The 127,747-nt window shown below is 43.9% G+C and overlaps 2 protein-coding genes, 1 long non-coding RNA gene and 1 pseudogene across 13 annotated transcripts; all 4 read left to right on the top strand.

Moving 5' to 3' along the window:
- Positions 1-27,223: 27,223 nt before the first annotated feature.
- LOC120033311 lies at positions 27,224-32,112 on the top strand. 2 transcript variants are annotated; one of them, XM_038979593.1, is made up of 5 exons: positions 27,224-27,486; positions 28,572-28,865; positions 29,447-29,719; positions 29,881-29,985; positions 30,230-32,112. In XM_038979593.1, exons 1-5 carry the CDS (start codon positions 27,402-27,404, stop codon positions 31,351-31,353), a joined length of 1,881 nt encoding a protein of 626 aa, XP_038835521.1. In that variant the 5' UTR covers positions 27,224-27,401; the 3' UTR covers positions 31,354-32,112. The 2 variants fall into 2 exon arrangements, with proteins under 2 accessions (XP_038835521.1, XP_038835520.1); XM_038979592.1 differs by having other exon boundaries at positions 27,225-27,486; positions 28,569-28,865.
- A 1,828-nt stretch (positions 32,113-33,940) lies between these two features.
- LOC120033452 lies at positions 33,941-39,334 on the top strand. Its single transcript, XR_005473963.1, has 3 exons — positions 33,941-35,012; positions 35,237-35,332; positions 38,171-39,334. It is a non-coding gene; the product is annotated as an uncharacterized LOC120033452 (long non-coding RNA).
- Positions 39,335-39,970: 636 nt separating this feature from the next.
- LOC120033359 lies at positions 39,971-93,461 on the top strand. Of its 10 annotated transcripts, none has more exons than XM_038979669.1 (15): positions 39,974-40,184; positions 59,936-60,226; positions 60,446-60,712; positions 60,852-60,923; positions 67,415-67,441; positions 67,584-67,640; positions 72,673-72,705; positions 73,002-73,034; positions 73,150-73,215; positions 75,089-75,136; positions 75,284-75,307; positions 83,835-84,122; positions 91,484-91,687; positions 91,907-91,990; positions 92,139-93,461. In XM_038979669.1, the coding sequence occupies exons 1-14, from the start codon at positions 40,118-40,120 to the stop codon at positions 91,984-91,986; spliced, it is 1,557 nt and encodes a 518-aa protein (XP_038835597.1). In that variant the 5' UTR covers positions 39,974-40,117; the 3' UTR covers positions 91,987-91,990; positions 92,139-93,461. The 10 variants fall into 10 exon arrangements, with proteins under 10 accessions (XP_038835603.1, XP_038835602.1, XP_038835601.1 ...); XM_038979668.1 differs by having other exon boundaries at positions 75,086-75,136; positions 91,487-91,687; XM_038979667.1 differs by having other exon boundaries at positions 75,086-75,136; positions 92,143-93,461.
- Positions 93,462-93,574: 113 nt separating this feature from the next.
- On the top strand, positions 93,575-126,879 carry LOC120033271 (annotated as a pseudogene).
- The last annotated feature ends 868 nt before the right edge of the window (positions 126,880-127,747 follow it).

The following is a 127,747-nucleotide window of genomic DNA, read 5'->3' as shown; positions in this document are numbered from 1 at the left end:
TCCAGCCAGGGTGGATTGTGCCAGCTCAGCTCGCTTGGTCTCCGGTGCACCGTTTCGGCCCAGAGTATCCTGCGCCGGCTCTGCGTACTGTGTATCCGGGGCACTGGGAGAGTTCAGTTCGTCCTATGCCTGCGCTCCGCCCGTGCCGGGCTAAAGTGGGCATTGAGCCAAATGGAGAGGTGCGAGTGGTAAGCACCAGATCTCCAGTGCTCCCCCACAGCCCGGTTTGACCTGTGCCTGCACTCTGGAGGGGCCGGGCTAAAGAGGGCATTCAGCCTGGAGGAGTGGTGCCAAGGCTGCGTACCAGGGCTCCAGTGCTCCCCCACAGCCCGGTTCATCCGGTGCCTCCTCTACGCACCAGGCCTCCTGTAGGTCTCCCCAGCCTGGTGGGCCCTGTGGCAGCCCCACGCACCAGGCTGTCTCTACGTCTCCTCCCTCCAGAGTCTTCCTCCAGTCCGGACCCTCCAGCGACTTCCTCCAGTCCGGACCCTCCAGCGACGCCCTCCAGTCTGGAGCCTCCAGCGACGCCCTACAGTCCGGAGCCTCCAGAGTTGCCCTACAGTCCGGAGCCTCCAGAGTCGCCCTACAATCCGGAGCCTCCAGAGTCGCCCTACAGTCCGGAGCCTCCAACGAGGGTACCCAGTCCGGAGCCTCCAACGAGGGTACCCAGTCCGGAGCCTCCAACGAGGGTGCCCAGTCCGGAGCCTCCAACGAGGGTGCCCAGTCCGGAGCCTCCAACGAGGGTGCCCAGTCCGGAGCCTCCAACGAGGGTGCCCAGTCCGGGGCCCGCTACGAGGGTCCCCAGTCCGGGGTCGGCAGCGAGGGTCTCCCTCGCTACGTCCCGCACCAGAGCCGCCACCGCGGAGAAATGCCCACCCAGACCCTCCCCTATAGGTTCAGGTTTTGCGGCCGGAGTCCGCACCTTTGGGGGGGGGGTTACTGTCACTGATTTGGGTGGGCATTCTATGTTCATTTTCTATGTTTTGTATTTCTTTGTGTTTGGCCGAGTGTGGTTATCAATCAGAGGCAGCTGTCTATTGTTGTCTCTGATTGAGAACCATACTTAGGTAGCTTTTTCCCACATGGTTTTTGTGTGTAGTTATTTTCTGTTTAGTGTTTTGCACCTGACAGGACTGTTTCGGTTATTCCCTTTGTTATTTTGTTCTTAGTGTTCAGTTTTCAATAAAAAGCATGAACACTTACACTTACATTGAGAGACCATGTCTGTACGATCTACGGCAATTCCTTAAATTTTTTGACACCGGCTATTTATTCTATAAATTTAAATGTACTTTACATGAAAAACACTTCGTTAAAACTTCAGTAGCTTGCACCCAATGTGACATTAATGAATACAACCAACTCTTCTTGTGTCAGGGACCTCTTCCCTCCAATCCAAGATCCTAACTCACGTCCAGTTTTTCAGGTCTGCAGCAGCCCATGGAGCCACCCAGGCCCGTTCACAGGGGGAAACCAGACTCCTTTCCCAGGTTACCCTACGTACGCTAACCTTAGAAAGCTAGCGGTCCTCCGGAACCTTCCCCCATGGCCAGTGAGCTAGTACATAGAGAGGCGAGTAGACCTCCCCCAGAATCTAAAGCAGCCAGTGGGCCAGAACCCCCTGACGCTAGCGGACCTCAGCCAGAACCTTTTCCAGTGGTCAGAGAGCCTGTTCCAGACGCAGTTCCTGTTTCTGTGGCCATTGTTAAAGGAAAATGACATTGTATGATTTTTAAGTAATTCATTTGCATTTTATTGCATGATGTAAGTATTTGATACATCAGAAAAGCAGAACTTAATATTTGGTACAGAAACCTTTGTTTGCAATTACAGAGATCATACGTTTCCTGTAGTTCTTGACCAGGTTTGCACACAATGCAGCAGGGATTTTGGCCCACTCCTCCATACAGACCTTCTCCAGATCCTTCATGTTTCGGGGCTGTCGCTGGGCAATACGGACTTTCAGCTCCCTCCAAAGATTTTCTCTTGGGTTCAGGTCTGGAGACTGGCTAGGCCACTCCAGGACCTTGAGATGCTTCTTACGGTGCCACTCCTTAGTTGCCCTGGCTGTGTGTTTCGGGTCGTTGTCATGCTGGAAGACCCAGCCACGACCCATCTTCAATGCTCTTACTGAGGGAAGGAGGTTGGCCAAGATCTCACGATCCATCCTCCCCTCAATACGGTGCAGTCGTCCTGTCCCCTTTGCAGAAAAGCATCCCCAAAGAATGATGTTTCCACCTCCATGATTCACGGTTGGGATGGTGTTCTTGGGGTTGTACTCATCCTTCTTCTTCCTCCAAACACTGCGAGTGGAGTTTAGACCAAAAAGCTCTATTTTTGTCTCATCAGACCACATGACCTTCTCCCATTCCTCCTCTGGATCATCCAGATGGTCATTGGCAAACTTCAGACGGGCCTGGACATGCACTGGCTTGAGCAGGGGGACCTTGCGTGCACTGCAGGATTTTAATCCATGACGGCGTAGTGTGTTACTAATGGTTTTCTTTGAGACTGTGGTCCCAGCTCTCTTCAGGTCATTGACCAGGTCCTGCCGTGTAGTTCTGGGCTGATCCCTCACCTTCCTCATGATCATTGATGCTCCACGAGGTGAGATCTTGCATGGAGCCCCAGACCGAGGGTGATTGACTGAACTTCTTCCTTTTTCTAATAATTGCGCCAACAGTTGTTGCCTTCTCACCAAGATGGCGTTATCAATGGGGAATCAGTTAGTTATCTCATACAATGTCTGTACGCCAGTCACTCCCTACTTTTCTCATGGGGGGAAGGAGTAAGGCAGTGTTTGGAACCATTGTATGTCCCCTCTGAGGTTGCCCTTATCTTGATCTGGTATATGACCTTAGAGGCTCACTGTCTTCAGTGAGTTTGTCCAGGTTTGGGAGTATCTAGAATTGACAATTGATATATGCCATTGGATGAGGTAATGTTTTGGTAGACAGTGAAGTACCAAGAATGAGATTGAAACCTTGTTTTAGGAGACCAAACTGAACGATGATTTATAGCTGATGCTGTCTAGCTATGGGATACTCCTCTTTGGGGTAAAGGATTCTTTGTAAGTTGAGAGGGGTGTATCTTGGCTATAAATGAAACTAAGAATTGTTTTGTAAGGACTCTCAGAGAATTCATTTATAGACACTGAATTGATCTGAGAGTCAAAAAAGGGCTTTGGTGAAGCTTATATATATATTAAAGATGAAATTTATAATATAACTCTGACTTGTGTGTGGTTGGCTCTCTCTCTCTCTTCATTGAGTAATACAGGAAATTACCACGACAGCTTCTTAAAGAAAAACTAACAGGTCTGTGAGAGCCGGAATTCTTACTGGTTGGTAGGTGATCAAATACTTATGTCATGCAATAAAATGCAAATTAATTACTTAAAAATCATACAATGTGATTTTCAGGATTTTTGTTTTAGATTCCGTCTCTCACAGTTGAAGTGTACCTATGATAAAAATTACAGACCTCTACATGCTTTGTAAGTAGGAAAACCTGCAAAATCCGCAGTGTATCAAATACTTGTTCTCCCCACTGTATATATACAGTTGAAGTCGGAAGTTTACATACACTTAGGTTGGAGTCATTAAAACTCGTTTTTCAACCACTCCACAATTTTAACAAACTATAGTTTTGGCAAGTCGGTTAGGACATCTACTTTGTGCATGACACAAGTAATTTTTCCAACAATTGTTTACAGATTATTTCACTGTATCACAATTCCAGTGGGTCAGAAGTTTACATACACTAAGTTGAATGTGCCTTTAAACAGCTTGGAAAATTCCAGAAAATTATGTCATTGCTTTAGAAGCTTCTGATAGGCTAATTGACATCATTTGAGTCAATTGGAGGTGTACCTGTGGATGTATTTCAAGGTCTACCGTCAAACTCAGTGCCTCTTTTCTTGACATCATGGGAAAATCAAAATAAATCAGCTAATACCTTATAATATACCTTAGCTAATAATACCTACAATAATAACAATTGTAGACCTCCACAAGTCTGGTTCATCCTTGTGAACAATTTCCAAACGCCTGAAGGTTAATCTGTACAACAATAGTACGCAAGTATAAACACCATGGGACCACGCAGCCGTCATACCGCTCAGGAAGGAGATGCGTTCTGTCTCCTAGAGATGAACGTACTTTGGGGCGAAAAGTGCAAATCAATCCCAGAACAACAGCAAAGGACCTTGTGAAGATGCTGGAGGAAACAAGTACAAAGTATCTATATCCACAGTAACATAAGTCCTATATCAACATAACCTGAAAGGCCACTTACCACTTTCCCAGACTACGGTTTGCAACTGCACATGGGGACAAATATCGTACTTTTTGGAGAAATGTCCTCTGGTCTGATGAAGCAAAAATAAAACTGTTTGGCCATAATGACCATCATTATGTTTGGAGGAAAAAGGGGGAGGCTTGCAAGCCGAAGAACACCATCCCAACAGTGAAGCACGAGGGTGGCAGCATCATGTTGTGGGGGTGCTTATCTGCAGGAGGGACTGGTGCACTTCACAAAATAGATGGCATCATGAGGTAGGAAAATTATGTGGATATATTGAAGCAACATCTCAAGACATCAGTCAGGAAGTTAAAGCTTGGTCGCAAATGGGTCTTCCAAATGGACAATGACCCCAAGCATACTTCCAAAGTTGTGGCAAAATGGCTTATGTTAAGGACAACAAAGTCAAGGTATTGGAGTGGCCATCACAAAGCCCTGATCTCAATCCCATAGAAAATGTGTGGGCAGAACAGAAAAAGCGTGTGCAAGCAAGGAGGCCTACAAACCTGACTCAGTTACACCAGCTGTGTCAGGAGGAATGGGCCAAAATTCACCCAACTTATTGTTGGAAGCTTGTGGAAGGCTACCCGAAACGTTTGACCCAAGTTAAACAATTTAAAGGCAATACTACCAAATACGAATTGAGTGTATGTAAACTTCTGACCCACTGGGAATGTGATGAAAGAAATAAAAGCTGAAATAAATCATTCTCTCTACTATTATTCTGACATTTCACATTCTTAAAATAAAAAGTGGGGATCCTAACTGAACTAAGACAGGGAATTTTTACTCTGATTAAATGTCTGGAATTGTGAAAAACTGAGTTTAAATGCATTTGGCTAAGGTGTATGTAAACTTCCGACTTCAACTGTATATGTATGTGTATATATATGTATGTATATATATATATAGTGAGGGACTTATCACACTTTTTCTCCTTCAACACAATGTCTGACAAAGATTGTCAGTCAGCTTCATGAAACAATTAGCTTTCTGACCCTAAGTGCTCTATTTAAATAAAACTTAACGCGATGGTAAATCTAAGAACTGGCGGTAGCGCTATAGGTTCAGGGGTGTATCAGAAATATTTGTTATATTTTCACTATCACAATTGGCACACTTGCTGGCATTGGTGCAAAAGGGCTGAGTTTTGATGAATTAACAAGTTGTGGGTGTGTCGAGGCTTGGCCCCTCACTGGCCAATCAGAACTTGCTCCATGGTGTATTTACGGTCTTGTATGTATTGCCTTGGAATTAACTCCAATTCCAATGTTAGTCTGTTATAATTTGTTAAATGGCTTACAGAAACGAAATAACAAAATGTAGACCTATCCCATCTTTGATAAATAACTTGAACCCATCTGCAGTCCACATTGTTCTAGGTAATTGCATGGCTCCAATAGCATTCACACTGATATGGTCTAGGCCTACTGTAAATTACATTATGGCTGAGCTTGGACATGCCAAACATTGTCAATAAGCAAGATTCAATTAATTATTGATAAGACCTAAAAAGAGAACAAATAATTCTAATCAAATTCTAAACAAAACAACAACGTGATTTTAATAGGCTATTTCACACTTACAGGCACCATCATATAATATTAAAAGATATGAATATTAAAAGACTATGGAGTGTTTTACACACATCCAAAATGGGACCTGCATGGCTAAAATAATGTGGGCCTGCCTACAACGCATAGATAAAAATGGAATGTCAGCTCACTGTTTTACTCCTCTCAAACTTGATATGTGAATAAAGCTTTGTAAGGACCGACGCCGGACAGGAGAAGCAGGTACGGCGAGTCAGACATTTATTCGGGAACAGACATAGAACAAGACAGGAACAGCGTCAGCACACGGCTAACACGGACATATGACAAACAATGCAGCAGCGGGGAACAGAGCTGGGGAACTGACAAATATAGGGGAGGTAATAAACAGTTGATTGAGTGAGTCCAGGTGAGTCCAATATCCCTGAAGCGCGTGACGAGGGAAGGCAGGTGTGCGTAAATGATGGTGGCAGGAATGCGTAATGCAGGGCAGCCTGGCGCCGGGGGGAAGAACGGAAGCAGGCGTGACAAGCTTTGGTGATTAAGATTTATTTTCAAGCGGTCTCAGGAGTCAAAACCTTTATCGACAGTCTTGACTACTTTGCGATTGCATTGGGCAGACACATAAAAAGACAATAATTTAACAAGTTCATTAGTATAGCGCTATTAACATCTTTAATTATTCAGAGATAAAATAATTGTTAAGCTGCGGTCTTGTAAAATCTAGATAATTTATAAGAAAATTAAGCAACGATAATTGAAAATCTTTAAGTTTTACCCTTGACAGACCGTCTGTTTTGCTCATTGGAGCTGTAAGGAATGGTGTACAGTAGGTTACATAGTGATTTATGTAGTACAGGCCTTTCTTATTGCACTGCTTCAGGGTAAACATTGTATTTTTCCAGACTATTGAACATTACAATAGTAACACATTACAATTTTGTCTTTATATAGTGATCACTACTGTAGAGTTGGATTAATTTGCATTTCTGAAAGAATATAGGCCTAATATGTCTAGTGCTGTAGTCATTCACTGGTGTATTTGCTCATCCCAATGTGTCTGCTAGTAGCCATACTTAACAGTGGGTGTTGCGTTTGGTGACCCTGGCAACGACATGCTGGTCTTTTCAAGGTCTTAGACTCTTCAATGAGTGCTCAATCATCAGTAAGGGCCCGCTGTTGAGTGACTATCACTGACAAAAATGTTGACATTTTCTGTTTGACAGAGATCATGTCAACAACCAATGACTATTACCATCTAAACCTGATTAACACCTGCCCCAGCCCTGACTCTCCTCCTCACTTGATGCCCTTGCCCCTCTCAAGTTACACACGATCTAATTCACCCACTCTGGTCCCTGGCTCACCCCTGAACTGTGCCTGTTGAAAAGATCTGGACACCGTTTACAGAGAGACAACAGGGCTAGCTGTTCACTCCCTGGCCTACTCCGACCACCTTGCCCAATACATAAATGAAGTCACAACAGCCAGAAGCTCCTACTACTGTACTTCTATCAACACAGAGAGAAGCAACGCTAAAACCCACATTTCCACTGACAGTCACATGCACCAGCCTATGGACAATTTACCCACTAACATCTTCTATAACCCATACAATTACTTTTTCCAGACCAAAATTGACAAAATCCACCAACAGCTACTGATACACACTGCCTGACTTCGAACCTCAGCCTGATACACACCATAAGCCTGACTTCAAACCTCAGCCTGATACACACCCATAAGGCTGACTTCAAAACCTCAGCCTGATACACACCACAAGCCTGACTTCAAACCTCAGCCTGATACACACCCATAAGCCTGACTTCAAACCTCAGCCTGATACACACCATAAGCCTGACTTCAAACCTCAGCCCAACTGGACACAAACAAAGTTGAAATGTAAACATTGTTGGAATTCTATTAACCTCACCACTCCAGTGAGCAACTCATTTGATCGCAGTGTGTCTGGAACTCACTGAGACGCAAAATTGATGTGACCGGTGATGCCAGTGGTGTCCTTCTGCCACAGGTCCTTAGCCTAATGAACAACACATCAACAACATTATTTGTTCATCATATTTCTGACATGCGAAGTTGTATATAAATAGATAAAGATATAGGGTATACATAGATGTAAAGATGTATTGAATTTGAATAATGTAAACTTACCTCTGTCAACACTATGGTATGTCCTGGCACTGTTGCTGTATATGCTTCTTGCATCTGTCATGTATTTCTTAGTCAGAAACAGAGAACTGGCGGCGTCCTTCTTTCTGGGGCTTTTCTTGAGGCTTGGCAGAACTGGTGGCTTACTGACGCAATTGGACTTCCCTTTGTTCAGATCCTTCTCTTCTCGCCTATATCTCCTCTGATCGCTCCAATGTATTTTTTGTGGATCGGAGCGGGCTCACCAGAAGATGGCTAGAGAGGTTGTTTTGCATTACGTGCTCTCTGTAGCGGCCCTTAAGTGATACATACATCCTCCTTAAGGATGTGGCTGGACTGAGACCTCACTTCTTTAGCAAGCTGGAGTGCTTCACTACGCCAAACCATTGTTCAATGTGGTAGTTGGTGTCTCTGGTAATTTTCGGTGTCTTGCTTGTCTTTTCTTTAGGCAGATATCTTTTCAGGTTTCCGAGGAGGATACCACTCCACAATGATAGTTGTCAAATAAGATTGACAGAACACCGGAAGGTAGTAGTGGTTGTCATCTAGTGTCGAGCTAGCCTATCATCTTATTACGTCTCTTTCCACAACTGCCTCGACCTCGTCATGTATCAGCTTGAAGTTTTGCGTGAAAGGACACCCACGGATTACTGTGCGGACATCTGGTGTGGTTTCTGCGTCATTGAAGGTTAACGGCTCTGAGAGCTCCTCCAACACATCCATTACTTTTGTCCTGAGAAATGGTGCTCTTCAGTCGGTCTTCGCAGAGTGACAAAATGCTGTACTCATTCCGAAGTTTGTCATGGGTCTTTTTCCTGAACAATGTTGTTGTAGCCTCCAGGAAATGGTCAGCACACAAGTGCAAGACAGGGAAGTCTTTAACGTCCATTTTGGAGAGTTCCCCCATGATAAGCTTTTCAGCTCGTCTTAAGTAGGACCTCACATTCTCTCGGTTGGAGGCCAGTAGCACACTATTTATCAGTCCGTTTCCTCTTGTCTTATTTTGGTTGATGTTTGTTGTCCAAGTCTGCGGAGGAACTGCAGGAGCCAAAACATGAGACGGTTGAGCAACCCGCGGGACGGTTGAGCTAACGTAGGCTAATGTGATTAGTATGAGGTTGTAAGTAACAAAAACGTTTTCCAGGACATAGACATATCTGATATGGGCAGAAAGCTTAAATTCTTGTTAATCTAACTGCACTGTTCAATGTACAGTAGCTATTACAGTGAAATAATACCATGCTATTGTTTGAGGAGAGTACACAATTATGAACTTGAAAATGCATTAATAAACCAATTCTGCACATTTTGGCAGTCTTGATACAACATTTTGAACAGATATGCAATGGTTAATTGGATCAGTCTAAAACTTTGCACATACACTGCTGCTACATGATGGCCTTTCTTTTGCATTTCAAAGATGATGGTACTACACTACATGTTTTTTGTATTATCTTTAACCAGATCTAATGTGTTGTATTCTCCTACATTAATTACACATTTCCACAAACTTCAAAGTGTTTCCTTTCAAATGGTATCAAGAATATGCATATTCTTGCTTCAGGTCCTGAGCTACAGGCAGTTAGATTTGGGTATGTTATTTTAGGCGAAAATTGAATAAAAGGGTCCGATCCTTAAGAGGTTTTAAGTGGTGGACAACAGTGGCGGAACTAGAGTTTCATACATGGGGTGGACAAGGCTACTTCAGGGGGTCCATAGACCACGACAGAAAATTAGTGTGTAACCCTAACCTGGCATCTAAGGAGCATGAAAGAATCCTATGATTGCTGATTAGTGATAATTCACTTAACCCGTAGTTCTTCAATGTGGCAGATAGTGTGGTCCAAATGGGTTACTTCACTAGAATTCTTTAGAATACTATGAATAGTCAGTGTTTCTACCTCGGAACTGCAGCTCAATTTCTTTCTTTCTTTCTCTCTCTCTCTCTCTCTCTCTCACACACACACACACATACACACTGTACTGTACTCACATACTGGAGAGACTTGGGTCACTCTTTTCATGAATATATAATCTGTGTCTATATGTGTTGAACATCCAAAATATTTTCAGAAAATAAAGCTCAAGCACCAAGGACATAAGATAGCATTTGTGTGTTGCATAGTTTATCTACAAAGGTATTGTCACGCCCTGACCTTAGTTATCTATGTTTTCTGTATTATTTTGGTCAGGTCAGGGTGTGACGAGGGTGGGTATGCGTGTTTTTGTATTGTCTAGGGTTTTTGTATGTCTAGGGTTTTTGTAAGTCTAGGCATATTGTAGGTCTATGGTGGCCTGAATTGGTTCCCAATCAGAGGCAGCTGTTTATCGTTGTCTCTGATTGGGGATCCTATTTAGGTTGCCATTTTCCATTTTGGTTTCGTGGGTTCTTGTGTTCTATGTGTAGTTGCCTGTCAGCACTCGTTTTATATAGCGTCACGGTTTGTTAGTTGGTTTTGTGTTCTTTCTTCATTAAAAGAAGAATATATGCATATCACGCTGCGCCTTGGTCTCCTCACTACGACGAACGTGACAGGTATCAAGCAGAAATGGACTTATATAAATAATACATTTTGGTGCCCATCAATATTACAAAGTTACAGTATCATATTTATGCTCATATATATTATGTTTACTAACAGCAAAGAAAAGTTTTGGAATTGGCCTAATCAAGACCAAATAAAATCTGTGTGACATGATACCCTTTGGATTTATCATTTTAGAATGTCAGTACACTAGGTAGTACACCGTGCAGGTTTTCATCATGACCAGAGGGACTGCCTAAGTGGCAAATTATCCTAGGTAGATTTAAAACAGCATAATTCTGCGGTTCTGGTGAGAACTGGCAAAATGTTTCACAAACTCATCCATGTTGAGGGAGCGTGCCCTCGACTCAACACTGAGGATTCCGAGGTGACTTAACCTGTCATCAACCATTGTTGTCCTAAGGTGGGTTTTAATCCGTTTTAAAGCTGAGAAACTTCTCTCGCAAGAAGCACTGCTGTCTGGTGTAACATCATAAATCGTACAAAGTCGAAATAGCGCATGGAAGACCTCTTTATAAGGTTCTAGAAACACAACAAAGTCAAGGAGAGTAGACGGTCTGTCCCTTCCACTTTTCTCTGTACTATCAAGAAGCCGCTTGGTTTGATGAATCTCATGTTTGAGGTCCTCTAAATCTGACTCAAAGGTCTGAGCAAAGGTAAACAGAGGCTCCTCATTCAAGAATGTTGTACTCTTTGGGTTGAGAGACTGGACCCCTTGCATTATCTTGCAATTCTTCTTTGAAAAACACCTCTGCAGCTCAGCTGTGAGATGGTCAAGCACCTGATAAAAGATAGCTCTTTGGAAGCTCTCACCATCACTTGGGTCACAATTTTTCTGTCCTACAGTGCTCATCATCATTGAGTGGTGAAATCTTAAACTTGTTTTAGGCTGTCTTTTACACACTTTTGTACACTTATTTTGCAGTGCTCTGCAATCTCTTCAACCTCTTTCCATAGTTCTCCAAAGTAACCCTCACTTCTGTAGTCCTGTAATGTGTCTGTAAGGGCACCTACTAGATGCACAGCCCCTGCTAGGTCAAGAGAGCTTGATTGGAGCATGTCAGAAAGACATTTGGCATCACCAAGCACTTTACAAAAGGTAACCAAAAGCCCTATGAAATTTAAATCTATCTGAGAAAATAGGCTCCTTGCCTCCACTTATCTATCACCACTATTTTCAAGTGTGATATCCTGTAGCACTCTCAGAACTGCTGGAAGCCTGTCCCTCAGATTACGGCATGCCATGTATCTGCATGCCCACCTTACATCCGTAAGTCTCTGTAGTTCCCTGGGCTGCTGCTGTGGATACATCTCTTTCTGAACTGCAAGCCACTTGAGAACGTACAAGCCAGATTGGGTCCTTGTGAAGTCTGACCACACTGACTCTGACTAGCTTCAAGTAGGGAACTGCTCTGGGGTCGGATGGTGATGCAAGGGCTGGGGTCTGTTTGCACCTGATCTGCCTGTTTGTGCTTCTTTAAAAAGAAGTCTGATATTTCTCCCTTTCTTTTCATGTTTAATTGACCCTATGCAACAATAAGACAGTCTATGGTTACATCTAAGCATTCAATTACACACATTTAAGTCTAATCTTAATTACAAATCCCCATTATCATAACTGTACCTTAAAATCAACTACCAGCCTAAGTTACTTGTTAGATCATGGCTAGCCCTACTCTGCAGTAAGTAACTTAGCTAGCTATAATTTCTTACACCTTTACCATAGCAAACAGGCTATCTGCAAATTGGGGTAATCTTTTGAGTAATGTTAACAGATTGATAATAACAATTGTTCATTTTGAGTTCAAGTACGAAAATCTAACTGAGTTAATGTACACTGCTCAAAAAAATAAAGGGAACAATAAAATAACACATCCTAGATCTGAATGAATGAAATATTCTTATTAAATACTTTTTTCTTTACATAGTTGAATGTGCTGACAACAAAATCACACAAAAATGATCAATGTAAATCAAATTTATCAACCCACGGCGGTCTGGATTTGGAGTCACACTCAAAATTAAAGTGGAAAACCACACTACAGGCTGATCCAACTTTGATGTAATGTCCTTAAAACAAGTCAAAATGAGGCTCAGTAGTGTGTGTGGCCTCCACGTGCCTGTATGACCTCCCTACAACGCCTGGGCATGCTCCTGATGAGGTGGCGGATGGTCTCCTGAGGGATTTCCTCCCAGACCTGGACTAAAGCATCCGCCAACTCCTGGACAGTCTGTGGTGCAACGTGGCGTTGGTGGATGGAGCGAGACATGATGTCCCAGATGTGCTCAATTGGATTCAGGTCTGGGGAATGGGCGGGCCAGTCCATAGCATCAATGCCTTCCTCTTGCAGGAACTGCTGATACACTCCAGCCACATGAGGTCTAGCATTGCCTTGCATTAGGAGGAACCCAGGGCCAACCGCACCAGCATATGGTCTCACAAGGGGTCTGAGGATCTCATCTCGGTACCTAATGGCAGTCAGGCTACCTCTGGCGAGCACATGGAGGGCTGTGCGGCCCCCCAAAGAAATGCCACCCCACACCATGACTGACCCACCGCATAACCGGTCATGCTGGAGGATGTTGCAGGCAGCAGAACGTTCTCCACGGCGTCTCCAGACTCGGTCACGTCTGTCACATGTGCTCATGTGCTCAGTGTGAACCTGCTTTCATCTGTGAAGAGCACAGGGCGCCAGTGGCGAATTTGCCAATCTTGGTGTTCTCTGGCAAATGCCAAACGTCCTGCACGGTGTTGGGCTGTAAGCACAACCCCCACCTGTGGACGTCGGGCCCTCATACCACCCTCATGGAGTCTGTTTCTGACCGTTTGAGCAGACACATGCACATTTGTGGCCTGCTGGAGGTCATTTTGCAGGCGCCGCCGAATGACAAAATAATGCCATAAATTAAGCTATAGGAGTATTGTTTAACCGACTGTGATACACATTGCTGACACCTTTCCAAATTGTTCTGTAAAATCTTTCCTCTATGAAGGTTTGATGCTGGCCTGGACTTTTTCTCCCCTCTCATATGATTTACATGTTGAAAGGCCTTTACATGTTGAGATCGGAATTTGATGGGACAATTTAGATTTTTTTGTTTAAATTTGTTGACTGTAGATCAGTAGTAGGTGTTCCTTCTTGGATGTGTTGGCCTTCTCCTGGTCTAAATTAGGTCTCTGAGGTGTCGACGAGTGTCCTTTAGAACTCTCTCCCTGACTTTTCTTCTGTTCTCCTCCACACCACACATAGCCAACTCCTGTTGTCTTCAGTGTCAACACCAAAAACTCTGCTAGCTACAGTGCTCCAAATGTCTGCGTTCCAGGCAATCTCATTGGTTAGATTCTTAAAATGTTAACAGCTATTTTACAAGGTTATCTGTTCCAACAATATCACACAGCATTTTCTTCCTGTTCTTTTGCCCTTCTTAAACCTTCCCATGATCTAAAAAAAATAGTTTTGCCTGTATAATGAAATTGAGAAAAGCAACATGAAAGAAATCTGAATATTAATTTCAGATATGTTTTTTTGACAATCAATTGAAAATGAACTGTGTGATAGTCTCTTGTATGCAAACTATTAATTATAGATACATTCATTTATTTTACAGAAGAAAAGGAGAGAAATATGTGTGTGTGTGTGCAATCTAATTTCATAGCCTTTTTAATTCCTAACTGTGCCAGTTGTAAACAGTTGCTACTTTTTATTACTATTATTGTAATCCAACAAACATGCTACCTGTTCTAACATAGGCCTACTTAATGTTTGCCAATTAAGGTAGCACCACTTCACAAGTTCTTACTGCGGGTAACAACACTAAGATCTCTATAAAGACACTGAATCTAAGCAAAAACAGACAAAGGCACACCTTACAATGCTTTGTTCAATCTGACAGTAGGATTCCTATCCTCCATTTAAGACATCATCTGTAGAAGGAAAACATGCATTTGTAAATGCGAAATTGTGTGTAAAAGATTATATAGGTTACAAAACAGACTAAAGTCTCCACACACACATGTGCCATATTAACATTTAATGAAAACGATACGGTTAACTGTCTGTCATAACAGAATGGCTTACAAAAATTAGCCTTGAGTGATACACTTGGAACTGTCCTGAAGAATGACAATTTCTTAAAGTCCTTCTGACATCTCTCTTGATGTTCCAAGATCTTAGTTGTGAAAAACTACAATACAGTATTTTTCAATGATGTTAGCTTTTCAGTACATTCAGTTAACCCCTGTGTGCATAAGTCATAGTTCTATGATATATACAACGCTAACAAATAGGGATTTTTGTTAAGATAGTAATAACACAGCTATGGTGATGTGCTTTTCATAATGTCATTACAGACATATGCCACTAGGTGAAGCAGCAGTTAATTAGTACCTTAGAAATCACTGTCAGGACCAGATGCACCTCAATTACTCTGTGCAGCTGCAACTTCCTGTTCCTACCATGACTGCGAAGTTCCTATAAACAACTTGTATGAATAAAGCTCCCTTGCTTTCTGCATAATAGCCTACATTTATATTGGATATTATTACAATGGACCATTTGGCTATTTGATTTTCGATTTTAGTACACCTGGGGGGGGTATCTGAAATAAATGTTTATTAGGATATTTAATAAAACTGTTGAATTTGACCTTCTGCACTTATAATGGAAGATTTTTAAGCTAAGGAAGTATTCCCCAACAACTACCTAATACACACAAATCTAAAGGGGTGAATGAGAATATGTACATATAAGTATATGGATGAGCGATTGCCGAGTGGCATAGGTAAGGTGCAGTAGATGGTATAAAATAGACTATATACATATGATATGAGTAATGTAAGATATGTAAACATTATTAAAGTGGCATTATTTAAAGTGACTAGTGATCCATTTATTAAAGTGTCCAGTGGTTGGGTCCCTCGCACATTTCTTTAGGCTACTGCATAATTACAACCGTGTGTGTGTGTGTGTGTAGTGAGGTGCGTACTGGCGGCAGAGAAGTCAGGCGCAGGAGAGCCAAAACAGATTTACAACGGTGTCGTTTAATATCCATAAACCACCGTCAACAGAACAATACAATAAATGGGTCAAACAAAACCCGGTAAATACCAGCATACCGTGCAATAGCACTACAAGAAACAATTACTGACAAGGACATGGGGGGAACAGAGGGTTAAATACACAACATGTAATTGATGGAATTGGAACCAGGTGTGATGGAAGACAAGACAAAACCAATGGAAAATTAAAAGTGGATCACCGATGGCTAGAAGGTCGGTGACTTCGACCGCCGAACGCCGCCCGAACAAGGAGAGGGACCAACTTCGGACAGTGTGTGTGTGTGTGTGTGTGTGTGTGTGTGTGTGTGTGTGTGTGTGTGTGTGTGTGTGTGAGTGAGTGAGAGATATGTGTTGTAACTAAATTAGTAAACAAGATTGTGGCTAATAAAACTGAACACAAAAACAAACGGTTTCAGGACCATGGACAGTATGCAAGCCATTTCGGAGAAAAGCGCTCACCTCGATCCAGCACTGACAGGTGGAAAGCGCAACAGCACTGTGTTGCTTAGTGGGCTAGTAGCCTAAGCCTACATGTTTGACATATGCAGGAGTAATCCTATGAGCCGAAGGTGAGAGAATGTCGTGTTCCTAATTTGATAGTGTTCCCATTCCCTGTTTAGAATTGTAAACTAATAGAAAATAATAGTAAAAGACTATCGCGTCCACTGCTCTAGATCTCTTAATGTCCACCACAAGGAGAAGAGAAGAGGGGGAAAGAGAGACACGACTCACCTCAAACTAAATGGTCTATCATACAGCAGAGAGTGTCAGACTCCAACCCCTCGCAACTGAATAAATAAGAGCATTAATCATGAGCGCACCGCGTACATAATCGACCTGGTGCCATCAAACTAAATCCAGCAACGTGGACTCACTTATCACCAGAACCTCCCATTAAAGCACACAATCATTAGAAATTATTGTTTAACTAACCACAACACAACAACTGCCTTAAAGGAGCGCCGGCAAGCTGACTTTGGTCATCAGTTGAACAGTGTTTCCTCTGACACATTGGTACGGCTGGCTTTCGGGTTAAGCGAGCGGGTGTTAGGAAGCAGCACGGCTTGGCAGGTCATGTTTCGGAGGATGCAAGACTCAACCTTCGCCTCTCCCGAGCCCGTTCGGGAGATGCAGCGATGAGACAAGATCGCAATTGGGGAGAAATATTAAAAACATGGCAATAATAAGACATTTTGAAACACAGCAAAAAAAACAACTAATACATCCCTAATAAACGCATTGAATAAGGAATATTAACTGCATGGCTGCAGCCCGGGACTTACCTCGTGCTGCAGCCCGGGACTTACCTCGTGCTGCAGCCCGGGACTTACCTCGTGCTGCAGCCAGGGACAGCCGCTGGCAGTCATAACAACACCAAAAGTGGCCTTGCGCTCTGGGGAGACACTGATGAAGGCCCGTATCAAGGAATGTGCCCAGAATGTCCGCCAGAACCTGCATAATGATCAGGTGTGTCCTTTTCTGTGTTGTGCTGCGGATCTATGTCTTGAGGCGGCGAAGGGTGGAGAACGTCCTCTCCGAGATTGCGACAGAGATAGGTAAACAAAGGCCCAGTTTGATAAGCATTTCTACTTCTCTTGTTTGTGGATGAAGTTGGGCCACGGTTAAGGAAACCTCTGGCACAGAGCTGCATTGGGTCTGTTTTGAGACATCTCCCAGGATGTGGAGTTGGAGCACCAAACGGCCTGTGTCTAGCTGTGTGGGAAGGTGAAGGGAGTCAAGAGACTTTGAATCCAGTGTAGTTCTGCTTCCTTTTGCTGCGTCACGGACTGTTTTTTCTCATCTTGCTGCCATCCCTAGCCCTTCCTGTCAAATCTTCTCTCAACCTCAGATTGCACCAGATCCACTGCTTCAAAGAACTCCACCTGAGTTCTACTGCTTCAGGTGCCACAACCTTGGTCTCCATTGTGTGGCGATAGTGGGCTGGAGTTCTGCTCACACTTGGGGGAGAGTTGTCTGTGGGCATTTTGAGGCCGATTGGGTAGCACATGCCGTCACCTTGGTTATAATGGAATCATTGTTAACATTTGAATCAGGTTGTCATTGTCATAATTGTTATTTTATTATGTTTGTTTTATTAATTTTACATGTTATATTAGTACATTATGTCTTGCAGGTGGTTTAGCCTTGTGTTGTCTATGTGTGTCATTCATTGAATTAAATTGTTGTTTTTTACATTCATTTTTATTAAAGAGCACATGAAGAACATGTACCATACATACACAACTTATCTTTGCTGTCTTTACTAAGGAGGGCAGTTACATTCACATGTTAAGGGTACATTTTGGCTGTATAGAGCACATATTTCAAGAGTCTGAATAAGTATACCATTTGGATTAAGCCACACAAAAACAACAGAAACAAACAAAAAGGACAGAAATGACAGAATAAGACCCGTCCGATATGTCAGGAACTCTGACCAGACATCTTCATACCTATGCTGTCTATGTTGTAAGATTGATGTAATTCTCTCCTTGTCAGAAAGTTCCCTGCATAGACCTAACCACATATCTTTTGAGGGTGCATGTTCATTTTTCCAGCATTTTGTTACACATTTACACTAAAAGATAATCTATCAATTTAAGTGGAGACGATTGGAGTGTATCCACAGGAACAATACCTATTTGTCCACACTGAATTAAATTGTATTTTAATACAAGCCTTGGCTGTCATCTCCTCCACGACACTCTCTTCTCTTAGTGCCCTGACCCATTCCCTCAGCACATTGACACATTTGAGGGTGCCAAGTGCACTCGTGTTGGTGCCCTGTAGGGTCCTGGCAACTGCCTCACAAGGCCGTTGTGCTTCACAACACAGTATGCCGAAGTAGGTTCTTCCTTTGAGCGCCTGTTTGTGCCGTCCCCTGATTTTTGCCCTTGTTTCCCCCTTGACACTCGTGTCACTTGTACGCACGCACCACCTGGTTGGACACAAGCCAAGGATGTTGGTCACTACTTCTTCCACACCAGAAATTGACTCGTACAACTGTTGTACAACTGTTTGCGCTCGTGTGACTCCCGTATGAAGACTGCCAAGCCCTGAACAAAGTTCAGTGTGTCAGCCACAAGGCTCACCTCGCACGCAACTTCTTTCAAAACCAGATCGAGGGAATGGTTAATACTGTGCACATACATGGACATACAGTACCTCTTTCAGTTGAGCCTCTACTCCTGAAAAAGCAGTAACCCTGGAGACATACCATTGGAATGTTTAAATGCAAAAAGATGTCCTTCACCCACAGTAACAGAGTTTCAGCGGTAGAGTCGGAAGCGTTGTAAAATCCCCAAAACTCACAGTGTGTGGTCGACGTACTGGAGATTGCATGATAATTGTTCCATGGTGCTCATGTCAGTGGTGCCATCAGCAGTCAGGCCATAGAATGAACACTCTGACACGCGCGACACAATCTCCCTCTGCACGGCGTGAGACAGCTGCACGGCGTGAGACAAATTACGGACTCCTCTTTAAATCAGCGTATTCCTCCAGGGCTTAGCTGTCCTGGATCTGCACAGCTCTGCCAGGGCCTGGGATCGGGAGAGACACTTAAGTGTTTTAGTACTATATCTCTTGACACAATGATGAAAATAATCATGGCCTCTAAACCTTCAAGCTGCATACTGGATCCTATTCCTACTAAACTACTGAAAGAGCTGCTTCCTGTGCTTGGCCCTCCTATGTTGAACATAATAAACGGCTCTCTATCCACCGGATGTGTACCAAACTCACTAAAAGTGGCAGTAATAAAGCCTCTCTTGAAAAAGCCAAACCTTGACCCGGAAAATATAAAAAACTATCGGCCTATATCGAATCTTCCATTCCTCTCAAAAATTTTAGAAAAAGCTGTTGCGCAGCAACTCACTGCCTTCCTGAAGACAAACAATGTATACGAAATGCTTCAGTCTGGTTTTAGACCCCATCATAGCACTGAGACTGCACTTGTGCAGGTGGTAAATTACCTTTTAATGGCGTCAGACCGAGGCTCTGCATCTGTCCTCGTGCTACTAGACCTTAGTGCTGCCTTTGACACCATCGATCACCACATTCTTTTGGAGAGACTGGAAACCCAAATTGGTCTACACGGACAAGTTCTGGCCTGGTTTAGATCTTATCTGTCGGAAAGATATCAGTTTGTCTCTGTGAATGGTTTGTCCTCTGACAAATCAACTGTACATTTCGGTGTTCCTCAAGGTTCCGTTTTAGGACCACTATTGTTTTCACTATATATTTTACATCTTGGGGATGTTATTCGAAAACATAATGTTAACTTTCACTGCTATGCGGATGACACACAGCTGTACATTTCAATGAAACATGGTGAAGCCCCAAAATTGCTCTCGCTAGAAGCCTGTGTTTCAGACATAAGGAAGTGGATGGCTGAAAACTTTCTACTTTTAAACTCGGACAAAACAGAGATGCTTGTTCTAGGTCCCAAGAAACAAAGAGATCTTCTGTTAAATCTGACAATTAATCTTGATGGTTGTAAAGTCGTCTCAAATAAAACTGTGAAGGACCTCGGCGTTACTCTTGACCCTGATCTCTCTTTTGACGAACATATCAAGACTGTTTCAAGGACAGCTTTTTTCCATCTACGTAACATTGCAAAAATCAGAAATTTTCTGTCCAAAAATGATGCAGAAAAATGAATCCATGCATTTGTTACTTCTAGGTTAGACTACTGCAATGCTCTACTTTCCGGCTACCCGGATAAAGCACTAAATAAACTTCAGTTAGTGCTAAATACGACTGCTAGAATCCTGACTAGAACCAAGAAATTTGATCATATTACTCCAGTGCTAGCTTCCCTACACTGGCTTCCTGTTAAGGCAAGGGCTGATTTCAAGGTTTTACTGTTAACCTATAAAGCGTTACATGGGCTTGCTCTTACCTATCTTTCCGAGTTGGTCCTGCCGTACATACCTACACGTACGCTACGGTCACAAGACGCAGGCCTCCTAATTGTCCCTAGAATTTCTAAGCAAACAGCTGGAGGCAGGGCTTTCTCCTATAGATCTCCATTTTTATGGAATGGTCTGCCTACCCATGTGAGAGACGCAGACTCGGTCTCAACCTTTAAGTCTTTACTGAAGACTTATCTCTTCAGTAGGTCATATGATTGAGTGTAGTCTGGCCCAGGAGTGTGAAGGTGAACGGAAAGGCTCTGGAGCAACGAACCGCCCTTGCTGTCTCTGCCTGGCCGGTTCCCGTCCACTGGGATTCTCTACCTCTAACCCTATTACAGGGGCTGAGTCACTGGCTTACTGGCGCTCTTTCATGCCGTCCCTAGGAGGGGTGCGTCACTTGAGTGGGTTGAGTTACTGACGTGATCTTCCTGTCTGGGTTGGCGCCCCCCCTTGGTTTGTGCTGTGGTGGAGATCTTTGTGGGCTATACTCGGTCTTGTCTCAGGATTGTAAGTTGGTGGTTGAAGATATCCCTCTAGTGGTGCGGGGGCTGTGCTTTGGCAAAGTGGGTGGGGTTATATCCTTCCTGTTTGGCCCTGTCCGGGGGTATCATCGGATGGGGCCACAATGTCTCCTGACCCCTCCTGTCTCAGCCTCCAGTATTTATGCTGCAGTAGTTTGTGTCGGGGGGCTAGGGCCAGTTGGTTATATCTGGAGTACTTCTCCTGTCTTATCCAGTGTCCTGTGTGAATTTAAGTATGCTCTCTCTAATTCTCTCCTTCTCTCTCTCTCTCGGAGGACCTGAGCCCTAGGACCATACGTCAGGACTACTGGGCATGATGACTCCTTGCTGTCCCCAGTCCACCTGGCCTTGCTGCTGTTCCAGTTTCAACTGTTCTGCCTGCAGTTATGGAACCCCTACCTGTCCCAGACCTGCTGTTTTCAACTCTTAATGATCGGCTATGAAAAGCCAACTGACATTTATTCCTGATTATTATTTGACCATGCTTGTCATTTATGAACATTTTGAACATCTTGGCTCTCTCTAATTCTCTCCTTCTCTCTTTCTTTCTCTCTCTCGGAGGAACTGAGCCCTAGGACCATACGTCAGGACTACCGGGCATGATGACTCCTTGCTGTCCCCAGTCCACCTGGCCTTGCTGCTGTCCCAGTTTCAACTGTTCCGCCTGCGGTTATGGAACCCCTACCTGTCCCAGACCTGCTGTTTTCAACTCTTAATTATCGGCTATGAAAAGCCAACTGACATTTATTCCTGATTATTATTTGACCATGCTTGTCATTTATGAACATTTTGAACATCTTGGCCATGTTCTGTTATAATCTCCACCCGGCACAGCCAGAAGAGGACTGGCCACCCCTCATAGCCTGGTTCCTCTCTAGGTTTCTTCCTAGGTTTTGGCCTGTCTAGGGAGTTTTTCCTAGCCACCGTGCTTCTACACCTGCATTGCTTGCTGTTTGGGGTTTTAGGCTGGGTTTCTGTACAGCACTTCGAGATATTAGCTGATGTACGAAGGGCTATATAAAATAAACTTGATTGATTGATTGTTGAACCATCTCATTCTGAATTGTATCTGACATCCAGTTGTCTCTTCTCATAAGCCATTCCTGTTCCTTGGGTAGATTGTATGTGAGTTCTATTATGAAGTCGTTAAGTAAACCATCACGAGTTGTGTCGCCTCTGAACGGGACTCCCTTGCGGCTGAGAAAGCGAATGGATCGGAACAACAGATCCGGGAAATTCCTATCAGTGCACTGTTAAGTAGCAGCCAAATCTGACAGCAAAGCACTGGTTGGTGTGCAGCCCAGAGCAGTTAATTTTTTACTTTTCATGTTCTCTTAACGTCTCGGTTGCTTTGCGCCAGTTTGAACCCCACCCCCAAAGCACTCAATCTTCCTGAACAGAATGCAGACTGCCATTTCTAGTAAAGACCCAGTGCACAACTTTTTTTTCTTCAAGGCAGTGCTGCAGCACCTTCAGCACCCCTAGTCCCCGCAGCTATGCCTCTTGGTGGAACATAAAATAACATTCCATTTGACTTGTAAATCATGTTTAATAGTTGCAATACAATCACACTGTATACCAACACATTGCATTATGTTTATTTGCTATAATAATAAAAATTCTAACCACTTCTGGAATATTCCTGGCTGGAGGTGAGAAGCAGGTACGGGGAGTTGACATTTAATGAGGAACAGACAACGACCAAGACAGGAACAGCGTCAGCACACGGATACACAATGACAAACGACAATCGATGCAGCAGCGGGGAACAGAGATGGGGAACTGACAAATATAGGGGAGGTAATAAACAGGTGATTGAGTCCAATAATACGCTGATGTGAGTGACGGGGAAAGGCAGGTGTGCATACTGATGGTGGCAGGAGTGCGTAATGCTGGGGACCCAGGAACCTTCGAGCGCCAGGGAGGGGAGCGTGAGCAGGCGTGACACAGGGCTTCCCAAACTCGGTCCTCAGGACCCCAAGGGGTGCACATTTTGCCCTAGCACTACACAGCTGATTTATATAATCAACTAATCATCAAGCTTTTATTATTTGAATCAGCTGTGCAGTGTTAGGGCAAAAAACTAAACATGCACCCTTTGGGGTCCAGAGGACAGAGTTTGGGAAACTGTGCTGTAGTGTATACATAACAATATGGTACATAATGAGCCAAAAGAGATAGGAGTTTACTAAAGAGAAACAAACCTTCCCTGTACAGAATCAAAATATTTGTCAAACAAACTATAAATTCAACAAGTGCTTTTCAACTGGTTTCTCCTGGTACAGAGTCTGTAGCTGTACTGGTCTCTGTTGGTACAGAGGGTTTATCTATACTTCCATGTGAAGTAGAGTAGACAGAGTATCTGAGCTACTCTCTATGGCTGTACATGTGGTATCTGATCTGGAGTCTACTGGTCCAGAAGGTGCACCTGAAGTCTATTTTACTGGAGTAGATAGTGTACCTAAATGCTGTGGCTCTGAGACCAGCTGACAATCGTGGACTGCTTTTATCAGGAGTGTCTGTACTGTCTGACACTGAGCTAGTGGGTCCTCAGACCTGATAAGCCAGGTGTTCCTCCCTCTCTGTCTACCTGAGTACTGATAGCAATGATAGGTTCTTATAGATGATGGTTTTGGGGTGAGAGGTGGTAGTGTTTGTTTGGGAGAAGTTGGGCTCTTTCCTTCCTATTCCTTCCCTCCTTTCTGTGTCTCCTCTCCTTTCTTCTCCCTCTCCTTTCACCTGCTCTTCTCCATTCTTTTCAGTCTTTTCAGTCCTCCATCATCTCTCCTATCTATCTCTTTTTGCCCCTCTCCCTCCTCTGTCACTGAATCATCTTCTAAACTAAAGTACCCTCTGTTTCACACCATCTTCTCCCTCCTCTATTGTATCTGCCTCATTTACTCTGCTCTCCTCCTGTGTCAGAGATGAGGACTTTCTGTGACAAAAATGTTCCATCTCCCTCTTCATCTCCCTGTCTATCTTCCTCTCCAAGAAAGCCGCCAGATCTCAGATCAGAAATGTCATTCCAAAGCGTATTTTCGTCAGTGGATTATGAGTCTAAACCGAACACAATGAATCAACACAATGTCACTACAACTTCAAAAGACTCATAATACAGAACCTTGTTATAAGGTATTACTGTACTTAATTAAGACTGTGGCTTACCTTTGGGATGCTTTTTGATGAGCCAGACCACAACAGCAACCAACAGCAAGACACCTGAACCAATAGCAATGTAGGATTACCTGACACACACACACACACACACACACACACAGACAGACACAGGTAAGGTCACATGGTTAGTGAAAACTGGAATAATTTATTCCTTCACCAGCAGCATCAAAATACTTGGACATGATTGAACCCTGTCTGAGTATATTAACAGAATGGTATTTACTTTACAAAACCCAAATCCTCTGTATCACTATATCACTCAGATATTGAGTTTACCTGTGGCCAAACAGTATTTTTACTGAGGCATGTGTCTTCTCACTGATGGGGTTTTTGACCTCACAGGTGTAGGTACACTATAAATACAAAGTATGTGGACACCTCTTCAAATTAGTGGATTTGGCTATTTCAGCCACACCCGTTGCTGACAGGTATATAAAATTGAGCACACAGCCATGCAATCTCCATAGACAAACATTGACAGTAGAACGGCCTTACTGCACATCTCAGTGACTTTCAAACGTGGCACCATCATAGGATGCCACCTTTCCAACAAGTCACTTCATCCAATTTCTGACCTACTAGAGCTGCCCCGGTCAAATGTAAGTGCTGTTATTGTGAAGTGGAAACATCTATGAGCAACAACGGCTCAGGCACAAAGTGGTAGGCCACACAAGCTCAAAGAACGGGACTGCCGAGTGCTCGCCTGTCCCTGGTTGCAACACTCACTATCGAGTCCCAAACTGCCTCTGGAAACAACGTCAGCACAATAACTGTTAGTCGGAAGCTTCATGAAATGGGTTTCCAAGGCTGACCAGCCGCACACAAGCCTAAGATCACCATGCGCAATGCCAAGTGTCAGCTAGAGTGGTGTAAAGCTCACCGTCATTGGACTCTTGAGCAGTGGAAAGTTGTTCTCTGGAGTGATGAATCACGCTTCACCATCTGGCAGTCCGACGGAAGAATCTGGGTTTGTCGGATGCCAGGAGAACGCTACCTGCCCAAATGCATAATGCAAACTGTAAAGTTTGGTGGAGGAGGAATAATGGTCTGGGGCTGTTTTTCATGGTTCGGGCTAGGATATTTAGTTCCATTGAAGGGATATCTTAACACTACAGCATACAATTACATTTTAAACAATTCTGTGCTTCCAACTTTGTGGCAACAGTTTGGGTAAGGCCCGTTCTTGTTTCAGCATGACAATGGCCCTGTGCACAAAGTGGGGTCTGTACAGAAATTGCTTGTCAAGATCGGTGTGGAAGAACTTGACTGGCCTACACAGAGCCCTGACCTCAACCCCATCAAACACCTTTGGGATGAATTGGAACGCCGACAGCAAGCCAGGCCTAATCGCCCAACATTAGTGCCCAACCTCACTAATGCTCTTGTCCCTGCAGCAATGTTCCAGCATCTAGTGGAAAGCCTTTCCAGAAGACTGGAGGCTGTTATAGCAGCAAAGGGGGAACTCCATATTAATGCCCATGATTTTGGAATGAGATGTCCGACGAGCAGGTGTCCACATACTTTTCGTCATGTAGTGCAGCTGTCTGACTTTGGGGATGGGATGTTGTAGTGCGGGCCTGCTCCTGGCTCTACATCACCCCCTGGTGGTCAGACCAAGACCAGCGGTACTCCACCAATGGACCCTCAGCGCTGCAGCGAAGTGTTGCCATGGCACCATTCAATTCACAGGTGACTTCAGGTTGTTATACTGGGTCTGAACCGAAATTGTGGTGAATGTCACATAGCAGAGGAAACGTGGTGTCATACAAAGACTTACTGATGACAGATAATGTACACTACACTTACATATCAATGACATGGAAAAAAACTGGGCATATGCTGAAATGGTTCAGCGTATGCCCAGTGCCCAAGAAGAGCAACCCTGCTATCCTCAATGATTACTGTCCTGCTGCATTAACACCTGTCAAAATGAAGAGTTCTGAGCGCCTGGTCTCTCCCACATACAAAACAAGATTGGAGACATTGTAGACCTATTACTTTAATAGTTTTAATATTTAATATGCATTGTACCACATAATTATCTTAAAATATCTCAATAGCATTTACAACATCCATACATAACATTCCAATAATGAGACGAAATTGCAACGCCAAATTGTGCAAAGAAAGTTTTTTTAAAGCAGATTACACTGTTACTTTTACAAGAGGACACGCAATGAAGGCACCTCAGAAGAGACATTTTCAAAGACATTATAGTTAGCCACGTCATTGTTCATTTTCTTCCTAATATTGCTCAAATCAATTGTGATCAAATGTAAAGATTCAATAGCAATCCATGAATGTGACCATCAATGGGTAAGACCTTTTTAATTGACCAGATTGACCCTATTTAATGATCATTTAAATGAAAAGCATGCTATTTAAAATCAATAGACATCCTCTTCTCAAATAACTGATCCAACAATTACTATTGTGTGTGTGTGTGTCTCAGAAGAGGAAATGATCCAACCAGCAGGCCCTGTATGTATCTACTCCCTCAGCAGTGCAGAGATGCCATGTCTTAAAATAAGCTTCAAACAAACTCATCTTCTCATCAGTATCAACACAGGCATTTTCTCAGGCACGTCCTGATCAGCTTTTCCATTCTCAACATAACGTCATACAAAACTGACCCTGGGTCTGTACTTAGGAGTGGCACGCTCATACACTGTAATCACTTACCAATTCCAAACTGAGCCCTTTATACCTACTGGAGAGCACATCTGAAAGGATTGGACAAGTGAAAGCAACATGGCAGGATGTGTTGATACCTTTCCTTTCCTCAATCTACCAGAAGTACCCAGGGTAGGTGATTGGTCTTGAATTTGAATGGAGCAAGCCAGTGAACTACAGTTTTCATGGATTGTAGAACTATGCTGACATCTAGTGTTCAATAAAGTTAGTTGCATCACCTGCACTTTGGAAATTCCAATTGCATTCCCCCCCAAACCCCGAATTGTTGTACGTTTTTCTAATGTTAGCCAGTCAAAGAGAGTTTTTTCATCCAAATGTCCTTTCTTTGACCTCGGATGACTTCAGCAGGCCACCGTGGTCGACTACATTCCATGTGAGCATCCACACGCACGACAAACCCATAATAGTCCTCAAGAGAAACAACAACACTTTCACTTTCATATGGATCGCACCTGCGGGCGATGGCTGACCAAGGAATATCAACTCCCAGTATAATAGGCCTAGTCACTATATTCTGTTGCATTTATGGCGGACAATTCGTCAATGGTAAGTGAATGTATTTCTCCGGACTAGTAGACTATTTATAAATCGAGACACAATTACAGAAAACTGAGATTTCAGTCTAGTGAGACCAAGTGTTTGGACGCGCTGATCCATGATCGACGCTCCTTCACTACTCTCCTGTCCTAGAAAAATCCCTTGATGGATTGTCCTAGGAATACATTTGGTATTGTTAGCCCGTTTCTATTACTTTTGCTTACGAAAGTATTTTCTTTTGTTGACATAAAAAGTTATTCAAAATACCAGTGGTGGAAAGAGTACATACTTGTCATACTTGAGTAAAAGTAAAGATACCTTAGTAGAAAATTGCACAAGTAAAAGTGAAAGTTACCCAGTAAAATACTACATGAGTAAAAGTCTAAAAGCATTTGGTTTTAAATATACTTAAGTATCAAAAGTAAAAGTATAAATCATTTCACATTCCTTATATTAAGGAAGCATTTGTGTTTGGCCAGGGGCACACTTCAACACTCAGACATCATTTACAAAGGACACGTTTGTGTTAAGTGAGCCAGATCAGAGGCAGTAGGGATGACCAGTGATGTTCTCTTGATGTGTTTGAATTGACCCATTTTCCTGTCTGCTAAGCATTCAAAATGTAACAAGTACTTTTGGGTGTCAGGGAAAATGTATGGTGTAATTTTTACATTATTTTATTTAGGAATGTAAAAGTAAAAGTTGTCAAAATATTAATAGTAAAGTACAGATACCCCCCAAAATGACTTAAGTAGTACTTTTAGTAGTTTTACTTAAGTACTTTATACCACTGGAAAATACTACAACTGAATTTAGGCTAATTACTAGCCTAGCTCGAGTTTACCCACCATCTATTCCCCACACCTTCTGTTTCCCCGCCCTACAATATTTTGGGTTTTAGTTACTGCATTTTGTGCCAGGTGTTGCTTTTGGGGCCATTGTGCACTGTCTAGAAAATAAACTAGGGGGAAGACGGTTGTATTACAGGGTAATAACATTGTTCCCTACAATAACTCAGCCCATTTATACCGTATGAGGGCAATGTGACTATGTCATGTTAACTGTGGTGTAACTCTGTTCTCATCCCATAGCAGCTGGACCGTCCACCACCCGTTATGTCATCACAAACGGCAATGTCATCATCAATCCTGGGATCCGTGGTGGAGTTCTACAGGAGATCCTCTGGAAACATGGTGTAAATAAGGCGGTGGAATGGAACACTGCCGGGATATGGGAATTTCGTGATTTTAAAGGGAGGACATCATTGAACAGTACAACAGGAGAAATCACTATCAGACATCTGACCAAGCAGCTCAGCGGGGTGTATGAGGCAGAGTGTATGATTAGTGGAAAAATACAGACCTTTCAGCAGAGAGTGGAAGTCATTGGTGAGTCAGGGTTTCCTAAAGGATGAATCAGGACCGACGTTTGGGTCATAAAGTCACTTGGTTGGCAACCACTGGCTTGTTGTAGTATGATAAGTACTGTTGAAGAGCTGCTCACTTTTGAAAACATTTAGTTTCTGGTTTTGTTTTGATTTAATTTCTCAAACATAAACTAAACCTATGCCGCGCTCTCCACAAGTCCCCATGATAAGAATTCCAGGGTGATAGCAATCACATCAGATGCCCTTACCTAGAACCAGCCATTCCGGTTTGTGGAGAGATAGCGAGAGAGAGGGAGGAAATAATGTCGACATTTCCATGATTGTGCAAGACTTTCAGTAAAAACAGTTGTCACTAAGCTAACAGAGAGACTGGGAACACAAACACATTGTAAAGAGAGAGAGACAGTGTGTGTGTGTGTGGGTGTACAGTGTGTACAGTGTGTGTGGGTGTACAGTGTGTACAGTGTGTGTGGGGGGGGTGTACTGTGTGTGTGTGTGTGTACATTGTGTGTGTGTGTACAGTGTATGTGCACCACCACGTGTTCTCTGCTATGTGACATACTCCTCCATTTCCATCCACAGACCCAGTATCACAACCTGAAGTCACCTGTGAATTGAACGGTACCGTGGCAACACTTTTCTGCAGTGCTCAGGGTCCACTGGTGGAGTACCGCTGGTCTTGGCCTGACCACCAGGGGGAGATGTGGAGCCACGAGCAGAGTGGACAGCACTACAACACCACATCCCCAGAGTCAGACAGCTACAGCTGTAAGGCCAGAAACCCAGTCAGTGAGAAGACACAGACCTACAACAGCAACGACTGCCTGGCCAAGAGAGATAGCCGAGATATAGAAGGTTTGGGTTTTGTGAAGTGAATACCATTCTTTTGGAATATTTAGTCAAGTTTAAATCATGTATTTCAATGCTGTTGATAAAGGAATGAGAATTCCTTTGTTCAATTTCCACTGACCATGTGACCTGACCTGTGTGTATCTGTCTGAATGTGTGTGTGTCAGGTAATCCTGAGATGTACATATACACTGGTATTGGTGTAGGTGTCTTGCTGTTGGTTGCTGTTGTAGTTGCTGTTGTGGTCTGGCTCATCAAGAAGCGTTCCAAAGGTAAGCCCAGTTTTAAAATAAGTACAGTAATACCTTATAACAGGGTTCTTTATTAGGAGTCTCCTTAAAGTTGTATTGACATGGTTTTGATTCATTGTGTTCGGTTTAGACTCATAATCAACTGAAGAAAATCTGTCACTTTGTCCGAACTTGCATTTCCCTTTCTTTCTAAGCCCTCTAGTCGCTCCATACCTGCATACCCATTGACTTCCCTTCTTTCCTCTCCCTTGTTTTTGTAACTAAGGCCAAGCTAATTCTGTGGATCAATCAAGATCTGTCGGCTCCCTTGGTGACACCACAGCTGATACTTTCCAATCCGGTCATGACATCCCTGTTCCACTAGATTTGTGGAGAACAGGGAATGCCAGCCATCTTGAAGAGGATCGAGAGAAGGCGGTGGCAATCAGCCAGGCAGAGATTGGGGAAGAGGAGAAAAAGCTATTACTAGATGAAGAACTTACTTGGAACACAAGTGTAAAGGACAGGGTCAATCAGACCAACCAGACCAGCAAGGCTGTGAAAACTGGAGAGGGAGAGGGAGAGGGAGAGGGAGAGGGAGAGGGAGAGAAGAAACCATTACTAGACAAGGCAGGATCCACTGATTCAGATGTTATTGTGAGTAATATCCCATTCAAACTGAACAACCAGAATCAGGTTAGCGGTTGGGAGTCCGGAAAGAGACAGAGGGAAGAAAAAGAGCAGAACGCAGAATCCAAACAGAACATGAACGTTACCTTGGGGAGTATTACCGAGGATACCGGCCAAACTGCTCCTCCGAAGCCACCTCGGAGCAGCCTTAACTATAATTCACCGTACCCACAGATTCTGGAGACACAGCATAGCAGAGAGCATCATGGGAGAGGACCTGACCAAAGCATGAGTGGTTATGGCACAGAGGGAGATGGAGAGGGAGATGGACAGCTTATGTCCCAGAAAACCTTAGACACAGGGGAGGAGAGTGGAGGAAAGGAGGCGGGGACAAGAGAGGAGGGAGAACACGTTGAGAAAGAGAAGGTAGTAGGAGATGATTCAGTGAGAGTGGAGGGAGAGGGACAAGAAGAGACAGATAGGAGAGGTGATGGAGGAGAAAAAAAGGGACAGGAGAGAGAGATGGAAAATAATGAAGAAGAGCAGATGAAAGGAGAGGAAGAAGACAGAGGGATGAAAGGAGAGGAGACACAGAAAGGAGGGAAGGGAGAGGAAGGAAAGAGCCCAACTTCTCCCAAACAAACACTCCCCCGCAAAGCCCCCCGACCACCTCTCGCCCCAAAACCATCATCTAAAAGACATAGCAACCAGATGGGTGTAGAACAAGGAAGCGTAGTGAAGACAATGGAAACCCAGAAGAGCAGTAGTCAGGTAGAGTGAGGAACACCTGACCTATCAGGTCTGAGGACCCACTAGCTCAGTGTCAGACAGGACAGACACTCCTGATAGAAGCAGTCCAGGATTGTCAGCTGGTCTCAGAGCCACAGCATTTAGTCCAAAGATGGACAGTGGTACACTATCCAATCCAGGAAAGTCCAGTTCAGGTGCACCCTCTGGACCAGTAGACACCAGTTCAGATACAACTTGTAGAGCAATAGAGAGTAGCTCAGATACTCCAACAGAGACCAGTACAGCTACAGCCTCTGTACCAGGAGAAACCAGTTGAAAAGCAGTTGTTGAAATAGTTTGTTAAACAAAAATGTTAGGCTCTGTACGGGGATGCTTTGTTTCTCTTATATTTAGACAAAATTAGTTCAAGTGTATTTAAAACCAATTATCTTTAGACTTTTACTTTAGTCATTTTCTATTAAAGTATCTGTACTTTTACTCAAGTATGACAATTGGGTACTTTTCACCACTGTATTATAGCACATCAACATAATGTATTGTGTTGGTACAGTATACAGTACATTTTTTATACCAACATACATTTTGTATTTTTAAGTGCATTTTATGAAAAAAATGTTTAATTAAGAGCTTTGATCCTTTACATGGTGTGAGTGCTGATACTTTGCTCTATAAAAATAAGACATATTTCAAATGTTAATATTTTTAAAAAGTTGTGAGAAATTTTATTTTGTCCCGACTTTCAATAATGCCTGAGGCGTAGGCCCGTATAAAAAAGAAGAAATAACCCTATCACTTTGACTTCATGGATCTCACTTGTGGGATATGGCTGACAAAGGACGATCAATTCCAACTGTAATAGTATTAGTCACCATCTCCTGTTGCATTTGTGGCAGATAATTAATGAATGGTAAGTGACTATATTTCCCGCAGGTATTCATAATTATAGTCTAGACGCACTCAAGTGAAACAGAGGAGATTTCAGTCTAGTGTTAACTGACAATATACACTGCTCAAAAAAATAAAGGGAACACTAAAATAACACATCCTAGATCTGAATGAAAGAAATATTCTTATTAAATACTTTTTTCTTTACATAGTTGCATGTGCTGACAACAAAATCACACAAAAATGATCAATGGAAATCAAATTTATCAACCCATGGAGGTCAGGGATTTGGAGTCACACTCAAAATTAAAGTGGAAAACCACACTACAGGCTGATCCAACTTTGATGTAATGTCCTTAAAACAAGTCAAAATGAGGCTCAGTAGTGTGTGTGGCCTCCACGTGCCTGTACGACCTCCCTACAACGCCTGGGCATGCTCCTGATGAGGTGGCGGATGGTCTCACATTTACATTTACATTTAAGTCATTTAGCAGACGCTCTTATCCAGAGCGACTTACAAGTACATACATTCATACTTTTTTTGTACTTTTTTGTCTCCTGAGGGATCTCCTCCCAGACCTGGACTAAAGCATCCGCCAACTCCTGGACAGTCTGTGGTGCAACGTGGCGTTGGTGGATGGAGCGAGACATGATGTCCCAGATGTGCTCAATTGGATTCAGGTCTGGGGAACGGGCGGGCCAGTCCATAGCATCAATGCCTTCCTCTTGCAGGAACTGCTGACACACTCCAGCCACATGAGGTCTAGCATTGTCTTGCATTAGGAGGAACCCAGGGCCAACCGCACCAGCATATGGTCTCACAAGGGGTCTGAGGATCTCATCTCGGTACCTAATGGCAGTCAGGCTACCTCTGGCGAGCACATGGAGGGCTGTGCGGCCCCACAAAGAAATGCCACCCCACACTATGACTGACCCACCGCCAAACCGGTCATGCTGGAGGATGTTGCAGGCAGCAGAACGTTCTCCACGGCGTCTCCAGACTCTGTCACGTCTGTCACATGTGCTCTGTGTGAACCTGCTTTCATCTGTGAAGAGCACAGGGCGCCAGTGGCGAATTTGCCAATCTTGGTGTTCTCTGGCAAATTCCAAACGTCCTGCACGGTGTTGGGCTGTAAGCACAACCCCCACCTGTGGACGTCGGGCCCTCATACCACCCTCATGGAGTCTGTTTCTGACCGTTTGACCAGACACATGCACATTTGTGGCCTGCTGGAGGTCATTTTGCAGGGCTCTGGCAGTGCTCCTCCTGCTCCTCCTTGCACAAAGGCGGAGGTAGCGGTCCTGCTGTTGGGTTGTTGCCCTCCTACGGCCTCCTCCACGTCTCCTGATGTACTGGCCTGTCTCCTGGTAGCGCCTCCATGCTCTGGACACTATGCTGACAGACACAGCAAACCTTCTTGCCACAGCTCGCATTGATGTGCCATCCTGGATGAGCTGCACTACCTGAGCCACTTGTGTGGGTTGTAGACTCCGTCTCATGCTACCACTAGAGTGAAAGCACCGCCAGCATTCAAAAGTGACCAAAACATCAGCCAGGAAGCATAGGAACTGAGAAGTGGTCTGTGGTCACCACCTGCAGAACCACTCCTTTATTGGGGGTGTCTTGCTAACTGCCTATAATTTCCACCTGTTGTCTATTCCATTTGCACAACAGCATGTGAAATTTATTGTCAATCAGTGTTGCTTCCTAAGTGGACAGTTTGATTTCACAGAAGTGTGATTGACTTGGAGTTACATTGTGTTGTTTAAGTGTTCCCTTTATTTTTTTGAGCAGTGTATGTTTTGACACAGCCATCCAGCGGGCGACAGTTTTTCATTAATGTTTGTTAGGGTGCAGACTATTGAGCCGAGTTAAGGGTGTGCATTATAAGAACATGTGAACTATATTGACTGTGCCATTGTGTATTTTAAATGTGAACGGTAGGCCTACTTCACAGCTGAATGTATACTGGGCTGTTATTACTGGGTAGGACAAGATGTTAATACTCGACTAAAGGCTATGGCATGTTAAGAGTGATGATGCAACCATATAAATATAATTTAAGTAGACCTACCGGACTTATGATTATATTTCTAAGGGTGTAACTCTGCTCTTTTCCCATAGCAGCTGCAGCTTCACCAATACGTTATATCATCACAAAGGAATGTCATCATCAACCCTGGGATCCCTGGTGGAGTTCTACAGGAGATCCTCTGGAAACATGGTGTAAATAAGGCGGTGAAATGGGACACTGCCAGGATACGGAGATTTCGTGATTTTAAAGGAAAGACATCCTTGAACACCACGACTGGAGAAATCACTATCAGACAGCTGACCAAGCAGCTCAGTGGGGTGTATGATTGGTGGAAAAATACAGACCTTTCAGCAGAGAGTGAAATTCATTGTAAAGTCATTGTTTCCTAAATGGAAGGTCGGGACTTGTGATCCAATGATGGATCGGGACCTCTTTTTAGGTACTAGCTAAAGACGGGGATGTAACACATTTAAAAAATGTAATCTTTATTTAACTAGGCAAGTCAATTAAGAGCAAATTCTTATTTACAATGACGGCCTACCCCTAGCCAAACCAGGACAACGCTGGGCCGCCCTATGGGACTTCCAATCATGGCCGGATGTGATACAGCCTGGATTCGAACCAGGGACTGTAGTGACGGCTCTTGCACTGAGATGCAGTGCTTTACACCGCTGCGCCACTCGGGAGCAAAACATGTCAAAGGTTCAAACACAAAAAGGTTGCCAACGACTGTGTCATGTGCTGTTAAAGTGCTGAACAGGAACCTTGGTTAGTCCACACTTTTTAAAGACATTTCTGTTTCTGGTTATCTTTTTACTTTTCTTATAAACAAACCCTATATGCAGCTCTCTCCAAACGTCCCCATGATAAGAACGCAAGGGACTTTTGTTGTATATCAGATGGGAGAACTATGCAGGTTTGTGAGTAGAGAGAAACAAAGAGACAGTCACAGATAAATCTGGCATGTGTTTGTGTTTACATGTGTGTTATAGGGATTCCATGGATCCCCATACTAGCAGCTTTTGATGTCCTGGCCTTAGTTTTGTTTGTTGTTGGAGTATTTCTGATCTACAAGAAGTGTTATAAAGGTAAGCCCACATCTTTAAGTAATAATATGGTGTTTTTATTTTGCTTTTACTCCTTTAAATTGGATTTAATCTCTCAGGATCAAATGATGATTTCAGGTCAAACACTATTCATTATGTTAAGTTGTGACTAAAACATCCCACTGGGCAGAAACTGGTTGCATCTACGTTGTTTTTACGTCATTTCAACCAAAAATGAAATGTGATGATGTTCAATCTATGCCAAAAACAGATTGGATTTACAAGGAACTTCATGTTTTTTCACCCAACTTTGAACCTAAATCCAATTACATTGTGAAATGTTTTATTGATATTGTAACGCTCGTCGTCGGTGGAAGGAAGAGTGGACCAAAGCGCAGCGTGGAAAGTGTTCATGATATTTATTACAAGAAACACTCAAATAAAAATAACATATCCAAAAACGAAAGCGAACAGTTCCGTCAGGCACAGACACTAAACAGAAAATAACACCCCACAAAACTCAAACGGAAAATCACAACTTATATATGATCCCCAATCAGAGACAACGATAGACAGCTGCCTCTGATTGGGAACCACACGCGGCAAAACAACAAAGAAATAGAAAGCATAGATTTTCCCACCCGAGTCACACCCTGACCCAACCAAACATAGAGAATAAATAAGGTTCTCTAAGGTCAGGGCGTGACAGATATCACGTTGAATTCAAGTTAGTTGACAACTCAACCAGATTAAAATCCAAACTAGATGTTGAAATGATGTCTGTGCCCTGTGGGAAATCTGTCACTTCGCCTGACGTTGCTTTTCGGTTTCATAGCTACAGATTGTTAAACCAGATAATGTGATTTAGTCAAAGATTTTTGGTATCCATTTCTGGGAGTGACAGGTTAGGTACTGTTTGGTGTAGCACAGAGGATTTTCGACCAACCTTATCTTGGCGATACCATCTTCGTTCTCGATTCGGCCAAACGTATCGTCTAAAATATCCATGTCCGGTTGCAGGAGGTGCGTTTGAATATAGAAAATGCTCCATTATTCCCCCCCAAAATATACACTGCTCAAAAAAATAAAGGGAACACTTAAACAACACAATGTAACTCCAAGTCAATCACACTTCTGTGAAATCAAACTGTCCACTTAGGAAGCAACACTGATTGACAATAAATTTCACATGCTGTTGTGCAAATGGAATAGACAAAAGGTGGAAATTATAGGCAATTAGCAAGACACCCCCAATAAAGGAATGGTTCTGCAGGTGGTGACCACAGACCACTTCTCAGTTCCTATGCTTCCTGGCTGATGTTTTGGTCACTTTTGAATGCTGGCGGTGCTTTCACTCTAGTGGTAGCATGAGACGGAGTCTACAACCCACACAAGTGGCTCAGGTAGTGCAGTTCATCCAGGATGGCACATCAATGCGAGCTGTGGCAAAAAGGTTTGCTGTGTCTGTCAGCGTAGTGTCCAGAGCATGGAGGCGCTACCAGGAGACAGGCCAGTACATCAGGAGACGTGGAGGAGGCCGTAGGAGGGCAACAACCCAGCAGCAGGACCGCTACCTCCGCCTTTGTGCAAGGAGGTGCACTGCCAGAGCCCTGCAAAATGACCTCCAGCAGGCCACAAATGTGCATGTGTCAGCATATGGTCTCACAAGGGGTCTGAGGATCTCATCTCGGTACCTAATGGCAGTCAGGCTACCTCTGGCGAGCACATGGAGGGCTGTGTGGCCCCACAAAGAAATGCCACCCCACACCATGACTGACCCACCGCCAAACCGGTCATGCTGGAGGATGTTGCAGGCAGCAGAACGTTCTCCACGGCGTCTCCAGACTCTGTCACGTCTGTCACATGTGCTCATGTGCTCAGTGTGAACCTGCTTTCATCTGTGAAGAGCACAGGGCACCAGTTGCGAATTTGCCAATCTTGATGTTCTCTGGCAAATGCCAAACGTCCTGCACGGTGTTGGGCTGTAAGCACAACCCCCACCTGTGGACGTCGGGCCCTCATACCACCCTCATGGAGTCTGTTTCTGACCGTTTGAGCAGACACATGCACATTTGTGGCCTGCTGGAGGTCATTTTGCAGGGCTCTGGCAGTGCACCTCCTTGCACAAAGGCGGAGGTAGCGGTCCTGCTGCTGGGTTGTTGCCCTCCTACGGCCTCCTCCACGTCTCCTGATGTACTGGCCTGTCTCCTGGTAGCGCCTCCATGCTCTGGACACTACGCTGACAGACACAGCAAACCTTTTTGCCACAGCTCGCATTGATGTGCCATCCTGGATGAACTGCACTACCTGAGCCACTTGTGTGGGTTGTAGACTCCGTCTCATGCTACCACTAGAGTGAAAGCACCGCCAGCATTCAAAAGTGACCAAAACATCAGCCAGGAAGCATAGGAACTGAGAAGTGGTCTGTGGTCACCACCTGCAGAATCACTCCTTTATTGGGGGTGTCTTGCTAATTGCCTATAATTTCCACCTTTTGTCTATTCCATTTGCACAACAGCATGTGAAATTTATTGTCAATCAGTGTTGCTTCCTAAGTGGACAGTTTGATTTCACAGAAGTGTGATTGACTTGGAGTTACATTGTGTTGTTTAAGTGTTCCCTTTATTTTTTTGAGCAGTGTATTTTTTTCTCCAGTAATCCAACAATGTGTACAACGTCATATTGTCTATTTCAAATCTTCTCTCATTGTTCGAAACAGGTGAGTGTCATCATGACATGCGTCACGCCCACCCGTCTCAATCAATGAGAGAAGATTTGAAATAGACAAGGTTTTGTCATAAACCGCCTCTCCATACCTCTACGACCATTGACTTTGCCTTCTTTCATCTCCTTTGTTTTCCCTAACATTCCCATATCTAGACCAATGCAAAGCCAATAGAGACCCTGAGACCAGATCTGTCTGCTCCATTGGAGGTATCACAGCTGATCCTCAACACAGACATCACATCCACATGCCTCAATGTGGGCTGAGCCCTGGGAATGGACCACTCAGAAGAGGTTCCAGAGAAGGCAGTGGGAACCAGCCACTCTGAAGAGGATCCAGAGAAGGCAGTGGGAACCAGCCATGCAGAGAGTGGGGAGAAGGAGAAGCAGCCATTACTGGAACAATAATCTGGGGTTAAAGTAGAGGACATAGTCAACCAGATCACGCAGACCAGGGAGGGTGTGAGAACCAGAGAGAGTGAGGGAGATAAGAACCCATTACTGGACTATGACAAGGCAGGATCTACTGATAACGTAGGTGGTACTGTGAGTAATAACCAGTTGAAACTAAACAACTAGAATCAGGGCAGAGGTTCCAACCAGCCTAAATATTAGATGAGGACACCGACTAAGGAATGTGAAGACGGAGAGGGGGAGGGAGAGAGAGGAAAGTGAAGAAAGAAAGTGAGGGAGAGGAAGAAGATGGACTCATCTCACCCCTTCCAAAGACCCCTCAGATGTCACGTGCCAGCGATGGATACAGCCTGAACCACAATCTAACACTCCCAACAGGTTCAGGATAAACAGTGGGGGAACCGAGCTGACCAGGAGTTACATGAGGAAAGTGACAAAGGAAATGACTGAGAGACAGAGGGAGAGAGAGATGGAGAGGAAAGGAGAGATGTCGATGGAGAGACGGAGGGAGAGACAGAGGGAAGATGAGATGCAGAGAGGGAGGAAAAGGAAGACGAGGAGACACAGAATGAAGGAAAGGAAGAAGAGGGATATAGAAAATAAGAAGGTGACGACCAACAACAGGAGGACATCCACTCTGAGGTGGAGCCAGGGTCAGAGGAGCAAGAGGAGGAATCCAGCAGAGACACACACACAACAGCCAGACTGACGGTCAGAGGTCTCCACCAACCCCTCAGAGAATGGACTAAGATGGAGCGTCCAGAGAGAGAGTAGGTGAAAGAACCTAACGTATCCCAAACAAACACCTCCATTCTAAATTCCATGAGGAGGAGATGCACTGCAATACTTAATACAGCTGGTGGCCACACCAGATACTGACTGTTACTTGATTTTGACCCCCCCTTTGTTCAGGGATACATTATTCAATTTCTGTTAGTCACATGTCTGTGGAACTTGTTCAGTTTATGTTTCAGGTGTTGAATCTTGTTATGTTCATACAAATATTTACACACGTTAAGTTTGCTGAAAATTAACGCAGTTGACAGTGAGAGGATGTTTCTTTTTTTGCTGAGTTTATGTTGAGGAAAATATTTCATATTGTCAATGTTTTGGTGTGCATGCCATATAGGCCTGTGGATGAATGGCTATAGGCTGGTGAATTAAAATCTCTCTTACACTCAATGGACAGGAAAACAATTAAATTAACTATAGTTATTAATTTACCTTTGTATATGACAGTATTGCCAAGTTTTGTTACATTATAGCAGAGATTCTATCAGTTCTAAACTATATATATGGAATTCTGTGCGTTGCAGCCAATTATACACACAGGGAGGCGCCAAAGACCATGTATCAGTACGACTACAGGAAGGAATATTTCAGAACTGGTTAGAAAAAATTGCTTATTAAAGTTATTATAACATATATAAATAATGCAATGTGTTTGTTATAAAATATTATTTAGTTGCAGCTATTAAACGTAATTTACAAGTCAAATGGAACGTTATTTTATTTTCCACCAAGAGGTGATGAATAGGGAGGAACTAAACCACATTTTACTTTCACTTTCACAGCCTTAGGAAATAAAATATCAGAAGTAGGCTAGACTATGAACCACACATTGTTTTGGCATATCTAATTTGAATTTACTTTTACTTATTATCTCAACAAACAAACGAATTAGCAAATATGCCCAAACTAACGCTCATCGGATTGTACTTTTGGATTTGTCTGGCGCAAAAGGTGGTTTCCGGAGGTAAGTTGAACCGATTGGCAAGGCCCAACGTAGTTTTTGGCCTACTTAATATTTGTAATGTTACTTGTGTGCTATAGTGTGCTTCCTGTATAGCCTACAATATTATCACATAATGTTTGACTATCATGAACAATAGGTGTATGATATGTTACAATGTGCCTTATGAACACAATGTGCGTTGCAACTTCAAGAACACGCGAAGCCGCCCAAGTGTTATTCACATCAATGAAAAAACATGGCAATCTGAAACAAGAAGCTTTTATAGCGACATTAGCCTAAACACGCTCTTCATAGTGATTTTCAACATGGAAAGTCTGAATGGTTTTAAACGAAGTCTATGTGGGTTTCGATGAGAAATAAGGACCGCACCCTTATTATTTTTACACACACACACATGCGCACACACACACACACAATTTAGGAAGTGATCGAATATTAAGTCTTGGGCTGCATTCCAAACACTTGTATACACTTGCAGGGCAAGGGAGGAAGGAATGATTTTTAAATGGACTGCACTTGCCTGGAAATTCGTCACTCATTCATCCCGGAGGATTGTGTTTTCAGCCATTGGTAGCTTGTGGGTGCTTTATATGCGCTACAGTCAATTATGATTGCATGTCTACTTATATGAACTCTATCATTATTAATATACTCCACCTGTATGATAGCTAGCAAATTAATAAGCTAACTAATGTAAGCCTGCCTAGCTAGAACTTCTGAAGGAAAATGTTTTATTTCTACAATTTCCAAAAGCTAACCAAACAAAAACATCATTACTTTTACGAGACATGTTTGGGCTGTCATGTGCATTAGTAGCACAATTTCAAACCTTTAAACATTAGTTTTTACTTACACTTGTATGTTGACTTATCCATATTGACATTGAGGTTTTAATTTTCGGCTGACTTTTCTTAGTGGATGTACAATCATTGCGAATTGAAGTATGGGGCGTTTCAGGCCCTGACGTGAACATAATTGTACACTCGCAAACTCAATCAAAAACGAGGGCCGAGGGGCTTACATTGCAAACTTCCCTTGTTTGGCTAATCATTTGGACCGATGTCCAAGATGTTGATAGGGATTCCTCCAAGGGCATAAGGCGAGGTTAAGTGGACGAGGGTGTGTCTTTTATGAGTTTGAAACGCAGGCCTGGCCTAACCAAGGCGTAAACCAACAGAAGGGTCTGCGTGATCATGGCAGGGGCGGTGATATGGACCGGCCTTAGGGGGGCTACCATACCTTCTTGCCCCTCCAAATAAAATATTTAAATATTTGTTATTTATTTGACTGAGATGCACGCCGACAGAAAGAGCCAGCAATCTCAGATAAAGCATCCGAGCAAGCGAAACGTCTCCCCTCTGTCTCAGTATTTGTAGACAATGTATCTGATGCTATGTGGACCAAAAAAGAGTATGGCATGTTTCAGCAGCGAAGTGAGAGGGCTCACTCTCGCCAAAATCAGTCCAGAATAAGCCCTATGGGCATAATATGCAGACATAACCTTGTTGTCTGCCTTCCTGCCTTTGGGACAATGACTCCCATCATTAGCACGGAGACATGAGTATCTATCTCATCATTATATAAAGTTAGGATGCTGGCTTCCCCTAAAGTAAATTGATGATTGTTTTGCCAAAATTATATAATTACTTATATAATTACTCCTGCCTAAATGAAAACATTCAAAAAATACTATACCAGAGAGCATGACTTAGCCACAGAGGATCATTAAAATACTTCACCAGAGAGCTTGACTTAGCCACAGAGGATCATTAGCTTCTTTAAAAAAAATCTACTCACTAGTGCATAGGCCTTTGTCTTTCCCACGATTTGGGCAGCGGGTGTGCAATATGTCTAGCTGACTGAGTTTTGGCCATCAATAAGAATTTGTTCTTAACTGATTTGCCTAGTTAAATAAAGGTTAAATAAAAAAAAAAATATATATATATATAAGAATCTAAAATATTTGTGAAAATAATGTGTCTTGAGTATAATTTTTTATGTTGCAAGAAGAACAAGAAGAAGGGGAGGGGCGTGTTTCTCTCCAGAATGCATGCACTCAGCTCTCCAGAATTCAATCCGCAGTCTCTCGCCAATCCTTGCCCATTCATTGTTTCATTGTGTGAATTGTTTGCCGTTTGATTGTTTATTTTTTATCAATTCCTCATTACATGTCACAAGTAGGCCTAGTAAATGTTAATCGCTCTTCATTTGGTTACATTTGGATCCAAGATGGCGTAGCAGTGAAGACGTGTTTTTGTTCGTCCTCTCGTGTACTTTTGTATTTTTCTTCTTTTTTGTATATATTTCAATTTTATTTTCACTCTTTTCCATTTTAATTCGATTATACCTTCCGGTAACCTGCCTCACCCAATGTGATATGGAATCGCTATTATTTTTAATTTTAGAACACATTCAAGAACCACCAGAAGCTAACAAGCTAATTAGCTACAAGCTATTTAGTCATTGTTAGCCACTGCTAGCGGCTTTTACCTTCTGCACAGATACCAGCCCTGTTTTTAGCCTGGATAATACTCGCCAATCTACCAGTATTGGACTATCTCTCCACTACAACGCCGGATTCCTGCCGTAATCCCTGGACCACCACTTCTGATCTTCACAGCTAGCTAGTGGCTAACGCCCCTGCCACGAAGCTAGCACCAGTTAGCCGTGAGCCAGGCGCATCTCCCGGCTAGCAAACTAAATTCTACAATACCTCTTTCGCCATCTGGCTTGGATCCTCTGTCGAGACGGCGCCCCGCCACACCACCACGACTGGTCTGCCGACGAATACTCCATCCGCTGTGCCTTCAACCGGCCTCCGTCGGAGCAGACGCTCCTACTAGCCCCGGGCTACTAACTTTATAACTTTTTTGCTCGCTTTGAGGACAATACAGTGCCACTGACACGGCCCGCTACCAAAACCTGCGGGCTCTCCTTCACTGCAGCCGAGGTGAGTAAAACATTTAAACGTGTTAACCCTCGCAAGGCTGCAGGCCCAGACGGCATTCCCAGCCGCGTCCTCAGAGCATGCGCAGACCAGCTGGCTGGTGTGTTTACGGACATATTCAATCAATCCTTATCCCAGTCTGCTGTTCCCACATGCTTCAAGAGGGCCACCATTGTTCCTGTTCCCAAGAAAGCTAAGGTAACTGAGCTAAACGACTACCGCCCCGTAGCACTCACTTCCGTCATCATGAAGTGCTTTGAGAGACTAGTCAAGGACCATATCACTTCCACCCTACCGGACACCCTAGACCCACTCCAATTTGCTTACCGACCCAATAGGTCCACAGACGACGCAATCGCAACCACACTGCACACTGCCCTAACCCATCTGGACAAGAGGAATACCTATGTGAGAATGCTGTTCATCGACTACAGCTCAGCATTTAACACCATAGTACCCTCCAAACTCGTCATCAAGCTCGAGACCCTGGGTCTCGACCCCGCCCTGTGCAACTGGGTCCTGGACTTCCTGACGGGCCGCCCCCAGGTGGTGAGGGTAGGTAACAACATCTCCACCCCGCTGATCCTCAACACTGGGGCCCCACAAGGGTGCGTTCTGAGCCCTCTCCTGTACTCCCTGTTCACCCACAACTGCGTGGCCATGCACGCCTCCAACTCAATCATCAAGTTTGCGGATGACACTACAGTGGTAGGCTTGATTACCAACAACGACGAGACGGCCTACAGGGAGGAGGTGAGGGCCCTCGGAGTGTGGTGTCAGGAAAATAACCTCACACTCAACGTCAACAAAACAAAGGAGATGATTGTGGACTTCAGGAAACAGCAGAGGGAGCACCCCCCTATCCACATCGACGGGTCAGTAGTGGAGAAGGTGGAAAGTTTTAAGTTCCTCGGTGTACACATCATGGACAAACTGAATTGGTCCACCCACACAGACAGCGTTGTGAAGAAGGCGCAGCAGCGCCTCTTCAACCTCAGGAGGCTGAAGAAATTCGGCTTGTCACCAAAAGCACTCACAAACTTCTACAGATGCACAATCGAGAGCATCCTGTCGGGCTGTATCACCGCCTGGTACGGCAACTGCTCCGCCCACAACCGTAAGGCTCTCCAGAGGGTAGTGAGGTCTGCACAACGTATCACCGGGGGCAAACTACCTGCCCTCCAGGACACCTACACCACCCGATGTCACAGGAAGGCCATAAAGATCATCAAGGACAACAACCACCCAAGCCACTGCCTGTTCACCCCGCTATCATCCAGAAGGCGAGGTCAGAACAGGTGCATCAAAGCAGGGACCGAGAGACTGAAAAACAGCTTCTATCTCAAGGCCATCAAGGCCATCAGACTGTTAAACAGCCACCACTAACATTTAGCGGCCGCTGCCAACATACTGACTCAACTCCAGCCACTTTAATAATGGGAATTGATGGAAATTATGTAAAAATGTACCACTAGCCACTTTAAACAATGCCACTTAATATAATGTTTACATACCCTACATTACTCATCTCATATGTATATGTATATACTGTACTCTATATCATCTACTGCATCTTGCCATCTTTATGTAATACATGTATCACTAGCCACTTTAAACTATGCCACTTTATGTTTACATACCCTACATTACTCATCTCATATGTATATACTGTACTCTATACCATCTACTGCATCTTGCCTATGCCGTTCTGTACCATCACTCATTCATATATCTTTATGTACATATTCTTTATCCCTTTACACTTGTGTGTATAAGGTAGTAGTTGTGGAATTGTTAGGTTAGATTACTTGTTGGTTATTACTGCATTGTCGGAACTAGAAGCACAAGCATTTCGCTACACTCGCATTAACATCTGCTAACCATGTGTATGTGACAAATAAAATTTGATTTGATTTGATTTAAACGCTGTGTCGCCCGCATGCTAGCGTAGTGGTGACTACTCCGCGGCTTCCCTGTTCCATCTACTGCTGCCCCCTGGACACTATAATCACTTGGCTACATAGCTGATGCCTGCTGGACTGTCCATTAATTCACGGTACTCCATTCTGTTTATTTTTTATCTGTCGGCCCCAGCCGCGAACTCAGGCTCTGGGTGTAGTTAATCCGACCCTCTCTGCCTAGTCATCGCCATTTTACCTGCTGTTGTTGTGTTAGCTGATTAGCTGTTGCTGTCTCACCTGTTGTCTTAGCTAGCTCTCCCAATCAATACCTGCGATTACTTTATGCCTCGCTGTATGTCTCTCTCAAATGTCAATATGCCTTGTATACTGTTGTTCAGGTTAGTTATCATTGTTTTAGTTTACAATGGAGCCCCTAGTTCCACTCTTCATACCTCTGACACCTCCTTTGTCCCACCTCCCACACATGCGGTGACCTCACCCATTATAACCAGCATGTCCAGAGATACAATCTCTCTTATCATCACCCGGTGCCTGGGCTTACCTCCGCTGTACCCGCACCCCACCATACCCCTGTCTGCACATTATGCCCTGAATCTATTCTACCACGCCCTGAAATCTGCTCCTTTTATTCTTTGTCCCCAACGCTCTAGGCGACCAGTTTTGATAGCCTTTAGCCGCACCCTCATCCTACTCCTCCTCTGTTCCTCGGGTGATGTGGAGGTAAACCCAGGCCCTGCATGTCCCCAGGCACCCTCATTTGTTGACTTCTGTGATCGAAAAAGCCTTGGTTTCATGCATGTCAACATCAGAAGCCTCCTCCCTAAGTTTGTTTTACTCACTGCTTTGGCCAACCCTGATGTCCTTGCCGTGTCTGAATCCTGGCTTAGGAAGGCCACCAAAAATTCTGAGATTTTCATACCCAACTATAACATTTTCCGTCAAGATAGAACTGCCAAAGGGGGAGGAGTTGCAATCTACTGAGATAGCCTGCAAAGTAATGTCATACTTTCTAGGTCCATACCCAAACAGTTCGAACTTCTAATTTTAAAAATTAATCTCTCCAGAAATAAGTCTCTCACTGTTGCCGCCTGCTACCGACCCCCCTCAGCTCCCAGCTGTGCCCTGGACACCATTTGTGAATTGATCGCCCCCCATCTAGCTTCAGAGTTTGTTCTGTTAGGTGACCTAAACTGGGATATGTTTAACACCCCGGCAGTCCTACAATCTAAGCTAGATGCCCTCAATCTCACACAAATCATCAAGGAACCCACCAGGTACAACCCTAAATCCGTAAACATGGGCACCCTCATAGACATTATCCTGACCAACTTGCCCTCCAAATACACCTCTGCTGTCTTCAATCAGGATCTCAGCGATCACTGCCTCATTGCCTGTATCCGCTACGGGTCCGCGGTCAAACGACCACCCCTCATCACTGTCAAACGCTCCCTAAAACACTTCTGCGAGCAGGCCTTTCTAATTGACCTGGCCCGGGTATCCTGGAAGGATATTGACCTCATCCCGTCAGTTGAGGATGCCTGGTCATTCTTTAAAAGTAACTTCCTCACCATCTTAGATAAGCATGCCCCGTTCAAAAAATGCAGAACTAAGAACAGATATAGCCCTTGGTTCACTCCAGACCTGACTGCCCTCGACCAGCACAAAAACATCCTGTGGCGGACTGCAATGGCATCGAATAGTCCCCGCGATATGCAACTGTTCAGGGAAGTCAGGAACAAATACACGCAGTCAGTCAGGAAAGCAAAGGCTAGCTTTTTCAAGCAGAAATTTGCATCCTGTAGCTCTAACTCCAAAACGTTCTGGGACACTGTAAAGTCCATGGAGAACAAGAGCACCTCCTCCCAGCTGCCCACTGCACTGAGGCTAGGTAACACGGTCACCACCGATAAATCCATGATAATCGAAAACTTCAACAAGCATTTCTCAACGGCTGGCCATGCCTTCCACCTGGCTACTCCAACCTCGGCCAACAGCTCCGCCCCCCCCCCCCCCCCCCCGCAGCTACTCGCCCAAGCGTCCCCAGCTTCTCCTTTACCCAAATCCAGATAGCAGATGTTCTGAAAGAGCTGCAAAACCTGGACCCATACAAATCAGCTGGGCTTGACAATCTAGACCCTCTATTTCTGAAACTATCCGGCGCCATTGTCGCAACCCCTATTACCAGCCTGTTCAACCTCTCTTTCATATCGTCTGAGATCCCCAAGGATTGGAAAGCTGCTGCGGTCATCCCCCTCTTCAAAGGGGGAGACACCCTGGACCCAAACTGTTACAGACCTATATCCATCCTGCCCTGCCTGTCTAAGGTCTTCGAAAACCAAGTTAATAAACAGATCACTGACCATCTCGAATCCCACCGTACCTTCTCCGCTGTGCAATCCGGTTTCCGAGCCGGTCACAGGTGCACCTCAGCCACGCTCAAGGTACTAAATTATATCATAACCGCCATCGATAAAGACAGTACTGTGCAGCCGTCTTCATCGACCTGGCCAAGGCTTTCGACTCTGTCAATCACCATATTCTTATCGGCAGACTCAGTAGCCTCGGTTTTTCTGATGACTGCCTTGCCTGGTTCACCAACTACTTTGCAGACAGAGTTCAGTGTGTCAAATCGGAGGGCATGTTGTCCAGTCCTCTGGCAGTCTCTATGGGGGTACCACAGGGTTCAATTCTCGGGCCGACTCTTTTCTCTGTATACATCAATGATGTTGCTCTTGCTGTGGGCGATTCCCTGATCCACCTCTACGCAGACGACACCATTCTGTATACTTCTGGCCCTTCCTTGGACACTGTGCTATCTAACCTCCAAACGAGCTTCAATGCCATACAACACTCCTTCCGTGGCCTCCAACTGCTCTTAAACGCTAGTAAAACCAAATGCATGCTTTTCAACCGTTCGCCGCCCGCCCGACTAGCATCACCACCCTGGACGGTTCCGACCTAGAATATGTGGACATCTATAAATACCTAGGTGTCTGGCTAGACTGTAAACTCTCCTTCCAGACTCATATTAAACATCTCCAATCCAAAATCAAATCAAGAATCAGCTTTCTATTTCGCAACAAAGCCTCCTTCACTCACGCCGCCAAATTTACCCCAGCCTACTGCTGCATTGGCCTATAGACTATCTCTGAGTTCTATGCGCTAATTTCCTTAGCCGCCAATGGACCACAGTGTATCAATGTGTCCATATGGCAGAGGCTGGTGCTCTCACCTTAAACCAGGTGTACACTACACGATTTTGGCCATGATTTAGCTGTCCCAGACCCAGTTTTTGAGATTGGGGACAAAATCCCATGTCGTTGCCTACTCGGGGTGCACAGCCATCGCCGACGCTCGTTTAATGTGAGTAGGTCAAAGACGCAATCTGAAGGCTACGGATCTCGTCTTTGAGCAGTACCAGACATCCCAATATTTTCAAACATGTTTGATTTTATCCGCACACAATATACAGTGCTATTGTAGTGTGAGATGTGCAACAACAAGTTTCGAGAACAATGATCAGCAATAGCCAATGAGAGCTCGGCAGAGAAGAAGTCAGTGGGATGACGTTGCTTCGCATCACCCAAAATATGTAGATCTCGAGCAGGAGAAATGACTAGTCTACTAATAGTATGCGTTTGTAATTGCCTTTAACCAAAGCCAACGTGTCAAATCGTTACAGCTCTGAAGTTCACAAGCAATGTTATTCAATTCAAAATGTTGGCTAGATATTTGAACTCTATGTGGCAAGTGTTTATGAAGCTGCTTTGAGACACAGCTCGTAGCTAAGTAAATCTAATCACATCATTGTTTTCACGAGACAGCATGGTATCGAGAATCCTCACGACAAAGTGAAGAATATTGTAGTGTGTGACCTCCGTCTGTGCCACATCGTTTAGTGCGAGCACCACTACGTTGGCTACATCAAAAAATGAATGGAAATTACAGTCGTTTAATGTGAGAGGCTCAGCGTTGTTAGGATTTTGAAAGTCGTGTAGTGTTCACCCAGCTTTAGTAGAATTTTAACTTTGATATTTTTATAATTAACCATGTGCCAATGATTTTGAGAAACAAAAATGTTATTATTGAAATGTCACTGTTCCACGAAAATGCGCATATAAAAATAATCATAACCTTCATGCAGATCGGTAGAAAAGGTAAGATACATTGTAAGCTTCCCCAAACTTTAATCTCACGAGCTGCCTATGGTCTTTACTATAACACCAATAAAAAAACATTTGTGAACGCGCAAGCCGTGCCCACCTATGGATATCAAAGGCCCATTCAACTGATTAGTTCTACACACACGCTCCCTCAACGTTATCAGGACAGAGAAACCACACGTGCTCATTGCTCACTTGGAGCACTTCAAACAAAAGACAATACAAAAATGGACAACTCCTAAATGATGGTTATGAAATAAACCAGAACTTGTTTCTCACAAGTGAAGCAGGTTGTGACCTCTGCAAACAACGTTTCCACTCCGAGAATGAGAACAGTAAATGACTGTAATGCACGCATTAACATTAATAAATGTAACCAAATGACGGGGATTAACGGTACATTTACTAGGCCTACTGGTTACATCTGTAATGGGGAATTGATAGAAATAAACAATCAAAGGGCAAACAATTCACACATTGAAACAATGAATGTGCAATAATTGGCGGGAGACTGCGAAGGACATTCTGGAGAGCTGAGTGCATGCATTCTGGAGAAACACGCCCATATCTACACCACACACCCCTCACCTTATTCTTATCTCAATATTTTAAATGATACTCAAGCCACACTATCTTCACACATTTTAGATGCTTTTCACTGACAGCCACAACTCAATAATCAGCTAGGCCTATTGCCACACGCGCTGAGCAAATTGCTGTATTCCCAAATAGGCATAGACATGTGCACTTGTGATTTGCAACAGTCCACAGCTATTTTTTTAAAGAGGCTAATGATCCGTTGTGGCTAAGTCAAGCTCTCTGGTAAAGTATTTTGAATGATTTTATTTAGACAGGAGTAATTATATAATTTAGGCAAAACATCCATTTACTTTAGGGGAAGGCTGCATCCGAACAGTCCGCTGTGCACCCGCCAATTTTCCTTTCTAATTCGCAAGTGGCTGAAACCAGAGATTTGTATATAATGACGAGATGCGAGTAGTTGTCCCAAAGGCGGGAATGCAGGCGACAAGTTTATGTCCCATGGAAACGTGTTGGGTTTATTCAGGACAGATTTTGGCGAGAGTGAGTCCTCTCGCTTAGCCTATTCCTCTTTGTTGAAACTAGCGAGCGAAACGGCGCCCCTCTGTTTTACTATATGTAGCCCAGGTATCTGATGCTGTCTGGCCAGAAAAAATATAACATGCCATACTCCTTTTGTCCAGACAGCATCAGATACCTGGGCTATATATACTACATCTCGGTGCTAGAGGCGTCACTACAGAGACTCTGGTGCAGCGGTCTAAGACACTACATCTCAGTGCTAGAGGCGTTACTACAGACACTCTGGTGCAGCGGTCTAAGACACTACATCTCGGTGCTAGAGGCGTCACTACAGACACTCTGGTGCAGCGGTCTAAGACACTACATCTCAGTGCTAGAGGCGTCACTACAGACACTCTGGTGCAGCGGTCTAAGACACTACATCTCAGTGCTAGAGGCGTCACTACAGACACTCTGGTGCAGCGGTCTAAGACACTACATCTCGGTGCTAGAGGCGTCACTACAGACACTCTGGTGCAGCGGTCTAAGACACTACATCTCAGTGCTAGAGGCGTCACTACAGACACTCTGGTGCAGCGGTCTAAGACACTACATCTCAGTGCTAGAGGCGTCACTACAGACACTCTGGTGCAGCGGTCTAAGACACTACATCTCAGTGCTAGAGGCGTCACTACAGACACTCTGGTGCAGCGGTCTAAGACACTACATCTCAGTGCTAGAGGCGTCACTACAGACACTTTGGTGCAGCGGTCTAAGACACTACATCTCGGTGCTAGAGGCGTCACTACAGACACTCTGGTGCAGCGGTCTAAGACACTACATCTCAGTGCTAGAGGCGTCACTACAGACACTCTGGTGCAGCGGTCTAAGAAACTACATCTCAATGCTAGAGGCGTCACTACAGACACTCTGGTGGAGCGGTCTAAGAAACTACATCTCAATGCTAGAGGCGTCACTACAGACACTCTGGTGCAGCGGTCTAAGATACTACATCTCAGTGCTAGAGGCGTCACTACAGACTCTCTGGTTCGAATCCAGGCTATATCACAACCGGCTGTGATTGGGAGTCCCATAGGGCGGAGCACAATTGGCCCAGTGTCGTCCGGTGTAGGCCGTCATTTTAAATAAGAATTTGTTCTTTACTGGCTTGCCTAGTTAAATAAAGGTTAAATACAAAAATAAAACAATTACACGATTATATGGTGTGTGGTCCCACTATGACTCAGGAAACCATGCTGTTTATTAGGGTACAGATGAAATAAGCAGGGGTGCAACTTTCACTGGGGAAAGGGGTCATGTCCCCCCCACATTCTGAAATGACATATTAGCCCCCCCCCCCGTTTTATCATTAGAATGTGATACAAAAAGAGGCAAAGGGTGCTTTAGAACCATGCGGACACCTCAGAGCGTGGCTGGATTTAGGACACCTCAGAGCGTGGCTGGATTTAGGACACCTCAGAGCGTGGCTGGATTTAGGACACCTCAGAGCGTGGCTGGATTTAGGACACCACAGAGCGGGCTCACAGGCTGTGTGAAGGCAAAGCTTCTGGAAGGCTGGCTGGACCAGCATGGGAGAGTTGAGCATAGTTCAGTGTGTATGTGTTGCCCTCTTTCACCAAGTTGTAAAAGCAAGCAAGCTACCTCAAAAAAGGGCCCCAAACCCAACCGCAGTCCCACAATGTTACCGGCATAAGGCTTGATTTTCTCTGGAGGCCAGGAAGGAGCTGGTACGATGTCCACTACTAGCGGTTTTAGATTTTAGTGATGTTATATATATGCAGGCCTCAACCACTACCCTGACAGCACTTGATTTAGTATATCATGCGGCCCTCAGGTTCATTACAAATCAAAAAAGTCTAACACATCATTGTGATCTCTACAGCGCTGTTGGCTGGTTGTCATTGACCTTGCGTAGGCTTAAACACTGGTATACACTGATTTATAAGGCCATATTGGGTAAAATGCCATTTTATCTCTGCTCTTTTTTAATCAGGTCGGTAAATAAATATCAATTATGGTCCCATTCTCATTTGCTTTTAACAATAACAAGAATTAGAACAGGTCATGGTAGAATAGTTTTAGTTACTCAGCTCTGTGGTCCTGGAATTCTCTCCTGAACATTTAAACATTTGATGATCTAGCCTCGTTTGATGGAGTTTAAACACTTGATCAATGTAAATATCATAGAATAGTTTAATTGTCTTTAGGACAGCTGTTTTTTAGTCAAGACATTCATGTTTTTTAACGTAATATGTAATTGTTGTACTGTGTTTGTGTGTGTGTGTGTGTGTGTGTGTGTGTGTGTGTGTGTATATATAGTTTTGTTTAATGTTGTGTTAGTGTATGTAAGTTGTTTTTACTGAAACTTTGTTCCCCCTGCTGCTATTGGACCAGGTCTCTCTCGAAAAAGAGATGTTATCTCAATGAGAAAAACCTGTATAATTAAAGGCAAAAATAATTAAATAAGGTTATTTTAGGCGTATGTGGGGCAGCTCACTTGCCAGCCATAGTCCCAGCAATTTTTCACCCTATAGGCAATATCAAATGCGCTAAAATAACTTGAGAAATAGGTTAAATTACCAGAGATTCTCACATGGTCCTTATATTAGGCTATCTGTATTACTGAGGTAGATCAGCCAATATGCTAGATGTAGGTTGAAGAGAGCAGAGTTGTAGAGACTTGCACTTTCTCTTGAGCTATTCTTATAGCCTACCTTATAGGAGTGGGAAGATTTTCAGAAGGAAAAATATGGGTGATCAATATTTAGGCCTTTCTATGCAATGTAGTAAACTATAGCTTAATCATAGGCCTATATAGGAAGTACATTTCCTTGGAAAGATAATTTTGACCATGTAGTGTATGTGGACACCCCTTCAAATGAGTGGATTTAGCTATTTCAGCCACACCCGTTGCTGACAGGTGTATAAAATCAAGCACACAGCCATGCAATCTCCATAGACAAACATTGGTAGTAGAATGGCCCATACTGAAGAGCTCAGTGACTTTCAACGTGGCACCGTGATAGGATGTCACCTTTCCAACAAGTCAGTTTGTCAAATTTCCGCCTTGCTAGAGCTGCCCCGGTCAACTGTAACTGCTGTTATTAGTGTGAAGTGGAAACGTCTAGGAGCAATAACGGCTCAGCCGCGAAGAGGTAGGCCACACAAGCTCACAGAGCAGGATTGTCTGTCCTCGGTTGCAGTACTCACTACCAAGTTCCAAGCTACCTCTGGAAGCAACATCGGCACAATTTTTTTATATTTTTTTATTTCACTAGGCAAGTCAGTTAAGAACAAAATCTTATTTTACAATGATGGCCTACCCCAGCCAAACCCTCCCCTAACCCGGACGACACTGGGCCAATTGTGTGCCACCCTATGGGACTCCCAATCACCGCTGGTTGTGATACAGCCCGGGATAGAACCAAGGTCTGTAGTGACGCCTCTAGCACTGAGATGCAGTGCCTTAGACCGCTGCGCCACTCGGGGGCCCAAACGATTTGCATTGGCCGGGAATAACTGTTCGTCGGGAGCCTAATGAAATGGATTTCCATGACCGAGCAGCTGCACACAAGCCTAAGATCACCATGCGCAATGCCAAGCATCAGCTGGAGTGGTGTAAAGCTCGCCACCATTGGACTCTGGAGCAGTGGAAACGCGTTCTCTGAAGTGATGAATCACGCTTCACCATCTGGCAGTCCGACGGACAAATCTGGGTTTGGCGGATGCCAGGATGCCAGGCTGTTATAGCAGCAAAGGGGGGACCAACTCCTTATTAATGCCCATGATTTTGGAAAGATGTTCGACGAGCAGGTGTCCACATACCTTTGGTCATGTAGTGTAACTGCCCCGTGCTTCTCTGCCCATGCGTAGGCTATAGCCTACTCTATTTAATTGAGACAACACGCACACTTAATAGTGCAGGTATGGCTACTGAACTGGAGGCAGCAAGAATGATGACAACGACACTTGCTACGTTATGCATAAGCCTATAGGATATAGCCTGACTTTTAGGAGGACGATTTGCAGGCAGAGACAAATAAATGGGTAATCAATACTTATTAAAAAGGCGCAATGCTCGCTCACCATAGTAGCCTAACCTATGTGTGTGTTGTGCCTTTTCCTTTTCAATGATGATTAAATGTTTTGATTTCACTTTGACTTACATTCGACCCTCCTTCTTTCCAATATCAATATTTCTTTACAGACACTGTAGTAAACTACAGTCTAGTCATATTTCAGTTAATTTCATATTTAAGTTAACTGCCACGTGGTTCTCCACTCATGTAGGCAGCCTACTCTATCTCAATGAGTCCACACATACTAGATGCACTTGAACTCTCAGGCCCAACTAGGAGAGGTAGGCTACTGAAGTTGAAGCAGTGAATTCTGAGTGTGTGAATAATGCAAAAAAGATGTGATTTTAATACAATAGGTAGGCTAACGCATACAAAGCAGAAAGAGGACAGTTTCTAAATAATCAGTGGGACAACCTAAATACAGTGTTTTCATCCCAAAGTCGTCTGTCTGACCACCCGCTCCCACCTGCAGACCGAGCCGCAATGATCTGTCGGAACCCGCAGACATCCCGCGTGAAAGCAGCCCTCTGGTACACAGTCAGTACACAACACTATGCTCATCATGTCTTAGCAGGATCAGATGGTGATAGGGGTCCCAGCAGGGTCAGACAGCCAGGGAAGGCCAGTCTTCAGAGCTCAAGTGAATTTAGCAGTATATTAACAATATCAGTGAATGATACAAAGTTCCATATTGAATTGATGGGTAGACCTACAGTAGCAACAGGACAGCAGTTTAAGTTTAAGCTACACTCTGGGATCTGGGAATAAGGATCATTTCAATTAATGAACCATTGATACTTTTCTTGGATGATATAATGTATAAATGTACAACAAGGTAATTCTTTGTCATGCCTCATCTTAGGAGGATCAGATGGTGACAGGGGTCTCAGTAGGATCAGGCAGCCAGGGAAGATCAGTCTGTGATGGATCTCAGGGGAATTTTTACAGATACAACACTCTCTGTGCAGCAAACACTGGACAAGCCAGATGCCATTTTAAGGCAGTCTGACAAACATCCAAAGTTGATTTACAAACTGTATCAAGGGTTAATAGAGGCTTTTCCCGATGACACAAAACATGTAAAACAAAAATGTGAGGAAGACGCTATTGATGATGATGAATGGATACAGATATGTTAGAATGCCCAGTCATGTTCATATCATCTCAGACATACACTACTGCAGTTTAAGACCATCTACAGAACGTACTATATGCCAGTGTAACTGAATAACATTCACTCGGATGGGTGATTCCTCAATTGGAGGTGTAAAACACAAAAGGGGACATATTTGCATATGTTATGGTCTTGTGAAGGCTGGCTGAATTCTGACAAAGAGTATGTTGTTTCATCTTAGCAGTCCTACAGATTCTCCCTTCTCCCTGTTTCTGTTTGCTTTAAATGTTGATATTGGAGACTTATCTGAAGAAACTGCATTTATAGCGGATAAGAAATGTATTGCCATTAATTGGAAAGTTGGTTATGTATCACTAGCTTTGATCTATTACCAGATTAAGGGTATACTGGGCAACTTTCATAAGGTCTGGATACCTTATGAAAGTTGCCATAATGGAATTCAGTACGAGTAAAGGAGTCTGTATAGAAAACATGCCCACGTCAGGGGAGATACCTATTTAGGCAATCAATAGCTGTTGAACATCTCAGTCCTGGCCCCGAGGGTCTGCCGTCCTGTGGGTTGTCACTCTGGCCTTGGCCTAACACACCCAAAACCAATAATATATGTTTCACTAAGATCCTAAAGCTGAGTGGGGTGTGTTGGGTTGGGGCGCTGCAGGGTGGGGGGACTCAGCTATATTGTGTGCAAGTAAAAAGAGATCTACAGTACTATTCGTCCTATGAAATTAATTATATGGAGGATTTGCTGTTTCTGTGTGTTAATGTGTGTTAATGTATATTTGAGGTTTACACTCACTGCATTCGGAAAGTATTCAGACCTTAAGTATTCAGTATTCTCTGATAAGTATTCAGACATTTTGTTACATTACAGCCTTATTCTAAATTGTATTAAATAACAAAAAATCCTCATAAATCTACACACAATACCCCATAATGACAAAGCGAAAAGAGGTTTTTAGAAATGTTTGTAAAAATGATATACTTATATAAATAAGTATTCAGACCCTTTACTATGAGACTCGAAATTAAGCTCAGGTGCATCCTGTTTTCCATTGATCATCCTTGAGATGTTTCTATAACTTGATTGGAGTCCACCTGTGGTAAATTCAATTGACTGGACATGATTTGGAAAGGCACACACCTGTCTATATAAGGTACCACAGTTGACAGTGAATGTAGGAGCAAAAACCAAGCCATGAGGTTGAAGGAATTATCTGTACAACTCCGAGGCAAGATTGTGTCGAGGCACAGATCTGGGGAAGGGTACCAAAACATTTCTGCAGCATTGAAGGTCCCCAAGAACACAGTGGCCTTCATCATTCTTAAATTGAAGAATTTTGGAACCACCAAGACTCTTCCTAGAGCTGTCTGCCTGGCAATCGGGGGAGAAGGGCCTTGGTCAGGGAGGTGAACAAGAACCTGATGGTCACTCTGACAGAGTTCCTCTGTGGAGATGGGAGAACCTTCCAGAAGGACAACCATCTCTGCAGCACTCCACCAATCAGGCCTTTATGGTAGAGTGGCCAGACAGAAGCCACTCTTCTGTAAAAGGCACATTACAGCCCACTTGGAATTTCCCAAAAGGCACCTAAAGGACTTTTCGATCATGAGAAACAAGATTCTCTGGTCTGATGAAATCAAGAATGAACTATTTGACCTGAATGCCAAGCGTCACATCTGGAGGAAACCTGACACCATCTCTACAGTGAAGCATTGTAGTGGTAGCATCATGCTGGGGGGATGTTTTTCAGCGGCAGGGTCAGGGAGACTCGTCAGGATCGAGGGAAAGATGAAGGGAGCGAGGTATAGAGAGATCCTTGATGAAAATCTGCTCCAGTGCGCTCAGGACCTCAGACTGGGGTGAAGGTTCACCTTCCAACAGGACAACTACCTTAATCACACAGCCAAGACAATGCAGGAGTCTCTGAATGTCCTTGAGTGGCCCAGCCAGAACCTGGACTTGAACCTGATCGAACATCTCGAGACCTGAAAATAGCTGTGCAGCGATGCTCCCCATACCACCTGACAGAGCTTGAGAGGATCTTCAGAGAAGAATGGGAGAAACTCCCCAAATACAGGTGTGCCAAGCTTGTAGCGTCATACCCAAGAAGAATCGAGGCTGTAATCGCTGCCAAAGGTGCTTCAACAAAGTACTTAGTAAAGGGTGTGAATACTTATGTAAATGTTATATTTCAGTTTTTTACTTTTAATAAATTTGCAAAATATTCGAAAAACCTGTTTTTGCTTTGTCATTATGGGGTATTGTGTGTAGATTGATGAAGAAAAAAAATATTTAAACCCTTTTAGAATATGGCTGTAACGCAACAAAATGGGGAAAAAGTCAAGGGGTCTGAATACTTGAAGAATACATAGGATAGAATAGTTAATGTACAGCAATAGTTGAATAGGATGGCCTTAACTAGAATACAGTATATACATATGAAGTGGGTTAAACAGTATGTAAACATTACTAAAGTGACCAGTGTTCCATCCATGTCTATGTTGTACCTTGGCTGCAGAGGGAACGAGAGGGCCGAACTTGACCAGGCCATGAATCTGTACAGGAAAGCACATTAAGCTATAGATGGATGGATGGATAGACCGTATGTGTTATTTTTGGTGTGTTTTTTGTTTCCAAAATGTTCCCTTGTGAACAAAGAAAATGAAATGTAGGAACTGGGAAGGAACTTGTGTTTGGAGAGAGTTGAGTAATTGACTAGACTGGTGGGGGTCGGGCTGGTGGGGGTCAAGAGTTGTTCATTTGTTAGGCTATTGGTTAAAGGTGCAACACAATATTTATTATTGAATTACCTTTGATCAAGTTTAGTGTCACGCCCTGACCTTAGTTATCTCTGTTTTCGTTATTATTTTGGTTAGGTCAGGGTGTGACGAGGGTGGGTATGCTTGTTTTGTCTTGTCTAGGGTTTTTGTATATCTAGGAGGTTTTGTAAGTGTAGGTATATGTATGTCTATGGTGGCCTGAATTGGTTCCCAATCAGAGGCAGCTGTTTATCGTTGTCTCTGATTGGGGATCCTATTTAGGTTGCCATTTTCCCTTTTGGTTTTGTGGGTTTTTGTCTATGTGTAGTTGCCTGTCAGCACTCGTTTAGTATAGCGTTTGGTTTGTTCAGTGTTCTTTCTTTAATAAAAGAAGTATGTACGCTTACCACGCTGCGCCTTGGTCTCCTCCATACAACGAACGTGACATTTAGTCTTATGAATCACTTAAACATATTTAATATTGATTTCTTACCTAGCTTGATGATTGTGGGCATCTGTGCTTACTTTTTTTTGTTCTAAATAGAGACAGCATAGTGGATTGTGTAAAAATTGGCTTTAGCGGCCCCAACAAATGTTGGGACCCCCAGACGCCCCGCTAAGTTATTTCCCACCCACTTCTAAAAACAAAGTGGTGCCCCTGGAAATAAGTTATGATGAACTTCCCAGGGTGGTAAAAGTGCACGCAATCTTAATGCTCCTTTCCAATAAATATTGAGGGTCTTATTCTTGTGACATGATTATCGATACTTGACTGCCGTAATAATGTCATCATGTAGACTAGCCTACAAGCACAGCACTGTATCTGAGAGCTGTTGGCTAGAACCCACGTACCAAGACCAGAGTAGGCAATTTTGTTTTTGTTACAAAACTATCAATAGAGTTGAAAATACGCTGGAAACATATTGAACTTTAGATTTTTATTCCCGTACATGAAAATGTAAGCGAAAAAGTACATTTAGTGTGATTTTGATTAGGATCCCCATTAGCCGACGCCAATGGTGACATTACAGACAAAATACTTTACAATTTACATACATTTAAAAACATTAACATGTAGTGTGTGTGCATCTATCAGTTACACATACATATCAGTACATACACACAACAAGTAGGTCACATAGGGGAGAGGCGTTGTGCCATGAGGTGTAGATTTATTTGTTGTTTTTAAACCAGGTTTGCTGTTCACTTGCCCTATATAAGATGGAAGGGAGTTCCATACACTCATGTGCACTACATCATCACACACAGCCTTTTATCCTCAAAAAGTCAGTTTGATGGAAACATCTCTCTGGTGGGAGAATTTGCATATTGTTTTATGCAGATTTAGAATAATAGCATGAAACTCTGTTGCAGATTGGATGGAAACCTAGCTAGTGATATAATAGTGGACAGGGTGTAGACAAAGACTTTAATCTGTAGTGTAGTCTAGATACATTTCTGCTCCAGTGGTGGTGGTGGTGGTGAGGGGGGACATACTAATCAAAGTGGGCTGTCTACATATACCAGATACACCCAACAAGCAGAATTCTAGACATAAACAGTAAAGGTTGATAATAATGACAGTTCAATGCCAATAGGGTTAGGACTACGTATTTATACCCTAATGTGTTACCCTGGATACATTGATACTCTGATACATGTATGAAATGTCTGCTTTTCCAGAGGATCTTTATCATAAAGTGGGAGGTGAGCTGGCGTTGAAACTAGACAAGTCCACAGTGCCTGACTCCATCACAAGCATCCTATGGAAGCATGGGAAGAACAAGGTGGCAGAGTGGGACAAGGATTTTGGTGGTAGTCTGGACATCTATGCTGCCTTCAAAAAGCGTACAACCCTGGACCAGAATACTGGAGAACTGAGAATCAATGGATTGATGACAACAGACATTGGAGTTTATTCTGTGGAGTTCAACAGCAAACTGCTTGACAAGACATATAAACTATCTGTTATCAGTAAGTGTTTCTCTGTGTGTGTGTGTGTGTGTGTGTGTGTGTGTGTGTGTGTGTGTGTGTGTGTGTGTGTGTGTGTGTGTGTGTGTGTGTGTGTGTGTGTGTGTGTGTGTGTACGTAAATGTGTGTGTGTGTGTGGTTGTGTAGAAACAGCAGGTTATGTATTGTAGTGCCTCACAAGTATTTCCCCAAATGATTCCTGTTTCTTTCCTCTATTTACAGAGGCAGTCCCCAAACCCACCATCACTTCTTCCTGTAACGCCAACCTAACCTCCTGCACTCTGACCTGTGAAGGTGACACCACTGATGCTGAACCCGTGACCTACAACTGGAAAGTGGGAGAGGGGGCGTGGGAGGTCGGAGGAAAACTGTTTAATGTCTTTAAGAGCGACACTGGCAAATCAACCAATGGTTACAAGTACATCTGCAAGCTGAATAACGCTGTTAGTGGGGAAGTCAGTGAGCCAGTTGGAGAGGTGTTTGGTCCAGGTGAGTGGACACTCATAAGTGTGTTACAGTCTTATGTATTGATACTGCTAGTGTTGTAGGACATTTTGAATGCTGGACTATGTTGGATACCTGATCAACTCCTGTCAAAGTATCAATACAAAATGTGTTTTCATTTCAGAGCCTTCCAATACCAGTGCTATTGTTGGTGGTGTTATTGTTACCATATTAGTGCTTGTTGCCGTCATAACAGGTAAGAACAGTACTTCTATAGTAACAGAGCACTGCACATGTACATAGTTCTGAAGCACAGATTGACATAACAGCAGCATCAACAGTGAGCTATACCCCCTGAAGGGGATACCTGTTCTACCTGTATTTACAGTACTGTTCAGGCTACTGTTACAGTCAAGACAAGGGGTTAGATGCACCACCTTGTCACGCTGACCTTAGAGATCCCTGTTTATTCTCTATATTTTGGTTAGGTCAGGGTGTGATTAGGGTGGGTACTCTAGTTTTTGTATATCTATGTTTTCTTTTTCTTTGTTGGCCTAGTATGGTTCCCAATCAGAGGCAGCTGTCTATCATTGTCTCTGATTGGGGATCATATTTAGGCAGCCTTTTTTCCCACCTTCTGTTGTGGGATCTTGTCTATATTTTGGTTGCATGTATTTTGCTTCGTTCGTTGTATTGTTTATTGTTTTTTTTGCTGGTTCACATTTTTAATAAATATGATGAACCCAAATCACGCTGCGCCTTGTTCTACCCTTAACTACGAACGTTACAGAAGATCCCACCACCAACGGACTAAGCAGCGTGGTCAGGAGGACTGGACCTGGCAGGAAATCCTGGAGGGAGCAGGACCCTAGACAAGGGCCGGGGAGTATCGCTGTCCGAAGGAGCAGATGGAGGCAGCGAAAGCGGAACTGCCACGATACTAGGAGTTAAATCAACAAAGCATGCACGAGAGGCAGCCCCAAAAAATGTTTTTTTGGGGGGGTGGCACACGGGGAGATTGGAGGAGTCAGGGTTCAGACCTGAGCCAACTCCCCGTGCTTACCGTGGGGAGCGAGTGACCGGTCAAGCACCGTGTTATCCAGTTCTGCGCACCATGCCTTCAGTGCGCATCCACAGCCCGGTGCGCTCTGTGCAAGCTCCCCGCAGTTGCCGTGCTAGAGTGGGCATTCAGCCAGGACGGATTGTGCCGGCTCAGCGCTCCTGGCCTCCGGTGCGTCTCTCCGGTCCAGGATATCCTGCGCCAGCTCTACGCACGGTATCCCCAGTTCGCCAGCACAACCCAGTGAGGCCTGTGCCAACTCCCCACACTTGCCGTGCTACAGGGGGGATTCAGCCAGGACGCGTTGTGCCAGCTCTGCGCTCCAGAGCGCCTCCACGGCCCAGCATATCCTGCGCCGGCTCTACGCACTATGCCTCCATTGCGCCTGCATAGCCCAGTGCGTCCCGTGCCAACTCTCCACACTCACCAAGCTAAAGTGGGTATCCAGCCAGGACGTGTTGTGGCAGCTCCCCCCACCAGGCTTCCAGTACGTCTCCTCAGTCCGGTGAGACCTGTTCCGGCTCCACGTACGAAGCCTCCAGTGATGATCCATGGTCCGAAGCCTCCAGTGATGATCCATGGCACGAAGCCTCCAGTGATGATCCATGGCCCGGAGCCTGTAGTGGTGATCCATGGCACGAAGCCTCCAGTGATAATCCATGGCCCGGAGCCTCTGGCGAGGAGCCACGGTCCGGTTCCTCCGGCAACGATTCACTGTCCGGAGTCTCCGGCGACGATCCACGGTCCGGTTCCACAGAAGCGGAGGGATCAGCGTAGGGAGCGGGGGCTACGTCCCGAACCGGAGCCGCCACCGAGAGTAGATGCCCACCCGGACCCTCCCCTATAGGTTCAGGTTTGCGGCCAGAGTCCGCACCTTTGGGGAGGGGGTGTACTGTCGCGCCCTGACCTTAGAGATCCCTGTTTATTCTCTATATTTTGGTTAGGTCAGGGTGTGATTAGGGTGGGTACTCTAGTTTTTGTATATCTATGTTTTCTTTTTCTTTGTTGGCCTAGTATGGTTCCCAATCAGAGGCAGCTGTCTATCGTTGTGTCTGATTGGAGATCATACTTAGGCAGCCTTTTTTCCCACCTTCTGTTGTGGGATCTTGTCTTTGTTTGGTTGCATGTATTTTGCACGACAAAGCTTTTCGTTCGTTGTATTGTTTATTGTTTTTTTTGCTGGTTCACATTTTTTATAAATATGATGAACCCAAATCACGCTGCGCCTTGTTCTACCCTTAACGATGAACGTTACACACCTGCTGTAGGGCACAGTCTTCATAATGTGTCACAGGGAGGCACCAAATTGGATCGTGCACAATATGGATTAGTCTAGTCTGAATTAATCAGCAAAAAGGATGGTAAATACTCTGTGTCAACCTAAAAATATGTTTAGTTTACAATGGATATTAAATGTGAAATCGCTGGCTAGGATATTTTACCTTTGTCATAGGCTACATCCATCCTATTTTTTTTTCAATCGAATGGCTCAACATGCAAGTTTTAGTTTCACTTTTACAGAAAGCTCATGTCTGCTACATAGGCTGAAGACATAGCCACAGTCAAAATACTATACAACTGTTAGTTACAAGCCAACTAGAAAAGGACTTCAAAGAAAAGGCTCCCAGTGCCTCTGAAGATGTGGGTCATGAAACCACGGAAAGCCATTCATTTCCAATGGAAGAGAAGCGACGTGGCAGGGGACAGTTTGTCGATGCGAGCATGGGTGAGGGTCGGGAACAGGGTGTGACCAAAGTCAGGGAAAGCTGAACTTTATGCAAATCCTTACCGCCATCGCGGCGGGCTTGAAGTACATAAATAACAACACACATCAATAAAACATAATGTTAGGAAACTGCTAATAATAATCCATGGGTAGAATCTGAATTGTTTACTCTTCGTGTCCTCGCTTCCTTCTCAAAACCCATTGGAGGAGAAGGTCCGAGGGGCGGGATCTCTGGCTTTCTCATCAGGGAGGAGAGAGGACGCAAGGAGTATGCCACTGAGATTCTCCCCTAGTCGCATAAGTATGCTACGTTTTCCATACAATATCGACCAAACCCTTTAACTTTAATGTGACTGTGCATGAGGCCTATCTACAGGTCTATAAAAGGCTGGTTCATTTTGGCTGTGTGTGTGTGGCTTTACCATTTAACAAAGTAGACTAAAATCATTCCAATCCCGATTTAAAATGCAACGTCTGTTTAGACTATTGGATGGCATGGCTCGGAGAGCAGCAGCCAGCATGGTGCCTCTTCTGTCACTTTTAGAAAGCAGAGAACAGAGAATACCAGTTTGTTTTGCCGGTCAGCAGTTTAGGCCGGTCACCGATCGCTTTGACTCTTATGTCAGGATTTGAACTCGTCCTTGTAATCCGTGTTGTAATCTGATAGCCAGGGAATTGAGAGGTGGTGGAGTCCTCCTTTTTGGTGACCAATGGAAACCAAAAGCTATTTTATATATATTAAAATATAGGTTGTGATATCTGTAGCCTAATTGGTATCTTCATTCATTCGGCCCAGGAGGCTAGTGCCATTTTGGTTTCATGTATTAATTTGAAAATAAACACAACTGAAACAACTTCCCCAAAATACTGTTTGTTTTAGAAAGCTAGGCTACTTATGGTTTTTAGTCTGTTCGTGTGCTCTCCTCCTGTGTCGTTGAAGACACTAATGACTTCCCACCAACATTGTCTCGTGCTCTTCCCACTTTCTACAAAGACCGTTGGTGGGAAGTCATTATAGAGCTACACTATATGCGCCGTTCCACAAGGGTGACTATAGTCTAGGGGGTCGGCAACCTTTTTCATCTGGAGAGCCAATTTACAATTATTCCTACCATTTCTAAAGTTCTGCGTGTCAGTTATGCTTTTCATATACGCATTGTAGGCTATCTAACCGTGCTCAGAAATTGTCTAACTGCCCACAGACTGAAGAATGATGTAGTTGTCTACTAGACAGAGGTGCTGTCCAATCAGCACCACACCACTGAGCTCCACTATGCCTACCTGTACCGAGGAGCTGTCCATTCAGCGGTGCTGAATCACAGACGCAGCCTTACATGCTGACGAGACTGGGCACGCAAGTGCGCCATTGCGCGCATGTTGATTTTGTCCATCCATACTAGACGCAATCAGAACACGCAGGTTGAAATATCAGAACGAACTCTGAACCAACTATATTAATTTGGGAACAGGTTGAAACATTCATGGCCATTTAGCTTGCTGTTGCTAATTTGTCCTGGGATATAAACATTGGGTTGTACGGTTTCCTGAAATACACAATGTCCTTTTTTCTGGATCTTTGTAGAATTTTTACCCATTTTGAGTCATACAAAATCACGTGTTTTCTACTCTGCCAATTAATCCACAGATAAAAGGGGAAGCCTAGTTAGTTAGCTTCTAGTAATTATTTGTATACCTTTTGTTTCTAGTAATCTCTCGTTCAGTCGTCTTCTTCTTCGGACTTTATATGGCGGTTGGCAATCAACTTTAAGGTGCATTACCACCACCAACTGGACTGGAGTGTGGACCTCAGTTCATCTTTCAATCACCCACGTGGGTATATGCTCCTAAAAACCAATGAGGAGATGGAAGAGGCGCCCGGCTATTTTAGCGCCCGGCTACGCAGACACTCATTGACGTGCGCAATCATTTTGGATGAAATCATTGAAAAACATGTACAGTGCATTCGGAAAGTATTCAGACGCCTTGATTTTTTCCACATTTTGTTGCGTTACAGCCTTATTCTAAAATGGATTAAGTATTTTTTTTCCCTCATCAATCCACACACAATAACCCGTATTGACAAAGCAAAAACAGGTTTTTAGTATTTTTGTTAATTTATAAAACATTTCAAACGGAAATATTAAATTTACGTAACTTTTCAGACCCATTACTCAGTACTTTGTTGAAGCATCTTCGGCAGTGATTATAGCCTTGAGTCTTCTTGGGTATGACGCTACAAGCTTGGCACACCTGTATTTGAGGAGTTTCTACCATTCTTCTCTATAGATCCTCAAGCTCTGACAGCTTGGATGGGGAGCGTCGCTGCACAGCTATCGATCCTGACTAGTCTCCCTGCTTTTTCACATTGAAAAACATACCCACAGCATGATGCTGCCATCACCATGCTTTACCGTAGGGATGGTGCCAGGTTTCCTCCAGACGCAACGCTTGGCATTCAGGCAAAATAGTTCAATCTTGTTTTCATCAGACCAGAGAATCTTGTTTCTCATGGTCTGAGAGTCTTGAGGTGCCTTTTGTCAAACTCCAAGCGGGCTGTCGTGCCTTTTACTGAGGAGTGGCTTCTGTCTGGCCACTCTACCATAAAGGCCTGATTGATGGAGTGCTGATGAGATGGTTGTCCTTCTGGAAGGTTCTCCCATCTCCACAGAGGAACTCTGGAGCTCTGTCAGAGTGATCATTGGGTTCTTGGTTACCTCCCTGACCAAGGCCCTTCTCCCCCGATTGCTCAGTTTGGCCGGCAGCCAGCCCTAGGAAGAGTCTTGGTGGTTCCAAACTTGTTCCATTTAAGAATGATGGAGGCCACTGTGTTCTTGGGGACCTTCAATGCTGCAGAAATGTTTTGGTACCCTTCCGCAGTTCTGTGGCTCGACATAATCTTGTCTCTGAGCTCTATGGACAATTCCTTCAACCTCATGGCTTGGTTTTTGCTCTGACATGCACTGTCAACTGTGGGACCGTATATAGACAGGTGTGTGCCTTCCCAAATCATGTCCAATCAATTGAATTTACCACAGGTGGACTCCAAGTTGTAGAAACATCTCAAGGATGATCAATGGAAACAGGATGCACCTGAGCTCAATTTCAAGTCTCATAGCAAAGGGTCTGAATACTTATGTAAATAAGGTATTTCTGTTTTTTATTTTATTATATATTTGCAAACATTTCTAAACCTGTTTTCGCTGTTTTATTATGGGGTATTGTGTGTAGATTGATGAGGACATTTTTTTATTTTATAAATTTTAGAATAAGGTTGTAATGTAAGAAAATATGGAAAATGGTTAAGGGTCTGAATACTTTCTGAATGCATAGTATGTGTACATTTATTTTGCAACACCAGCGGAGTGGTCAGCATGTTAGCTCCCTTTAAAAAAGCATGTGTATATTTAGTGATTCTTGTCATTCTTTGAGGTTTTTTGTCTTCATGCGTTCTTGTTGATTGTAGGCCTGGGTAAGTCCTTTGATGATTGCCTTTTATTTCAATGCATCTGTAGGATTTATCTAAGCATAGTTTGAATTCGTCATCAGCTGTTTAATGCACCGGTTACTTTCACATTGATTTGAAGTCGGCCTTGTGCAGGTACTGTGTGGTCCAGTTGGTAGAGCATGGCGCTTGCAACGCCAGGGTTGTGGGTTCATTCCCCACTGGGGGACCAGGATGAATATGTATGAACTTTCCAATTTGTAAGTCGCTCTGGATAAGAGCGTCTGCTAAATGACGTAAATGTAAAGGTACTGTATGCATGCTCTCAGAAATGATGTCTCCTTATTGCAGCTTAAGCATGTAAATGTGGGTGAAGTCACACTCCATAGTTGATAGAATGGTTAATACACAGACTTGTACTTTATGATGGGTTATTTCTCACTCTGTTAAACTTAACACATAAGATACAGAACCATGGATCAACTTGGAAAATAACATATTACTTTTTTTACTCCACAGGAATTTTGATATGGGAAAAAAAGACAGGCAGGTTTTTTTTGGGATTCTCTGTCTCTTCCTGTCTCAATTCTTCAATTTTTTTTACATTTGGATTCCAGTTAAAACAAAGAACCATTTGAATGAAACTGTCAATAATGTCTTACATTTTTGTGTGCCTTTTTCATCTCAGAATATTCACAAGACACCTGGATCGAATTTTTTAGCAAGTTTTTTAGTCGATTGTGTGGTAAGTGTTACCTTAACTTGACTGGTCCATATTCAACCTGCTAACAGGGTCCCCAAAGTAATACAAACACAACATTATTCATATACTGCACTATATTCACAACCTTCCATGCACTGCACACATGCTTCCTCACAGCACAGGACAGTAGTGTTGTTTTTGTCCCATCCCAGAAATCAAGAAACCTGTTTTAATCTAAGTGTGTGTGTGTGTGTGTGTGTGTGTGTGTGTGTGTGTGTGTGTGTGTGTGTGTGTGTGTGTGTGTGTGTGTGTGTGTGTGAGAGAGAGTCCCAGAATATTTCCACGTTTTCTCAACATAACCTTAAAGGACATAACTTAAAGGACAAATACCTCCTAAATTCAAGGAACGTCTTCTACTCGGTTTGCTGTAAACAATGTTGATGGATGGTGTAACTTTACAGGGGATGCAGGCAACAATCAGAATTCTGTTGCCCCGGATACTGTTTATCACACTGTAGGGGATGTTCAGGTCACCAACCTTGGAGCTTCAAGGGTTCTCTCTGGGGTTGCCATGGTTACAGTTTACAGCACTATAGGGGAGAAGTCTTCTAGAGATTACTCCATGAATCAGAATAATAACAATCAGCCCACTAACACAGGTAGTAACACTAACACACCTTTTACATGGTACTTCTATGGGGACATTTTGACAATGCAGATACAGTGGGGCAAAAAAGTATTTAGTCAGTCACCAATTGTGCAAGTTCTCACTACAGACACTCTGGTGCAGCGGTCAAAGACACTACAACTCAGTGCTAGAGGCGTCACTACAGACACTCTGGTGCAGCGGTCAAAGACACTACATCTCAGTGCTAGAGGCGTCACTACAGACACTCTGGTGCAGCGGTCAAAGACACTACATCTCAGTGTTAGAGGCGTCACTACAGACACTCTGGTGCAGCGGTCAAAGACACTACATCTCAGTGCTAGAGGCGTCACTACAGACACTCTGGTGCAGCGGTCAAAGACACTACATCTCAGTGCTAGAGGCGTCACTACAGACACTCTGGTGCAGCGGTCTAAGACACTACATCTCAGTGCTAGAGGCGTCACTACAGACACTCTGGTGCGGCGGTCAAAGACACTACATCTCAGTGCTAGAGGCGTCACTACAGACACTCTGGTGCAGCGGTCTAAGACACTACATCTCAGTGCTAGAGGCGTCACTACAGACACTCTGGTGCAGCGGTCTAAGACACTACATCTCGGTGCTAGAGGCGTCACTACAGACACTCTGGTGCAGCGGTCTAAGACACTACATCTCAGTGCTAGAGGCGTCACTACAGACACTCTGGTGCAGCGGTCTAAGACACTACATCTCAGTGCTAGAGGCGTCACTACAGACACTCTGGTGCAGCGGTCTAAGACACTACATCTCAGTGCTAGAGGCGTCACTACAGACACTCTGGTGCAGCGGTCTAAGACACTACATCTCAGTGCTAGAGGCGTCACTACAGACACTCTGGTGCAGCGGTCAAAGACACTACATCTCGGCGCTAGAGGCGTCACTACAGACACTGTGGTGCAGCGGTCGAAGACACTACATCTCAGTGCTAGAGGCGTCACTACAGACACTCTGGTGCAGCGGTCAAAGACACTACATCTCGGTGCTAGAGGCGTCACTACAGACACTCTGGTGCAGCGGTCTAAGACACTACATCTCGGTGCTAGAGGCGTCACTACAGACACTCTGGTGCAGCGGTCTAAGACACTACATCTCGGTGCTAGAGGCGTCACTACAGACACTCTGGTGCAGCGGTCTAAGACACTACATCTCGGTGCTAGAGGCGTCACTACAGACACTCTGGTGCAGCGGTCTAAGACACTACATCTCGGTGCTAGAGGCGTCACTACAGACACTCTGGTGCAGCGGTCGAAGACACTACATCTCAGTGCTAGAGGCGTCACTACAGACACTCTGGTGCAGCGGTCTAAGACACTACATCTCGGTGCTAGAGGCGTCACTACAGACACTCTGGTGCAGCGGTCGAAGACACTACATCTCAGTGCTAGAGGCGTCACTACAGACACTCTGGTGCAGCGGTCTAAGACACTACATCTCGGTGCTAGAGGCGTCACTACAGACACTCTGGTGCAGCGGTCGAAGACACTACATCTCAGTGCTAGAGGCGTCACTACAGACACTCTGGTGCAGCGGTCAAAGACACTACATCTCGGTGCTAGAGGCGTCACTACAGACACTCTGGTGCAGCGGTCTAAGAAACTACATCTCAGTGCTAGAGGCGTCACTACAGACACTCTGGTGCAGCGGTCGAAGACACTACATCTCGGCGCTAGAGGCGTCACTACAGACTCTCTGGTTCGAATCCAGGCTATATCACAACCGGCTGTGATTGGGAGTCCCATAGGGCGGAGCACAATTGGCCCAGTGTCGTCCGGTGTAGGCCGTCATTGTAAATAAGAATTTGTTCTTTACTGGCTTGCCTAGTTAAATAAAGGTTAAATACAAAAATAAAACAATTACACGATTATATGGTGTGTGGTCCCACTATGACTCAGGAAACCATGCTGTTTATTAGGGTACAGATGAAATAAGCAGGGGTGCAACTTTCACTGGGTAAAGGGGTCATGTCCCCCCCACATTCTGAAATGACATATTAGCCCCCCCTGTTTTATCATTACAATGTGATACAAAAAGAGGCAAAGGGTGCTTTAGAACCATGCGGACACCTCAGAGCGTGGCTGGATTTAGGACACCACAGAGCGGGCTTACAGGCTGTGTGAAGGCAAAGCTTCTGGAAGGCTGGCTGGACCAGCATGGGAGAGTTGAGCATAGTTCAGTGTGTATGTGTTGCCCTCTTTCACCAAGTTGTAAAAGCAAGCAAGCTACCTCAAACAATGGCCCCAAACCCAACCGCCTCCCACAATGTTACCGGCATAAGGGCTTGATTTTCTCTGGAGGCCAGGAAGGAGCTGGTACGATGTACATTACTTGCGGTTTTAGATTTTAGTGATGTTATATACAGTGGGGCAAAAAAGTATTTAGTCAGCCACCAATTGTGCAAGTACTCCCACTTAAAAAGATGAGAGAGGCCTGTAATTTTCATCATAGGTACACTTCAACTATGACAGACAAAATGAGAAAACAAAATCCAGAAAATCACATTGTAGGATTTTTAATGAATTTATTTGCAATTTATGGTGGAAAATAAGTATTTGGTCACCTACAAACAAGCAAGATTTCTGGTTCTCACAGACCTGTAACTTCTTCTTTAAGAGGCTCCTCTGTCCTCCACTCGTTACCTGTATTAATGGCACCTGTTTGAACTTGTTATCAGTATAAAAGACACCTGTCCACAACCTCAAACAGTCACACTCCAAACTCCACTATGGCCAAGACCAAAGAGCTGACAAAGGACACCAGAAACAAAATTGTAGACCTGCACCAGGCTGGGAAGACTGAATCTGCAATAGGTAAGCAGCTTGGTTTGAAGAAATCAACTGTGGGAGCAATTATTAGGAAATGGAAGACATACAAGACCACTGATAATCTCCCTCGATCTGGGGCTCCACGCAAGATCTCACCCCGTGGGGTCAAAATGATCACAAGAACGGTGAGCAAAAATCCCAGAACCACACGGGGGGACCTAGTGAATGACCTGCAGAGAGCTGGGACCAAAGTAACAAAGCCTACCATCAGTAACACACTACGCCGCCAGGGACTCAAATCCTGCAGTGCCAGACGTGTCCCCCTGCTTAAGCCAGTACATGTCCAGGCCCGTCGGAAGTTTGCTAGAGAGCATTTGGATGATCCAGAAGAAGATTGGGAGAATGTCATATGGTCAGATGAAACCAAAATATAACTTTTTGGTAAAAACTTAACTCGTCGTGTTTGGAGGACAAAGAATGCTGAGTTGCATCCAAAGAACACAATACCTACTGTGAAGCATGGGGGTGGAAACATCATGCTTTGGGGCTGTTTTTCTGCAAAGGGACCAGGACGACTGATCCGTGTAAAGGAAAGAATGAATGGGGCCATGTATCGTGAGATTTTGAGTGAAAACCTCCTTCCATCAGCAAGGGCATTGAAGATGAAACGTGGCTGGGTCTTTCAGCATGACAATGATCCCAAACACACCGCCCGGGCAACGAAGGAGTGGCTTCGTAAGAAGCATTTCAAGGTCCTGGAGTGGCCTAGCCAGTCTCCAGATCTCAACCCCATAGAAAATCTTTGGAGGGAGTTGAAAGTCCGTGTTGCCCAGCAACAGCCCCAAAACATCACTGCTCTAGAGGAGATCTGCATGGAGGAATGGGCCAAAATACCAGCAACAGTGTGTGAAAACCTTGTGAAGACTTACAGAAAACGTTTGACCTCTGTCATTGCCAACAAAGGGTATATAACAAAGTATTGAGAAACTTTTGTTATTGACCAAATACTTTTTTTCCACCATAATTTGCAAATAAATTCATTAAAAATCCTACAATGTGATTTTCTGTGTGATGAGTATTTGAAATAACCTGCTTGGTTTTAGTTTATCTTTACATCTATGCATTTGTGCACTGTCAAAATGTCACACATAGAGGTAACACTGTGGATAAAGATTGTCACTGTCGCCCCTTGCTAGTTTGTACTGTTGAAAAGGCCAATTATTTCACAATCTTTATTCAGGATGTTTTCAGTTCTGAGAACGGTTTCCATCTTGTTTTGTTTGATATTACTGTTACCGGTTTAGAGATGTGGCTTGTTTCAGAACGTCTCAAGACCTTTGCAGGTTTTGTGTCTTTAAGAGCTTACAGTTTGCTTAAAGCATTCATCTACTGCAGGGGTAGGCAAACCTGAATTTAGGCAATCACTGAACTGATCAATTAGCTCAGTTGGTCTGGTGTGGTGCCTAGATGGAACAAATTCCTGCAGTAGCTGCTGCACTCCAGGAACAGGTTTGACCATCCCTGATCTACTGTATGTTACAAATCAAATAGTTGCATCATCATCATTCAAAATTGTCACAACAAAGGTGTTTGAGAATGCTAAACTTATCTATTCTCTCTTCAGTTAAATCCAGGGATGGAAACAACCAAACCACAGGCAAGTCCTCCAGCTAAGACGTCATGAAGCAGAAGTAGCATTAGAAGTTAGATGCTCATCTGCATATCACGAGAATATAGATTGATTGCTATTTTATTTTAATTCTGTTAATTACTTTAAGTAGGATGTTGCTGTGTAAGTCAATTAAACGTGATGGTCAGACACAGTGTCATTCACCTGGAATTCTGCCACTTAGCATCCTTTTCATTGTCACCCAGAAGTGAACACAACAAATACTTATATGGTTTGTGTATGAGAATGCTAAACTCAACTTTTCTCTCTTCTCTTCTTCTCAGCTAAAGTCAGTGATGGAGTCCAGCCAGAACAAGGCAAGTCATCCAGTTAATTTAAGACTGTATAAAGCAGAAGTAACTTCTTTAAGTAGCATTTGATGCAGTAGGAGAGAGGCTGTAGTTGATGTTTTCCTTCTGTGTGATTCTGCAGAGACGGTTCGGCTACTGCCTGTCAAAACGGGGAACGATGACGCAGACAAATTGCAGGGGAATGGAGGTGTGTATGAGACTAAAGCAGATAGTTTACCCCATAACAGATCTGGAATCAGTGCTTTGGCAGTTACAGTACACTCAAACCATATTTGTCCTGATGATTCTTAAAAGCTAAATACATAATACTGTGTTTTATAAGTATAGAGGGTTCATCTAGAACAGGGGTGTCAAACTCTTTCCATGAAGGGTTTAGTGTCTGCAGGTTTTTGGTTCTCCCTTTCAATGAAGACCTAGACAACCAGGTGAGGGGAGTTATTTACTAATTAGTGACCTTAATTCATCAATCAAGTACAAGGGAGGACTGACCCGAAACCCAAACCGGCTGCGCGCGTGTGCCATCGTGCATACATTTATTTTCTCCCCCTACACCAAATGCGATCACGACATGCAGGTTAAAATATCAAAACAAACTCAGAACCAATGACATTAATTTGGGGACAGGTCGAAAAGCATTAAACATTTATGGCAATTTAGCTAGCTAGCTTGCACTTGCTAGCTAATTTGTCCTATTTAGCTAGCTTGCTGTTGCTAGCTAATTTGTCCTGGGATATAAACATTAGGTTGTTATTTAACCTGAAATGCACAAGGTCCTTTACTCTGACAATTAATCCACACATAAAAACGGTCAACCAAATCGTTTCTAGTCATCTCTCTTCCTTCCAGGCTTTTTCATCGTTTAACTTATATGGTGATTGGCATCTAAGCTTTCATAGTATTACCAAGACAACCGGCAACACTTCGTCTTTCAATTACCCACGCGGGTATAACCAACGTGGGTACCTGCTTCTATAAACCAATGAGGAGATGGGAGAGGCAGGACTTGCAGCGCGATCTGCGTCAGAAATAGGAATGACTTCTATTTTAGCCCTTGGCAATGCAGACGCTCGTTGACGTGCGCGAGCAGTGTGGGTGCAATAATTCAATAACATAGATTCCTACATTTATTTTGCAGAGCTCGCGCATGCGACGCAAGCGGTGTAGTCAGGGTCTGAGGCTGCATTCCGAACATGTAAAAGACACACCCTCTTCCCCCAGCCCTTAAATTAAGTGGACACTTCTGATGACATATGACAAGATGACACTTGCAGGGCAAGGGAGGAGTGAATGAATGTTAAATGGACCGCCCTTGCCAGGAAATGGGTCACTCATTTGTCCCACGGTTGTGTTTTCAGTCGTCATGGAACCACCGGTAGCTGTTGTGTGTGTGCATTATATGCTCTACAGTCAATTATGATTGAATTTCCTATCTTAGCTAGAAGACAACGCATCCACAGACATCGAATACTAGCCATCCAACAATATCGGGTAAATCGAAATGTATTACGTATAAGTGTGATGTCAGGGAAAGTTGTATGCGCTAACTAACGTTTCCAAAAGATAACCAAACAAAAACATCATTCCTTTTATGAGACGTGTTTGTGCCGTCATGTGAATTAGTAGCACAATTTCGAACTTATTTACATAATTTTTTACTTCCACTTGTATGTTGACTTCTTATATTGATGTTGGTTTTAAGTTTAGACTGACTTTTCTTAGCAGATGTACAATCATCGCAAATTGTATTATGGGGCGTTTCTGGCCCGGGAGTGAACAGAATTGTACACTCGCACACTATCACAAATGAGGACTGAGGGGTTATGTTGCCAACTTCCTTGCTTGGCTAATTGTTTGGACTGACGGCAAAGATGGCAGCGGGAATTCCCCCAAGGGTGTAAGGCGAGAGTAAGTGGAGGACGGTGTGTCTTTTACGTGTCTGGAACGCAGCCTGAAAATTTTCAGACACTCTGCCCTCTGTGGAATGAGTTTGACACATGATGCAGAGGGTTACTAGAAATGATCTAATTAGAAAGAGTTTGTCCTTCTGTTCTCATTAGCAGCAGAAATCAGCGGATCCAGTTGTCCTAAAGATGAGTCAAAGCCTGAGGGTAAGAAGACAGTGGCATTCACCTGGAATTCTGCCACTCAGCATCCTTTTCATTGTCATCTAGAAGTGAACACAACTAATACTAATATGGTCTGTGTATGAGAATGCCAAACTCAACTTTTCTCTCTTCTCTCCACCTCAACTAAAGGCAGTGGAGTCCAGCCAGAACAAGGCAAGTAATCCAGTTCATTTAAGACTCTATGAAGCAGAAAAAACGTCTTTAAAGATGAACTATGCAGAAATCGCTCCGCTATTTCCTAGTTTCTAAAATTCTATCTAATTTCAGTTTATGTGAAGAACAAGCAGTCATTGTGTAGAGAATCATTGTACTATCTAAACCGCTGTGAAAGATATTTTCCATAACCAAAAAGATTGTATATTCAGCTGTTGAAAGAAAAAGAATCAGGAAGCATAGAAATAGAACAGATCTACCGCTTCAAAGATTAGCTTTCAATGAGAATGAAAGATCTATAACTCACATTTCTATGAATTTGTTTGGGTCTCCCAAAAAGTTACATATTGTAGCTTTAAGCAGTGTTTGATGCAGTCGGAGAGAGGCTGTAGTTGATGATTTCCTTCTGTGTGTGATTCTGCAGAGGTTACAGTGGCCATCACCAGAAATCTGTTTACATTTAATTAGGGACCTTTACTCACGTGTGTGTGTCTGTGTTTGTGAGAGAGTGCACGGCTGTAATCCCAACACCCAGAATATTTCCAAGTTTTCTCATCATAACCTTATGCAAACTTAAAAGGGCAAAATGATTATAAATTCAAGGAACCTCTTCTACTCTGTTTGCTGTAAACAATCTTGATGGACGGTGTAACTTTACACGATACACAGGCATCGGTAGTAACACTAACACACCTTTTACATGGTACTTCTATGGGGCCATTTTGACAATGCAGATATGTGGAGATGTTGTCAGACATGTGTTACTCATCTTATTTTTGGTGGCATTTATTTGAAGAACATGTTTTAGTGAGAGGTCGACCGATTATGATTTTTCAATACCGATACCGATGATTGGAGGACCAAAAAAAGCCGATACCGATTAATTGGACGATTTTTTTTTAAATGTATTTGTAATAATGACAATTACAACAATACTGAATTAACACTTATTTTAACTTAATATAATACATCAATAAAAATGTAGCCTCAATTATACAATGAAATATGTTCAATTTGGTTTAAATAATGCAAAATCAAAGTGTTGTAGAAGAAAGTAAAAGTGCAATATGTGCCATGTAAGAAAGCTAACGTTTAAGCTCCTTGCTCAGAACATGAGAACATATGAAAGCTGGTGGTTCCTTTTAACATGAGTCTTCAATACTCCAAGGTAAGAGGTTTTAGGTTGTAGTTAATATAGTATTTATAGGACTATTTCTCTCTATACCATTTGTATTCCATATACCTTTTGACTATTGGATGTTCTTATAGGCACTTTAGTATTGCCAGTGTAACAGTATAGCTTCCGTCCCTCTCCTCACTCCTACCTGGGCTCGAGCGAGGAAAACATCGACAACAGCCACCCTCGAAGCAGCGTTACCCATGCAGAGCAAGGGGAACAACTACTCCAAGTCTCAGAGCGAGTGACGTTTGAAACGCTATTAGCGCGCAACCCGCTAACTAGCTAGCCATTTCACATCGGTTACACCAGCCTAATCTCGGGAGTTGATAGGCTTGAAGTCATAAACAGCGCAATGCTTGAAGCACAGTGAAGAGCTGCTGGCAAAACACACAAAAGTGCTGTTTGAATGAATGCTTACGAGCCTTCTTGTAACGTCCTGACCAGAGTTCTTATGTGTTGTGCTTGTTTTAGTGTTGGTCAGGACGTGAGCTGGGTGGGAATTCTATGTTGTGTGTCTAGTTTGTCTGTTTCTGTGTTCAGCCTAATATGGTTCTCAATCAGAGGCAGCTGTCAATCGTTGTCCCTGATTGAGAATCATATATAGGTGGCTTGTTTTGTGTTGGGGATTTGTGGGTGGTTGTCTCCTGTGTCAGTGTTTGTGCCACACGGGACTGTGACGGTTAGTACGTTTGTTGTTTTGTATTCTTGTCTAGTTTTCATGTTCATTAAATTATGGAAACTTACCACGCTGCACATTGGTCCTCCGATCCTTCTCGCCTCTCCTCGTCCGAGGAGGAGGAAGAGCTAGACTGCCGTTACAGAACCACCCACCTAACCCGGACCAAGCAGCGTGGAAACGGGCAGCAGCGACAGCAGCAGCGGTACCAGAAGGAATGGACATGGGAGGAAATCCTAGACGGTAAAGGACCCTGGGCCGAGCCAGAGGAGTGTCGCCGCCCCAAAGCGGAGCTGGAGGCAGCGAAAGCGGAGAGGCGGCATTATGAGGCGCTAGCAAGGCAGAGCGGCTGGAAGCCCGAGAGGCTCGCCCAAAAATTTATTGGGGGGGGGCTAAAGGGGAGTGTGGCGAAGTCAGGTAGGAGACCTGCGCCAACTTCCCGGGCTTACCGTGGAGTGAGAGGGCGTCGTACTGGTCAGACACCGTGTTATGCGGTGGAGCGCACGGTGTCCCCAGTACGCGTGCTTAGCCCAGTGCGGGCTATTCCACCTCGCCGCACTGGCCGGGCTAGAGTGGGCATCGAGCCAGGTGCCATGAAGCCGGCTCAACACATCTGGCCTCCAGTACGTCTCCTCGGGCCGGTGTACATGGCACCAGCCTTACGTAGGGTGTCCCCGGTTCGCCAGCATAGCCCAGTGCGGGCTATTCCACCTCGCCGCACTGGCAGGGCTACGGGGAACACTCAACCTGGTAAGGTTGGGCAGGCTTGGTGTTCACGAGCTCGTGTACTCCTTCACGGTCCGGTATATCCGGCGCCACCTTCCCGCCCCAGCCCAGTACCACCAGGTTTCCAGTGCCTTTCCAGAGCCCTGTTCCTCCTCCACGCACTCTCCCTGTGGTGCGTGTCTCCAGCCCAGTACCTCCAGTTCCAGTACCACGCACCAGGCCTATAGTGCACCTCGAGAGTCCAGTGTGCCCTGTTCCTGCTCCCCACACTAGCCTTGAGGTGCGTGTCTCCAGTCCGGTACCACCAGTTCCGGCACCACGCACCAGGCCTACTGTGCGCCTCAGCAGGTCAGAGTCGGCCGTCTGCCCAACGCCGCCTGCACTGCTCGTCTGCTCAGCGCCGTCTGCACTGCCTGCCTGCCCAGCGCCGTCTGCACTGCCTGCCTGCCCAGCGCCGTCTGAGCCATCCGTCTGCCCAGCGCCATCTGAGCCATCCGTCTGTCCCGAGCCGTCAGAGCCGCCCGTCTGTCCCGAGCCGTCAGAGCCGCCCGTCTGTCCCGAGCCGTCAGAGCCGCCCGTCTGTCCCGAGCCGTCAGAGCCGCCCGTCTGTCCCGAGCCGTCAGAGCCGCCCGTCAGTCAGGAGCCGCCAGAGCCGCCAGCCAGTCAGGAGCCGCCAGAGCCGCCAGCCAGTCAGGAGCCGCCAGAGCCGCCAGCCAGTCAGGAGCCGCCAGAGCCGCCAGCCAGTCAGGAGCCGCCAGAGCCGCCAGCCAGTCAGGAGCCGCCAGAGCCGCCAGCCAGTCAGGAGCCGCCAGAGCCGCCAGCCAGTCAGGAGCCGCCAGAGCCGCCAGCCAGTCAGGAGCCGCCAGAGCTGCCCTCCAGTCATGAGCTGCCCTCCAGTCATGAGCTGCCCTCCAGTCATGAGCTGCCCTCCAGTCATGAGCTGCCCTCCAGTCATGAGCTGCCCTCCAGTCATGAGCTGCCCTTCAGTCATGAGCTGCCACTCAGTCATGAGCTGCCACTCAGTCATGAGCTGCCACTCAGTCCGGAGCTGCCACTCAGTCCGGAGCTGCCATTAGTCCGGATTTGCCCCTCTGTCCTGAGCTACCTCTCTGTCCTGAGCTACCTCTCTGTCCTGAGCTACCTCTCTGTCCTGAGCTGTCTCCTCTATCTAGGGGGGACCTTTGTGAAGGTTCCTAGACCAGGGTCGGGGGCGAGGGTCGCCACTCAAAGGACGCTAAGGAGGGGGACAAAGACAATGGTGGAGTGGTGTCCTCGTCCTGCGCCGGAGCCGCCACCGCGGACAGATGCCCACCCAGACCCTCCTCTTGAGTTTTAGGGGTGCGTTCGGAGTCCGCACCTCAGGAGGGGGGTACTGTATCGTCCTGAGTTATTTACTAATTAGTGACCTTAATTCATCAATCAAGTACAAGGGAGGACTGACACGAAACCCAAACCGGCTGCGCGCGTGCGCCATCGTGCATACATTTATTTTCTCCCCCTACACCAAATGCGATCACGACATGCAGGTTAAAATATCAAAACAAACTCAGAACCAATGACATTAATTTGGGGACAGGTCGAAAAGCATTAAACATGTATGGCAATTTAGCTAGTTAGCTTGCACTTGCTAGCTAATTTGTCCCATTTAGCTAGCTTGCTGTTGCTAGCTAATTTGTCCTGGGATATAAACATTAGGTTGTTATTTTACCTGAAATGCACAAGGTCCTTTACTCTGACAATTAATCCACACATAAAAACGGTCAACCAAATCGTTTCTAGTCATCTCTCTTCCTTCCAGGCTTTTTCATCGTTTAACTTATATGGTGATTGGCATCTAAGCTTTCATAGTATTACCAAGACAACCGGCAACGCTTCGTCTTTCAATTACCCACGCGGGTATAACCAACGTGGGTACCTGCTTCTATAAACCAATGAGGAGATGGGAGAGGCAGGACTTGCAGCGCGATCTGCGTCAGAAATAGGAATGACTTCTATTTTAGCCCTTGGCAATGCAGACGCTCGTTGACGTGCGCGAGCAGTGTGGGTGCAATAATTCAATAACATAGATTCCTACATTTATTTTGCAGCGCTCGCGCATGCGACGCAAGCGGTGTAGTCAGGGTCTGAGGCTGCATTCCGAACATGTAAAAGACACACCCTCTTCCCCCAGCCCTTAAATTAAGTGGACACTTCTGATGACATCTGATGAGTTGACACTTGCAGGGCAAGGGAGGAATGAATAAATGTTAAATGGACCGCCCTTGCCAGGAAATGGGTCACTCATTTGTCCCACGGTTGTGTTTTCAGTCGTCATGGAACCACCGGTAGCTGTTGTGTGTGTGCATTATATGCTCTACAGTCAATTATGATTGAATTTCCTATCTTGGCTAGAAGACAACGCATCCACAGACATCGAATACTAGCCATCCAACAATATCGGGTAAATCGAAATGTATTACGTATAAGTGTGATGTCAGGGAAAGTTGTATGCGCTAACTAACGTTTCCAAAAGATAACCAAACAAAAACATAATTCCTTTTATGAGACGTGTTTGTGCCGTCATGTGAATTAGTAGCACAATTTCGAACTTATTTACATAATTTTTTACTTCCACTTGTATGTTGACTTCTTATATTGATGTTGGTTTTAAGTTTAGACTGACTTTTCTTAGCAGATGTACAATCATCGCAAATTGTATTATGGGGCGTTTCTGGCCCGGGAGTGAACAGAATTGTACACTCGCACACTATCACAAATGAGGACTGAGGGGTTATGTTGCCAACTTCCTTGCTTGGCTAATTGTTTGGACTGACGGCAAAGATGGCAGCGGGGATTCCCCCAAGGGTGTAAGGCGAGAGTAAGTGGAGGACGGTGTGTCTTTTACGTGTCTGGAACGCAGCCTGAAAATTTTCAGACACTCTGCCCTCTGTGGAATGAGTTTGACACATGATGCAGAGGGTTACACTTCTGCTGCCTACCATCGCTCAGTCAGACTGCTCTATCAAATATCAAATCATAGACTTAATTATAACATAACACACAGAAATACGAGCCTTTGGTCATTAATATGGTCGAATCCGGAAACTATCATTTCGAAAACAAAACGTTTATTATTAGCGCATATACCCTGACTCTGCGTGCAATGAACGCAAGAGAAGTGACACAATTTCACCTGGTTAATATTGCCTGCTAACCTGGATTTCTTTTAGCTAAATATGCAGGTTTAAAAATATATACTTCTGTGTATTGATTTTAAGAAAGGCATTGATGTTTATGGTTAGGTACACGTTGGAGCAACGACAGTCCTTTTTCCGCGAATGCGCACCGCATCGACACGCTAGATAAACTAGTAATATCATCAACCATGTGTAGTTAACTAGTGATTATGATTGATTGATTGTTTTTTTATAAGATAAGTTTAATGCTAGCTAGCAACTTACCTTGGCTTCTTACTGCATTCGCGTAACAGGCAGGCTCCGCGTGGAGTGCAATGAGAGGCAGGTGGTTAGAGCGTTGGACTAGTTAACTGTAAGGTTGCAAGATTGAATCCCCGAGCTGACAAGGTAAAAATCTGTCGTTCTGCCCCTGAACAAGGCAGTTAACCCACCGTTCCTAGGCCGTCATTGAAAATAAGAAAGTGTTCTTAACTGACTTGCCTAGTTAAATAAAGGTGTAAAAAAAATCAGTGTCCAAAAATACCGATTTCCGATTGTTATGAAAACTTGAAATCGGCCCCAATTTAATCGGCCATTCCGATTAATCGGTCAACCTCTAGTCTACATACAGTATGAGAAGGTGATTACTAATGTGAGTTTAAAGTTAGCAGTGTGTGGGCTAGCATATATAAAATGTGTATTATAAGGTTGGAATCTGCAAGCAAAATGTGTTTTAGATGATGTACTTGTGATGAGTATTTGAAATAACCTGCTTGGTTTTGGTTTATCTTTACATCTATGCATTTTTGCACTGTCAAAATGTCACCCGTAGAGGTAACACTGTGAATAAAGTTTGTCACTGTCACCCCTTGCTAGTTTGTATGCTCCAAAAGCCAATTATTTAATGCGTTCAGTGTGAGTCTTCTGCTTTTTTTGATCTGTCAATCAGAACATTGAGTTATCAGAACTGCTTCCATGTTTTGTTTGAACATCTGAAGGCCTTTGCAGGTTTTGTCGTCATAAAGCAGAAGTAGCATCGATGCTCATCTGCATATCTCAGAATATCACAAGAACTTAGATTGCTATTTTATTTGAATTCTGTTGATGACTGGCAGCAGGAAGTCACTGTGTATGATGCTATGCCTACTGGTATACTTTATTGGGAAGTTATTCTTGTCAAAATAGAAGGTTAGTAAGTGGCAACTTGTAGGTGAGTGGGGGCCAGTACTACTAGTATCTACACCATTTTGCTGACAGTCATTATGAAATGATGCCCGTTCTACCTGTATTTACAGTAGATTTTAGGTGTGCATGTACAGTACGGCAGTTGTTTATTAGTGTTCTCTGTTCTGTCCTCATTATTGAAGTAGCTTAGAGTGTAAATGTAGGATAAATCTTCCAACAGCTCATTGCTTGTGGTCTTGCAACTTTTTTCCCATAATTTTTCATACCGACTCTTAGATTTCCTGAAATCATTAGCTAATTTTAGACTGTATTAGATGTGTATCTGCGTATCTCAGAATATCATAGGAACTTAATTCTGTGTGGCTAGGTATTTCTTCTGAGATGGTACTTCCACAGAACTTTGCTAGAATCAAGCTTTGACGATTGTTCCAAACAGATGAAGGGTTTTGCTGAAATATCATTTGGTGCAACTGTGAACAAAACTCCCCTCTAAGCTCCACTACCTACAGACAGGATAGGAGTCATACTTAGCTGGGGGAGATGATTTATAGACAAACTTTGTTATTCTGTCCTCAGGGACGGCTGGCAACAATGCCAACAGTGTTAAGCCGGTGACAAAACCTGAAGGAGGTTTAGACACTAGCTAGGTTTCCATCCAATTGGCGACAGATTTTCATGAGAATATTCTAAAATCTGCATAAAAACAATATGCATGTTTTTCCACCAGAGAGATGTTTCCATTAAACTGACTTGTTGCGGATATAAGGCTGTGCGTGATGACATGGTACACATAAAAATAACGTTTGCAGTTAATTTCCCATCTACTGAATAAAAAATACAACTTAAGTGGGTTTCCATCCCATTTTCAATTCTTCTGATGGTTTTTCACCCAAAAATGTGACCTCTAGCCAACAGCTCGCAGATACAGTGCGGGCATAGCATACATGATGAGATTATTATGGACAAAAGTCAGATTATGTTTTTATTTGTCAAACAGCACCCAACCATCTATCATCATGTCACCAGAATAAGACCCTCGATATTTATTTGAAAGGAGCATCAAACTCATCACCTTGGACTTTCACCACCCTGTGAAGTTCATCATTTATTTAATCTGTAACCTAATAAACTGCGTACTTTCCAGAGTCGTAGTGGCAGGACCACACGTCATTGCGTGACTCCAAGTTTACTTTAATATGATCGTTATTAAATCAATATTTGTGCATAAAAGCGTTTCCACTGTCATTACTCACATAATTAATTTGACAGACACAAAAAGATCCCACCTTGTTTTGCGTGTTTTGTCGACATTTGGAAAGTTTACTGACATTAGCTGTTTCCATCAGGCTGGTCATTAAAAAGAATGTAATCGGACATGTACCTCCATTAATAAGGTTGGATGGACACCTGGTTACAGATTGAGGTGAAAGTGGCATTCCAATGGAATTCTACAATCAAATATGTTGAGGATTGTTAGAACAAGTTGGGTTTGAAAAACATTGTGGTGGGAGGGCTTGTCCTGTCTAAGAAAACACTGTGTCGGAAACACTGGTGGTTCAGTAGAGAGGCTGTAGTACATGGTTTACCCTCTGTTTGTTTCCTCAGTGGGCGAGTCTAAAACGGATGGCAGCGCTGCACCAGTGGGCGAGGATGAGTCTAAAATGGATGGCAGTACTGCACCAGTGGGCGAGGATGAGTCTAAAACGGATGGCAGCACTGCACCAGTGGGCGAGGATGAGTCTAAAACGGATGGCAGTACTGCACCAGTGGGCGAGGATGGGTCTAAAACGGATGGCAGTACTGCACCAGTGGGCGAGGATGGGTCTAAAACGGATGGCAGCGCTGCACCAGGGGGTGACCTAAACGCAGCTGAAAAAGGAGAGGCAAATGGAGGTGTGTATGAGTAAGGGATAGTAAACATCAAGTCCCTCTGAATGCATCAGGATAAATGTACAGACCTCAGTCTCAAATAGATGGGAAAGACTGGCTTCATCTTAAACTGTCATAACAGAGCAGGAATCAGTGCCATTGTAATTATAGCATTCTTGAATCACATTAATTCTGAATGGTTTCATTTCTCCAGTTGAGTTCTGGGAGCCCGGTCTATACGTTAACGTAAACTGGAATCGGGTAAAGAACATGGCCCACCTTGCTTGACGTGGGTTTAGTCTCCTAGCTGCCCGAATATACTCCAGATTCTGGTGGTCGGTCCAGATGAGAAAAGGGTGCTTGGCCCCCTCAAGCCAGTGTCTCCACAATTCAGGGCACTGACCACTGCTAACAACTCCCGGTCCCCCCACATCATAGTTACGCTCCGCTGGGCTGAGTTTCTTCGAGAAGAAAGCACGGGTGGAGTTTTGGTGGCGTACCAGAGTGCTGTGATAGCACGGCACCTACCCCAGCCTCGGACGTGTCCACCTCCACTATGAATGCTAGAGAGGGATCCGGATGCGCCAACACGGGCGCATCCGTGAACAGCGCCTTCAACCTGTTGAAAGCTCCGTCCGCTTTTGCTGACCACTGCAACCGCACCGGACCCCCCTTCAGCAGTGAGGTAATTGGAGCTGCTACCTGGCCAAAACCCCGGATAAACCTCCGGTAGTAGTTGGCAAAACCCAAAAACCGCTGCACCTCTTTTACCGTGGTCGGAGTCGGCCAATTACGCACGGCCTTAATGCGGTCACTCCCTACCACCACGCCCGAGGTGGAAATGCGATAACCCAGAAAAGAGACGGCTCGTTTGGAGAACACACACTTCTCAGCCTTGACATATAGGTCATGCTCCAGCAGTCTACCAAGCACCTTGCGCACCAGAGACACATGCGCGGCGTGAGTGGCTGAGTAGATCAGAATGTCATCGATATAAACAACCACTCCCTGCCCGTGCAGGTCCCTGAGAATATCGTCTACAAAGGATTGGAAAACGGCTGGAGCATTCTTTAACCCATACGGCATGACGCAGTACTCATAATGGCCCGATGTGGTACTAAATGCGGTTTTCCACTCGTCTCCTTTCCGAATACGCACCAGACTATACGCGCTCCTAAGATCCAATTTTGTAAAGAACTGCGCTCCGTGAAATGATTCCATTGCCGTAGCAATGAGAGGTAGTGGGTAACTAAACCCCACGGTGATGGCATTTAGACCTCTATAATCAATACACGGACGCAAACCTCCCTCCTTTTTCTTCACAAAAAAGAAACTCGAGGAGGCGGGTGAGATGGAGGACCGAATGTACCACTGTCCCAGAGACTCAGTGACATATGTCTCCATAGCCACCGTCTCCTCTTGGGACAATGGGTACACGTGACTCTTGGGAAGCGCAGCGTCTACCTGGAGATCTATCGCACAATCCCTTCCCGGTCGATGAGGTGGTAATTTAGTCGCTTTCTTTTTACTGAAAGCGATTGCCAAATCGGCATACTCGGGGGGAATGCACACCGTGGAACCCTGGTCTGGACTTTCCACTGACGTGGCACCGATGGAAACTCCCAAACACCTTCCAGAACACTCCTTTGACCACCCCTGGAGAACCCCCTGTCTCCACGAAATTTTAGGATTGTGCCGGGCCAGCCAGGGAATCCCTAGCACCACTGGAAACGCAGGCGAATCAATAATATAAAACCTTATGATTCCCCTGCGTCACCATGTCCAGGGGGACCGTGGTCTCCCTGACCACCCCTGACCCTAATGGCCGGCTATCTAGGGAGTGCATGGGAAAGGGAGAATCTATCGGCACAAGCGGAACCCTTAACCTAAGAGCGAGTCCGCGATCCATAAAGTTCCCAGCTGCGCCTGAATCGACTAGCGCCCTATGCTGGGAAGAGGGAAAAAATGTAAGGAAAAAAATCAAGACTAACAGGGGGTTCTGGGTGAGTTTGGTGCTGACTCACCTGGGGTGATCGAGAAGCGTTCCGCCTGCCATCTCGACTCCCAGACGGACCCCCCCAGCACCGATCGGCCGTGTGTCCTCTCCGACCACAGCTGGTGCAGGGAGAGCCTCCTCCTCCGGTACCCCTCGGCACAGCCCCTCCCAACTCCATCGGAATAGGAGCGGAGGGGCTGGGTGGTGGAACGTACAGGACCCTCTCAGAACGCCCGCGGGCAGCCAGCAGATTGTTCAGACGGATGGACATGTCAATCAGCTCATCCAGGGAAAGAGCGGTGTCCCGACATGCTAGCTCCCTGCGGACGTCCTCCCGGAGACTACACCGGTAGTGATCAATAAGGGCACTGTCGTTCCACCCAGATCCTGCAGCCAGGGTCCGGAACTCCAGCGCGTAATCCTGGGCGCTCCTCTTCTCCTGCCTAAGGTGGAACAGTCGTTCTCCCGCCGCTCGGCCCTCTGGAGGATGGTCAAATACGGCCCGAAAACGGCGGGTGAACTCTGGGTAATGCTCCTTCGCCGAGTCTGGGCCATTCCAGACTGCGTTTGCCCACTCCAGAGCACGACCCGTGAGGCAGGAGACGAGGACACTCACCCTCTCCGCTCCCGAGGGAGTGGGTCTTACGGTGGCAAGGTACAGTTCCAGTTGGAGTAGGAACCCCTGGCACCCCGCCGCCGATCCATCATAATCCCTCGGGAGTGTCAGACGGAGAGCGCTGGAGCCGAGGGATGGAGAGTCCTGGGCTGGAGGAGCCGAAGGTGGAGAGAGGAGACCACTCCTCTCCCATCGGTCCATTCGCTCCATCATCGAATCCATCGCTGATCCAATATGGTGGAGAACAGTGGTATGATGGAGCACCCGTTCCTCCATCGATGGGAGAGGGTTGGCCGCTGCTCCTGCTGACTCCATTTTCGGGTGCGGGATTCTGTAATGCCTGGGTGTCGGAGTGTGAAGTCAAAGCGCAGGAAACAGCAGGTGCAAATACAAATGTTCTTTAATGAACACGGACAAACTAGGCCACCCTACTAACACACTGGGTGTACTTCTTAACCAACCCCAGACACGGGGGAAACGAACACAGTCCAGTAAACATGTAGCTCAAAACCAACACCACTACTTACAAACAAACAATCCCGCACAAAGAAACGTGCGGGCCGGCTGACTAATAAGCCCAACTAATTAACCCTAATACAAAACAGGTGAACCCAATAAACACATAGGGAGGGGGAGAAAAGGATCAGTGGCAGCTAATAGGCCGGTGACGACGACCGCCGAACGCCACCCGAACGGGAAGGAGAGCCTGCCCCGGTCGAAGTCGTGACAACCTTATGCAAACTTAAAAGGGCAAAATTATTATAAATTCAAGGAACCTCTTCTACTCTGTTTGCTGTAAACAATCTTGATGGACGGTGTAACTTTACACGATACACAGGCATCGGTAGTAACACTAACACACCTTTTACATGGTACTTCTATGGGGCCATTTTGACAATGCAGATATGTGGAGATGTTGTCAGACATGTGTTACTCATCTTATTTGTGGTGGCATTTATTTGAAGAACATGTTTTAGTGACGTCTACATTAGAGGTCGACCGATTATGATTTTTCAATACCGATACCGATTTTTGGAGGACCAAAAAAAGCCGATACCGATTAATCGGACGATTTTTTAAAAATGTATTTGTAATAATGACAATTACAACAATACTGAATGAACACTTATTTTAACTTAATATAATACATCAATAAAAATGTAGCCTCAATTATACAATGAAATATGTTCAATTTGGTTTAAATAATGCAAAATCAAAGTGTTGTAGAAGAAAGTAAAAGTGCAATATGTGCCATGTAAGAAAGCTAACGTTTAAGCTCCTTGCTCAGAACATGAGAACATATGAAAGCTGGTGGTTCCTTTTAACATGAGACTTCAATATTCCAAGGTAAGAGGTTTTAGGTTGTAGTTAATATAGTATTTATAGGACTATTTCTCTCTATACCATTTGTATTCCATATACCTTTTGACTATTGGATGTTCTTATAGGCACTTTAGTATTGCCAGTGTAACAGTATAGCTTCCGTCCCTCTCCTCACTCCTACCTGGGCTCGAACGAGGAACACATCGACAACAGCCACCCTCGAAGCAGCGTTACCCATGCAGAGCAAGGGAAACAACTACTCCAAGTCTCAGAGCGAGTGACGTTTGAAACGCTATTAGCGCGCACCCCGCTAACTAGCTAGCCATTTCACATCGGTTACACCAGCCTAATCTCGGGAGTTGATAGGCTTGAAGTCATAAACAGCGCAATGCTTGAAGCACAGCGAAGAGCTGCTGGCAAAACACACAAAAGTGCTGTTTGAATGAATGCTTACGAGCCTTCTGCTGCCTACCATCGCTCAGTCAGACTGCTCTATCAAATATCAAATCATAGACTTAATTATAACATAACACACAGAAATACGAGCCTTTGGTCATTAATATGGTCGAATCCGGAAACTATCATTTCGAAAACAAAACGTTTATTATTAGCGCATATACCCTGACTCTGCGTGCAATGAACGCAAGAGAAGTGACACAATTTCACCTGGTTAATATTGCCTGCTAACCTGGATTTCTTTTAGCTAAATATGCAGGTTTAAAAATATATACTTCTGTGTATTGATTTTAAGAAAGGCATTGATGTCTATGGTTAGGTACACGTTGGAGCAACGACAGTCCTTTTTCCGCGAATGCGCCCGCATCGACACGCTAGATAAACTAGTAATATCATCAACCATGTGTAGTTAACTAGTGATTATGATTGATTGATTGTTTTTTATAATATAAGTTTAATGCTAGCTAGCAACTTACCTTGGCTTCTTACTGCATTCGCGTAACAGGCAGGCTCCTCGTGGAGTGTAATGAGAGGCAGGTGGTTAGAACGTTGGACTAGTTAACTGTAAGGTTGCAAGATTGAATCCCCGAGCTGACAAGGTAAAAATCTGTTGTTCTGCCCCTGAACAAGGCAGTTAACCCACCGTTCCTTGGCTGTCATTGTAAATAAGAATGTGTTCTTAACTGACTTTCCTAGTTAAATAAAGGTGTAAAAAAAAAAAATCGGCCAAATCAGTGTCCAAAAATACCAATTTCCGATTGTTATGAAAACTTGAAATCGGCCCCAATTTAATCTGCCATTCCGATTAATCGGTCAACCTCTAGTCTACATACAGTATGAGAAGGTGATTACTAATGTGAGTTTAAAGTTAGCAGTGTGTGGGCTAGCATATATAAAATGTGTATTATAAGGTTGGAATCTGCAAGCAAAATGTGTTTTAGATGATGTACTTGTGATGAGTATTTGAAATAACCTGCTTGGTTTTGGTTTATCTTTACATCTATGCATTTTTTCACTGTCAAAATGTCGCCCATAGAGGTAACACTGTGGATAAAGATTGTCACTGTCACCCCTTTCTAGTTTGTATGCTCCAAAAGCCAATTATTTAATGCGTTCAGTGTGAGTCTTCTGCTTTATTTGATCTGTCAATCAGAACATTGAGTTATCAGAACTGCTTCCATGTTTTGTTTGAACATCTGAAGGCCTTTGCAGGTTTTGTCGTCATAAAGCAGAAGTAGCATCGATGCTCATCTGCATATCTCAGAATATCACAAGAACTTAGATTGCTATTTTATTTGAATTCTGTTGATGACTGGCAGCAGGAAGTCACTGTGTATGATGCTATGCCTACTGGTATACTTTATTGGGAAGTTATTCTTGTCAAAATAGAAGGTTAGTAAGTGGCAACTTGTAGGTGAGTGGGGGCCAGTACTACTAGTATCTACACCATTTTGCTGACAGTCATTATGAAATGATGCCCGTTCTACCTGTATTTACAGTAGATTTTAGGTGTGCATGTACAGTACGGCAGTTGTTTATTAGTGTTCTCTGTTCTGTCCTCATTATTGAAGTAGCTTAGAGTGTAAATGTAGGATAAATCTTCCAACAGCTCATTGCTTGTGGTCTTGCAACTTTTTTCCCATAATTTTTCATACCGACTCTTAGATTTCCTGAAATCATTAGCTAATTTTAGACTGTATTAGATGTGTATCTGCGTATCTCAGAATATCATAGGAACTTAATTCTGTGTGGCTAGGTATTTCTTCTGAGATGGTACTTCCACAGAACTTTGCTAGAATCAAGCTTTGACGATTGTTCCAAACAGATGAAGGGTTTTGCTGAAATATCATTTGGTGCAACTGTGAACAAAACTCCCCTCTAAGCTCCACTACCCACAGACAGGATAGGAGTCATACTTAGCTGGGGGAGATGATTTATAGACAAACTTTGTTATTCTGTCCTCAGGGACGGCTGGCAACAATGCCAACAGTGTTAAGCCGGTGACAAAACCTGAAGGAGGTTTAGACACTAGCTAGGTTTCCATCCAATTGGCGACAGATTTTCATGAGAATATTCTAAAATCTGCATAAAAACAATATGCATGTTTTTCCACCAGAGAGATGTTTCCATTAAACTGACTTGTTGCGGATATAAGGCTGTGCGTGATGACATGGTACACATAAAAATAACGTTTGCAGTTAATTTCCCATCTACTGAATAAAAAATACAACTTAAGTGGGTTTCCATCCCATTTTCAATTCTTCTGATGGTTTTTCACCCAAAAATGTGACCTCTAGCCAACAGCTCGCAGATACAGTGCGGGCATAGCATACATGATGAGATTATTATGGACAAAAGTCAGATTATGTTTTTATTTGTCAAACAGCACCCAACCATCTATCATCATGTCACCAGAATAAGACCCTCGATATTTATTTGAAAAGAGCATCAAACTCATCACCTTGGACTTTCACCACCCTGTGAAGTTCATAATTTATTTAATCTGTAACCTAATAAACTGCGTACTTTCCAGAGTCGTAGTGGCAGGACCACACGTCATTGCGTGACTCCAAGTTTACTTTAATATGATCGTTATTAAATCAATATTTGTGCATAAAAGCGTTTCCACTGTCATTTCTCACATAATTAATTTGACAGACACAAAAAGATCCCACCTTGTCTTGCGTGTTTTGTCGACATTTGGAAAGTTTACTGACATTAGCTGTTTCCATCAGGCTGGTCATTAAAAAGAATGTAATCGGACATGTACTTCCATTAATAAGGTTGGATGGACACCTGGTTACAGATTGAGGTGAAAGTGGCATTCCAATGGAATTCTACAATCAAATATGTTGAGGATTGTTAGAACAAGTCGGGTTTGAAAAACATTGTGGTGGGAGGGCTTGTCCTGTCTAAGAAAACACTGTCTCGGAAACACTGGTGGTTCAGTAGAGAGGCTGTAGTACATGGTTTACCCTCTGTTTGTTTCCTCAGTAGGCGAGTCTAAAACAGATGGCAGCGCTGCACCAGTGGGCGAGGATGAGTCTAAAACGGATGGCAGTACTGCACCAGTGGGCGAGGATGAGTCTAAAACGGATGGCAGTACTGCACCAGTGGGCGAGGATGGGTCTAAAACGGATGGCAGCGCTGCACCAGGGGGTGACCTAAACGCAGCTGAAAAAGGAGAGGCAAATGGAGGTGTGTATGAGTAAGGGATAGTAAACATCAAGTCCCTCTGAATGCATCAGGATAAATGTACAGACCTCAGTCTCAAATAGATGGGAAAGACTGGCTTCATCTTAAACTGTCATAACAGAGCAGGAATCAGTGCCATTGTAATTATAGCATTCTTGAATCACATTAATTCTGAATGGTTTCATTTCTCCAGTTGAGTTCTCCTACTGTGTTTTCTTGCAGAGGTGTCCGTGCTGCTGAACGAAGACGAGGTGAAGCACGACAATGGAGAGGGGGCAGCAGAAGAGAATTCAGCATTGTAGGACGGTAAGTTGGAGTGTGATAACAATGTAGACTGTTTTCACTTCATTTCCCTTTATTGTGCAATACTTCTTCTTACACTCTGGTCAACTCACTATAAGCAGACTGTTAGTATGTTACCAACTCTTGTTCCTACTAACTGACTTCTCTCTAGACAGGGAACTGTGGACCAGAGGTACACAGAGGATCATGAAGACAAGAGAACCCACCGTCTCATCTGGGTTACCAGCACTGGACGACAAGGCATTCTAACGTTCAGAGAACATTTCCATAGCAATAGACTGGTTGGTGTTCGGTGAAACTGAGGTCCATTTATAACATCACTGGTCCTTTCTAAACAAGTGTGCTTTATAAAAACAAGGAGTGGGAAATGTGTAGCAATAGTTTGACCCCTAGAAGACCTTTTTGAAATTGAGAAAGTATAAAAATGCACAACCCCAACAAAGCGAAGCACCTTTAAAGCATCATATTAAAGCTTTGATTAGAAATGAAGCAGCAACAAATCATAAACCAACACAAAATTGGATGCAATACGGCTTTCTGTATCGGATGTAACCAGCAATCAAACTAATAGTCAATACCGTCAGTAGTCCAAAGGTCAAAGTCAAAAAGAGATTCAGTTCAACCAAAAATGTCCTTTAAATCCAGGATTCCCAAGATTCAATTCAGTTCTTTCCAAAAAAGGTAAAGCCACAAAAAATATAAATTATATTCCAATTGTAAGAGCAGGAGAGTCGATCAACAATTCACATTCAATCAGATACACTCATCACTCCGTGGTGTTGAATAGAAGTCCTTAAATCCAGTAATTTCCCTTTTGATGGCAAATAATCCATTGGAACAGCTTTAAACTACACCATTACAGAGCTATTTTACTTGCAAAGTTTTCAAAAAAGCATTTCCTCTTTGTTCTTTTTGTTCTTTTTTTTTGCTCTTCCCTTTCCTACACACATGACCACATACTTAAATTGACAGGTATCATTTCTGGCCAATCAACAGAATATCCACTCTGTGGCACTTAAATCAGGGCAAGGAATACATGCATGACCATTCATTCTGTTTCGTATCACATTTAATGTGGCAACGTTACACGTGTTACTTTATTTTAATCTCGTTTAGTAAGTAATGTCCAAAGCTGCCGCTTCTACTCTGCATATTTCTGAGCTTCCACCTGTCCTCTCTTCTATTTCATAACAAAATGATTGCTAGCAAGTGTTATGCACATGTCAAGATAAAGCAGAGGAATGCCCATGCCCTGTACATACCTTAGGCCTACTGTATTTTAACTGAATTATTTGCATGATTATATTGACATGATAATTTCCCCCTGTTGTACATTAATCCTAGTGTATGTGTGGTGTGTGTTATGTATGTAAGTATTTTGTATAAAAGCCTTTATATATTTTGCAAAAAACATTCAGGCCAAATATATTTAAATATGAAATTAACAAGGGGTGCTGCGGAGAACTTTTGTCAGAGTATTTTTCTCCACTCATTTCGGAGTATTTTGTATATATATATAGTACCAGTCAAAAGTTTGGACACACCTACTCATTCAAGGGGTTTTTCTTTATTTTTACAATTTTCTACATGGGGGGAGAGGGTGTGTCGACATGTATTATCATAGTGAAGACATCAAAATGAGGCTGGTAACTCAAATGAACTTCTCCTCTGTAGCAGAGGTAACTCTGGGTCTTCCTTTCCTGTGGCGGTCCTCATGAGAGCCAGTTTCCTCATAGCGCTTGATGGTTTTTGCAACGGCACTTGAAGAAACTTTCAAAGTTCTTGACATTTTCCAGAGGCAAAATAACCAGGGATGTTGTCTTGATAGGTGTGTGAATTAGATCATTTTATTGTCCTGCTAAGCATTCAAAATGTGACACACTTTTGGGTGTCAGGGAAAATGTATGGAGTAAAAAGTACATTATTTTCTTTAGGAATGTAGTGAAGTAAAAGTTGTCCAAAATATAAATAGTAAAGCACAGATACCCCCCCAAAACGACTTATGTAAAAGTACTTTAAAGTGCTACTTAAGTACACCATTGCAGCTTTGCTAATTCTTGGCATTCTCTCAACCAGCTTCATGATGTGGTCACCTGGAATGCATTTCAATTAATAGGTGTGAATTCCTTGCCTTAATGCGTTTGAGCCAATCAGTTGTGTTGGGACAAGGTAGGGGTGGTATACAGAAGATAGTCCTATTTGGTAAAAGACCAAGTCCATGTTATGGCAAGAACAGCTCAAATAAGCAAAGACAAACAACAGTCCATCATTACTTTAAGACATGAAGGTCAGTCAATCTGGAAAATTTCAAGAACTTTGAAAGTTTCTTCAAGTGCAGTCTCAAAAACCATCAAGCGTTATGTTGAAACTGGCTCTCATGAGGACCGCCACAGGAAAGGAAGACCCAAAGTTCTCTCTGCTGCAGGGGATAAGTTCATTACAGTTACCAGCCTCAGAAATCGTCAATTAACTGCACCTCAGATTGCACCTCACAGAGTTCAAGTAACAGACACATCTCAACATCAACTGTTCAGAGGAGACTACGTGAATCAGGCCTTCATGGTCGAATTGCTGCAAAGAAACCATTACTAAAGGACACCAACATGAAGAACAGTCTTGCTTGGGCAAGGAAAGACGAGCAATGGACATTAGACCAGTGGAAATGTCTTTTGATCTGATGATTCCAAATGTGAGATTTTTGGTTGCAACTGCCGTGTCTTTGTGAGAGGCAGAGTAGCTGAACGGATGATCTCTGCTTGTGGGGTTCCCACCGTGAAGCATGGAGGAGGTGTGGGGGTTCCCACCGTGAAGCATGGAGGAGGAGGTGTGGGGGTGCTTTTGCTGGTGACATTGTCAGTGATTTATTTAGAATTCAAGGCACACTCAACCAGCATGGCTACCACAGCATTCTGCAGTGATACACCATCCCATCTGGTTTGCGCTTAGTGGGACTATCACTTGTTTTTCAACAGGACAATGACCCAACACACCTCCAGCTGTGTAAGGGGTCTTTGACCAAGAAGGAGAGTGATGGAGTGCTGCATCAGATGACCTGGCCTCCACAATCACCCAATCTCAACCCAGTTGAGATGGTTTGGGATGAGTTGGACCGCAGAGTTTAGTAAAAGCAGCCAACAAGTAATCAGCATATGTGGGAACTCCTTCAAGACTGTTGGAAAAGCATTCCAGGTGACTACCTCATGAAGCTGGTTGAGAGATTGCAAAGCTGTCATTAAGGTAAAGGATGGCTACTTTGAGGAATCTAAAATAAAACCAAAAAATTACAGACAAGTTTTACTTTCACTTTTACGTATGTCTGCTTGGTAGGCAGGCTTAAGACCGCCACAGTGAGTCAACATACTACAAACAGTCGGTAGCTACAAACAAGCTAGCAAAATTACTTCTAAGAAAAGGCTCACACTTCATAGCGTCACTTTGACAGAAGCGATACTTCGCGCAGTTTCATCAGGTGGGTTATTCTGTTGCACATGCTGTTGTCTGGGTGGCGCGAAACTCTTCTTTTAAAGATGCACTCGTGTTTACTACAAGTTACTGTCTGTTATGGGTGCTGATTACAAACAAGGATATCACAAGTCAATGCAGCATAATCTTAGGACACTGCTAATAAACACGCTTCGAACACACCGACAGTATCAATGCGCTAAATAGGACGCAGCATCATCTGGATATGTATGCAACAAAAGTTCAACATTCACCTGCTACCATTCCTGTCAAGCCGTGTACGCATACAGTTTGACGCATACGTTCGATAAATCCAAAGTATGCACCACACCAAACGCACTGCAACTGCCTCTGTAACGCAATGCTGCAAGGCAAATACAGCGTTTCATAGGCAATTAATGTAATTATGATGTACCAAAATGCAAACGTTATCCGTGTGTTCGAAGCATAAGTCATGGTCGCAGAAGTAGGCTACGTTTTAAATATGTCGACCACACCCTATAACTTTAGTATGTGACTGTATAAGGCCTATCTGCAGGTCCATAAAATGATGATTCATTTTGGCTGTGTGTGTGTGTGTGTGGGTGGCTTTAGCATAAGAAATAGGGGGTTTCCAGGGTTGGGTAGGTTGTCATCAGTTACTCCTCAACCCTTGCGGTTTCCACTTCTGCCTCCCAATGATGACATATTACAGGACTATTGTATTGGCAAGCAGAGAGATTTTAACAGCTGAAATATTTTGTGTTAACCCTCACTCACAGTGCCTTTAGGAAGTATCCGTACCCATTGACTAATTTCACATTTTGTGTTAGACTGAATTCAAAATTGACAAAATATACACAGAACAAAAATATAAAACGCAACATGCAACAATTTCAAAGATTTTACTGAGTTAAAGTACATAAAAGGAAATCAGTCAACTGAAATAAATAAATGATTTGCTAAACTATGGATTTCACGACTGGGAATACAGATCTGCATCTGTTGGTCACAGATACCTTAAAAAAAACGGAGGGGCGTGGATCAGAAAACCAGTCAGAATCTGGTGTGACCACCATTTGCCTCATGCAGCGCAACACATCTCCTTCGCATAGAGACTGTGGAATGTTGTCCCACTCCTTTTCAATAGCTGTGCGAAGTTGCTGGATATTGGCGTGAACTGGAACATGCTGTTGTACACGTCAATCCAGAACATCTCAAACATGCTCAATGGGTAACATGGCTGGTGAATATGCAGGGCATGGAAGAACTGGGACATTTTCAGCTTCCTGCAATTGTGTATAGATCCTTGCGACATGGGACTGTGTATTGTCATACTGAAACATTAGGTGATGGCGGTGGATGAATGGTACGACAATGGGCCTCAGGATCTTGTCACGGTAACTGTGTGCATTCAAATGGCCATAGATAAAATGCAATTGTGTTCATTGTCTGTATGTAACGATTGTCATCTGGAGAAGGAGAGGAGGACCAAGGTGCAGCGTGGTAAGTGTCCATAATAGATTTTTAATAAATCAAAATGAACACAGAACAAAAATAACAAAACACAAACAAACAACCGAAACAGTCCCGTATGGTGCAAACACTGAAACAGGAAACAACCACCCACAAACAAAAGTGGGAAAACAGGCTACCTAAATATGGCTCCCAATCAGAGACAACGATAGATAGCTGCCTCTGATTGGGAACCACACCAGGCCAAACACACAGAAACAGAAAACCTAGACCTACAACATAGAATACCCAGACATAGAATACCCACCCACATCACACCCTGACCAAACTAAAAATAGAAACATACAAAGCAATCTACGGTCATGGCGTGACTGTAGCTTTTGTCTGCCCATACCATAACCCCACCGCCACCATGGGGCACTCTGTTCACAACATTGATGTCAGCAAACAGCTCGCCCAAATGACGCCATACGGAAACATCTGTGGCATTGTGTTGTGTGACAGAACTGCACATTTTAGAGTGGCCTTTTATTGTCCCTAGCACAAAATTCACCTGTGTAATGATCATACTGTTTAATCAGCTTGTTGATATACCACACCTGTCAGGTGGATGGATTATCCTGACAAAGGAGAAATGCTCACTAACAAGGATGTAAACAAATTTGTGCACAACATTTGAGAGAAATAAGCTTTTTGTGCATATGGCAAATTTCTGGGATCTTTTATTTCAGCTCATGGAACATGGGACCAACACTTTCCATGTTGCGTTTATATTTTGGTTCAGTATACATAGTTATAGTTGTTGGTTAGAAGTGGAAGCAAAGATGGTGGATAAATAACACATTTTACTGAGGCCTTTTACCATTGAAAAAAATGGTGACGGTTCTGGTCTTAAGTGGGTGTTTCCTCTCTCGTGTTAGTATACTTTTACCGTGTGGTGTGAGCATGCTTTTCCCGTGTGAGCTCATGGTTCATCCATAATATCTGGCATGCTCACACGAGAGGGAACAGCTGGCTCTGGTCTACTTACTTTCCCCTCCTGCTTGCCTCACCCACCCCACCCAGAAACAATTATCCAGTGTGATGTCTCACCCTGGGGAACCTCCTCCATGGGGTGGGGGCAATAAGTAGACCAGAGTGGCCCCGCCCCGATCAGAAAAAATTGGGTAGTGGGGCTTCTTGCTTTCTCTACCTTCTCTGGGGGAAGCATTAGAAGTGTTGATTTTGGATGCACTGTGAGAGCTGGGTAATTTTGTAGTGTCTCAATAATTGTGATGATGATGATACCCTCAGTTAACTCCAACGGCAGTGAGTGGGCAAATTCTGGGCAAAGTGGGCAGCTCAGAAAGTTAATACTGTTATTTTTAATGCCAATGGAGTAACATTTATACCCTTTAAAATAAAGTGTTACCCTGGCTTCTAATTTGAATACATCAATACTCTTTTATATGTTTGGAATGTCTGTTTTTCCAGATCAGCTTAATCTTAAGGTGGGGGGTGAGCTCGTGTTGATGTAGGACAAGTCCACAGTGACTGACCTCATCACAAGCATCATATGGAAGCATGGGAAGAACAAGGATTTTGGTGGTCTGGACATCTATGCTGCCTTCAAAGAGCGTACAACCCTGGACCAGAATACTGGAGAGCTGAGAATCAGTGGATTGATGCAAATAGACAGTGGAGTTTATTCTGTGGAGTTTAACAGCAGAGCCCCATCTGTTTAGCTATAAAAAAGTTTTGCATGTTATTTTGGTGTTAATACGTGTCACATATCAGTTTGCAAACTGTTGAATATTAACCTGTTAGTAGCCCACGTGCCTCACCTTAATAATTTAGTCCCTTTCCCCTTCATAACAGCCTAATGTTCTGACTTGGTGGTGCACATATAGCCTATAGCCTGTTTTAGAGAAATGTCATCATTTAATATTTTAAGAACTTTCATTGTCTGCTTATATGTCCCCTTTATTTATTATATGATTCTGACTTGGTGTACAGGGAGAATATTGTAAGAACAACCATGTTCTGAATTCTGTCGCTGTACATTTCAAAAGTGCTTGTAGCGATGACGCTGTAAATCGAGAAGCAGGTGAAACGTTTAATAAAACAACAAATATGAAACGAGACAGCGAAACAGTGGCGATAATGCATAAACACAGGAACAATACCGACTGAGGAATGAACGTAAGGGAGGGACAGATAAAGGGGAGGTAATAAGGAAGATAATGGCGTCCAGGTGTGAATCATAAGGATCTGCAGGTGCGCTTAATGATGATTCCCAGGACCGATGGTTAGTATTCTGGCGACGTCGAACACCAGAGGGGGGGAGCAGGAGTAGACGTGACAGTGCTGAACAAATAGTTATATTGACTACGTCCATCTTAGTTCGCTCATTAATGTCTTCATCAAAATTACGGACTGCCTTTTATCCACTCATCGTTCCCTTATGCCATAGTTTGTACATCTAAATTGTCAGTAGAAACCACATTTGTTTAAGCAAGTCAGCCATATCAGCTATGTTATTTAAAAATGCAGTAAATGAGGGTGAATGAACTGTTTTGCTGTCAGACAAGGCTCCGCTGATAGCCAGGTGTAACAGTGGTAAGGATTCACTCCATGATGTTGAAAAGAAAGCCCTGCTGTTGGGCACCGTTTGTCACTGTTATAGTGCAATTAATGTATTTGTTAGTGTTGTGTAGTGGCTTTGCTGGCATGCATCTACCATTTTATAAACATTTTTGCCCCACCAAGATCGCCACTGTTTACAAGACATATAAACTGTCTGTCATCAGTACCTTGTTATATGTGTGTGTTTGTGTGTATATAGTGCTGTGAAAAAGTATTTGCCCCCTTTCTGATTTGCTCTATTTTAACATATTTTTTTACACTGAATATTTTTCTGATCTTCAACCAAAACGTAATATTAGATAAAGGAAACCTGAGTGAACAAATAAAACAACATGTGGATACTTGAGGGTTTTGGCGCATGAGCTGCTCGTTTCAGGTCCTTCCACAACATTTGGTGGTGGTAGTGTAATGGTTTGAGGATGCTTTGCTGTCTCAGTACTTTGACGACTTGCCATCATTGAAAGAACCATGAATTCTGCTCTGTATCAGACCATTCTGAAGGAGAATGTCAGGCCATCTGTCCGTGAGCTGAAGCTGAAATGCAGCTGGGTCATGCAGTAAAACAATGATCCAAAACACACAAGCAAGTCCACATCAGAATGGCTGAAAAGCAACAAATATAAACATTTTGGAATGGCCTAGTCCAGACCTAAGCCCAACAGATGTTGTGCAAGGATCTGAAAATAGCAATTAATGCGCCAAAACCCTCAAATTTTGCTGAGTTAAGGCAGTTCTCCATGGAAAAATAGGCCAAAATTCCTCCACAGCAATGTGAGACACTGATCAACAATTACAGGAAGCATTTGGTTGGAGTCATTGCAGCTAAAGGTGGCACAACCAGTTATTGAGTGTAAAGGCAATTACTTTTTTCACACAGGGGCATTGAGTGTTGCAAACTTTGTTTATTAAATAAGTATCCATATGTTGTGTTACTTGTTTGCTTCGGTTCCCTTTCTAATTTTATATTTTGGTTGAAGATCTAAAAATATTCAGTGTCAAAAGAATATAAAAAAATAGAGAATCAGAAAGGGGGAAAGTACTTTTTCACGGGACTGTATGTGTACATGTGTGTTTGTGTTCATGTGTTTGTACTATGTGTGACAGGAGGCTGCTGAGGGGAGGACGGCTAATGATAATGGCCGGAACGGAGCAAATGCTATGGCATCTAACACCTGGAAACCATGTGTTTGATCTATTTGATACAATTCCACTGTAGCCGTTACCACAAGCCCGACCTTCCCAATTAAGGTGCCACCACCCTCCTGTGGTATGTGCATGTGTGCGCGTGACGTGCACGAAACTGCAGGTTATGTAGTGCCTCACAATAGTGTTGTCAAGATACCAGAATGTTGACTTCGATACCAGGTTTAGTATCATGATACTCGATACCACATCAAAAAAAAGAAGGCATATTAACCAAAGTCACAGAATGGCACTTGATACAGACAGGTAAACTCAGCTCTTGCTTTGTTCAATCATTGGGCATCTTTTGAGTTCAATATCATTACATTAGAACATTTTTACATCAACATTTTTCAGAGACAGCCATGTATGCATTAATATATCAATCATACAATCAATTTGATTTGATTTTTACCAATGTTAATCATTTATTTGAATGGTAAATCTCTATTGAGAATGCCATTTAGGCTTGGCCTATTCACAATACAGGTGAATGCATAATCAATAGGAGTGTGTACATGCATTGTTATTGAGCTTGTTTTGGCTGATATCATGGGACTACAGTTGACAATCAATCTGTTTCCCTTCCATTTGGGACTTATTTTATTGAACTGATCAACAAAATTTGCATAGAGGGACCTTATTTTAGACAAGCGTCTCTTTAACCAATAATGATGTCATTCAGGAGGCGGCCCATCGGAGCCCTATTCACACACACATTCAGCTTGCTGAGGCAATAGATCATTTTTGGGAGTGATGTGCGAGAGAGAAACCGATTTTTAAGTGAATGAGTCAAGTTTGTGGCAATCAGCTTTGAAATCACCATATTTAGCATATTATCACAAACAAAGTACTAGAGTAGTGAATTGATCTTAGCTTCAGCTGTAAGCTAGCAAGGAAAGTTTACAAAGCTGGAAGCTACCGGTATCTTCTTACATTGTGAAGTGTTCTAGCCTGTATGTATGGACATTGTTTTGCAAACAGTAATTAACCGTTTCAACATTTCTACATGCCTTGTCCTACTATTCAAGTGTGGTAACTTCTGTGCAGCATGCATAGAGAGCCAACATGATGCAGCACAGACCCGCAATGCAGGCTAAGTGGAGCAGGCACCGTGCGCGGTTAAGGGGGACATCTGCAGCACCGAAAGTAACACAAATTCTAGTGCCGAATCATTTTTCATGTTCTAGTATTGAACAAGTACCTTAAGATTCCGTATACCGTGCAACACTACCTCAAGCATTTTTCCAAATTATTCCTGTGTCTTTCCTCTATTTAAAGAGGCAGTCCCCAAACCCACAATCACTTCTTCCTGTAACCCAGACAAAACCTCCTGCACTCTGACCTGTGAGGGCAACACCACTGATGCTGAACCCGTCACCTACAGCTGGAAAGTGGGGGAGGGAGCATGGGAGGTCTTATACAAACAGAGGAATGTCTCTAAGAGCAACACTGGCAAATCAACCAATGGTTACAAGTACATCTGCAAGCTGAATAACGCTGTTAGTGTGGAAGTCAGTGAGCCAGTTGGAGAGGTGTTTGGTTCAGGTGAGTGGACACTCATAAGTGTGTTACAGTCTTATGTATTGATATGTTAGTAACACTGCTAGTGTTGTAGGACATTTTGAATGCTGCACTATGTTGAATTCCTGATTAACTCCTGTCAAAGTATCAATAAAAAGAAAAATCATTTCAGAGCCTTCCAATATCGGTGCTGTTGTTCCTTTCATTGTCACTGCATTATTAACACTTGTCTGCCTAATGAATAGGTAAGAACAGCACATCTACAGTAACAGAGTACTGTACATGTACATAGTTGTGAAGCACAGATTGACATAACAGCAGCAACAACAGTGAGCTATACCCCCTGAAGGGGATACCTGTGGTACCTGAAATTTACAGTAGTGTTCAGATGTGCAGGTACTGTATGCAGGTTGTTTATTGGTGCTGTCAGACATGATGGCTTGTTATTGCAGCTTAAACATGTAATTGTGGGTAAAGTCATTCTCCATAGCTGACGTAAAATTAATGCAGACTTGTACTTTAAGAAGTGATCAAATATAAACATTTTTACTTCCAGATTTGGTTGGTATGGAAGAAAATAAAAGGTATGATGATTGTCTGGCTCTTCCTGGTTCAACTCTTCATACTCACTGCCTCACCAAAATGTTAGACAATGTGAATTTCATTTACACGCTTTAAGTGTCTTAATAAAGTCTAACATTTGTGTGTCTTTTTAATTTCAGGATATCCCCAAGACACCCGGATCAACTTTTTAAAAAGGTTTGGGGTGGAATTTATTGTAAGTTTTGCCCTAAATTGACTCTGATCCATATTCAACCTGCTAACAGGGTCGCCAAAGTAATACAAACACAACATTATTCATGTACTTCACTATATTCACAACCTTCCATGCACTGCACACATGCTTCCTCACAGCACAGGATAGCAGTGTTGTTTTTGTCCCATCCCAGAAATCAAGAAACCTGTTTTAATCTAAGTGTGTGTGTGCGAGAGAGAGAGAGAGTGCATAGCTGTAGTCCTACCACCCAGAATATTTCCAAGTTTTCTGATCATAACCTTACGCAAGGAACGTCTTTTACTCTGTTTGCTGTAAACAATGTTGATGGATGGTGTAACTTTAGGGATGCAGTCAACAATCAGATTTCTGTTTCCCCGGATACTGTTTATCACACTGTAGGGGATGTTCAGGTTGCCAACCATGGAGCTTCAGGGGTTCTTTCTGAGGTTGCCATGAATACAGTTTATAGCACTTGTGGTAAATCATGGGGTGTTGGGTTGAGCGTGCAGAGATTAACACAGAGACAGGGAGGTTCTAGTCAGCAAACACGACTTAACTAGGCAATAAAATAAAATCACGTAGGGCTGGCTCGGTCCTTCTTCTCAGCTTCTACTCTATGTCGGTCTCTCTGTTCTCCTATTATGTGCTCCTATTATGTGGCCTCCACGGCTGGTTTCGCCTAATTTCTCTACTTGGGGCCATGCATGTCGGGGTGCCCAGCCCGTGTACTCCCAGCAGAGGGAGCCAAAGTCGCAGCACATACCTCTCCTCTATCCCCAAACCCCGAGGTAGATCTCCCGGGATACCACACACTGTAGGGGAGAAGTCTTCTAGAGATTACTCCATGAATCAGAGTAATAACAATCAGCCCACTAACACAGGTAGTAACACTAACACACCTTTTACATGGTACTTCTATGGGGACATTTTGACAATGCAGATATGTGGAGATGTTGCCAGGAATGTGTTTCTCATATTATTTGTGGTGGCATTTATTTGAAGAACATGTTTTAGTGACATCTACATACAGTATGAGAAGGTGATTACTAATGTGAGTTTAAAGTTAGCAGTGTGTGGACTAGCATATATAAAATGTGTATTATAAGGTTGGTATCTGCAAGGAAAATGTGCTTTAAATGATGTACTTGTGACAAGTATTTGAAATAACCTGCTTGGTTTTGGTTTATCTTTACATCTATGCATTTTTTCACTGTCAAAATGTCGCCCATAGAGGTAACACTGTGGACAAAATGTCGCCCCTTGCTGGTTTGTACTGTTTGTACTGTTGAAAAGACAATTATTTCACAATCTTCTGCTTTACTTGATCTGCTCCAGGGTTGTCAATCAGAACATTTTCAGTTCTGAGAACTGTTTCCATCTTGTTTTGTTTGATATTACTGTTACCAGTTTGGAGATGTGGCTTGTTTCAGAATGTCTTAAGACCGTTGCAGGTTTTGTGTCTTTAAGAGCTTATAGCTTAAAGCATTCATCTACTGCAGGGTTAGGCAAACCTGAATTTAGGCAATCACTGAACTGATCAATTAGCTCAGTTGGTCTGGTGTGGTGCCTAGTTGGAACAAAATTCTGCAGTACTCCAGGAACAGGGTTACCTACCCCTGATCTACTGTATCATCAAGACGGCGCCGGAGAAGATAGCGGATGTTTTACGTGCTCCTAACCGATTGTGTTTTTATGTCAAATATTTTGCGTTGTTTGTAACTTATTTTTTAACTTATTTTGTACATAATGTTGCTGCTACCGTCTCTTATGACCGAAAATAACTTCTGGACATCAGAACAGCGAATTCTCACCACAAACTGGCAGAAGCTTTTTTTTCCTTTAACGAGCCCAACGTGAACGACATACTGCGAACAGGCCCAAATCCCCATCATTTGCGTGAAGAGACGACGGAGAAAAAGAGGACGGAGGTCAGGCTGCCTTCTGAGAATTCGTAGGCGATCGAATAAACCCCCTGCTTCCATTCAACTAGCTAACGTGCAATTATTGGAAAATAAAATCAACGACGTACGAGGAAGATTAAACTACCAACAGGACATTAAAAACGTTAATATCTTATCCTTCACTGTGTGGCTGTATCGGCAGGATAGAACAGCGGTGTCTGGTAAGACAAGGGGTGGCGGACTATGCATATATGTAAACAACAGCTGGTGCACGATATCTAAGGAAGTCTCAAGGTTTTGCTCGCCTGAGGTAGAGTATCTCATGATAAGCTGTAGACCACACACTCTTCCTAGAGAGTTTTCATCTGTATTTTTCATAGCTGTCTACATACCACCACAGACCGATGCTGGCACTAAAACCGCACTCAATGAGCAGCTGTATTCCACCATAAGGAAACAGGAAAATGCTCATCCAGAAGCGGCGTTCCTAGTGGCCGGGGACTTTAATGCAGGGAAACTTACATCTGTTATACCAAATTTCTATCAGCATGTTAAATGTGCAACCAGACGGGAAAAAACTCTAGACCACCTTTACTCCACACACAGAGACGCATACAAAGCTCTCCCTCGCCCTCCATTTGGCAAATCTGACCATAATTCTATCCTCCTGATTCCTGCTTACAAGCAAAAATTAAAGCAGGAAGCACCAGTGACTCGGTCAATACAAAAGTGGTCAGATGAAGCAGATGCTAAGCTACAGGACTGTTTTGCTAGCACAGACTGGAATATGTTCCGGGATTCTTCCTATGGCTTTGAGGAGTACACCACATCAGTCATTGGCTTCATCAATAAGGGCATTGATGACATCGTCCCCACAGTGAACCATACGTACATATCCCAATCAGAAGCCATGGATTACAGGCAACATCGGCACTGAGCTAAAGGCTAGAGCTTCCGCTTTCTAGGAGCGAGACTCTAACCCGGAAGCTTAAAAGAAATACCGCTATGCCCTCCGACGAACCATCAAACAGGCAAAGTGTCAACACAGGACTAAGATCGAATCGTACAACACCGGCTCCGATGCTCTTCGGATGTGGCAGGGCTTGCAAACCATTATAGACTACTAAGGGAAGCACAGCCAAGAGCTGCCCAGTGACACGAGCCTACCAGACGAGCTAAACTACTTCTACGCTCGCTTCGAGGCAAATAACACTGAAACATGCATGAGAGCACCAGCTGTTCCAGACAACTGTGCGATATCGCTCTCAGCAGCCGATGTGAGTAAGACCTTTAAAAAAGGTCAACATTCACAAGGCCGCAGAGCCAGACGGATTACCAGGACGCGCACTGCAAGCATGCGCTGACAAACTGGCAAGTGTCTTCACTGACATCTTCAACCTCTCCCTGTCTGAGTCTGTAATACCAACATGTTTTAAGCAGACCACCATAGTCCTTGTGCCCAAGAACACTAAGGTAACCTATCTAAATGACTACCGACCCGTAGCACTCACGTCTGTAGCCATGAAGTGCTTTGAAAGGCTGGTCATGGCTTTTCATCAACACCATTATCCCAGAAACCCTAGACCCACTCCAATTTGCATACAGCCCTAACAGATGCACAGATGATGCAATCTCTATTGCACTCCACACTGCCCTTTCCCACCTGGACAAAAGGAACACCTATGTGAGAATGCTATTCATTGACTACAGCTCAGCGTTCAACATCATAGTGCCCTCAAAGCTTATCAATAAGCTAAGGACCCTGGGTCTAAACACCTCCCTCTGCAACTGGATCCTGGACTTCCTGACGGGCCGCCCCCAGGTGGTAAAGGTAGGTAACAACACATCCGCCGCGTTTATCCTCAACACAGGGGCCCCTCAGGGGTGCGTGCTCAGTCCCCTCCTGTACTCCCTGTTCACTCATGACTGCACGGCCAGGCACGACTCCAACACCATCATTAAGTTTGCCGATGACACAACAGTGGTAGGCCTGATCACCGACAACAACAAGACAGCCTATAGGTAGGAGGTCAGAGACCTGGCCGTGTGGTGCCTGGACAACAACATCTCCCTCAACATAATCAAGACAAAGGAGATGATTGTGGACTACAGGAAAAGGAGGACCCAGCACGCCCCCATTCTCATTGACGGGGCTGTTGTGGACAGGTTGAGAGCTTCAAGTTCCTTGGTGTCCACATCACCAACAAACTAACATGGTCCAAGCACACCAAGACAGTCGTGAAGAGGGCACAACAAAACCTAAGATTTGGCATGGGTCCTCAGATCGTCAAAAGGTTCTACAGCTGCACCATCAAGAGCATTCTGACTGGTTGCATCACTGCCTGGTATGGCAACTGCTCGGCCTCCGACCGCAAGGCACTACAGAGGGTAGTGCGAACGGCCCAGGACATCACTGGGGCCAAGCTTCGTGCCATCCAGGACCTCTATACCAGGCGGTGTCAGAGGAAGGCCCTAAAAATTGTCAAAGACTCCAGCCACCCTAGTCATAGACTGTTCTCTCTGCTACCGCACGGCAAGCGGAACCGAAGCGCCAAGTCTAGGTCCAAGAGACTTCTCCCATCATCATTCAAAATTGTCACAACAAAGATGTTTGAGAATGCTAAACTTATCTATTCTCTCTTCAGTTAAATCCAGTGATGGAAACAATCAAACCACAGGCAAGTCCTCCAGCTAATTTAAGACGTCATCAAGCAGAAGTAGCATTAGAAGTTAGATGCTCATCTGCATATCTCAGAATATCACAAGAACATAGATTGATTGCTATTTTATTTGAATTCTGTTAATTACTTTCAGTAGGAAGTCGCTGTGTAAGTCAATGACATTTATAAGGGATTTGCTTCAATTCAAATCTGGTATCCGGACAAAATGTGATTCAGAGTCACCGAATATACTTTAAGTATTTTTATTAAACTCAAGCGATAAATGGTAAATGCAATTTTCGTATATACGGGTTCTCTGTATCACCTCGCAGGGCAGAACAGAGAACTGGCAGGATGTAAGTAAACAGCTGTTCTTATATTGTGACAGACTAGTTACAACCCGTCTGTTGGCCTATCACAGTAGAGGCTGAGCGTGGTTTAAACTTTGCTCAGCCTATCGCCGGCACTCAGGCTAGTCCCAGCCTCTTGGCGCTCTTTGGTGTCCCGGCGCTGTTGCTGTGTAGATTACGCTCCCTCACCCCAGAGGCTGAGGTCAGACAGCTCTGCAACATTGTCTGAGCTATTTGCACCTGCATACAAAGCACACTGTTCTCGCTCAAGGCTAACCACAGCTTCCCAGCACACTTATCTGGGGCTAACTGTTACTTCCACCACACACACACAGACACCCAGGCGCCCAGGCCAACAGTTGCTAATATTCAATCACATGTGATATAGCATTGGGTTATGTAATAAATACCATTTAAAATAACACAAGCATATTGCTATTACATTGTTATAACTAACTTCTTTCTAAGCAGGGTTTCTCACACACCCAGAGACAGATGGCTGACACAGAACATTCATAAACACTGATAAGAAAAGGGTGCAGACACACACACATACCCAAGGACGGAGGGCTGACTACGCACACACAAAATCTCCTGTTTAGCTGAACATTTGATAACAAAGAACTTTTGTTGCAAGACTCAGAAGGATGACGTCCAGCTCATCAGGACCAATCTGAGAAGACAACAACCTGATCAGGACCAACCAGAAAACCAGATCTACCAGACTCAACCTACTTTCTGTGTTGTATAAAATGTCTATGCATTTCTGTTATCTGGGCTTTTTCTGGAGGTTCTCTATGAGCCGAAGGAACGAGACCGTATACGCTTGTACCAGATATCTTTACTCATAATTAAACTGTCGCTTGTCATACAATTTATCACCTTGTCTGAATCGATCCTTGACCGGCTCGCCCTTCTCCATATCCAATTATCAACAGAAACATGGTAGCAGAGGGTGGTTGTCTAGAGACCCGGTCCAGAGTGGTTGATTTGGGTGGGAGAGGGCGAGTTGGTGAAAGGACGGTTCACGGAGGACAGGTGAAATCTTTTGGGGGGGAGGACGACAGTTCTGCTCAACTCGGGAAACTGATCTTCTGGTCGACCATAAACAAGGTAAGCAAGACCTGTTAAATCAAACTTTGCATATTGTCGTATAGTTCTTCCAAATTTCGATCAGTGGTACCGAGTCTGGGTAAGAATTCTTGTTTAAATTTATGTGCATAGATGACATGTGAACGACAGTGAAGTGAACATATGTGGGAATAATTTGTAAGTCTTAAGCGCTATTATATAGTCCGGCTTGTGACCGGTGAGGAATAGGCTTAATTTGTGTTAAAAGCGCTATCATATAGTCCGGCTTGTGACCGGTGAGGAATAGGCTTAATGTGATAAAAAGATCTATTCATATAGTCCGGCTTGTGACCGGTGAGGAATATAGTAAGCACTATTCAATAGTCCGGCTATTCAGTCGGTGAAGGGTAGGCTTAAAATTGGGATAGGCACTATTCAATAGTCCGGCTATTCAGCCGGTGAAGGATAGGCTTGTTCCATCCCAATTCATATAGTCCGGCTGTGACCGGTGACGAGTGGGGTAAAGTTTGTCAAGACCTATTAGTATGGTCCGGCTTGTGTCCGGTGAGGAGTAGGCTAGACTTATTCAATAGTCCGGGCGATTGTCCGGTGAAGAATAGTCTATTTGTGTTTGTAGGCGCCAGGTTGAAAAATGTTCAATGTTTAAGTGTAATGTTTCCAATGTCTAAAGTCTAAGTGTTCAACGTCTAAAGGGTAATGTTCATAGTGGGAAAAATTTAAATGTTTAATGTATACATGTAAAAAATTATTGGTGTTGGTTTAAACTGAGAAAGAATATTATTAGGACTGAGAAATTTTGCACGTTCCACAACGCCTGATAAACAAACGATACATAGAAAAATTAAATTCCGAGTGTACGAGGGAGGAACTCTGAGATAAGACAGAGTACGTGTCTCCAAGAATTCATCACGGGTATTTACCAGTGACGGGCTAAGTATATTCAGATAGTCTAAATATAGTGATGAAATTTAATCAGATGATTTAAAATATAGAGATAAAAGTTAAAATATAAAATACATGACAATATGACGACCCCAAATACTCCCAAGCTTAAATTTAAACTTAGTTGGAGTAACTAGATGTTTTGCCTAGAGGCATGAATAAGACAGTCATTTTTGGTATTATATTGGCTAGTTGCTGCGTTCTGAACACAGGTTGAGCGCTAGTAAACGCATATCTTTATTTGAACTATACTAATCTATTTGATAAAACTACTAAACCTGTATATTTAACATTTGATAATGATTGGCAAATCCATATATTTAACCACAACTTTGAATTTAGCATTGAGTATTATAAAAGGAACGGGATAAAATTTGTACTTTCCCCACCGGGTGTGGCCGTATTAAATTATGCTAGAGAAAATTGGTTGTGTCATTTAGAGGGAAAATGTGTACATTATAGCTTTGAGATACTTTTCAAAAGTTGCTGAAAGTTATTGGTTTTTGGTTTAGGTAACACCAGAGAATTCGAACAATAAGTAAACGTATTCTAAACGTGATCTGTTTTCATTATGGGGAACAAAGAACGACTCGCAACCTGGTATGGCTGGCATGAGAGTTTTTAAAGGGACAGTGTACGTTTATCACAGTTGTATGGTTAGTACATGAAACATCGGGGAAATTTAAAACGAATGATTTAAGGGTATTATCATAATTATTAGGTTTTGTTTTTGTGGTAAACGTTTTGGGTTAAGGGGTTTTCCGTGTTCCGAGAGACAAGGTAGTTTTAACCACAGAGGAGTCAGGATTCTGTTTTTAAACATTGGCTATGACGGTTTTGAATGGGCTGTTATTGAATTGGTTTGAACAGGAGATATTTTAAGCCTATAGGGCATGGAAATAAAAGTGATAGAGAGCTTATTAGTAAAGAAAGGAATTTATATGGTTAGCATTTGTTTTGGCCATTAGAAGATAGAGATAGGTTTATTAAGGTTATGTAAGGACTTTAGAGATTGACACTATAAGACATGTTGTTAATTTTAAATCCATGATTTTAGATAAAGTCAAAACAGTGAGACACTTAGTTAATGTTTGGGACCAAGCTACAGACAGATAAGGGAAAGGGCAGACAGAGTGGCCCTCCCCGCACTGCTGAGACCTTGAAGGTTTGAGAGCAGAGAAGGGAGTTTTGGAAGGGGCGCCAGGACAGAGATAACAGAATGGGTAGATAACAGTTACTGAATGGAGACAAAAGGGAGAATTGGACATGTGGAAAATGAAAGGGGCGGTCTTACATAATAATGTAGAACATAAGAATATTTTACTAAGTCATTATTTAGAATAGGTAAGGTTGATACCTGGGCAGAGCCAGGTATCAAACGGGGGAGGGGTACATTGTGGTCTAGGATAGGATGGGGCCTATTGGATAATAAACTAATTTAAAATTAAAAATTCTAGCTAAAAAATAGGCATAGAAGTTAAATATATAATCAGATAGAACAAATGACAAACTGTTTATTAACCAAACCTGTATGTCCAAGATTTTATGCATTACAGGTGAATTAAAGGAGAAGGTGATTCACCCGACCTGGGGGCATATCGCACTTGGAGGGTGAGACACACTGACACTGTCGAATGATCACAGAGTTAAGGAGAAGAACCGTTACTAATAGAGTTCGGGGATCAACTCCTTAATGAAGAATTCCCTGCCCCCGACCTTTCCTCACTGTGTTTGTTCATAGAAGTGAAAGTGTTGCTTGATCTCTGGCTGATGATGTGTTCTCTGGGAGAGGAGGGGGCTTTACAGGACTGTTTGTGGTCCTGAGCTGTCTGTTTAGGATACGATGGGGATGTTACCATCGCAGTACTGCCAGAACCACCACCAGTTCCAACAGACCAGGTTCAGCCGGCCTCCTCCACCACTTCAAGACCAAGTCCCACGCCATCACCTGAACTCTACAATCTGGTATAGGTAATAAATGTAAAAGACATCTCAGATAGTGACCAATTGGGGACTGAAACTGGTTATGAGGGAAGGGAGAATATGTGGTTGACCTACAAAACACTTAATAAAAAGGACTGTGTCGTATGTGGACATGCCAGACCTATTCTGGCTGCTCACCCATTTGCCCTAAGTAAGGGGGAAGGTTGGATGTGCATATTGGAAAGTTTAAGCCAAATTCAACCCTGTGTAAAACTCTGAGTCTTGTGTTCCCAGAAGTCCGTCCCCAGAGGACACCATTGGGGGTTAAGGCATATGGGGATATTACAGCTGTAACACTGGTATAGGTAGAGGTATGGACTATGGGAGGTTCCCTGCTGCTGCCTGCATTGCTAATGTCACTATTAAATGGAGGTGTTGCTGATGTATGGTGGATGTGTGGACCTGCCAGGCGGTTGACCACATTTTGAAAGGAGATTATCAGGGAACATGTGTTTTGGCCAGTCTGATAAACACCATTGCCTATTATTGAGGTTACAGCTAACCAACTTTTGGGAGCTGCACATGACAGAGGCTTGGGACCAACCCAGGAGACGGCAGAAACGTGACGCTCCTTGGTCCGAGAGTACAGATAACATCCACACCAACCTGTTGGGGGTCCCAATAGGGGTCCCCCACGAATTCCAGACATTAAACAGGAATGATGGCCTGTGGCATCTGATGCCCATCATTGGCCCAGCTATTGTTGATGCTAAGCATAATGCCTGGATCAATTATATCTACTATAATTAATAATGATTTGTTAAATACACCCACACAGCACTTACGGGAATGGCTGAACAATTGGATGCTACCTCTAAACCAGTAGACAAAATAGACTAGCACTAGACATGATTCTGGCCAACCAGGGGGGTGTTTGTACAATGTTTGGAGAACAGTGTTAGACGTTTGTCCCTAACAATACTAGTCCGGATGGGAGCATTTCAAAAGCTCTGAGTGGGTTGGCAAGGTTATCGGTGGAGATGGGGGGTCTTGCAGGTGTGGAGGAGAGTGGACTGTTCCCTTGGCTGGGTGGTTGGTTTGGTAAGTACACTACAGTGATGATTACTGGATTTCTGACCCTAAGTTGTTGTTTTTAATATGCTCATGTTCCGTAATGCCTGTATCATACCTTGTTTGAAGAAGTCTGTTACAGATGTGGAAAGGGCCTATGGTATGATGCCGCTGCTTGATGCTCCAGTTGGAGAGGCTGATACGAAATCAAGCTTCCGCAGGAGAGTGGGCTGACAGAGGGGGACCCTTGGTTCGCTGTAGTTGATGTTGTCGAATGAATAAAAAGTGATGTTTGTCCTCCCTGTTGTGAAGGTTTTAAGTTCCCGGGTGGCGACGAGCCCACCTGGTACAGAGTGTATAGAGGGATGGACCTGAGGGTTTAACATGATCTAGCTTTTTATGTCACGTCTCTTTTGAGACGTGAAGAGAGGGAATCAAAACTTTTTCCTTCTGAAAAAGTTCCCTGTCTCTGCTTGTCTTAGCTTTTGTCACGTCTCTTTTGAGACGTGAAGAGAGGGAATTAAAACTTTCTCTCTGAGAAAGTTTCCCTGGTTGTTTACTTTTGCTTTTCTTACTCTTACCTAGTTTATGTCACGTCTCTTGTGAGACGTGAAGAGAGGGCATATGAAACTTTCTCTTCAAGAAAGTTTCTGCATATATTACTCCTGCTTGATCCCATGTTTATGTCACGTCTCTTGTGAGACGTGAAGAGAGGGCATATGAAACTTTCTCTTCAAGAAAGTTTCTGCATATATTACTCCTGCTTGATCCCATGTTTATGTCACGTCTCTTGTGAGACGTGAAGAGAGGGCATATGAAACTTTCTCTTCAAGAAAGTTTCTGCATATATTACTCCTGCTTGATCCCATGTTTATGTCACGTCTCTTAGGAGACGTGAAGAGAGGGAATCAAAACTTTATCTTCTGATAAAGTTTACTCTAATTTTGCCATTTATAGCTTTTGTCCTAGCTTTTGTCACGTCTCTTATGAGACGTGAAGAGGGGGATTTGTAATAAATACCATTTAAAATAACACAAGCATATTGCTATTACATTGTTATAACTAACTTCTTTCTAAGCAGGGTTTCTCACACACCCAGAGACAGATGGCTGACACAGAACATTCATAAACACTGATAAGAAAAGGGTGCAGACACACACACATACCCAAGGACGGAGGGCTGACTACGCACACACAAAATCTCCTGTTTAGCTGAACATTTGATAACAAAGAACTTTTGTTGCAAGACTCAGAAGGATGACGTCCAGCTCATCAGGACCAATCTGAGAAGACAACAACCTGATCAGGACCAACCAGAAAACCAGATCTACCAGACTCAACCTACTTTCTGTGTTGTATAAAATGTCTATGCATTTCTGTTATCTGGGCTTTTTCTGGAGGTTCTCTATGAGCCGAAGGAACGAGACCGTATACGCTTGTACCAGATATCTTTACTCATAATTAAACTGTCGCTTGTCATACAATTTATCACCTTGTCTGAATCGATCCTTGACCGGCTCGCCCTTCTCCATATCCAATTATCAACAGTTATAGTGCAATAAACACAAATCCTAACACACTTGATGGTAAGAAACAGTGCAATTCGATTGGAATTCTGCCACTTAGCATTCTTTTCATTCTTAAAGGGGAATGGAAACATTTTAGGAAGTAAATCTAAGCAGAGATTTTTTCAATCCACTAATACTACACATGTGCATTTAACACAAAAACATTTCTATATTTAGTATTTTGTTTGCCGACAAGGTTTATTTGAGCTATGGTCTGCGCCATTTAAAATTTCCATGGTAATGACTGACGCCAGTGTGTCACTGGCAGGCAGTGTTGCCAACTTAGCAACTTTGTCGCTATATTTAGCGAGTATTCAGACCCCTCTAGCGACACATTTTCAAAAAATCGACTAGCGACAAATCTAGCGACTTTTTCTGGTGTTATTGGAGACTTTGGAGACTGACGTGAAAGCAGGTATCGTTCTTACTCTTCTCAACGAGCAGCGGGTGCTGCCGTGGGCCCCACCCCCTTCCCAAAGCACTCACAGGCGGCCCAGTCCTCACGCAGCAGTCCCTCCCAGCTGCAGTCAGAGCAGGAGATGTTCACCCCTCCGTGTCCAGACTGCAAATGAATCGCACATGCGGGAATCCGCCGCTGGCTTACATTCAGGGCGGGATGTAAATGTAAAATGTTCTTTGTCTAAAATAAATCATGACACAAAAATAAATCACTGCAATTGACTCACACAGCCCGTCACCTACTCACCTTGTCCACTGTGTGTGTCCCTCTCTGTGACATAAGCTAAACATCTAGCTCGCTAGCTCATCATGTCTCAGTCTAAACTGTACACTCAAAAATACAGAAAGGAGTGGGAATCAAACCCTGAATTCAAAGGCTTGTTGAAGCCGTTTATTGGAGATGATACACGGGCATACTGCCTGTATTGTAAGGCTGATTTCTACGCCAAACTTAGTGATGTAAAAAAACACATGACAACTCAAAAACATACTCAAAGGGCAAAGCCTTATAACAGTTCCACCCAAAACAAGCTGCCATTTATGGTTAAAAAAATTCACTCTGCAAAAAAGGCTGAGGCCACCATGGCATTAGCTATCGCTGAACACTGTTCCATGCTGGCATGTGATCACATTGGAGAAGCATGTAGAGCTGCTTATTCAGACTCAACTGCTGCTGCCCACTTCAAAGTGCACAAAAATGATTAATGGTGTTCTAGCACCATACTTTCTGAAAAAATTGGTCACAGATGTGGGTGACCAGCGTTTCAGCCTCCTCCTCGATGAGTCCACGGATGTAAGTGTTTCTAAGTACCTGGGGGTTGTAATAAGGTACTTTAGTGACACCAAGCAGACAATTGTATCAACATTTCTGGGGCTTGTTGAGTTGGAGGGAGGAGATGCCAAATCTATAGCCCGTGCTGTTGTGGCTTTCCTCGAGAAGTGTTGTCTTAAAAAAGAGAAACACCTGGGGACAATGCCTCTGTTATGACGGGGATTAACAATGGGGTCCAGAAAGTGCTGAAGGAGGAGTGTGGCCTTAAATATCTTGTTCTTATTCACTGTGTGTGCCACTCTCTAGCTTGCTGTAAGTCATTCTTCCAATGACACCATCCCCCGTAGTGTGGAGTACTTGGTACGAGAGACTTATAACTGGTTTTCAGTGTCTCCAAAGCGCAGGGAGGCCTACAAGGCCATATATGTGCGGAGAAACCTTTACAGATAACCAAGGTGTGGTTCACTTTCTCTGGTCATATAGGAGTAACAACATGAATTTGTGCAGAAATAATACCGTGCAACTCGAGTTTCGCCATCAACTGGAAGATGGTGTCCATTTTGGTCAGTGTCAACGGATGTTATGGATGTAAGATGGCACGTTGATGCCATCTGTTGGTAAATGTTAATTACTGCAACAGTGTTTTTTTTCCAGTGTGCTTGATATACCCCAGATGTATTTATTTATCTAACCTTTATTTAACGTGCATGTATTGCAATGTGCTGAACAAGACTGGTTACTCGCATCAATGACTGTCTCGTCATTTAACATCCAAACAGCGGAGGAAAGGGAGAGATGGTGCCGACAAAGAGGGCTGCTTCACTTCCAGCTCTTAGGAAACTTTGCAGTATTTCATTTTTTAATGTATTATTTCATAGATTGTTAGCCCAGATTTGTTTTTGTGTTATTACATACAGGCGGGAAGAACTATTGGAAATTAGAGCGGCGGTAACTCACGAGCACTACCAGCATCACGACCAGGAATAGGACTTTGGTCGCACTCCCAGGGCAATTGAACTGATTCCAGAAGCCGACCCAAAACAACGACGGCGAAGGAGAGGTAATCTGAGTGGTCTTCTAGTCCGACTTAGGAGGCGCGCACACCACCCTCCACTTCCGAGTATATTACTCGCTGATGTTCAGTCTCTGGATAATAAAGTTGATGAGCTCAGGCGAGAGTATCTTTCCAGAGAGACATCAGGGATTGTAACATACTCTGTTTGTCACGTTCCTGACCTGTTTTGTTAGTTTTGTATGTGTTAGTTGGTCAGGACGTGAGTTTGGGTGGGCATTCTATGTTTTCTGTTTCTATGTTGGTTTAAGGGTTGCCTGGTATGGCTCTCAATTAGAGGCAGGTGTTTGGCGTTTCCTCTAATTGAGAGTCATATTTAGGTAGGTTGTTTCACAGTGTTCGTTGTGGGTGGTTGTCTCCTGTGTCAGTGTTTGTCGCACCATACGGGACTGTTCGGTTTGTTTGTACATCGTTCCTTTTGTGTAGTCTATTTTCCCTGTTCGTGCGTTCTTAGTGTTATACGTAAGTTCGTATAGTTCAGGTTTGTCAACATTTGTTTTGTTATTTTGTTAATTATTTCAAGTGGTTTCGTTTCGTGTTTTTCCCGTCTTGTTTTATTAAAATTATGTCATCACAACCCGCTGCGCCTTGGTTCAATCACTACTCCTCCTCTTCGGTTGTAGAGGAGGAGGAATACCGTTACACTGTTTCACAGAAACATGGCTCTCTCGGGATACACTGTCTAAGTTGGTCCAGCCAGACGGGTTCTCAGTACATCACGCAGACAGGAATAAATGTTTCTCCGGCAAGAAGAATGGAAGGTGTGTATGTTTCATGATCAACGAATCATGGTGTAATTTTGATAACACACAGGAACTCAAGTCATTTTCTTCACCCGACCTACAATACCTCACCATCAAATCCGACCATTTCTCTCCCAAGAGAATTTTCTTCGGTTAGTCATGGCCGTGTATATCTCCCCTCAAGCCGATACCACGACGGCCCTCAAAGAACTTCACTGGACTTTATGCAAACTGGAAACCACATATCCTGAGGCTGCATTTATTGTAGTTGGGGATTTTAACTAAACAAATGTGAGGAAAAGGATGGATAAATTCTATCAACACATTGACTGTAGTACTCACGCTGCTAAGACCCTCAACCACTGTTACTCCAACTTCCGGGAGGCCTTCAAGACCCTCCCCCACCCTCCTTTTGGCAAATCTGACCACGACTCCATTTTGCTCCACCCTTCCTATAGGCAGAACTCAAAAAGGAAATACCTATGCTGAGGACTATTCAACGCTGGTCTGACCAATCGGAACACGCTTCAAGATTGTTCTGATCACGCGGACTGGGATATTTTCCGGTAAAGTCAGAAAATAATATAGACGTATACACTGATACGGTGACTGAGTTTATCAGGAAGTGTATAGGAGATGTTGTACCCACTGTGACTATTAAAACCAACCCTAACCAGAAACTGTGGCTAGATGGCAGCATTCGTGCAAAACTGAAAGCGCGAACTACCGCATTTAACCATGACTGGGAATATGGCAGAACACAAACAATGTAGCTATTCCCTCTGCAAGGCAATCAAACAGGCAAAACGTCAGTATAGAGACAAAGTGGAGTCACAATTCAATGGCTCAGACAAGAGACGTATGTGGCAGGGTCTACAGACAATCACAGACTATAAGAAGAAAACCAGCCATGTCGTGGACACCAACGTCTTGCTTCTGGATAAGCTAAACGCCTTCTTCGCCCGCTTTGAAGATAACACAGTGCCAACGACGCAGCCCGCTACCAAGGACTGTGGGCTCTCCTTCTCTGTGGCCAACGTGAGTAAGACATTAAGAGTGTTAACCCTCGCAAGGCGGCCGACCCAGACAGCGTCCCTAGCCGCCTCCTCAGAGCATGCACATACCAGGTGGCTGGTGTGTTACGGACATATTCAATCTCTCCCTATCCCAGTCTGCTGTGCCTACATGCTTAAAGATGGCCAACATTGTTCCTGTACCCAAGAAAGCGAAGGTAACTGAACTAAATGACTATCGACCCGTAGCACTTACTTCTGTCATCATGAAGTGCTTTGAGAGACTAGTCCAGGATCATATCACCTCCACTTTACCTGTCACCCTAGACCCACTTCAATTTGCTTACCGCCCCAATAGATCCACAGACGATGCAATCGTCATCACACTGCACACTGCTCTATCCCATCTGGACAAGAGGAATACATATGTAAGAATGCTGTTCATTTATAGCTCAGCATTCAACACCTTCCAAGCTCAACATTAAGCTTGCTCTGTGCAACTGGGTCCTGGACTTCCTGACAGGCTGCCCCCAGGTGGTGAAGATTGGAAATAACACCTCCACTTCACTGATCCTCAACATGGGGCCCCACAAGGGTGCATGCTAAGCCCCCTCCTGTACTCCCTGTTCACCCATGACTGCGTGGCCAAGCACGGCTCCAAATCAATCATCAAGTTTGCAGACGACACAAAAGTAGTGGGCTTGATTACCAACAATGACCAGTCTGCCTACAGAGGGCTCTGGAAGTGAGGGCTCTGGAAGTGTGGAAGTGTGGAAAATGTGGAAGTGTGGAAGAAGCCAGGAAAATAACATCTCACTCAACATCAACAAAACATAGGAGATGATCGTGGACTTCAGGAAATGGCAGAGGGAGCACACCCCCATCCACATCGACGGGACCGCAATGGAGAAGCTGGAAAGCTTTATGTTCCTCTGCGTACACATCACTGACAAACTGAAATTGTCTACCCACACTGACAGTGTGGTGAAGAAGGCGCATCAGCACCTCTTCAACCTCAGGAGGCTGAAGAAATTTGGCTTGGCACCTAAAACCCTCACAAACTTTTACAGATGCACAATTGAGAGCATATAGCTTATCACCACTCGGTACGGCAACTGCACCACCCGCCACCGCAGGGCTCAGCAGACGATGGTGTGGTATGCCCAACGAATCACCGGGGTCAAACTAACTGCCCTCCAGGACAAGTACAGCACCCGACGTCACAGGACGGCCAAAAAGATCATCAAGGACATCAACCACCTAAGCCACTGCCTGTTCACCCCTCTATCGTCCAGAAGGCGAGGTCAGTACAGGTGGATCAAAGCTGGGACTGGGAGATAGAAGCTGTTTTTCCATCTCAAGGCCATCAGACTGCTAAATAGCCATCACTAGAACATAGAGGCTGATGCCTATATTCATAGACTTGTAACCACTGGCCACTTTAATAAATGGAACACTAGTCACTTTAATAATGTTTACATATCTTGCATTACTCATCTCATATGTATATACTCTATTCTATACTATTCTACTGTATTTTGGTCTATGCCGCTCTGACATTACTCATCCATATATTTATATATTCTAATTACGTTCCTTTACTTAGATTTGTGTGTATTGGTATATGTTGTGAAATTGTTAGATATTAAAATTTGATTTGATTTTAAATCCAACATATTGTTTTCAATCTAGTGGCTCAACAGGCAAGTTGAAGTTTGTCTTTTACATCATGTCATGTCTGCTAGGTAGGCAGGCTAAAGACATAGCCACAGTGAGTCAACATACAACACAACTGTTTTGTTGTCTGTAGATGCAAACAAACTAGCACAATTACGATTTAGCATAAGAAATAGGGGGTTTCCAGGGTTGGGTAGGTTGTAATCAGTTACTCCTCAACCCTTGGGGTTTCCACTTCTGCCTCCCAATGATGACATATTATAGGACTATTGTATTGGCAAGCAGAGAGATTTTAACAACTTAAACTGTATGTGGTAACCCTCACTTATCCCCTTTATTTTGACATCAGTTCTTTTAAGGGCTGTACATAAACCACACATAACATAATTCCCACATAGGGATTACATGACACGTTTAAAAGTACATGTTCGTCACTTCCTCTTGAACTTGCAACTTGCAGACGTGTTGCTGTGCGTTTTGTCGCCAACCTTACTTTGCTACCTGACAACTTTACGGTTTTTACTTTTTAATTACCGTTTATATTTTTAGTTTTTCCCTCAACTTTTTTTTTTTCATTCAACTTTTTCACTCCGGACGCTTTATCTGGACATGGATCGTCAGCACCTTCAACAGCCGGAGCTAAGTAGTAACATTAACATGGTGCCTTCTAATTGCAGTCGCTGTACTCATAATATACAGGAGAACGATCGCCTTACGGCGAGGATAGCTGTGCTGCAAGCCCAGCTTCAGACGCAATCGTTAGGCAAGGGTAATTTCAGTGTAGGAAAGGATGAAACAGCGTCTGTGCCACCAGTAAGTACAGATAGTAGTATAAATCCCCTCGCACAGTCCCCGCGGCTGGACAATTTTCTCATGGCTTCTGGAGGGAAATGCTGTAGGAATGCTCAACCGGTGTCGCTCATTCAGCCGAAAGAAACTTCAACTGGTTTTCCCCATTAAGCAGCGAGTCAGAGTCTGAGGCCGAGCCTTCTCTTGTCTCTACTCCTCCCGTTACTGGGTCTGAGGGGTCGAAGCTTCCCACCATTAGCTCTGACAAATTGAAAACCCTAGTCATTGGCGACTCCATTACCTGCAGTATTAGACTTAAAACGAATCATCCAGCGATCATACACTGTTTACCAGGGGGCAGGGCTACCGACGTTAAGGCTAATCTGAAGATGGTGCTGGCTAAAGCTAAAACTGGCGAGTGTAGAGAGTATAGAGATATTGTTATCCACGTCGGCACCAACGATGTTAGGATGAAACAGTCAGAGGTCACCAGCGCAACATAGCTTCAGCGTGTAAATCAGCTAAAAAGATGTGTCGGCATCGAGTAATTGTCTCTGGCCCCCTCCCAGTTAGGGGGAGTGATGAGCTCTACAGCAGAGTCTCACAACTCAATCGCTGGCTGAAAACTGTTTTCTGCCCCTCCCAAAAGATAGAATTTGTAGATAATTGGCCCTCTTTCTGGGACTCACCCACAAACAGGACCAAGCCTGGCCTGCTGAGGAGTGACGGACTCCATCCTAGCTGGAGGGGTGCTCTCATCTTATCTACCAACATAGACAGGGCTCTAACTCCTCTAGCTCCACAATGAAATAGGGTGCAGGCCAGGCTGCAGCCTGTTAGCCAGCCTGACAGCTTAGTGGAGTCTGCCACTAGCATAGTCAGTGTAATCAGCTCAGCTATCCCCATTGAGACTGTGTCTGTGCCTCGACCTAGGTTGGGCAAAACTAAACATGGCGGTGTTCACCTTAGCAATCTCACTAGGATAAAGACCTCCTCTATTCCTGCCATTCTTGAAAGAGATCGTGATTCCTCACATCTCAAAATAGGGCTACTTAATGTTAGATCCCTCACTTCAAAGGCAGTTATAGTCAATGAACTAATCACTGATCATAATCTTGATGTGATTGGCCTGACTGAAACATGGCTTAAGCCTGATGAATTTACTGTGTTAAATGAGGCCTCACCTCCTGGTTATACTAGTGACCATATCCCCCGTGCATCCCGCAAAGGCGGAGGTGTTGCTAACATTTACGATAGCAAATTTCAATTTACAAAAAAAAATGACGTTTTCGTCTTTTGAGCTTCTAGTCATGAAATCTATGCAGCCTACTCAATCCCTTTTTATAGCTACTGTTTACAGGCCTCCTGGGCCATATACAGCGTTCCTCACTGAGTTCCCTGAATTCCTATCGGACCTTGTAGTCATAGCAGATAATATTCAAATTTTGGGTGATTTTAATATTCACATGGAAAAGTCCACAGACCCACTCCAAAAGGCATCATCGACTCAGTGGGGTTTGTCCAACACCTACTCACTGCCACAGTCATACTCTGGACCTAGTTTTGTCCCATGGAATAAATGTTGTAGATCTTAATGTTTTTCCTCATAATCCTGGACTATCGGACCACCATTTTATTACGTTTGCAATCGCAACAAATAATCTGCTCAGACCCCAACCAAGAAGCATCAAAAGTCGTGCTATAAATTCTCAGACAACAGAAAGATTCCTTGATGCCCTTCCAGACTCCTTCTGCCTACCCAAGGACGTCAGAGGACAAAAATCAGTTAACCACCTAACTGAGGAACTCAATTTAACCTTGCGCAATACCCTAGATGCAGTTGCACCCCTAAAAACTAAAAACATTTGTCATAAGAAACTAGCTCCCTGGTATACAGAAAATACCCGAGCTCTGAAGCAAGCTTCCAGAAAATTGGAACGGAAATGGCGCCACACCAAACTGGAAGTCTTCCGACTAGCTTGGAAAAACAGTACCGTGCAGTATCGAAGAGCCCTCACTGCTGCTCGATCATCCTATTTTTCCAACTTAATTGAGGAAAATAAGAACAATCCAAAATGTATTTTTGATACTGTCGCAAAGCTAACTAAAAAGCAACATTCCCCAAGTGAGGATGGCTTTCACTTCAGCAGTAATAAATTCATGAACTTCTTTGAGGAAAAGATCATGATCATTAGAAAGCAAATTACGGACTCCTCTTTAAATCTGCGTATTCCTCCAAAGCTCAGCTGTCCTGAGTCTGCACAACTCTGCCAGGACTTAGGATCAAGAGAGACTCTTAAGTGTTTTAGTACTATATCTCTTGACACAATGATGAAAATAATCATGGCCTCTAAACCTTCAAGCTGCATACTAAAAGTGGCAGTAATAAAGCCTCTCTTGAAAAAGCCAAACCTTGACCCAGAAAATATAAAAAACTATCGGCCTATATCGAATCTTCCATTCCTCTCAAAGATTTTAGAAAAAGCTGTTGCGCAGCAGCTCACTGCCTTCCTGAAGACAAACAATGTATACGAAATGCTTCAGTCTGGTTTTAGACCCCATCATAGCACTGAGACTGCACTTGTGAAGGTGGTAAATTACCTTTTAATGGTGTCAGACCGAGGCTCTGCATCTGTCCTCGTGCTACTAGACCTTAGTGATGCCTTTGATACCATCGATCACCACATTCTTTTGGAGAGATTGGAAACCCAAATTGGTCTACGCGGACAAGTTCTGGCCTGGTTTAGATCTTATCTGTCGGAAAGATATCAGTTTGTCTCTGTGAATGGTTTGTCCTCTGACAAATCAACTGTACATTTCGGTGTTCCTCAAGGTTCCGTTTGAGGACCACTATTGTTTTCACTATATATTTTACCTCTTGGGGATGTCATTCGAAAACATAATGTTAACTTTCACTGCTATGCGGATGACACACAGCTGTACATTTCAATGAAACATGGTGAAACCCCAAAATTGCCCTCGCTAGAAGCCTGTGTTTCAGACATAAGGAAGTGGATGGCTGCAAACTTTCTACTTTTAAACTCGGACAAAACAGAGATGCTTGTTCTAGGTCCCAAGAATAACAACAATTCATCTTGATGGTTGTAAAGTCGTCTCAAATAAAACTGTGAAGGACCTCGGCGTTACTCTGGACCCTGATCTCTCTTTTGACGAACATATCAAGACTGTTTCAAGGACAGCTTTTTTCCATCGACGTAACATTGCAAAAATCAGAAATTTTCTGTCAAAAAATGATGCAGAAAAATGTATCCATGCTTTTGTTACTTCTAGGTTAGACTACTGCAATGCTCTACTTTCCGGCTACCCGGATAATAAACTTCAGTTAGTGCTAAATACGGCTGCTAGAATCCTGACTAGAACCAAAAAATGTGATCATATTACTCCAGTGCTAGCCTCCCTACACTGGCTTCCTGTTAAGGCAAGGGCTGATTTCAAGGTTTTACTGTTAACCTACAAAGCGTTACATGGGCATGCTCCTACCTATCTTTCCGAGTTGGTCCTGCCGTACATACCTACACGTACGCTACGGTCACAAGACGCAGGCCTCCTAATTGTCCCTAGAGTTTCTAAGCAAACAGCTGGAGGCAGGGCTTTCTCCTATAGATCTCCATTTTTATGGAATGGTCTGCCTACCCATGTGAGAGACGCAGACTCGGTCTCAACCTTTAAGTCTTTATTGAAGACTCATCTCTTCAGTAGGTCCTATGATTGAGTGTAGTCTGGCCCAGGAGTGTGAAGGTGAACGGAAATGCTCTGGAGCAACGAACTGCCCTTGCTGTCTCTGCCTGGCCGGTTTCCCTCTCTCCACTGGGATTCTCTGCCTCTAACCCTATTACAGGGGCTGAGTCACTGGCTTACTGGTGCTCTTTCATGCCGTCTCCAGGAGGGGTGCGTCACTTGAGTGGGTTGGCGCCCCCCCCCCCCCCCCCCCCTTGGGTTGTGCCGTGACGGAGATCTTTGTGTATACTCGGCCTTGTCTCAGGATGGTAAGTTGGTGGTTGAAGTTATCCCTCTAGTGGTGTGGGGGCTGTGCCTTGGCAAAGTGGGTGGGGTTATATCCTTCCTGTTTGGCCCTGTCCGAGGGTATCATCGGATGGGGCCACAGTGTCTCCTGACCCCTCCTGTCTCAGCCTCTAGTATTTATGCTGCATTAGTTTATGTGTCAGGGGGCTAGGGTCAGTCTGTTATATCTGGAGTACTTCTCCTGTCTTATCCGGTGTCCTGTGTGAATTTAAGTATGCTCTCTCTAATTCTCTCTTTCTCTCTTTCTTTCTCTCTCTCGGAAGACCTGAGCCCTAGGACCATGCCTCAGGACGACCTGACATGATGACTCCTTGCTGTCCCCAGTCCACCTGGCCGTGCTGCTGTTCCAGTTTCAACTGTTCTGCCTGCGGCTATGGAACCCTGACCTGTTCACCGGACGTGCTACCTGTCCCAGACCTGCTGTTTTCAACTCTCTAGAGACCGCAGGAGCGGTAAAGATACTCTTAATGATCAGCTATGAAAAGCCAACTGACATTTACTCCTGAGGTGCCACACCCTCGACAACTACTGTGATTATTATTATTTGACCATGCTGGTCATTTATGAACATTTGAACATCTTGGCCATGTTCTGTTATAATCTCCACCCGGCACAGCCAGAAGAGGACTGGCCACCCCTCATAGCCTGGTTCCTCTCTAGGTTTCTTCCTAGATTTGGGCATTTCTAGGGAGTTTTTCCAAACTACCGTGCTTCTACACCTGCATTGCTTGCTGTTTGGGGTTTTAGGCTGGGTTTCTGTACAGCACTTTGAGATATCAGCTGATGTACGAAGGGCTATATAAATACATTTGATTTGATGTAAACTGTTATTATGGTTATTGTGGTTAATATGTATCACGTTCAATGGCTATGTAGGCCCATTTAGAGTGTTAACCTCTAACCTGGACACAAGCCACTAGTTCACTTTCACCTGTATGATGTCTGGTTTTCCAGATTAACAGCTCCACAGAAAAGTGGGAGAGTTTCTTGTTTTGACTCCACTATACCTGACCCCATCACATGCATCCTATGGAAGCATGGGAAGAACAAGGCAGCAGACTTGGACAAGGATTTTGGTCTGTACACCTATGGTGGCTTTGAAGCGGCACAACCCTGGACCAGGCTACTGGAGAGCTAAGAATCACCAGTTTGACGAAAACAGACAATGGAGTTCAACAGCAAACTGCTTGACAAGACATATACACTATCTTATCAGTAAGCGTGTGTGTATGTGTGTACGGTATGTGTGTATGTGTGCATGTTGGTTCCTTTGCTTGCGGTATTGCTGTGTGTGTGTGTGTGTGCTTCACAAGCATGTTTCCCTACGTTGTCTTTGTCTCTCTCCTGGATTTACAGAGGCAGTCCCTAAACCCACAATCACTTCTTCCTGTAACTCCAACAAAACCTGTTTTTAAACGCAGCCTAATAGAGATTAAAAGAGAGAAACAGAGAACACAAACAGATTGTAAAGAAAGAGTGAAAGTGAGAGAGTGTGTGTGCACCACCACGTGTTCTCTGCTATGTGACATACTCCATTTCCATCCACAGACACAGTATCACAACCTGAAGTCACCTGTGAATTGAACGATACCGTGCCAACTATTCGCTGCAGTGCCAAGGGTCCGCTGGTGGTGTACTGTTGGTCTTGGCCTGACCACCAGGGGGAGATGTGGAGCCAGGAGCAGAGTGGACAGCACCACAACACCACATCCCCAGAGTCAGACAGCTACAGCTGTAAGGCCAGAAACACAGTCAGTGAGATGACACAGACCTACAAGAGCAACGACTGAAAGGCCGCAGCTTAACAAAATAGATAGTATAAGCAGATATGGTGACATCAACAAAATATGTTTTTGTCCGACTGACCGTCTCGAACTGTTACTGTATTTGCATGTTTCTATTGTCCCCCTAATAGCTGGTGCTGTGATTGGTGTCTTGACTTCTGTTCTATTGGTTATTCTTCCATGTGTCGTGGCCTGTGTCATCTGCTGGAAGTGTTCCAAAGGTAAGCCAATATCTTTACTGTAAATATTACCATAAATGTTTCATTATTTGAGTCTCCTCCTTGAAGTTTGATGGAAATGTATTTTTCATATCAACAGTTGTATCTCTAGCTATCTCAGGATCAAATAATGATTCCAGGTCACCAAAATATTCAGATTTTGAAAGTAAGAAAGGGAAAGTGTGCTCCATATGCTCCAACATCCCTGGTTCTCTGGGTATGATATGTTGAATGATATCCAGAGCAGGACAAAGAACTGCATGCTGATTGGCTGAAAGCCATGGTATATCAGACCGTATATAACACGGGTATGATAAAACATTTATTTTTACTGCTCTAATTATGTTGGTAACCAGTTTATAACAGAAATAAATCACCCCGGGGGTTTGTGGTATATTGCCAATATACCATGGCTAAGGGCTGTATCCAGGCATTCCGCATTGAGCCGTGCATAAGAACAGCCCTTAGTCATGGTATACTAGCCATATACCACACCTCCTTGGGCTTTATGTCATTCTACACCTGAGCAAGGCAGTTAACCCACTGTTCCCCGGGCGATGAAGATGTGGATGTCAATTAAGGCAGCCCTCCGCACTTCTCTGATTCAGAGGGGTTGAGTTAAATGCGGAAGACACATTTCAGTTGAATGCATTCAG

The sequence above is a fragment of the Salvelinus namaycush genome, chromosome 40 (assembly GCF_016432855.1).
Source record: "Salvelinus namaycush isolate Seneca chromosome 40, SaNama_1.0, whole genome shotgun sequence".
Classification (NCBI taxonomy): domain Eukaryota; kingdom Metazoa; phylum Chordata; class Actinopteri; order Salmoniformes; family Salmonidae; genus Salvelinus; species Salvelinus namaycush.
Note: the sequence above shows the minus strand (reverse complement) of the source record. Positions and strands in the feature narration are given on the sequence as shown.

Coding starts and splice junctions, on each gene's coding strand:
- LOC120033311 (XM_038979592.1), top strand. CDS start 27,402: ATGGCTGACCAAGGAATATCAACTCCCAGTATAATAGGCCTAGTCACT. Junction 28,866..29,446: donor GCAGAGAGTGGAAGTCATTG/GTGAGTCAGGGT, acceptor TTCCATCCACAG/ACCCAGTATCACAACCTGAA. Junction 29,720..29,880: donor AGATAGCCGAGATATAGAAG/GTTTGGGTTTTG, acceptor TGTGTGTGTCAG/GTAATCCTGAGATGTACATA.
- LOC120033359 (XM_038979667.1), top strand. CDS start 40,118: ATGCCCAAACTAACGCTCATCGGATTGTACTTTTGGATTTGTCTGGCG. Junction 40,185..59,935: donor GCAAAAGGTGGTTTCCGGAG/GTAAGTTGAACC, acceptor CTGCTTTTCCAG/AGGATCTTTATCATAAAGTG. Junction 91,688..91,906: donor AAAAGGAGAGGCAAATGGAG/GTGTGTATGAGT, acceptor GTTTTCTTGCAG/AGGTGTCCGTGCTGCTGAAC.